Genomic DNA, 117,836 nt, shown 5'->3' on the forward strand with positions numbered 1-117,836 from the left:
GAATTATTTTTTTTTCATCAACTCTCTTATTTGGAACTGACTCATGCATTTATAATTTGGTGTTATCCCAAACAGCACAGATTTGATATGTATTTTCTACTGGTCACAAAAGTCCAAAAACTTTCAAAGTTGATTTTCCAGCTGTATTAAATCACAGTGTTATCTAAAATGCAAAATTATAAAGGCAAAATAAAACCTATTTGACAGTATTTTGTGAAGAAGTGTTGTGATAACTTCTCCCTGGTAATTTCAGTGAAAATAGTGTATTTCTTAGGGAGAGTGTCCTTTGACATAAACAGATTTTTTTCAACAGTTCTGTTCTCAAGCCAGAAAAAAAAAAAAAAAAAGTTAAAGACCTTTCAATGGAACAGCTTTTTTTTGCCAGGGACTCCTCTATGTCAATCATTTTCTTTTACATAATTTAGGTAATGACTGCAAGAAAACCTTGCTCCATCTTAGGTTACCCTTTTTCATACTTACACACATTTCATTAGAAAGCATCAGCTCTGCTACAAAACAATACAGAGAATACCACCACAGCCAGGATCAGGATCCCAGCCTTCCATTGCCTTTTTCCTAAAGAGATGTGATTAGTTTCATGTGGCTGCACAGAAGGCACAAGGTCAAGGTTTTGCAGAAAATTAGTCTGTTTTTCTAGAAATGGGAAGTGAAAAAGAAAAGGAGGTGTCAAAATATCACCATCTACACAAATATCACTAAAAAGAAGCTACGGACTGCTCCTGGACCCCAAGGCTGGAGACAACAGCTGGCCCAAAATTACACTGCTTAGAGCTCATCCCTCTAAAGCAGGTTTGTCCTGGAGCAAACCAGGGAGTGAGCTAACAGTTAAGTACCGTGAAAGATCAGAACGGTAGTGGGTCAACTCTCTCCCTGGACCACTTTTTAGAAGCATAGATGTAACTGGTGAGAATATGTTATCTCTTTTTGTTCAGAGAAGACATTTGTGAAAGATTTTCTCCGATTTTTGCAGGGAAAGGCTCCAGTCATGCCTTTTGCACTGTCTCACTGACATGTGCAAGATCTAGAAGATTTCAGAACCAGAATCAGAAGGTGACACCATCATGAATAAAACATACTCATACTAAGGGTATGCGGGGATCTCTTTTTGCTGAGGACTAAATGCTGAACATGAACTAGTTGCTGTGTTAAATATGTGATTTCTTTCCAGGAAGTCACTCTATATCTTTGGCTTAACCAACTGTGTGTAGCAGCTAAACATTCCCTGTTTGAACACCCTTGGAATTCAGCTGAGTTCTTACAGTCTGGTTTAGATCCCCCTGCACAAATAGCACAAGGACAATGGAGCTGCTCCCTGTTAAATATTCAGGTAGAGTGACTGACGCTGTGTTTCTCACTAGTCCAGCCTGTGAAGAGGAACACACAGGCTGTTAGTTCAAATTTTCTTTCATTAAATTTTTCTTTCACAAATAATTATTACTGTTGCTCAGTAGCAACAAGACAGCTACAGCCTTTTTTTCTAGACAGGTAGCCCTTATGTAGAATCACCCCAGGGAAGGTCTGTGCTCTTTCTTCCTTATATACAGTAAGTAAATGAAAGCATAGATCGGATAAATTACATCTTCAACTGAGTGAGCATACACAAAAATGAGGTAATAAGTGATTCATATAAGTATACAAATATAAATACTATATGCGTTATAAGATGCATAACTCTGAAGGTGTACACAGCATCAATATAAGTATACAGTATTACTCTCTCACCCCTCTGCCTATGCTCAGAACCACAACAGAAATGTCAATGCCAATTACTGCAATTAATGTCAAAGTTAATTCCATGACTACGTGGATTATTGAATGCTTACAGATGCTTTTTTACTCCCTATGAAATAACAGTCCCAAGCTTTGTGGATTTTTAAAAAAATTAATTACCTGTAATGACTGCCCAATGTACCTGGCATGGCAGCACAATCCCTTTTTGTACTGTAGAGCTACACAAAAAATGACCCTATGCAACACAGGTGTGGGAACAAGAAGTCAGCAACATTTGTGAATAGAGTACAGATAGCTTAAACAACTTTGGCTTGCTGCCCTCTCAGCCAGGACAGCCAATTCTTTAGTGCTCTGCATAAGTTTATGAGGAATGATTTAGCTTAAGGGATGACTTATGATTTGCCTGTAATGTTGCTCTAGGGCAACTTAAAGCCATCAAGCTCCTTTCTAGGTTAATATAACTGCAAGGCAAGGGCAGCTAGGCTTCAGCTATCCATGCGTGTTCCAACATTATTTGTGAGGGACAATTTTGCAAGTCAGATATGACAACAGCAAGGGCTTAGGTGGAATGCAGATTACTCTTCTGGAGCCTGCCAGAATTAATGGGAGGAGGATGCGATGCATATTCTTGTTTTGTTCAGTTTCATTATTGAATACAATGGAAGGCTCTTGTATCCTTGTTATTGTCTTCCTCTGTAGATTCCAGTAGGAGATCAATGACTAAGATTTGCCCCCTGCTGTTATTTCTTTGTATCTCAGTTCTTTAGAATGTTCTTTTCTTTCCTCACTTTCTTTAATTTGGTCTGATTTTCTCTCCAGAGGGATATTAATTTAATAAAATTCTAGCCTACCTTTTGACTTTGGAGACCTTCTCCTCCACCAACCTTATCCGTCCATAGCTTTCAAAATACACATATAATAACCTGGCATCTTTAGCTTGCAAGGATATTCCCAGAAACAAGAGGACCTTACGCTAAGCAAATTTAGCTAATGATCCTTCTCTAAAGCATTAATTCTTTCAAAAAAATTCTTCAAATTCCTGTACAAGCCCTACAAAGAAAATAAGCCTGAGAAAGTGCAAACCAAACATCAGGTGCAATACCTGAAACTTTTCTTCAGATTGTGTATTTAATCTAGTTATGGCTACGGACCTCCTCTTGAATCCCTCAAGTATTTAAACATTTTGCTGCTTTTTGAAGCACTGGTAGTTTAGCAGAAATACTGCATGCCCTGTGCTCACTGTTATTTCTGACTTTTCAAAGTCATACCAGTTTTCTGATAATGCCATAGCCACTTCAGGAATCTAGATAAGCTGCATGGTAACACATAGCTGATAGTGAGGATCACAGCTTAGCAAGGCACTGGAGTGTTTAAGTACAGAGGAAAGGCCACAAGCACATGTTTACAATCAAGCTGGTACTGCTGGATTACAGTTTGATAACAGAGCTGAGTCAGGAAAACATTTCAAGTGTAGAGTGCATAGGATAACAAGAGTATCTATGATCACTTGCAAATAAAACAAAAATCATTAGAAGTATTAACAATTAGCAGAGCGAACTCCAAGCCCTCCAAGCCAGTGCTGACATTGGCGAAGTCATTTGACTTCAGTGACTAAGTATTGTGAAACACAACCTTAAAGTTAGCATCTCTATAGCACCTGCAATTTGAGATTTTCAGAATGTTTTACAAACACGATTCGTCTACATTTCACAATGAATCTGCCCCAAGGGTTTCTCTAAGTTTAATTTCTCTGATTTTATTAACAGAGAAACTGAGTGGTTAGATAACTAGCTCAAAGTACTTACACAGAAGTGTTCCTGAAGACTATGATTACCACTACTTAAAGGCTAGAATTCTGTCCACTTCTGTGAAGGATAGCTTTCAAGTGAATGAGTGCAGCAGCTCAACTGGTACTACAAGAGCTGAAGAGCTGGTATGTTGAAATTTCAAACACTTGGAAAACTTTCTATTTCCCTGAAGAAAGCTTAAAAGTAAAATAAATTTAAATGATTAAACAATGTGAGGATATGTATCCTGTTTATTTACTTCTACAGTAGGAATGCAAGTTGGAGAGAGATCTAGGTAGAAATTCTTACTATGAGGTAAATGAACAGAAATAGAGAAGCTTTAAGAATAATGCTTTATTCCTATATTAACAAAATCCCGTTTGGTTTTGAGAAAAAAGTCACACCACTTCCTTATGATGTATGTGTTACAATCATGGTGTGAAACCAGCCATTCCACTGAATGTATTCAAGTTTTGGACATTTCATTAAATGACTGATAACACGGAAATTGTGTTACAGTACACATTAAATATCTCTCTCAGGCATTTTATGTAAGATGAGGCTGGTGTTCCTGCTGGTCCTGGTATGAACCTTGGCTCTACGGGCATCCTGTTGCAAGAAGGGTGGACAGAGAAATTCTTTGCAGGACTTTGACTGACATAATAATTTCACTCGAGACCCCACAATTTCTATCTGATCAGATGTGGGTAGAGACAAGCACCTAGACTCCCATTATCAGATTATGATGGATAGTATCATATTAAAGCTAGCAGTATGTGAGCTCTGCTCCTGTTCCGGAAGACTGATCAGTGAAGTGTCTGACATCCGTTCACTCTCCGCAAAGTCTTCCCAAAGGACAGTGGTAAGGTGAGATTAAAATGAGAGTCCCTAGCTTTTGGAGAGCACTTAGCCATTTTTGTTGTTGTTGTTGTTGTTGTTCATGATGCAGCTTTTCTGGCATTTTTTTCTCTAGTAAAGTAAGTAGGGAAAATCCAGATATTGCTGGCAGATCCCTCTAACAGTCATCTTTCAAGACAAGGCTTCCTTGAGGATCCCTTTCAAGTTCCAAATGTTGTACCTGAGCCAGGCAGTTCATTGGTTTGGGCAGCCAGAGATAGGGCATCACTGCAGGCCCTGGATGTTAGAATAGCACTGTCCTTTGGTCACTCAACAGAAATCCAGTTGAGAATCTTTATGGCTCTTTGTGTCCATGATGATACTAATCTCTATATTCAGACTCTCAAACTGGATGATAGACTCACTTGCTATGAAAACACTAAGCTGGATCAATAACCAGCAATCATGGCACACTGCAGAAGAGGTGAGGATACTTCTGTGGCCTCCTTGTAGCTCACAGCCATGTACAAGTGTAGCAGAGACACTTAAACTTTTAGTTCACTTTACCCAGTCATGCACCATTTCAGACCCATATCAATATGACTTAATATTTGATAGAAAGCTCTCACAACTGCCTTTCACTAAAGACTCTGATATGTACTCCTCCTCTCTAGATGGATTAAAAAGGGAGTGCTGTACCTATAGCATGAATGAATCATCAATGCTCCCTCAAGAAAGAAATAAAAGGTTACCTACTGATAACTAGAGTACTTCAAGGCGCATTGTCCATATACACATTTATTACTCATTCTCCACCATCTGTCTCTGATCAGATTTCTGCAGGTGAATGGAAACCACAGTGTGTGAAATAGATTGGATGAAGGGTGGTGTATGCCCCTTTGAGTGGAACATAAAGGGAGGTGGGCCCAAAAGTTACTGAAGTGAAAAAGCCTCAGTGCTAAAGTCTTTATGGCATATGTGTCCTTACAGTATAGAAGTATATAGGAAATATATAAATATATGCACAGTTGAAATATAAACCACAAAGAACACTAGCTGTTGATAAGTAACTTCCTTTTCTATGATGTGACACATATTACTGTATGGCTTAAAAATAAACATAAATCTTTTTAGATCAGTGACTAGGTATTTTGCATGCTGCTTATTTCTTCCACTGCCAGTTTTTACACCAAAATCTCTTTGGAGAAGGGACAGCCGTGACCTACAAAGCGTCAGCACCAAGCACAGTGACTCTGCAGACAATCTGGCCCCCCTGCTCTGCTGTAGCATTTGTTTAGCATTTCTATCAACCTTTTCTTTTAGTTAGTGTTAAAAACACAAAAGGAACTGTGAACTCAGTCTCAAGAAGTGAAAACAGGCTACACAAACCGGATGATTCTGAATTAATCTTGCAACAAGCTGCTGACAGCTCTCTGCTCAGCTCTGCTAAGTAACAGGGGTGGGGAAAATTACACTGGTGGGTGAGGTGAAAAGGAATGGGGAAACAAGCCAAGGAAGGAGCCTCTCCTTCATTGTACAATCCTGAGTGCACACCTCACTTTGCAGTGTTAATAGCAAGGTGAATACTGCCTTCTAACCTCCCCTTATCCTGTTAGTGACTCAAACAGCATGTGGAAAAAAAAAAAAAAAAAGGGGGGGGGGGAAAGATTTATATACAAGTGTAAAATAAATGTACACACCCAGGGTATTTAAAGAAATACAGTAATAAAAATACTCTTGAAGTACATTTCTTTACAGGTTTCTTAGTTAACTGCAGGATTTGTTGGCTAACTGAAAGTATTTTTATAAATCTGACTCCGGTTTTTATTATAGAGGCTGTCCAAATAAGCAACACTACCTGAAAGTTAATGTCAAGTCTATAAAATTAACCTACAAATGTCAGAACCTGCATTCATTTAAGGAAAAAAAAAAAATAGTAGGTGCCAGTTCTGATCTTATCACTGCAGATTTGTGTTTGTTTTTTCTTCAGTATATTCTTTTCTCCTTGTTCCTGGAGCTGAGACGTGTAAGTGCCTCATGGCATAGCTTGATGGCAGGATTGTTGAGGGCTTTTCCGATCATCCATTACTATGGTGGCATGTTGTGGCTGACTGCACTTTGCTGTCAAAATGTACATATGAGGAAGGAAGGAGAGGACCAGGACTACACTACCTAAGAGGACGTTTGGGAAGAAACCAGGGCTCAATCACAGTCCAACTCCTCCAAGCACAAGAGGGTAGATCTCAACTATGGACAAAACATGCCCCACTGGCATGTTCAGATGATGTGTATTCTATAGAAAGTGGGAGACAGCAAGACAAAGTCATTCTCTATCTCTTCCCTCCAAGTGTTAGCAGAGACCAGTCACCAGGCTAAAAGGTACCACAGCACGGTACTAGGACAGAACCCTGATCTATGCCCAAGTGCCCTAGTCACATTATAAGCACTTTGTTTTGTACTCTGACATGCAGACACTTAAAGGCATTCTTTCCATCTCCAAAATGCTCCTCTGTAAAACCCCTTCTCCTCATTGCTGTATATGCAGAGCGGGAAGTTATGGTTTGGGTCACTCACAGCTGGTTGCAGGGGACAGGTAATCAGATCAGTTCCCAGGACTAGCAGATCTCTTGGTAAGCAGGACAAAACAATCTCTAGGCTTAAGTAAGCAGCACAGCAAGCCTCCACAAGGTCAGGCTGGCAAAGAGGCTTAGTGTACCAAGCATTTAGGAATGAGGTCTGCAATTCTCTGGAACAGAAGTCTGCATGATAGACATATTGTGGTTTGGGCTGACATACACACAGACTTCAGCACTTGCCTCAGAAGTCTCAGACCTGAATAGTCACCTCTCTTACTGAGTAGAAACCTCAATGGAATCAGTGAAGGAGTCACAATTGCACTGGCGTATGCTGTGGGTTTGAGCACACCTTTGCTGAATGCTCATCCCAGGTCCAGCTTCAGTGTCCTGGACTAGCTTCATCAACATTTTATTCCCCTTCCCTCCTGCATCACCAGTCTTTTAGATGTGGGCTCTTAGGGAGAGGAGTTACCTGATACTCTGCCTACACTATGCCTCTACCTTCCATAATATAATACTCCTTTAGGCCTAATGGATTGCAGTGTGCTTAGCTCATCCAATTAATTATATAAAGAGGGTAGGTGAAGGAAGAGTTTGGGTAGTCCCAGATAAGCAGTTTTGAACTGCCAAGACTTAAAAACACAAACGTGAAGCTCCTCTTCAAAAAACATCAAGGAAGAGGATCCAGAGAACTTCAGGCTGTTCAGCTGCATTTCAGTTTCTGGGAAGTTCATGCAGCAAATTAGCCTGGAAATCTTTTATTTCAGACATATAAGGGAAAATAAAGTGATTGGGAACAGCCAGCATGGAATTACTGATCACAGCCTGATTGCCTTCTACAATTAAATGTCTGGCTCTGTGGATGGGGACAAAAGAACAAATGTCATTAACCTGGGCCTCATCAAGGCTTTTGACAATTTCTCCCACAGCATCCTTGTATCCAGCCTGGGTATGTATGGACTAGATGAAGTCGAGACAAGTGACTCCTCTAATTGGAAGTTGTGATGCCACAGTCGGAGTCTTGTGTTCAGTTTTGGAACTCCCAAATACAAAAGGGATATTGTAAGACTGAAGCAAGTCCATCAAAGGGCTACCAAGACAGTTAAAAAGACTGGGTACATGACATTTTGGGGCTTGAGAGTGTCCCTGGTCAGTAGGCACAAAAAACGTCTTCTCAACAGTCTGCCAGTAAGTTAGTTCTGAGTATAATACATTCACACACTGTTCCAGGGTGTTTTCCCCACAGCTCTGTAGTCAGTGGATTGGTTTGCATGCTTCAGACAGGGAAAGGGAGATAGAAAGTGTGTCATACTGTGATGCTGGAAGATACTGGGCTAGTCTGTGCTTTGTTCTTACACTGGCAAATGATGTCATCCCAAGGTGTCCCTTTTTTCACTGAGAGATGTACCTGAATAGCCTACAGTGCAAGTGTGGTTAGATGAACATGAAGGTGCCTTAAGCTGGAAAAGCTTCTGCCCTTTCCCATACTGCTCACTAATTCTAGTTTGAGTGCATCCTGGACAAGGAACTTCTGCTTTCACTACTCCAATGCAAAGAAAGATGACGATACTACTATATAGAAGAAGGTAATATTTGTATTTAGGGAAGCCTTGGTGAGTGTCTTCACTAGGACCATCAAAAGTTCCAGGAAAAGGGTGATTGCTATTCAGAAACAACTATGTGGCCTCTACTGTTTCCCAGACAACATTAATCTCCAACTAGACATGTTTTCGTGAGATCCACTACCCCTTTCTTCCTCCCTGTTCCCCCATGTTTGCCCATGACTGACATCAGAGTGGAAGTCATGCTTACTCACACAAAGAGCCTATGAGATGTCAACAGTACAAAGATTAGGTATGACCCAGCAAAAAAAAAAATTGTCTATTTTTCTGGATCAGTCAGTGCATGCATGAATCAAACTTTTAAATATGTACACATATTTCTTTTTAATTGTTCAGAAACTGGCTATTTGATTTGGTGTGTTGAAACAGATAGCTTAATCCACACTGGCACTGCTCAGTCCATGCTGATTTGTGTTCCTGTTTACATATAAATTTATTCTTTACAGGACAACTAACAGTCTGTTATCTATAGACAGGCTCCTGGTTTTGCTTGTTTCCTGCATAATAGCACTGGGAAGCAGCACCTTATGAAACCCTATTTGACTCATGCCACTTGAAATTAATGATTATTGATATTGCTGCCAATCCAGAAATAGAGGGGGACCTGGAGGGGAGGGGCAGTTAGAGGTTCATTTTCTGATTGGAAAAGCATGTGTTCTTTCTTGGGCTGGTCTTCTCTCTGCTAAGTTATTAATCCAAAGACATCTATCATAAGATCCCAGCAAGGACCCACTCTTAGGCCATGCAGCCTGAGATTTGACTCATTTTGGTTGGCTCCCCATACTGCCTTGAAATTCCAAAGCTTTTCCCCCTTGCTCCAAGTAGAACTTTCACTTTTCCAAGTGTCTCTCTGTGCATAAGAGAAGAAAATCATGGAGAGTTTGGCTGAGATTTGCCACCATGGATGGGTTCATTTGGCTGGTGTAGTTAATTTATTTGCTACATTCCAGCCTCGCCAGAAGCTCAGTATTATAGTTCTTCAAAGTATTTTCAGCCAAACTATTGTTGGCTGAAGGGGGAGAGTAGTTGGTCCACCCCAAGAAAAAGGGGGGAAGAGGGAGAAGGGGAGAGCTTTGAAATCAGGAATGAAAAAGCAGTTTTGAGTAGTGATGCAATCACATCGCAAGGTACCTCAAAAAGGTAGAATTATAAATGCATTCCAGTTTTAGTTAAGAAAGTTCCTGCTCACATTCTAGTTGGTCTAAACTGGAAAAAACGAACAGGTGTAGGACAGAATTAACAACACACCTAATCTTTATGTTGGCTCATTCATACCTCCCCTTGGCTTGTTCTCCTAACCTGGGGAAATTCCCTGTAACAATGTAAGTAGACAGTTAACAGCTTTGCCAGATGGTTATCAATGGAGAAATGTAACTATAAAATGAGTCATTGCATCATCTCTAAAGCTTCAAAATTTGAGCCTCCACTTCTACCACAATCATACTGTGTGCTACATAAGACTGCCTTTCCTCTTTGATTTCAACCCATCTGACCATAGATATTCAAATTGTGCCGCTGGCTGCAGTAAGGGAAAAGCTAGTTGAGTGACTTAAAGCTACAGGGTCTGTATTATGGAAGCTATTTCCATTTGAAGAAACATAGAAATAACTCACTATCCAGTTCTGCAAGCAAGTGATATGGCCTTTGATCTGTATTGCATAGAATGTGTCATTTGCCACAGGACAAAAGAAGAGAAAGCCACAGTATGCATTGTGTATTCATCAGGTGAAAGTACACAGCAAGCAGCAACAAAATCCAAGCAACTAAATTGTAGTATCTGTTGCTATTTTAAAGGGAGAGGTTGAGAAAGGTATGGAGGAATGAATGAGAAAATTCTTTCCTGAAGCACAGTCTTAAGTAGAGGTTGTTACAGATCAGGTAGCTAGGGAAAAAAGCTCTTTACAAGTTTTGGGTGACCTCTGCATCACACTTGGTTTATCAATAATGAGTTTCTTGTGTGTGGCTCTGCAAGTCTCTCTGACAGCTGAAACTACACATTGAGAATTTACATATATCTGTGGTACAAGAAAATATGACATATATTATGTAGTAATAAATACACCCTGCCAAGACATGCCAAGTCATTAAGCTTTAAAATCTGCCAACACTAAGTAGTTTGTATTAGAAATATTAAACATGTTCACAACAGAAAAAACTATTTTTTGTTTACCTGTAAGTAATGTGGCAACCTGTGGTATTCTTAGCATCCATACCTAGCACCTACTCAGCAATACAGGCATATGTATGTAGGGGCTGAGAACTTCCTGGGATCTAAGTAAATGTAAAGCTTGTGAAAACACTCTTTCCCTATCAGCAATTACCAAGTGAGCTTTAGAGGCAATTTGCACTGGTTTTGACAGTATTCTTCCCTGTCTTTTAGGATTAATTAGCAAACATTTCATTAAAAGTGGGTCCTATTTTTCCAGTCTATACAAAGACAGAGCAGATAGTCCCTTTCTAATGAGTATACATGCATCTAGCAGACAGATCTTTTAGCAGGTGTGCTGCTTCTTCACAAGTACAAGCATTCTTCCATATTCAGCCTTGGTGATTGTTAAGTGAAATGTAAAAAAGTGACTCTGTTAGAAATGGGAAGATCAGCTTCTCTGACAAAGGTCTGCTTTGCTTAGTATTAAGTCTTACAATAGCTATATTAGTTCATTTATCTACCATCCTTATCCTATATCCAGGAAATAAAATTAAAACACGCATTGATTGATGTGTTTGGGGCATGTTTTCAAACTACTTTGAATAATTACTTACAGGTCTTCTTCTGCTTAGCAGATAAACAGGAATAACATGCCAAATCGCTAGACAGTTCTCACTACAAAATGAGATACTGTATTTCATTCTGTAGTGAGAATGAAACAGTATTTTCATTTCAGATACCAAACAGCTTCCACCTTCTACTGGGAAGGAAAATCCATTAGTGCAAAACCAGATGGCAAGGAAGCAATTTGACAATTGAACAAGCCCTAAAGCTCATTTCTCATGTTTAATTCTTGCCCTACTGTGTAACACTGTGAAGTGAGTTGCATTCTTTTCTTTTCCAGATTTCATAATTACAAAACTGGGGGAGACAGCTATACTGCACATGCTCAGGTAAGCTAGCAATGAGTTTTACATGAAGAAAATGCTCCGGACTGAACCCCAAGGCCACCAATAGCTGTCAGTGCTCAGGACAGGGCTGGAAGGCAGGTGGAGGCTGAGGAGAGAGGAGGGCAGCTGTGCCACCACAGGGGTTGGCTTCGGGGTGGGCAACAGGTTGGGGTGAGGCCACAGGCAGGGACAGCAGCCTGGTGTGAATTGTCTGCCAGCGCCAGGGGCCCCTGTCTTCCTCCGGACACAGCGGCGAGGGGGAGCAGCTGCTTGGCAGGCCCGGCCAGGGTGCAGCCCACGTCAGGCAAGCTCTGGCAGCCGGTCTCCTCGTCCTTCTGCTGCGTGCCCAGGGATTGGCACCAAACCACTCAGCTTGTCTGGCAAGGCACTGCTCTGTAAAACAAACAGAGGTTTTCTCCCTCTGTTTTCAGAGCAAGTTGTTGTATCAGCTGCCAGACTCCCGGTCTACGCCTGTTCAAATCCCTCTGTGTATCTTATGTTCAAATCAGGTGCGTACAACTGTACAGCTGCGAGGAGCTGCTTCTTGCAACTGTGAAATCGCCTCCTAGAAAAGCAGAGGCCAAAGACACCACCATGTGTCCCCGGGAGAGAGCACAGAGAAAGGGGAAACTGGTGAGAAAGATTAACTCACCCAGTTGTGCTGAGTATATTAGTCAAGGCTGTGTTTGCAGGAAAATGCAGTGAAACTTTCCATGAGATTTTACTTAGATATATTATTAATGTAAGGTTGGTTTTCAAGGGCACAATGAAGCACTTCTTAACTGCAGCAGCTGTAATTGTAGATTTTGTGGGTAACTACATACATGCAAGTAACTAAAACTGTGTCACTAAATGTGCAGAGCTTGGCTAAGCGATTGTCAGAAGTAGGTTAGCAGGGTCCACCTCCCTCCCTGAAGAAGCTCTAAAAGGAAAGGCAGTTCTGTTTATGATAAAAGATATCATAAAGTTTCCCATCTTTATGAAGACTGGGGAAGAAAATAACATCCTAAGAAGTGTGCTTAGAGATACATTTTATTCAGCTAACAGTCAATAGTATGTGTTCCTTAATGGAAATATAAGCCACACAACCACAGAAAGAATTTAAGGCCTTGTTTCATCCTTTATCAGATCTCCTGCTTCATCCATCATCTGCTAAATGCAATAGAAACTCTACTAAGAAGCTGACATGCAAACTCATCTCAAATATCAGAAACTCACACAAAGAGAAGCTGTATTTTTACCCAGCATCTCACTTTCAAAAAGCCCAAGCACCACCTCATTAAGTTCAACTGAATTTCTTATTCATAATTTAAAATTTCATTTGCCCTTGTAAAATAATTGAGCAGATGCCTACATAGGTCTGAATGAAGGCTTCTGTGAGGCAATGTATGTCACATTTTGCTCTCAGTGACAACTGGCTGAGGCAGTCACAACCGTTGAATGAATATGAATGGCACTTGTGTTTTGCTGGGGAATTCAAACCAGTAAAAGCAAAGATACACTATACCAAGACATGATACAAGTATTGGTTGCTCATATCAATGGGAAGATGCTACCATTTGTGGTTGTAACATAGAGAGGCAGTCAATCAATAGCATAGGCCATCTCAGGTGTTGCTTTCTCTGATGTGTATGGCTTTACTCCATGAAAGTACCAATATCAGTTTAAGGAACAAATTTTGTAGAAAGTGTTAGAAATAGCAAAACTGAAAGTTACTAAACATATATATTCCCAGGGAGGCCATAAAACCTTCAGTGGTCTGTATTAGGGAGTACCAGAAGAGGGATAGTATGTTATCTTCATTAGTACTGCCTCATAAGAGAAGTCCAGGATATAGGACATCCAGGATATAGGACAAAGACCTCAGCCTGGGCATCCTGGCATACTGACTTTGGCTCTCACAGAAGTCAGGAGAGAGTTAGATGTCATTTCAAAAGAGACACTAAGCTTTACAAGGTGGTTCTTCTCATACATCCTTAAGTCAACAAAGGTCTCTTCCTCCTGTTTAAGATGTCACAGCTGTAGACAAACAAGTGAAAAGGGGAAGAAGATGTAGCCAAATAAATGCTGAGAAACTCAGGAAATTGTCAGCAGTATCTAGTATCTCTCAAGAATAAGTCAGCTGATTTTTAAATGGACTGAAAAATGTAGCTTCAAACAACTTGTCGGCTGAAAATCTTCCTGGGACGTAAAGAAAACACATCCAGAATCCAATGGCATCTCATTCAACTCTTACTTCTGACTTATGCCTTGCTGACATAGACAAAAGCTGTGGCATTTGGTTTGGTCCTGTGTTCGGCAAAAGCTGTTCTGTAAAAATTAAAGTTGGATTCAGTAAACATCCCATTCTAAATTCCAGTTCAGCCATATTTTCACAATCTTTGCTGAGTAACTCAGTGGACAATGTTACGTTCTCACTGAGCAGGTATGATACAGTACACAATTAAATATGCTAGACTAAGCTTAAGAAAGCTATTCATATATAACACTCAGTAATTAGTCTCTCAAGGTTGGCACTAGAACAAACACAAGACCCTTCTATCTCCTTGTACTAGTAATAGCCATATTTGTTCAAAAAATTGATGTGAAGCATTTCCTTCATCCTTTCAAATTGCTAGATGCCAAAGACATCTAATAAATGGGAGCATTGTTTGTGGCCGGCATTTCATATCAAAGCTCTAGGCAGTACAAGAGGCAAAGCCAGACATTTCCTGAGTGTATTTGAAGATTTTAAGTATTACTGAACACAAGCCATTAAGAGCCCACACTGTCAACAGTGTTATTAGCTGCCAGCACATTCCCAAGGATATAGTGATATTTTTTGCTGGAAAGATTTTAGCTAAATGAAAATTCTAACCAAATGTCTCCATCAGAAAGACAGTCTCTTCTTGGAATTCAGTCACCTTCACAATCCTGCAGTGAGCAGGGTTTCCTGGTACTTTGGGATGGATTTGCATCAGCCTGTTGAGAACACTGCTACCTAGTAACCCACTGCACCATGCCTGATCCACTTCCAAATACCAGTGAAAGTAGCTCCATAATGCCACCATACCTGGAGTTCCCCAACACTCCTCAATGCTTATATCAAGCTTTCCCATTTTTCCCTTGGATTTTTCCAAAGCCTCCATCCAGGTGAGGAAAGAGTAAAATGTCCCATGTAACAAGGTGCCAAATATTCACTGCACCATCAATAAGCTAACTGGGGCATAATTTCTCTTCTCATTGTCCTTAGGTTCTGCTCTGCTCTGCATGACAACCCTGCTACAGAGTTATCTGTAGCAAGAGTAGATACAAAACAGTCAAAGAAAAGCAACTGTCAAGAGATTGTATTCTTTATGGAATTAAACAGAAAGACCATGGAAGAGAAATGTCACTTCTTTTTTTGAAATTGAATACTTCCATATTAAAGCAGGAAAAGGAGAAAATCACTATTTAAATAAAGGTTTATTACTTCATCTGTTCCTACAATTTTCCAGAAGTTATCAAGTATTTTTATACGTGAGAGACTTGCATAGGAGAAAACACTTATACTAATACTTTCTCTGAAAGTACATGGAGAGAAACAGGGAGAAAAGTGGGATCAAATCAAGTGCTCTGCACTGTATAATTGCAGCATTCCTAAACATGCTGAATTTTGTCTAACACATACCCAAACACACATAAAGGTGGGTTGATAAAACTACTGTATTTCTTTCATTCCTTACAGTTCTTATTTCAACAAATCCAGTTTCTAGGCAGCAACATGCTTTTACCCTAACCATCTCAAGACTTTTATACCCTTCATTATCAGTAGGGCTGAGCAACAGCTGATTTAAAGAGAATAGTGTGAGTGGACATTTCAGGATCCATTACAAGAACCACACCAATGATTTATTACTAATACTTCCATACAGCATTTGAACTTCATGGTTTTGGTCCTTTACTGTTATTTTCCTTGCCATCTCCAAATGTTCTGGCTTTTTCTCCGTTCTTTTATACTTGTGTTATGATCGGTTCTAGTGTACAAATCTTTGTGTCTGTGTAAAGTCTCTGAAACTCTTTTATCTGTGGATTCCAGAGGAAAAATCTCTGTTTTGGGAAAGAAGAGCAGGAGAAGCAAAGACCGCTTTCAAGGAAATTGCTGAATGTGGAAAGGTGCTGCATTGACAAGTGTCCTGTTACCCCCTGGCAGACTGTCACATCCACACTATGTACCCAAGAGTGTCTTTAGCACAGAGTTGTAGCTGTTCACATAGCCAAAAGGAGGTGAGTTGAAGAAACAGACAGAGATTCCCTGAAAACTCTACACTGAAGTACTGTCAGCCATGGGCCTGCTAGGATCAGGAGATAGCAAGGAGATAAATCTGAAAATAAAATAAAAAAAAAAAAATGTAGTGGTCTTGAAGGAAGATAGTACCCTTACAGAGAGGATACTACTCAGTTGTAGGTTTGCCACAAGCTCTGCAGGACAGACCACCAGGCAGAGTCGATGTTACAGAGAAATCAAAGAAGCCATTAGGCGGCTCTGTGCTCTAGGTTTTCTACCAGATTGTAACCAACATCATGTTTTTAGATCAATCGCAGTTAGACATTTTCAGCTCTTTTAACTTGTTTCCTTCCTCAGCCTACAAGAAAACTTTCCAAAAAGGAATTAAAAAGCCAGCTCCTTTATATTTTAAAGGACGAGGAAATTTTCCATTTACCTCAGCTTTTCCCCAACCCTGCTGGGACCAGAATTTGGCAACATTATAACATGAGAGAAAGGAATAACGATGAGTGTTTCTCATCAGGTGTCAGCAGTGTTGTGTTCTCAGTGAACAATAGGGACATTAGGCACGCATACCACTTGTCTAAAGTGCTTCTTGGAAACAATGTAAGAGGTCAAAACTAAATCTTCATTTCTACATATTTTTCATCCATTGTCTCAAATAATTATCTAGAGACAGTTCCTCATTAACAGAAAAAAAAAAAAAAAAAAAAAGTGGGCAACATCAGACTGGAAAGGGGAGATGGTCAGTGCTGCTCCTCTAGAAGATTTTTCTTTGGTCACAGAACTACTTGTTCGACGAAATTGCCTGATCACTGATGTGGGGAACTGACCACAGCAGTCTAAAATGAGCCCTCCAAAGCCTTATCCAAACTTGTCTGAGCAGCAGTTGAGGTGAAATGGTAGAGACAGAGGGATCCTACTGCACCTCATACATTTCCTCCTTCACAAGAAAAAACTGTGAAATTCCTCAGAGGAATTAGGGTGTGTTCCTCTAAAAAGGTCACACAGTCAATAGCCCAACTTACATGATTCTATACCAATGCACACATCATGGGTAACAAACAGGAGGAGTTGGAAGCCACTGTGCAGCTAACAAGCTACAAGCTAATCACTGTTACTGAAATGTGGTGGAACAAACTGCATGACTGGAGCACTGCAATAGATGGCTATAAAATGTTCATAAGGGACTGGCAAGGAAGGAGGGATGAGAGGACTTACTTTTGTGTAAAAAAAATGATTGACTGCACAGAGCTGCCCTTGAAAAACAACAATGAACAGATTGAGAGTTTATGGTTAAAAATTGAGGCCAAGCCAACAGAGGAAACCTTGTGGTTGGTGTTTACTGCAGGCTGCCCAATCAAGGGGACTCTGTTGACAAAACATTCTTACTTCATACTTGCAGGCTCTGATCCTGCTGGGAGACTTCAGTCACCCTGACATCTGCTGGAAAAGCAGCACAGCAAGCTGTAAGCGATCCAGGAGACTCTTGGAGTGCACCGAGGATAATTTCTTAATCCAGGTGATAGACAGCCCAACCAGAGGAGAAGAATTACTAGACCTGTTGCTTACCAACTTGGATGAACTAAATAGAGATCATGCCCTGGTGGAATTCACAATCTTGAGGAATATGGGCCAGGTGAAGAGTAGAGCCGCAACACTGAATTTTGTGAGAGCAAACTTTCAGTTGTTTAAGGAAATAGTGGATGGGACACCCTGCACAACTCTCCTAAAGGATAAGGGAGATGAACAGAGCTGGCTGCTCTTTAAGGACCTATTGAGGTCAAGAGGTCTCAATTCTCATGTGTAAGAAATCAGGAAAGAAAGGCAGGAGACCAGCATGGCTGAGTAAGGACCTCCTGGTCAAACTAAAGTGTAAGAAGGAAATGTACAGGCAGTGGAACCAGAGACATGTATCCTGGGAAGAATATAGGGATGCTGCCCAGATGTGTAGGGATGGGATCAGGAAAACTAAGGCACAGTTGGAGCTGAATTTGGCAAGGGATGTGAAACATAATAAGGGCTTTCACAGGTACACTGGTCAGAAAAGGAAGACTAAAGAAAATGTCCACCCTGATAAATAAGACAGGAAAACTAGTGACAACTGACATGGAGAAGGTTGAGATACTCAATACAATTTTTTGCCTCAATTTTCAATAGTAATCTCTCTTCCCACATCTCTCAAGCCAATGAACTTCTACTCAGGGACTGAGGGAATGAAGTCCCTCCCATTGAAAGTGAAGATCAGGCTCCAGACCACCTGAGGAACCTGAATATACTCAGTGCATGGGACCTGACAAGATACACTCCAGAATCCTGAGAAAATTGGCTGATGTAGTTGCAAAGCCACTTTCCATATTTGAAAAGTCATGGCAGTCAAGTGAAGTCCCCAATAACTGGAGAAAGGGAAACGTCACACCCATTTTAAAAAGGGTAAAAAAGAGGACCCTGGGAAATACCGACCAGTCTGACATCTGTACCCAGAAAGATCATGGAGCAGATCCTCCTGGAAGATATATCAAAATATAGGGAGGACCACAAGATGATTAAAGACAGCCAACTTGGCTTCACCACTGAGAAATCATGTCTGACTAATCTAGTGATGTTCTACAATGGAGTGGCTGCACCAGTGAACAAGAGAAGAGCTATGGATGTCATCTCCCTGGACTTATGTAAGACCTTTGATATGGTCCCCCACAATATTTTTGCCACTATATTGGCAAGACATGGGTTTGACGGATGGACTGTTAGATGGATAAGGAATTGCTTGGATGGCCATGTCCTGTGAGTTACAGTCAATGGCTCAGTGTCTGAGTGGAAATCACTAACAAGTGGTGTCTTTCCAGGGTCCTTACTGAGACCAATACTATTTATATCTTCATCAGTGACACAGACAGTGGGATTGAGAGCACTCTCAACAAGTCTGCAGATGACAGCAAGCTGAATGGTGCAGTTGATTCACTGGAGAGAAGGGACTCCTTCTAGAGGGACCCTGACAGGCTTGAGAATTGGCCCCATGTGAACCTCATGATGTCCAAGGCCAAGTGTAAACTCCTATACCTAAGTCAGGACAATCCCCAGTATCAGTACACACTGGGGTATGAATGGATTGAGAGCAATCCTGCAGAGAAGGACTTGGGGATGCTGGTGGATGAAAAATTGGATATGAACTGGCAATGCACACTTGCAGCCTAGAAAGCCAATTGTGTCCTGGGCTTCACAAAAGGAAAGGTAGCTAGCAGGTCGAGGGAGCTGATTCCCCACCTCTACTCCACTCTCGTGAGACCCCACCCAGCGAACTGCATCCACTTCTGGGGTTCCCAGTAAAAGAAAGACATGGACCTGTTTGAGCGAGTCCAGAAGAGGGCCACAACAGTGATCGGTGGGCTGGAACACTTCTCCTGTGAAGAAAGACTGAGAGATGGGGTTGTTCAGCCTGGAGAAGAGAAGGCTGCAGGGACACCTTACTATAGCCTTTCAATATATAAAGGAGTCTCTTAAGAAAGATAGAGAGAGACTTTTTAACAGGGCCTGTAGTGACAGGACAAGGCACAGTGGTTTTAAACTGAAAGGGGGTTGATTTAGATTGATTGTAAGGAAGAAATTTTTTACAATGAGGGTGGTGAACCACTGGAACATGTTGGCCATAAAAGCTGTAGATACCTCTTCATTGGTAGTGTTTAATGTCAGGTTTGACAGGGCTTTGAGCAACCCAGCCTAGTGAAAGATGTCTCTGCCCATGGCAGGGATGTTGAACTAAATGATCTTTAAATATCTCTTCCAACACAAACCATTCTGTGATTCTATAATACCTCAACTAAACAATCTGTTCTGTGCTTCAGCATGAAAAGGAGACACAACAGGACATAGCGCTCAGAAAATAGTGACTGCTAGCCACTGAAACCTAACACAGAAAAGGTGACAAATGAAGAAAATGGGTAGCAGCTGTGCAACACTTTTGCACAGGGATGAAAAGGGAAGCATTTGGAGCCTGTCCTGGTGCTCTTCCCTGCTTTTCACACTCCAGCTCAGACAGGTCTACTAATGCCCTCAGGCTAAGCTTCACTGAGGATAAGCTCTGAATATGCTGCTTTTGGAGCAGCTGTCAGAACTGTGCAAATCAAATGCCCAGGGAGGCTGGTATGACACTAGTTTCAGATTGGATCACCACATTACTGCAATATTATTACTGGACTGGAAATGTTGAATACTCTTCTGGTTGTCTTTGCTGCAAAGCATGAAACTAAAAATATATTTGCCCTTTGTAATGTTGAAGAAAGAGACCTGAAACCAGGACACCTTAGTAAGTGTAAGTACGTAGTTGTTGTTAATTGCAGTCCATTGGTGTTTGGATAATGTCATGTATTGTGTTTTGAGTGATGTTTGAACATTATACGGATACTTGAACAGTTCTTCAGAAGATGCCACATGTACACAGTGCACAAATTAATACATGTGACTAAATCATAAAAAGAAAATATAACAGTATGAAAGTCAACAATAAGTTACAAGAGTGCTTTTATTAAGTCACCAGAACTCCACTAAACAGACTCAGATAGTCACAATAGCAGTTTCTGCTGAGCATGCAAGGTATCAAATACAAGCTCCTGTTTTGCATTTCAACCTGTAGACTAGTGCTCAGCTTTTGTAAATGGCATAGCTCCACTGAAATCAGTAGGCAAATCTCTAGTCCTGTCACTTTCGAGCAGTTCAGGATTGTAAGTACTAAAAACTAGAAAAATATTTATAGTAAAATAGCTTATCATTTCACTGTGTGCAGAAGACATCATATATTTGAGAGCAAACTGAGCAAAAGTTAGGAGACTCCTACATAAAAAGCTAATGGTTATGTTCATCAGACTCAAAGATTGCAAAGATAATTTACAGTTTTACTAATAAATTGCAGCCAAATGGATCTTTTTTTTTTATATCAGGATTTGGTAACTGATATTTCAGCAAGGAAAAGACAAGTCAAATATTTTTGCTCCTTATAGACTCACTTGAATCAAAAGTAGAACACAAATGATTATTCTGAAATTTATTGATGTATTTAAAAGGTATATATATAACCTTTAATATCAATCAGTACTACCCTTTGCAAAATGTAGAAGTCCTTTACCCAATAGTCTTATCATCTAACAGAAATTGGACTAGAGGGATAGAAAAGTAGCTTTCCAATGCTATTCTGTACCAAAAATCAGTACCTAACTGCTACGGCTACTAAAAGTATTTGTGGGTTCAAGTTAATGACCTATTTCCACTAAGAGTTATTTGTAATGGTGTCCTTCGAGCTAAAAGAGGAATTAGCTTGTCCACTGTAAATTACTGAATTACAGGTGACCCAGGCACAGCAAACTCTATCACTGTGTAGGAGGAGCTCATGCAGCAATCAGAACCAAGGGGTGGTGAGGACAAGTTACCACACGGCTGTACTCTCTGTCTTCTAACACACTGAGGTGGAGGCTTGAGGCAGCAGAGTGAAGAATAGCACTCTGGGAAAGAGTCCTACAGGGAATGCTTACTGAGTGGAAAAGAGTTTTGTTCCAGTTTATCCAGCTGAACAGATGGTTGTCGTACCCAATGAAGTACGTAAGCTAAACCTTTGCTGCTGCACTAATGGCAGCATCTTGCAACCAGGCAAAATTCAGCTCAAATTTGTAACTATTCTGTTGCAATTGGAGTGCTGTCACTTAGGTGGGCAGCATACTCTGTGGCTTGACTGCACAATCTTTGTGGTCTAATTAAACAGAATACATACATACCAATTGACTTATCTGGAATAACATGGGCTGCCAGTAAGAAAAATAGGTTAATTTTTCTTTTATTTTTTTTTTCAGAGTCTTTGTGAATTAAAGAATTTACAATCAAACCTCAAAACTCATGCTGAAGAACACTCTGAGTAGGATAAGCCCCAGATTCATGGTGCCTTTTCTTTATTTGGTGGCAAATCCAATACTTGTTCTCCAACTTTTGTATACTTAAGGCGTTGCACAATTAGGTCTTCAACATTGCTGCAGCTCAAAGTTTCAACCTCACCTTAAGTAAATAGTAAATTACAAACTGAAAATAAGATCTCCCTAAGGGTTTTCTGATTTATTTCCTAGAATATTTATAGAAACATGTAGCTTGTCAGTAGTAATATCACAAGTGATGCTAAGATGGGCACATAGCAACATGGCACAGTGGGAGAGCCAAATCTTGGAACTGGAATAGAGAATCATGAAGTCTTTATTTTTTCACTTCTACTTTATCAATGGAAAAAACTGCCAAAATTCACTTCAACCTAAAGCTGCAGTCACAAATAGTTCTTAGGACACCGAGAAAGAGCCAGATTACTAAAAAAGAAATAAACAAGAGGGGGGTTAGAAGCCTTTTATATGTGACATTAATTTCGAAGAGTCAGTGTTGCAACCAGTCATGATCACCATTGTGAAGAGTAATGAGGGCCAAATGCTGAGTGAAGACAAGCTTCAGTTGTCTGTGTGATGAGACATGATCCAACTAGAAAAAATAAAAAACAAACTAATCATGATTGAGAAAGGTAATCAACTGCCTTCCATAGAAAGTAAATACATGGGAAAGAATAGCTGAGTAGTTCCAGCATTCAAAAGGAGACATTAGCTGGGACTCCAACATGATACATAAGTGTTATGGGGCTGACAATATCCTTTATGTTACAACCTCATTGCACAACTCCAGAATTCCCATTGCTATTAAGTATTGCAATCACATTTGACCTCTCACGAGAGCAGAATGATGAATGAAGACAAGCCATTCTTCTCTCTGTGGAGAGTCTCAGAGGCTTCATATATAGGTTTCAATTTAATGGACCTAGATATGCCATTTATGCTGGATAATGGCTCCCTCGTGGGACCCGTACCACTGATGGAGCTATACAATTGCTGGAGCTGTACCAAGGAGCCCCTGGTACCTTCCCTTTGGGCTCCCAACAGGCAGCCCTGCCCAGCCTTTGGGAATCAATCACCCTCAACTACAGCAATCTCCTAGGAGATGCCCATAGATGACTACAGAGGGCAGTCTCCATAATGTAAAACTAAGAGAAATAGAGCTAATATTGACTATTCAAGACTTTACAAGCAGATAGCTAGGATAGTCTTCCCTATCTTTTCTCTGTGGCATATATTAAACATTACTGTACTTAGTGAAGCAAACTAAATTACCTGCAAATACCATCATGGTAAGTCTAGTGAATTTACTGTGGTCATGGCAGCTGCATTGTCATGTATGAGGCCTCCAACAGGAAAGAGTTACTGACTGACTCTGGTAACAAGGTCAGATAAGCCTCTTCCCAGGAACAGAATTTGATCCACAGCAAACATCCTTGAGTTGCAAAGCAATGCTAGATGTTCTTTTTCAGCAAGCCAGCTTTCTCACTTACATCTCCTACTCTTAAAGGAACAAATGTACAAATGGTGGTGAGCTGCTAGAACACACTCATTTTATAGAAAATGTGCTGAATCCTGTGCTATTCTGGAAAAGTGTAGAATTCCCAAGTTGCAAAGGCAGAACGTGTTGTTGTGGTTAACACTTCTCAGATCTGTCTTTTCAGTTTCTCTGCAGGCGCTCGTAATCACTGCTTATGCATTATCAATATTTCAAGCTCTTTATGTCTAACATCCTACCATTTTCTTAAAAAAAATCTCCTTCAAAAAAAAAATGAAACCCAAGCTTTTTCAGAAAGGGATAATTTCTGAAGCAAATTATCTTCTGAAGAGGATTTATAAAGAGAATGGTAAAGTTTCTCTCCTTTATTATACTAATCCATGATCCAAAACCAAAAGTGATGTGCTTTTTTGTGGAAATGGTTATCAAGGTTCTACTAAAGTGATGTGTCATTTACTATGACTGAGACAGAAGCCATGAAGGAAGATAAAGAAGAGAAGGCTGTCTTCCTCCTCTGTAGTCTGCAGTATTTGAAAACAAGTAAAAATGGTAAAATGCTAATCTGGAATATTTAACCATTTCAGGAAGAGATAAACAACTCAAAAAAGTAACTGATCATAGTTCAGTACTTACATCTGGTAACGTGAAAATTGCTAGTCATAGAACACTTGGTAGCTGAAGTTGTCAGACTTGATTCTGAAATTGTATCTTCCCATCTTTCGCTGGCACTGGAAAATGAGAAAGCTCACAACTCCCAGCACAAAACCAAACACAGCAAAGGCAATGAGGATGATGTATCCAACTCCCATTCCAGCCGCCTTCTCTCTCGTCAAATCAGATGCTAAAAGAAACAAGAGGTCAATGAAAAAAGCTTTGGAATTCCTAAATCTTTTCCTGGGGCAAGAAACAAGCCTTTGCCTACAAATTAGCCAACACGCACATTGAAGCACAGAGCTGTGATACGGAAGCAAATCAGCCTTTTGGGGAGGGTGATTCTCATGGAAAGGTCTGTGAGCCACAGTACAAGCATACAAGTGTAGAGTCCCTACAGACATGAGTGTGATGTGTCTTTGGAATTTGACTCTACAATTTTCTGTTAAAATAAGAATTAAATGATCAGTGCTGGTGACTTTTTGAAATGCTGCCTTACTTTCTGAATGACCCTAAAGGTGAAGCATTCTCCCATCTTAATCCTGCCCCCATTCATCTGAGATTATTAAAGCCCACTTGATTTGATTTTTCCTCATATGTAACACTTCTTTAAAAACAAAGTATTTAGGGAAGGATTCTCCATGTGTGCTGGGTCTCTAAGGTCCCATTCTAGTCAGTGGAGATCTGGCCAGGGCAGTCAGTGTAGACAGATAAGCGAGTCACACTGAAGCCGTCACTGTGGGCTCAACTCTGTAGCCTGAGCATAGGCATCAAGTGCCACCTGAGAAGCCCAAGGGTGTCTACAATGCCTGTGGCATGAGACCTGCAGGAGATCTTTTGGAATAGCATCCAGACACCAAGGGGAAGGAAAGGATAGGGCACCATTGGTCATGAGCACTAAATGTCCATGTGTGGGCAAGAGTCAAGTTCCTTGTTTCCAGCTGTCTCCCTAGGCTCCACTGACCATCAGCAGAACATGTTCACCTGGTTCCCATGTAGGCACTTCCATGTATTTATCCAAATCTGCAAACAGAATCCCCTCTTCCTTTAATATTATGCCTCTATTCATGTTTGTACATGTACTCCTGCACACTTCTGATTCAGATTCATTCTTGTAAACACTTGATGCACTTACAAAAATATGTATTTGCACACATTTTCAGGACAGCATTTATTCAGCTAAGGACTTGTGCAGCACCTGAGCTGCACAGAAGACACATAGTAATGAATACATGCCTGTAATTAGAGACAAGATGTTTGGCCAGAGAGCACTGTAGGCAGCCACAAAGGTATGCAATAGCGGTGTCCAAGCTACTTAACATCCAGGGCATCAGGCCAAAGCAGTGTTGCATCATCTATTTAGGCTTATTTTTGAATTTCAATATGAAACAAAGGAAGAAGATCCACAGTAGAAATGGCAGACTATGGCCAGATGCAACCAGAACAGACCTTCCTAAGGACAAGTATCAGTGGTCTTTGTTATAGCATGTGGCTAATCAGTATAGGCAGAGCAGTTAAAGCTTTTTTCATGTTTCACTGCAGCAGCTTACCTGACATCATAATTCATGTTGTCTCCTTCAATACAGAGATGCATATCACTGTCTAGGTCTAGCCTCACACTTAAAATGCAATGTGAGTATTCAAATTGGAAATAGGAGAAAACATCCAGTAGTGCCACTTTGGTCTAGGAATTGATGCAGTACAGCTCAAATACAGCTCCCCTCACCAGACTTCCTTTGTGTAATGGCAATTTTTCAGTATTAGAAATGTGTTGGGGTCTCTAGTGAAAATGGGAGGTCTACTTGATGTAAATGCTGTACAAAGAAAGCTGTATTAATTGCTAAGTTTCAAAAAAAGAACTAAATCAGAAATGAATACTGAAGGCCTATTCTAACAGACTAATACTTGTATATAATGGAAGGAAAGTACAACATGCTAAGACAGAGTCAGTTTCTAGGTCCAAAAGAATGTTATAATTGTCACAACAGAGAAAAAATTGCCCAGAACCTGCTAACAGTCCAGCATTAACTTATCTCCACAGTCAGAAGAGTGTTAAGTGACTGGCTTTTGCCAGCAGGAGGAAAGGGGGTGACTTCTGTCTATTCACAGTAGCCATGTGTTAAAACTCTGATATTGGTGTGTACAAATAGTCTCAATTAGAGTTCTACACTAATAAGGTATGAATGCAAATGGCTGGAGGAGGCCAAATGACTGAAATTGTTAGAGGACACAGGTGCCCTTGAAAACATCACTGGGATAAATGCAGAAGAGGCAGATGCATAAAAAATTAGACCTGGTTTGTATGCAGTGCTGGTGTTTGCTCTCTATTAACCTGTACTGTACCACTCCACCAGATTAACCAAGGTGCTGTGCATTGGATGTGCTCTGCCACTTCCCCTCGCAGTAGTAATGAAGTCAGTACCAGGGAGTCTAAGGAAACATAATACAATCTCTTATCTCCTTGATTTTGGACTTCAGAGCTCGATATAATTGCAGTCTGACAAGAGTGCAGAGTAAACACTTGAAAACCTGATTGCAATCTAAAAGATTCAAGCTGCTTTCACACTTTACAATTGTTATAACTGTTTGATTTTGTAGCTGCTCTACTCTCTACCCTGGGCAAATAACTACACAAATCATTTTAACCTCTTCCTTTCTATATTTCCTTGACAATCTGACAGTCACTTCACCAAAGAGGGCACGTGCTTTTTCACACTGCCACATGCCTTCAGTAAGAACGCCTGCTCCTCAGAAAAATATGCAGAGGCATGAAAAACTTGCATCACAGGTCTTCAGATTCATTTGCCAATGAAAAAGAATCTTGAAATGATAGTTACTCTGTGTCCCCTCCTTGTAAGCATCGATTTGTAACTCACCAGCCGATTTATACAGGGGTCCCCAGGATGTTTTGTGTGTTGCGATGGTTTCACCAGTCTTCAGGGATCGAACTGCATGGCATCTCTGCAACAATCAATTCAAAATCCAACAAGTTATATGGCTTACTAAATCAAAGTAAAAAGCCTTCTGATGAGTATGTGAAATTCCATTGCTATTCTCACTCATTGGGGGTTTTGTTTCTTAATGTTATGCTTTGTTAAGCTGAAATGAGCATCAAATGGAAGTTCAAAAGAAATGGCATTAGGGAAACATCTGTATGAAATCTGTAATTAGCAACATTGGAAAACACTGCTGTGAACAGACATTTACCACAGGCGATCTTTTTCTTTTTATAAACTTTCTGTTTGTTTTAGCGAAACCTTATGGGAGAATAAACTTCTGTTTCTATATGCCAGGGTTTTGTGTACATTTTTGTCTGGATGTTTCTACCACCCATGGTAGGCACAGCAGATACTACAACCAGCACCAGCAAAATCAGCAGCAACTTTCAGCCCCTGCCAAGCTGTGTGTCATTTTGAAGCAATGCACAACTCTTCAGTGACATGTGAACTACTAATCTGGAAACTACTAGTTTGAAAGCCCTGCCCTGTGAAATGTTGGGGATTAGCTGCTTTGTGTGAGCCGCAGTTGCAGAATACACAGCACACTAATCTTCTGCATGCTTCCTTGGTAGCACCATTCAGTTTGTTTGCTACCTTTCTGTTTTAAGTTGCAAACTAAAGGTCTCTGATGGGAACCGTAGCCTGTTGAGGTTATTCAGAAGACACTGTGGCTCTCCTGGAAATGCACATAAAACCAGAGAAAGAAAGCAGGGAAGTGCCAGAGTGTTTTACCAGCTTGTCTACATAAGAATGTCTTGCCAGTATTACCAACCTGGTTACACTGAAAAACCTCTACCATCTGCTGTCAGCAACAGTGTCTTCAGCTGTGTCAGCCCACAGAAAAATACCCGTGTAGCTACAACTTTGGCCTATCCTTGAATAGCTTTCGCAGCTAGGTGGATCCATTAGGGAATGCAGTTACATAGCTGCTCCCTGATGTCAATGATTTTTTGGTTCCACATGGCCATGTAGCAGCCACGTTCCACCAAACATCTGCCTGGTGGTGGCACATCGCTCTTCTTCCCATTCAAAGTCATGTTGCTTACTCATTTCTCACTGTATTGCTTCCCAGCCTATTTTTTTCTACTCTACACTTTAGAGCACCTTACTCTCTTCTGCCAAGAAAACAAGGAATGAAAAGACTGAGTAAGAAGAAATAACAAGATGTAAGTCTCAATTTTGCAGGCAAAGAGCTGAAGCAAATCTGCCATGAAGCAAGTCAGTATTCTTCAGAGTAGCAGACAGATCAGAGGATCAGATTCCAGACCCTGGGCACTTTTCCAGCCATTTCACATTATTTCAAATATGCTTTGTTCCTGTTCCAATTTTCCTTGATCTTTGCACCTCCGGCAGCTCCCCTTCCCTTCTTTGTAAAAGCCATTGTCATTCTGTGTAGATGTGCCTACTACTTGTCTTCTCCACATAACATTTTAGTCTCAATCTAAAATACTGAATTCGCTAACTTTTCATAGAGGGTGAATTTTGCATAGGAAAAAGAACAATATATCTCATATATATATACACGTATGAATAATATAGAATATATGAAAGAAGAGGGCCTCAGTGACTAACTAACTCTGCTGTGCCTTGTTTACTGCAGATGTCAATCATCTCAATCAAACTTCATCTTGGACTAGCAGAATTAACCCATCACAGAGCCCTGTAATTTAGATCAAAGCCAGACCTTTAGTTAACCATGTTCTTAAACTTTAATGTATACAACTAAGGCCTGCTATAGCAGCAAAGCCAGCAGCTCCTAGCAGAGCAACTGTTTGCTACCTTACAGCAGCCACATCAGCCCACACAGTCCCTGTCCTGCCCACCCCTCTTATTCCACCACTGTGTCCCTTCTCAGCTGTCCAGGGCACACAGTGAACTCAGGGATGGCACCATCTCCTCCAAAGGAGGGCATGAGCTGAGGGTTGCTGACGCACTGATTTTTAACACACAGATGCAACTATGAACACCAGAGCCATTTTTCCATTTTTCCATCTGTCAGTCACGTTTCCTGTCCCTACTTTTTTTTTTTTTTTTTTTTTTTGTCTGGAGGAAGCTTTATGCTTTGAGAAAGGAAACAAGTATCTCAGCTAGATATTTTTAAACTTTTGGGAAGAGATCATTTGCTTTATAATGGGCTTAAACTGAGTTATTTAGAGCTAGAGGAAAGTGTTAAACAATGGAGGAGCACCAAACTGCTAATGAAAACATCCTTGATAGAAAAAGAGTCAGGAAAGTTGGCAGAGGGAGAGGAGAATTCCTGTGTGTCTGCTATAAAGAAAGAAAAAAAAATCCATCAACAAAACCTATTTTTTCTTATTTCTATGATAGCAACACATTTTTAGATGAAGCAGTGTGTGGCACTTACTTAGAAGTAAAAAGAAACAAAGCAGTGCTTTGGACTGCAGACAATTAGAAACTGAAATTGTTATCAGAACATTGCTTGGTATATTGCTTTAAAAAACAATAGGGCTTTAAAAACCTGTAACAAACGCTGTTAGAGTCACAGCCCTAGAAACTTAATGCTACTGAGCTTCCTTTCCTGGCACCTAAACTCACCTGGAGAATCAATTCTCCAGGGAAAAAAAAGCAACAGAAATTCATCCCAAGTCAATTTACTCAGACTTTCCTGCTGACACTGCCAGTACGGGTGGTGGCTTTTTTGTGACATGTTTATCCAAGCTGACACGTCTCTGAGCAGCCTATCTCATTGTGATTTCTGTTCATTGCTTTCTAGCCACCCCTATGCAGAGGCAAAAGGTTCAGTTCTCAGGTTCCCCAACTTTGATTTCCTCATTTCTGAGCAAGCTCTCTGCTTTTAACTACGCGGATGGGGAACAGGAAGAAAGGCAGATACTTCCATATGGTTGTAGTTCTTCCCTACTCCTCTCTGTTCTCAGCAGAGAATGAAGGAAAACTTCAAGAGCTATTTTAAAACCTGTTTGGAAACATTATTCCTTCAATTCCATAGCAGGACTGCATATGCACCTCAGAGAAAAATAGCATATCAGAGCACAATACTTACCATCCTGCATGTGCTTCCTGGTGTCTCCATACAAATACGAATTTTGCAGTGTAAGTAAACCACAGAATTGTTGACAAAGGAAAAAATTTTCATCTTAAACTGTGCTTTGCTTGATTTCCCATTCTCTAACAGTGTGGTATAGGTATTTGGGATGGGACAGCTGAAAAAGAAGAGAAGAAACATACATAGCAGCTCAGGCTATAGAAGGCCTTTTGTGGTTATAGCACATAACTGAGGTTGTAAGGCTCCTTAAGGAAGTCATAGCCAGACTCCATGAAGCAAGTCTCCAGCAGTGATAAGGGGCTATTTGCTATTTTATTCTCACAGTAACTGAATAGAATAGACATTCAAGAAGGAAAGTTGGAAAAGAAGGGAAAGAGTTACAGAAGGAAGGATTTAAACTTGGCTTCACCAAACACAAATTAAAAGAACATCATGCTAAAAGGAATAGCTATTGTTACTGAGTGAAAGAGCTACCCTGTAATTTAAGGTGGCAGGTGCACCCAAAGAATATGACATTGGGGTGCGATTAGGGATCCAGACAGGAACAAACCTCCTCTTTTACCAGAGGCTTTAATATTGTGAGTCACAACACATAGGAATCAACTAACCTGTGTCATTGACGAGAGGCACGCAAAGCTCTTGGTAAAGCTGAACCACAGAGAAATAGATAAAACACATACTTTTCAAATGCTCTTTAACTACTGAGTGCCAAAACCACCTATTTCTTCAGGTCAAAAGTACAAATCCTTTACAAAACTATTGGAAAGACAACCAAACTCAATCAACTACCACATTACCTTTTGAAAACATTTTCTTTCATACCTATCTTTCTTGTTTGAAGAAGGTGTGACCAATCCAAATGTGTACATGAATGATGAGAAAGCACATAAAAGGCATTTAAAACACAACTCATCAATAGTCAGTGACACTGGAAGATCTAAGGTATGGTACATGCGATTTGCATGTGGCATTGCTGTACCTGTTGCTGATAAAAACAAATGAGAGGGGATCCGCTGAATTGTTAGTTGGAGTCGCCCAGCAGTCAGTGAGGACCACTTTGAGCTTGCTGTCTGCTCTCTGAATCCCCACTTCAATCAGTATGTCATCACTGGCAGAGACACTGAAATTTTTTGGTAATGGGGAGTTTCCAATAAACAACTGCATTTCTGTTCTGAAGTGTCCAGATCCATGTAAATCCTCAAAAATGGTGTAAAGTCTGAAACGTCAATTAACATCCATTAAGGTCCACAATTTGATCATGTGTTTCTATAAGTTATAAATCAGTGCCTGTTTCTCCGCCTCTTGTGCATTTAAGTAATGAAGAGTTATCTGCAGTCCAGGAGGTTAGAACACTGTTCAAGAGGAAAGGGTGAAAATGCATCAAGTTTTTACCTGGGAAGGTAGGGACCATGGAAGAGCAAGCGGGCAAATCCAAAGGATGGAATGTCTTGGTAATACAAATAGAGCAGAGAGAGATATTTGAGCAGAGCAGAAGGGGAACAAGATTATGATCTGTTTTAAAGTTCAAAATAAGGAGAGCAAAAGCTTAGTGCAGAAGAGAAGAGCCAAAAAAATTGAGACAGGACACACCCAAACAGTAAGTGAGGGACATGAGAAAACTATAGATCTCAGAGAGAAGGGGTCTGCCAAAGACTTTGTTGGGGGGATAGAAAGGAAAATACAATGTCTGGACAGGGTTAGGAAACAGAAAGTGGATTTGGTGATGATATCTTAGGCATGGGGCTAGGGAGGAGAGAAGAGGTGCACTTGTGTGAAGGGAGAACATTCACCATCAGAGCAAAGATTGTGCTGCCACCTTTACTGTGCACGTGGGCTTGATTTTCTGTGAACAGTGGATTTCATTCCATCTTACTTGAAGACAGGGCCTTCCATAAAAAAAAAAAAAAAAGTATTTGCATTACATATCTTCTTTTTTTTACCAAGTTGATCAGATAATGATTTGTGGGAGTTAAAAATTGTCACCCACGTAGCAGTCTACATGCCTACATCATTTGAAAAGATACATCATTATTATGTTCCAAAAGCAGGAAAATACTGTTATTGCTGCACGTGATTGTCCAGGAAGGCAAAGAGAAGTCAGGGATTCTGATTCCTGAGTCTGCACCAGTATCTCCCAAAGGTTTATTTTCACCTATGGTTTTGCCAGGCAATGGCCAAGCTTGTTGGCTGTTGAGTCTATTGACACGTTAGATGGAGTAGGAGAGAAGCGCATAGCAGGGATCACCTGAGCACAGGGCTTGCAGGATGGCAAACTACTTAGCATAGTAAGTACCGCCACTGGATACAGCTACAGTCCCTGGGGATTTTTCCAGTGCAGCAGCACTCAGCCACACAACAGCATGTCGAAGCAGAGAGAGTTGTTACTTACCCTTCTGCAACGTAGCCAGAGGAAGTCAAGAGATCATTTTGAAACACGCAGTGAATGGGACTGGCAACTTTTAAGTGGTGGATTACTCCCTGAGCAGAAATGTCATTCCGAAGGGTGGTTTTCACTACAGTATTAGTCATGTTCTGTAACACAGAAAGAAGAAAGCGCAACTTGTGAATATCAGTGTTTCTAGGGATATAGCAGAACTGCAGGCTTACTGGCTTCAAGAGCTTAGGTATTCTCCATTCTCCTGGCTGCAAAAATCAAACAGATTAAGCTTCTACTATCTTAGTTGGTGTACAGTGAGGCAATGAAAATTCACCAGCCTTCCTCCTCTTCCTTAGTCTGCAATGATCATTGCTCCACAAGGTAATTTCTGTACTCTGGCATGGCCTGAGCACAGCCTTTGGGTTGGGATCCAGAGGGATAGCCATCACTCTTTGTCTCCACTACTGGTAGCAATTGGAGTATTTGTCTAAATACAACTATGAGATTGCTTTTAAGAAAAGACAAGCTTCTGACAGCTGCAAAGGGAACTCAGAGAGGCATGCAAGTGTCTGTCAGTTTGGAGAGGCCCTTGACTTCTGTTGCCTGACCTCAAAGATTCCCCTTCTCTTTCTTGTTTGCCCCCCGTCACAAACAGAGAGGTAACTTTCCATCACAAGAAGGGACTTTCTTTCTCTAAATAAATTTCTTAGTCCAACATTTCAGCAACTAATAGACTGTACTCCTAGATAAGTATCTGTCACTGCCCCCCACCCCTCCCACACCCCCACCCCCCCCGCACCCTCCCAAGAAAAATAAATGCCCTTGGGCTTCTTCACATTCACTGACTCAGGGGACTTACAGTCTCAACTTCAGTGCCACAGTCGCTCCAGCCTGCCTGCAGCACCACGTGAGTGGCATTGATGACGCTCACGTTGCAGCGAGGCTCCCCGAGGTACAGGGAGGTCTCCGGGATAGACTCCTGCTGTAAAAATCCCTTCTGGATGGCAAGGACGATCTTCTCAATTTCACAAAACACTCTCACTGCATCTTTAATGGAAACCTCTTGGGCAGGTTTAACGAGGGGGGCAGGAGATGCTTGAGGGGAAACGTCGGGAGTTGACACAGGATCCATGGTGAGAGGAGGCAGCACCATACTGGAGAACGTGGTGTTCTCCAGAGCTTTGTGCTCGGTAGTAAAGAAGTCCAGTGAAACAGAGGAAGAACCATGAGTTGGAGTTTGCAAAGGTGTCACAGGTAAAACTGTGTTGTGTGCAGGCTTCTTCTTATCCATCACTGTTGCCTTCTGGCTCATAGGAAATGCTGAGGAGTGCCAAAAAAATAAGGGTACTATTGTAATTTAAAAGTTCAGATAGATTTCAAAAGGTAAAAGCAAACTCTTAGGAGGAAACTCACTGTTACTGGCAGGAAAATAGCTTCTTTTGTTTTTTTAACCTGCTCTACTTACTGCCAAAGCTGTGGCTTTTTTTAAGAAAGAGCCCAAGAGATACATAAAGTGCCTGTGAGTAATGCTGAAGTGCTTTATTTCCTGAGAGCTGCAATAATTAGTGTGCTCAAGTAAAACACATATACACAGCTTTTGGAAGATCAGTGCTTGCAAGAGATCCCCAACTGTAACTTCCTCAGCAAGTGTTCATATGTTTTTGCCTAGTACTGTAGGAGACTGAACGCTTCTGGATGTAGGGTATAAACAGGAGCATAGTTTGTTAAAAACCTGACTCCATTTGTGACCAGCTGGTACCCAAAATATATGATCCTGAGCGCTCTGGAAAACCTATATTGGGGGAAGTGCAGGACAAACCTCATGTAGCAGGCCCATATTGCACATATGTGTCCTGAGAGACATGGTGAGGAATTAAACAGATGTGTTAGTAGCAAACTTTAATGGTTTCAGGCAGAAAGAAAGCAGGGGAAAAGGGGAAGCACACATTGAGATCAATGTGTATGTCAAACAGCTGACATCCAGCACAGGCTCTGGGGCCATCCCATGGCTCTTTGCTGGTAGAAACAACCTAAGTATTCATCCAGCACTGACTTAGAGGGCACCAAGATAATAACCTCCATTTGCAGTGAAACACAAAGGATGTGTCTCATTGCATAAAAATTCTCTTAAATAATTTTAATGTGTTGTACATACAAATATCATCTATTTCCCAAGCAACACACAAAATCTCTACACACACACACATATATATATATATATATATCCTTCTGGAACTTGCCAGCTTTCAGAAATGCCCTAAATTAAAATGTTGCTGATTTGAATGTAAGAGGAAGGTAAAGAAAAGTCCAAGCTCTTTCAGAACTGGTTTTCCCAAAAGCTCATTTTCATAATGTTAAATATCTTGGTTAAACAAAACTGAGCAAAGGTTGGTATCAGTTGAAAAATACTTGTGACTTCATCCAAAGAGTAGCTTATCACTGTGGTTACAAAACCAAATATAAATTACTGAAGAAGACTGAAAGAATTTAGGATCTTAGAGACCCATCATATGTCAGCTAACAACTGATTGAAGGTGAGAGAAGCTAGATGAATTGACTCATACAAAATGTAGTTTGTAATATCAACATTTCATCCCTGCTGCCATACAAAGTTCAAACCGCGTGCCTAGTGCTTTCTGTTACCTTCCCTATTATCTCTGCTACTGCTAATGAAAATAACTAACAATCTTGACAATCCTATCTAATTTAAATAACAAATATGAGAAAACAGGTCTGTTAAAAGAACCTTACAAAGACAGCATTAAATATTAGTATAGTAAGCTCTCATGACAGAGTACTACAGTTGGAAACACTTAAAGTCCACTGCAAGGCTTTTCCCATTAGGATTCAGCTGAAAACAACAAAGCAAATTTATCCCTGGCAAAATTTCAAGACCCGTGGCAAGTGTGACCAAGATCCAGTAAAGATCAGATCACTAAGCATTCAATTAGCCATTACTTAATAAATTTTTTTTTTTTTGCCTTCACAGCTTCTTCCAGGCCTTTCTGGATCCACATCAGCAAATCCTTCATTGCAGCTGCACTGGTAAAACCCAAGTGTGTTATGGCACAATGCATCCGGGGAGCAGTCATCTTCTTCGTTTTTGCATTCATCATAATCTGTTGAGTATATTTAAGCAAAAGGCAAAAGTGGAGGATATATAAATGAAAATTTGATGGTTCTGACATGGGAGCACCGTCATACCATCATGATATCAGTGGGATTACACCTCTGAGGTGTGATACTCTACTGTACATGTCAGGCAGCTGTCGGGTTGAGAAGAGGTGGGACACTGGAAGCACTGCCTGGAGGATTAATTGCAAGGCACTGACAAAACCTTCCAGGAGATGTGCTACTAGTGATGCTCAGCAGATACTCACTGCAATGTAAGCACCCTGTTGCAGAGTTCCTATCTTCCTAAACTGATTAACAGCCCGAGGGAACACTTCTAACCCCAGAGGCTTCCTCAGCTGCATCCCCCATTTCAAGGTTGTGTGACTCATCCAGGTTGCAGTTCTTAATTTTCACCTGGCCAGAATTTTCACTTTTGTAATGAAAAATAGGCTTTACTTCCCTTTCTCCTCCCAAGGTCTAATCGTAACAGTGCAAATAAGGATGTACCATCATAGGTGGGACTCAGAAAGCAGCACTAACCACCTGCTCTATGGGGACCTGTTTCTGAAACAAACCATTTGGCTTAGAACAGGTTCAAGGAGGCAGGCACTCTGCAAAGCACTATCACAAGATATTACCTATTAACAGGCTATGTAACTTTCCTTATTCACAGCTGTAAGGGTAACAGGCAAAGAAAATGTACAGGGCAGGCCATATACATGTTTCTGAAGTCATTTTGTGCAAGATTCTAATTGACAGCTTATAACAATGTTTTTTGGACAAATGTATCATGTGAAGGGTATAGAATTTGGCACTTTTTATCAGAGATGACACATTGACTTGTAAAACTGAATTCAACAGCAGTTAGTCAGGAGAACAATGTTTCTTGTTACTGACTTCAATTACATATAAAGGAAAAGAAGTTGTACAATCAGCCATTGTGCTGGTCTTTGGTAAAGCGTGGACTTTAATCTGAACTCCTGACCCACAGGTGTGCGAGGAAAACACACACTCCCAGTGCAGAATTCACATGTTCATTTATTTGTTTCTTGAGGTTTCTACCTCATGCAAAATTATCAGTGCAAAGCAAAGGGTAACGTGTTTCAAAATTATTTTAAACAGAGCTAGTTATGTCTGTGTACAGGGACCTATTTCCACAGATAGCTTATAAAACTCTCAGCTTGTGACCACTGTTTCTAATATCTCCATATCTTCTTCTGTATAAAACTAATGCTAGCTATAGACAAAAAGACCAGTTGGTTTTGTCCTTTTGGATCGGGAGTACCTCACTTCTTATTTCATATTTTGATATTCTCTGGAAAAGCTTATTGGATGGATAAGCAGTAACAATATAAGGAGAGAGAATGGCTTTTCATCCATCTGTTTTACAGACACATTCAGCTCAAAAAATCCAGATTAATAGTAGGCTTTATTATCTTTCTAGTTCTGAAGAACTAGAACTAGAACTATTGGGATATAAGCTGCTCCTTACCGTTTATGGAGAGACTGCTCTTGTCAACTGTGAAATAGGAGCTGTGTTCAAAGGCATCGCGAAAAGTGGTGATGATGTAGTAGATAGCCACATCTTCTGCAATCAGTAAATTGAAACTTACCACTGTGCTCCCATTAGTAATACCCGTTATCAACACTTTAATCCGACCAGCATCCATCTGCTGAAGAACCTCGAGGGGCAGAGATTTATACACCTGAAATAAAAACAAACTGCATGTGGAGGTGGACAGACAGAAGCAATTACATTTAAGGTTTTGTACACTGCCCAGGAGAGAGCATTATGCATTACAACCATGCTTTGTACTCTGGAGGGAAGCAGCAGAAAACTTACCTTTTGCTTTATAACACTTCCACTCTACAGCAGCTGAAGGATATGGTATATAATTAACCATGAATATTAAACAAGCTAAGCAATTAAGATACCTCGTCTAGCACTTGGCACAGGTTCTTGCCTCTGGTAACAGCAAGGAAGGGAGGAGACTGCAGGCAAGGGAATCTCCCATGTTCTGCCTCTCAAAGTGCCTCCAGGGAGAGGAGGCAACCCAGTATGAGGAGGAGCTGCTGATGGAAGTGGAGATGCCTCCTCACACTCCACACTGCATATATGTCACAGAGGGCTCTCTCAGCTCAGGTACGGTACAGCTTAAAGCAGGCCACCCTCAAGCCTTTCTTCACAGGTGACTTCTCACCAGAGCCAAGCAAATAATGCTTCATTTTAAATGCCTGGGCCAGGGTAAAGAAAACAGGTGTTTCATTTCATCAGCACTGACATACAGTTCAACCTCCTGTCAAGCTAGTCTTCAATTCAATTTCAGAAATATTTCATTAAAGTCTTCCCTGAGGAGTATCATGTTTCTGCACATTCTGACAGTCATTGAGGCACATAGCCTTGAATCAGAGACCTCTTTGTGAGTCCAAAAGTCAAGCTAGGAAATGGCTCTGCACTGCTTTAAATAGGAACAGTCACCCTCGAAGTATTGCAGCACCAAATCACAGCTGAACTTAAGTCCATCTAGAGAAATCAAAAAAATAAACATTCATGGTCTGTATACAGTAACCTTGGCCTTCACTAGTGGCCTAAGAAAGAAAATGCCACCTTTTTCAAAGCACACTGAGCCTTAACCTTAGCCATGACAGACCCAGAAGGTGCCTCCTTTACCACACCAGAGATCAGGATGTTCAGTTTTCTGTGGGGTGGGAAAACACAGCCCTGTGTAAGACTTTGCATCAGCTGGGCTGCTCAGCTTCTCCACCATCCAGCTCAGATGGAGGCACCAATACCTCCCAGAAAAATAAACAGACTGGAGCTGCATGTTCAACCTCTTCCTTTCCCACCCTCCCAGGCTAGGTACCTCTGGAGGGCATCCACCTGTGAGAACATCTCTTTCTCCTCCCACAGGAGAGCAGTCCATGGGGTAGGGTACCTGGACAACAAAAGCCATGGGGGGGACATGCAACAGCATTTACATTTCCAGCACCATTATACTTCATCTCCAGGTCCATCACCAGCCACAGGAGGAGCAGGTACAGGTCAGATGGCATCATCTTGTGGGACCAATCCCAGACAAGACACAAGGCTAATACTAATTCAGCTTTAAAGGACGTGTTCAGAAAATATTATACACAGAAATACAGCCTATTTCTGAGAAACTTACTACAAAGAAAAGCTGGCAAACATCCACAAGTGCTCCCCTCAATCCTTTCCTTTAGGCACCCAGACAAGAGGCCCAATAAGACTGCACTGGACTCCCTGCCTACTTGCATGACCCAGGGGAAAGCAGGACACACACACACACACAGAGGTTTGCATGCCAGGTCTTGCCCCAACATCTAAACACAATGCAGGCTGAACACACACCTAAAGACCAGATGCCAAGGTAGGCTCATGTTGTATGATACCATCCATCAGTGTCCTGAGTTTTGAATTAGAACTGTATATTTTCTTCTCTCCCTTTCTCCAGGAGATTCTCACATACCCTCTGTGTTTCTTAATATCTCTCACAATGTGTCTGGGAAGTCTTTTTACATTCTTCCACGCTTACAAATAGAAAGTGCAGGAACAGAAAATGTGGGACATATAACTTTCAAATCTGCATCAGGCAGATAGTACAAGCTGTTCTGAGCTATTGATATTAAAATTGCACTTAGAAACTTCTAGCAACAGTGAAACAGGAGACTGTCCACAGTAAGAGAGCAGATCCCAGCAGCACAAGAAGGATAAATCCTATGCCATCCCTGTCAACCATCCTGAGTTTGGGATACACACAGCTTCCTTGTACATAGCACCCACTAGCTTCAATGCAAGACACAGAGAGATGGAAACCACCACAGAAACACCTCAATTTTTGTGATTTCTCAGCATACTTGATCTTTGACTTTGCCTTCGAGTGGCTGTCAGGCTCCCAGGAGATGTCAGCAGAGGAAGGCACAGAGCACCAGAGCAACTGCACCATAAGGGCCAGATGAGCAGCACTTGGCCCAGGTGAGAGCTGGCACGTCGCTGCGCTGTGCAGGAGAGTCACACCTCTTTCCCAGCACCTTGCTCTGCTTTAGGCCCTCTCTTTAGGGTACATTGCTCACTTCCTTCCCTAGCTCAAATTTCCAGAGAATTAAGGGAGCAGGTGGGGGGGGGCCTGCGTTGTGGTCACCTCCAACCCTTCTTCCTCTACATGTGATCTGCAGGAAATGTCTGGAGCAGTAGGGCTGGATTTCAGCCATGAGTTTAAGGCCGATCTTATGTCAGCGGTGTAATGCTCAGGGGTGCTGGACTCTTACAAGGGAGAGCCTAGGGAAGAGGCAAGGTAAGGGGCAGCACTGGGGGCCAACAGGAGAAACAGCCACGTTTCTCTTGCACCCACGGACAGAGCTTGTGCATTTTGTGCTGGATTCTCACAACTGATCACAGCTCCTGCACACCTATGTGCCAAGCCTGACTTACCTGACCGGTGTGTGTTATCCAGCCCTGACTTACTTGCCCACTGCATATTATCCAGCCCTGCAGACTACCCCAGATTTTGCAGGCATGCTGCAGCCTTCTCCCGAGTTGTCAGAGCTGATGCATGTTGCATGCGGTTTGGTGGCAAGGTAACATCGCACAGAACAAACCCCCTGGGCCAAGCCACCTGGAAAGGGCTTCCACGCGCCTGGAAGTCCCACACAGCAAACCTTGCAGTGTCCCATGGGGCACACAGACAGAGCTGGGAGGATGGAAAGAGATAACTTCCCTACAAAAGCCTGGGCAGACTGTAGGCTGTCCTTGTCAGCCCCAAAAGTCGCCCATTTCACCAAGCCAGGGGATTCATGGGCCTATTTTCCTCTCTCTTTCTGCTGTTTCACAAGCATGTACTGAAAAAATGGAGGTCGGCCCTAAGTTTTCATCTTTCCTAGTTTTTCTCTGAGCTTCTGGATATTAAATACACATACCTGTGACATCCTCTTAGCCCATCCCTGATTTCACCTGTATTCCCTTCTCATCTATCCTGAAGATTTTATTTTATCAGTGCTTCTTTTTACCTAAGGTTTGGGAATTTTTTTTTTTATCTTTTTGTTGTTTATTTGTTTCTTTTGCTTCTGTCCTTATTCTTTTTTTTTTCCTCACAAAGCAGGACTCAGCTTGAAAAGTGTCAAGGGACATTGACAGTATTTGTATTTAGCCACTAGGTGACACTACAAAACTCTTTAACCAGAAGGCTACATGATTTCACAACATTTACCACACCTTAGGTTATCAAAATAATGGTTGATGACGTGGGGCTAGAAAAAAAGGAACAGATATATTGAAGTTTTTAGAAAGAAATTTTCAATATATAGTACCCTTGAGTATGAAGTTCTCTTAGTATACAAATAAATTATCTTGGGATCCATCATTGTATCTACAATTTCTGTAGCACACAAAGGAAACATGAGCAATGCCAGACCAGGAGCAATCAGTATGCCAGAAGAAGAGCCACAAGTATGGGAGAGAGCTTGAGCAAAATTAACACCAGCATCGAGGGAAGGGAATGTCCCTCGCTCAGGCAAGAAAAACAGGAGGCAGATAAAGTCCAAGTTCAGGGCCAGATGAAAGCCACACTAAAACCAATTTAACAGAATGGAAGAAGCCAAAAGATTTTTTGAACAAAAGGGAAGTGGCAGACCAGGCATCCAGGCTCACACCATGGGTGGCTGCGGCATGTTTGGGGGGTTTTCTGGGACCACCCATCCATAGGTCCCAGGCAAAATGTCAGCAGCTGTTCTGGAAACTGGAAATAAGTAAATCATACATTAATTTGAACAGAACCTTGCATAAAGCCTTTTTTTTTCACTCAAAGAGGAAAAAACCCTCCTCGCTGTCTGTGCTTTGGCTGCACTTCCAGAGAGAAGTTGCTAGAGCGCACATCTGCCCCACCACCATCACCAGCAGGTTTAAGTTTGTGCCAAATTGCAGATAAACTCAAATTAACAAAAGGGGTGAAATTTCACTGGAATAGTGAAACTGTCTTATTCCTTGTATCAGCACTCATTCCACATTCAGATAGCTTTAACTGAAATCATTTTAAGTGCATTAAGCTACATCAAACAAAGACGATGTCACTTCCAAATGAGGGGTCACCTTGATAAGGCAATATCATTTATTAGTTTCACACTTTTTGTCACTCAGTTAAGTTTAAGACACCCAAATTCAAAACAATCTTTCCACTCTGGAATTTAATGCACCTCAGTGAATTCATTTTCAATTCAAACCTTTTGTTTTCCTGATTCGTTTCCTTGAGGACAAGCCCTAGCTGCCACAATATTCTTCTTGGCTGTTGCAAAAGACAAGTTGAGCAAAACCCAAGGAGACTAAAATACTCTCTCACCCTTAGCTATGTTGTTTTTCAGTTGCATTGCAAGGAGGATGGTGAAACTAACCTGGACAATGACAGTGCAAGTTGTCACATCAAGTTTTTACCTCATTCTCACCTACACATTATTTAAAGAACGGTATCTCCATTTGCTGTGCTGCCAGTTTAACCACACGGCACTTGAGTGCTGGGGTAGCTCTACACTACAGAACATTATACACATTAGGGTTTATAAATCCTCTGAATTGTAGAAGATGACTCCAAAGAGGTTTAAAAAAAATTCTCAGGTAAAGTTTATTTAACTGGAACCTGACAGTAGAACCGTTAAAAGCCCATGAAACTTTTCTCACTTACTTTAAAGGATCAATTTCTGGCCCTTATAACCTGAAAAGAAAATATGCAAGTTGTTCTGTTTTCCTAAACTTCCTTCTTTGGCATCCAGAAACAAAACTTTTGTAATAAAACACTTGCAACATATTTTGCCATATACAGTAGCTATGCAACTGTAGCTTATATACAGTGGTTCAGAAGTAGATGCCATCAGCACTAACACATCTCATCAGCTGATCCACAGAAACAGTGCGCTGGAAAATGGAGTTAGTTCCTTATAATAACAAGTGATCATCTTCTGTCTGAAACTTTGAGAACCAGGTAAAAACTGACACAAAACTTACTTTAGTTCCTTTATGCAATCATTTTAAAATTTTCCAATTATATTTGTATATGTGATTTTCCGGATTAAGAAAATATACTCATTTTAGTCCATTTTAATGCTATGCTATTCCAAAATAGCCTCAGGCAGAGAGTGATGCTGAATGAGAGTGAGGTCAATGGAGAATTGCTCCCGTTTCACTTTGCTGATCACGTCACTCTCATTTTGTGACTGTTTTTCTGATGTGACAGCTCGGGGCCAAAACAACTCTGAGAAAGCTGTGCTCTGCTAACACATCCAGAAAGGCGCAAATCGAACAACCAGTGGGAAACTTATTTGATATCCAAGAAAACATCATGCACATCTAAACAGATCACACTTTTCCTTCCTAGCAGTTGTCTCTAACCCCACGCTGGCCTGACCTCTGCCTGAACACACGCTGCTGTCAGCGCACCCGCTGCGGACAGCTGTATCTCAGTGACAGGTTGTACCTCTGTACACAGTGAGAGTTTGGGGAGGCCTCTGCAGGATTTGAAAATTCGTATGACTGTCTGCGATGGATTTATCCTCGCAGTTATCAAGGCTTGTAAAAACATAGACAGTTAAGGGGAAATAAGGAAGGCAATAAAGCAGCCCAGCATAACCTGCGGTTTCCCAAGCACAAGTGTGTCTGAGTAAACACCAGCAGGAACAAGTTTCTGATAAATTCACTGAGAAATTAGGAAAGTGATACTGTCAAAGGCAATGCTTGAGAATTATGAGAGCGTTAAAGGCACAGCTGATATCATAGTGTGCTTTGTTATCCTGCACTCTAATTAGAAGTGGGAGCAGGGGTGACTTATCAAGAAACCACTCCCTTTCCAGATAGGGGGCTTCAAAACCAGGGATGATTATAAGAAATGTCAGCCTTAAGGTACTATGACAAAGGGTAATTACAGTCATACAGTTAATTAATATACCACTGTGCAGGACAAGGACATCAGAGCACTTTGTAAATATCCATTAACTTTTCACCACACCTCTGGAGGAAATCAGTAAGCCAGCATAACTGGGTATGATAAGCAGAGGAATGGAGGCACCAGAGAATCCCCAAATCCTGATCTCACTGTAAAACACAGCTGCATGCTCATCCTGCAGTCTCAGACAGTCAGGGGATCTCAGGCCTTACAGGTGCATCAAGGGACGCACACGTGGCATACAGCCTTCATGGTTAAAAGATCATATGCAGGGTTTCATTGACACTGGTAACAGGTCACATCTGTAACCTTAGCCACTTACTTCATCAACAAAGAGCTGTGAAAAGGTTTGGTATTCCTCACTGCTTGTATTGCTAAAGCCCGGAGAGTATTTCATGTTTGTTATCCGTACTGTGCCACTAAGTTTCTGGACAGCTGTAAAGTAAGAAAAAGATAATTTAATACATGTTCCATGGATGTCAGTCCATGGACAAGTATGTGAGTCACTGTCATGCCTGGCCACATGAGGTATGCATCAACTCGTAACAGCAGAAGACCAGCCCTCTGAAATGTAGCAAAAACCCAAACAGGAGGCCTAAACAAGAGGCATCCAGCACCTTAGTCTGCCCTCTCTGACCCCCAGGTGACTCTCAAGAAGGGTACTGACCTCCTGTAGGTCTTATATCTGCTAGCTCTGTGTTGGATGCTCTGGGGCATCTGAAATGTTGCTTTGTGGCTATGTTCAGGCACCCCAATTGCTCTCCTAGACTCAGCTAGCTGTCCCAGCTCCCTCTACACTCAACAGGGCAACACTAGTCCCTCCAAAGGGCAAATCACTGCAGCACCAAGGTCCTCCCTCCAACCTCAGAGGAAGGCTAGACAGCTGCCTGAGATTAGACATCTACATTTTAGACAGCTATTGTAAGATAAGATAAACCCCAACAGGAGGCATGCTTCAACCCTGAAGTTGTAGCTGTTGAATCACATTAAGGCAGTCTCAAATGGTTTAGGTTATTTCTCGATACCACTGGTTTTGTCATTGTTACTACAAACACTGAAGGTGATCACAAGCAGGAGAGAAAGGGCTTCTCAAGACATGATTCATACCCCTAGCATCCTTCTAGTGGCTAGCCAGGCAAGCTGACTGCTGTCACCCAATACTGTGACCATGGCAGGCCAGTTGTCATCACACTGCCTTCCAGCTGCTAACGTATCATCACTCCTAGCATACCAAGATCTAATGTTTCAATGTTTTATATGAAAATAGGATAGTCTTCACCAAAGATTTCAGTAAGTTTGTCATCTGGCTAAGGATTCAGTTTAAAATAGATTCTGAATCAAGTTACTATCCTTTACTTTCTGGTGTACCAGCTTGTTTTCCTCCCTACACACATCTGTCCTGATTTCAACAGTATATAAGGCACCAGGTTTCAGCTCTGAGACTGTCAGACTCCTATACTGAGTTTTAGTCTCCCATATTACCTGCATTTTCTGAAGCAGGAAGAATTGAAAAGCAGGGCTCTGCATAAACTTAGTGGACCATGTTACATCAAAGTTTGTTCTAGTCACATTAGGGACAATAATCCCTTGAACTGGGACAGGTACTAAAGGAAAAAAAAAATAGTCATCAAGTAAAACTTCTCAGGGGAGAGGAGAAAATCATGCCTGCTTAAAGCAAGCCACCGAAGCAGGCTTCCTTTATCCAGCATATTTCTGATCTCAGAGGAACCCTCACCACCACGGGTCACATCAAAGGATTTGGGCTTGATTTTTGCTATGGCTTGACTTGTCATGTGAACAAAGGTTTTTAGGAGATAAACCACATTCAGCTTTCTGACAGTGAGAGGGGAGAATGTTCTGAACAATTTTTGATCAACAACAAAAAAAAATCCGTATTTAAAAGACATGACAGATTTTATGGAGTAGATTGAGGTTGGCCCTCCAGGTCAGAGATGTTGCCACAGGGAGGAGCTCTATAATAAATTTCCAAGCATTGAATTTCACCCTCTGAATTTCCTGTCCCAGGTTAGTGAGATACCACTATGATGGCTCTTCCTCTTGCTCCCCAGGCATAATCCCTTCACAAGCTTCTTTCCCAGCAAAAGCACTTGGCTGAATGTTTGGTTCATCAGGAAAAGGAAACAAACTTTTATAAACTGAACTTGTTTGTGTAGAATTCTTCAATTTGTTTTCCAGCTGGAAGAAAACGACCTTTGCTTTTTTGTCAGTTAAAATTAGCTATTTTTATATTTTTAAAAAAAAGAACATTTTTTTAAAAAAAAAAAAAAAAAAAGAAAAGCAACACAAGACACTACATTTTTTTTTTAACTCTTCCCTACATTGAAAAGGGGCAGGGGGTAACACAATGCAAAGCAGTAAATGCAGATTTTAAATTCAGATCAACATGTTGTTCAGTCCCAAATTATATGTTTCATCCACTCTGCCACCAAGGTCCCAAATCAGTTACTTGCCCAGCTCTGTTCCCAGGTCTCACCCATGCCAGGCAGGGTGAATGATACAACATGAAGAAGAGAGAAGACAAAAGCTGATCGGGGCATCGGCATGGCTGCCCAGAGCTTAGCAGGACTGGAGAAGTGGACACTGGCACTGGTGATCAGGACTGGTGGTACAAGAGAGGCTGGAGAAGCAGCAGAGCTGGCCTTACAAGGCTGAAAAAGAGGTTTTCCAGGGAGAAAGGAATGCGGGAGAACCAGAAGTAGGGCTGGATGAATGGTGACCCCCAGGAACAGGCAATCATGTAGGAGGGAAAGAGAATAGAGCAGAGGGAGTGTGGTATGGGATCTGAGAGATGTAGAGGGCATGAGAGGCAGAATAATGACAAGCAGAAACAAAACTGAAATAGGTATCATTTACTAACATGTTAAAAAAAAAAAAAATTTAGCAATGGGCAGAGACAGCAGCATTCCTATCCCAAACAATACCGTAATTTAAAGACCAAATCTGACTCTGACTTTGAAATATGATTCAGCTCCAATCAACAGAAAAAATCCCCCTAATTAGCAGCAATACATCTGCCCAAACCGAAACAGATTAAGCCCTCCCTGCCAGCCTAGTTACTCTCAATTACAGCTCTTGAAAAAGTGGCTCACAGGTTTCCACACAGCTCATGCCCCACAGGGGCTTTGTGGTGCTCTGTCTAGTCCATCCGACAAGGGGAACAAGAAGAAAGGTTGTTTGCCTTCCCAGGTCTCTAAGGTGACTCTCTAGGCCACTGCTGCTGCAGTACCCTGGTGCCAGAGCATGCAGGAGAAACCAAGATGTGTGGCAAAAGCACAAGCAGCATATATTTCAATGAGCCACGTCCAGTGCAATCTATGATTTTCTTCATCTGCTTTGAGATGAGGAAATGTAACATCGATAAAACAAACTGCCAAATTACCAGAAAGAGAAATTATTTTGACATGCTGGTTTAGAAAAAAGTGCCTATTCCTGCAAGAAAATACTTCTGACATAGGAAGACTGGTTTCAGACATCTCCATCCCAGACCACTGATTCCAACTGTGCCTCTTTACCGACTCTGAGTGAGGCTTTGCTTCCCATGCAAGAAGCACCACACGTGCAGACCTCCACCAAACACATACTCACCACGGACCGTGGCGGGGCCTGGCGCTGGGCTGGGAGCTGGAGAGGTGCCTGGCAAAGCTGTTGACCCCAGAGCTCCAGTGTATTTCTCAGCCCAAGAGCTGTTCTCTCTTCCCATCTCTACCTGAGCTCCAAGAGTGGCACTGAGGGTGGGAACGCCAGCATCCTCCACGGCTGGCAGAGTTGTGTTGGGGCCACCTTGCGAGCTGGCTTGAGGTAAACTGAAAGCTGTGTGACTTCTGGTGGTAGCAGAAACTGTTTGATTTGGAAACACCAGCAAAGGCAAACTGAGTTGCTCTTGCCCGGTTGTGCCCAAGGGCACATCTGTGAGAGCAGCCGCTCGCTGCGAGGCATCGGGGGAAGACTCTGCCACAGAGCTTTGCTGCGGTGGATTTACAGCCACCTGCCACTCTATGCTCATGGCTGCGACCTTGCTGGCTGTGACCTCCGTGGCCGTGGGGCTGTTGTCCCTGCCGAAGTCCGTCTGTGTTGCCAGGCCTTTTTTCCAAGGGGCTGAAGGAGCACTGGTGGGAGAATGACCATGGGACATGTGCTTGTCACCCAGGGGCAGTGCAGCAGGGAGGCGTATGGCAGTGCTCATCTCGGAGCCTACAGCAGCCACCATTTTGGTGGTGGCAGGGGAAGCCCAGCCTACAGGGCTTACTTCTTCAGGAGCAAATCCCGTGCTGTTTGTTATTTCAGGAGCCATCGTTTCAGTGAGAGGGTCCACAATCTCACCTGCAACACAGCAAACGCACATTGAAATGGGACCTCAGACTGAATGAGGAGGCACCAGGGTCTGATCTGAAAATGGGACTGAGACCACTCAGCTACACATAATAACATTACAGAAACAGGCCTTGGATATTTCATTAACACATTGTAGCATACATGATGTTTACGGCGTTGAGTCTATCTGGTTTGTGCCAACACAAAGAAGTAGATTTGATTCCTGGGTCTCCCCTTCTGGTTGGCAGGTCATGGATCATTACAGTGGGAGGAAATTAGCCACAGACATACCAAAAGAGGAAAAAGTATGCCTCATGTTGCTCAGCAGTCAGTTATTAGACTAATCAAGGAGGATCTCAGAGAGATTTAATGTGAAGATATATATGCGATTCACTTTCATGTTCAAAGACAGATCATATATTCTCCTCTAGCCAGACTGCAAACATGCATCTATATACATGCTGTGTGCTATATAAACAGTTGCAATAAAAGCTGAGGTAAAAAACCAGAACTTAGTCCAACCTTTCTTGGCAAAAGGAAACTACATGCCAGTCTTTTCCTCACCCTCACAGTTTCTTCCAGGTCGGGATGGATTAGTATCCATGGTTGTCTTGCATCTGCACATGTACGAGCCCATCAAATTGATACACTCTGCAAACACAGAGCAATCATTCTCGGCGTGAGAAGCACATTCATCCCAGTCTGTAAAACCAAAGCCAGAACAGCGGTCAGCCTCCCTTCTGGCTGCATTAAGCTAGAAATAATCATAAAGTAGTCCTTTCTTCAGTTTTTTAACTTATGAATGTGTTCTTCCTTTTTCATCATTTACCTGACAGCCAAGCTCTGAGTGATGCAGAACACTGTGTTGTTATTCTCTTACATAAAAATCAAACTTTGCCCTTGTACTCCGAAAAATATTTTCTCCAGGTAAAGACTTCTTTAATCACTTTTTTTTACAAGTAAACACTTAATTGAAGTGAAAAAAAATTGTACTCTTGTAGTATAGCTATATCAAAAGCATGCATTATACCAAGATCTGCATACCATACTTCCAGATACATCAGGTAATGAATAGATTTGTTACCACTAGGAACCAGTAGAGAGAATATTAAATAGAGAATTAATCCAAATAATATTCTGCTTCAAATAAAAGGTAAATGCAAGTAACTCCCATGAGAAGCACTCTGCAGTTCTTAACAGAGAAAGTGATCAGGGCAAAAAACCCTTTCATAAAAGATTCTTTCTCAAAGGTAGTACTGTAAAACTGTGACCCTCTTTATGGTAATCCCAGAAAAGAGATCCTGGTTCATCAGTGCATGAATACACTCTAAGGGTGTTCCTTGTATCTAATTTCAGCTTCTCTGAATCAGTTACAGATGCTTCTTTCATGGAGTTATAGACCTATTTTATTGCTGAGTCTCTTTACTCTTGAGGGTTTTAGATCTGGAGTCTTATACTACCATTCACACCCTGTTCCAGCAAACATAGAATCATAGAATCACAGAATGGTTTGGTTTGGAAGGGACCTTAAAGATGATCTAGCTCCACCCCCCCTGCTACAGGTAGGGACACCTTTCATTAGATCAGGTTGCTCAAAGCCCCGTCCAGCCTGGCCTTGAACCCTTCCAGGGAGGGGGCAGCCACAGCTTCTCTGGGCAACCTGTGCCAGTGTCTCTCTACCCTCACAGGAAAGAATTTCTTCCTTCCTTCCTTCCTTCCTTCCATCTAATCTAAATCCACCTTCTTTCACTTTAAAGCTATTACTCCTCATCCTGTCACTACGCTCCCTGATAAAAAGTCCCTCCCTGTCTTTCCTGTAGGTCCACTTTAAGTACTGGAAGGCCGCTATCAGGTCTCCCTGGAGCCTTCTTGTCCAAGGTAGTGCTCTGGACATCAATAATCTCAGTGAATCCCACATGTGCATTCCCTGGTGCATACACCTCACTGCCTCAGGGCTATAAGTGAGGAAGAGCGGAAGACTAGACTGGAAACTGTGTCTTAGGACAAATAATTCTGATCAGCAGCTAGAAAATTCTTTTGAACAATGCATTATTGTGAGTGCTTGTTCTGCAAACATGCAGAGATTAATCACTGTGATTATTTCTCCAAAACAAAGGAAAGTCCCATTCTAGAAACAGAAAGCATGGAGCAGGTGTGTACACACGCATACATGCATTCATCTTTCTGCTTGCAGACAGCCTTCCCCTGTAACTTCCTTTGAGCTAATATTTCAGTTCTTTTTCCTTTCTTCATCACTACATAATTTTTGTATCCATGACTGTTTCCATTAGACAATTTCATGTGCCTATGGCCAGCATCCACCTATTATGTTACAGACTAAGCCACTTAGAGGGAATACAGAAATATGCAGGATTGAGTAAAGCACCAGCAAAGAAAGTGCTCTCATTAATGCCTTGCTATGCTATGAAGTAATTGTGACTCTTGATGGCTTCAAAAACCAAGAGATGCTTCTGTGCTAATTGCCAAATAACTTACATTCACTGGCTTCATTGTCTCTCAGGGTTTTCTTTCTCATCACTTAGCATGGCTTTTTATGCAAATTCCTTCACCTCTGATGGCCACATTCAATCATGCATCAGGCCAAACCACTTATGTTCTCTCCTCAGTGCTCACTGGCACTAGTACATCACCCATGCACACACACACACACACACACACACACACACACACACACACTCCCCTTTTTTTCCTGTATAACCATTACATCTCAGCCAAGGTGTGCTCTGTGCTCTCTTTCTGCACTCTTGGCATCTCTCTGGCCTTTCGCGTTTGGCAACTGCCTTCCCTACACACACACCTCAACCAACAGCCCTACAACAAAAATTATATAAAAAAATACCTTTGTGTTTGCTCTGATTACCCATTATACCCATGAGAGGTACGTGCAACGGGTAAAAATCTGTGAAATTCTTTGCCTAATGATGCTGCAGATGCTACAGGTTTGCATGACTTCGTGGGGAATACACAGAGGAGAAACCCAAAGAAATCACTTTGGATTCAGGGAGTCTAAAACAGTTGGAGCTGAAAACAGTTGGTGTCTAAGAGAGATCAGTGAGAAGCATCGTCTACACTTTCTGTATTCTTACATTTCTCCAGGGATTGGCTCCTGGCTGCTACTGAGAACATGATACTGTGCGAGATGGATCTTGGTCTTGGCTCGGCACACATCCCTTTCTGTTTTTTTATCATGCCTCACACAACTGACAGACATTTTAGTGTCTCTATTCATCATGGCAGTAAACTTAATAATTTATGAGACTTAAAGAGAGATGTAATTCCCCCACTACCTTCAGTTGTGCTAACCCTTCTGACTTTTCATCCTTGCTTTTTCAAAGTTGAATTTCCTGCTCTGCCACTGTCACTAAACCTAGCACATAGCCTTTTTGTGGCCAGGCTCCACAGAGGATCCAGGTGGCATTGCTCCACTGGTACAAGAGGATCTCTGCAGGCTTGCTGTCAAAGGGCATGTCCCAGGGCTGTTGGGGGCCAGGAAGAAAACCAGCCCATTATACATGGGCTTTCCTTCACGTGCTGCAGTCCTTCGCCTTGTTTTCCACATTTGACTTCAGGAAATTCATGTCAAACAAATACTTGTTTGGGCAGAGCTAAGAAATAGACTCCTTTTCTCAACCCCTAAGGTAAGTGGAGGAGTTGGCTCTGCTCCTGACTGAGTGGTGCTACTGGAAGCCATCTGGTTTTCTGCAATTAAAGTAACAGTCGAGCGCTATTGCTTTCTTCCTCCTCACTCTTTTGTCCCAGGATCAATAACATTTGTAAAGTATTTTGGCACACATCAGCATCTTGCAATTCAGTATCTCCTACCACTGTGATATTTGTAGGCTTCAGGTGCAATCTGTCTCTTCTGTTTTTTTCCTGTGCTATTCTCCTTAACCTCCATATGCTCTACAACCCCAAAAGGAGTTTTCCCTGATCACAGAAAATAAACTTTTAAGGGCTCAGCACAGTGGGAGAGAAGAATAAGCCATTCTGTTGGCTTTAGCAACTTTCTGAACCCTGGCTGGCTCTTCCAGATGGGAAACCTGAAGCCAGAACTTAGCCCTTTGAAGATAAAAACGGTGATTACTGAAGATCAAACAAAGGCCGGGTTTAACATAGATTCCATGCATGTTTCTTTAGTCCTATTCACTGAGAGGAAATTTGGGAATTTCTATGGCTGGATTTCTATAGTGAACACTTCAGATTTCTTTTCTTAAACACTGGCCCAAATACAGCCCCACAGCCTTGAAGCACAAAACTGTCTAGAGGGCATGTGTATCTAAAGGCTACAAATATTCCAGAGTAATCCTGTCTGCAGTTCAGTGTGAGAGAGATATGGCAAACTTCCAGCTGCTCACAAAGAGGAGAAGGAGGAAAATTAATAGGGAAACCAAGGACTCCACTCCTTCTTAAACACAGTGGAGGGAAGCAGTGCCTGCAGGTACCTGGGGACAGCCAATGCTCATTCATCGGACACCTTCTGGGCTTATGGATAAAAGCCCATGGAGGAGTTTTCACATTATGGTTTTCCCTTCTACAAACCACAAACTTCGTCTTTCTATAAAGTACTGTTGGTGAAGAATGTCGGTGATACTGTGAGTGATCAAAATACAAACTCTGTTTTCTTGCTTGCAAAAAAAAAAGAATAAAAATAATAAAAATTACCTTCTACTGCAGTGTTTTGCTCATCCACCAAAAGAGCAGAGCCATTGTTCAGGTAAGAAAGCACTGGGGCAAATGTGGAAGTATCGACTGGAAACTCGGAATCCTGAACAGTGACTCTGAGCCTCACAATGATGCTTCCAGCCTGCAGGGATTCAGTCTGCACTTTCATCTTCCCAGATTGGTATAAAGCAGAAATGTTGGGTGGGAATGAATTTTCAAACTGAACAAAGGGAGAAAAGCATCAGCAATTAGGAACCCAACAAGAATAGCTCCTTTTAAAGCAGAACTATGGTGGTACCATTTTAAAGATTTATATATGCACAACATAGAAAATGTTGTAGAAAGAAAAGTTTCAGAGTGTTTCAGAAATCTTAGTTTTCAGAGATTACTGAGGCACAGAGAAGTATCAGTCTCCTTGGTGCACCTAGGTACCCTTGAAAATGGTACCCATCTAACCAGTGGTCTTACAAACCAAATTTCCTTTTGGCTCAAGGGAGCAGAATTCCTTCCTCCACTGTTTGCCTGCATCAGAGCTGAATTGGCCCTGTAAGTCTGGATGCTTCACACCCTTGATGTTAGCTCTGTATGTCACATAAATTTTTTGTCCCAAGCCTCCTATATATTCACCTCTGCACTCCTGGACACTGGAACCTGGTCATTTCCACTGTTGCTGGAGCAGACTCTGGCTCAGTATTGACTACTACCAACTAGCAGCCCCCCAGGCAGTACCGAGGCAGGGATTGAGATTTAGCATCAGAGACAAGGGCCAGCCCCAGTAGGCAATCTGAATGTGACCACTGTACTTTGGGAGACCCAACTGCACAAAGGCAGGCTGGTTTGTGCAAGTTGTTAGTGCCAGCGCATGGTTCAGTAAATGTTTCATTTACCATCATGGGCACAGCTTTAGCTCCCAGGGAGTATTTAAAACTCACCAGTCCAAGTCCAGCCTACAGCCTACTCCAATGATAAAGAAATCTCAGGATGAGAGACGAGAAAAATGGGGGTGGGTAACTTCAAAAAAATGTGTTTGAGACAGCCCAGCTTCAACACAATATCACAATTACATCATGGTTGATTACCAAACCAGTATGTAGACACATCAGTTGAACAAATGGTGTTACTCTGAACATTAAAGCTGGCATACTTCTGTCAATATTTGAGCCATGTGGGAGCTGGCAGTTTTACCTTACATCTCTAGAAGGCATCTCCTTGCTTGAGCCTTTTTTTCCTACATACACCTCAAAGCATGCCTTTGAGCACAAAATGTAGAGTCATAAATCAACACAGCTTTGTTCCCATTCAATCAGAGTTTGCTCCAAAAATTCCTACAAACAAGTTGTTTAACTGGTCTAAGCTCATATCAGGGTGGGGAGGCAAGAAAAAGAGAGCAGAGAGGGAGTGAGAGGGGGATGTTTTGGTCCCAAATACCCAAGAAGCCAGAGGGAACACAAATAGGCAATGCTCCTTCTCATTCCCAACACCATGATGCCAATTAGGTCTGCATTAGTCTCAGAGAAGATTCACTCACAAAAATCCTTCTGCACAACAAAAGTGAACAATCTGCAGCTATGGGAAATAAAACCATGTCAGGAGGTTCAACTTGCAATTTCTCATGAGCAAACGTCTCTTCCGTGCTGCCTTTGAAATTATAGCTCCATTGCTGGGTTTTTTCCTTGGATTTATATTCACATATGTTTATGAGTCACCCTTTGTTTCGGGAAAGTCTCATTTTGGATGGAGATCCCAATTCCTTTCTATGGGCCCTGTTCTCTACAGCAAAACTGTAAGAGATTGCTGCATCTGAAACATCCCCCCTGTTTGGGAAGCTGAGTTGTTAATAGACTTCATGACTCAAGTTTTGTTTGTGGCTGATTATACCTGAGTAGAGACAGTGGTTACATATCTGCATGCAGTGAATGGGGCTGGAGAAGAAAGCCTGACCCCGTCACTTTTCCTTAAAGGAGAAAGAGCTCTGAGAGCAGTCAGATATTTATTGAGAAGACAGTGCTGAAGTGAATGCCAGCAATGTCATTTCAATAATCCATTTAAAAGCCTCAACTCAAATCAGTGTGAGTTTATCGCCAAACTAAAAATCCAATGAAAAGATTCCTTGTTGCATGACTGCATATTTAATTCCTTTACCCTTCTGTAGGAGAAAATTCTCATTGGCTCCATTGCTAATAAGGCCAAGGGCTTGAGCTGTCTAGACAGTTGAATTTTGTTTTAATTATAAAGATAGGTCAAGGGAAAGTATGATGATTTTCAAGAGATATTTCAGCCAGGCATATAATCCTCTATTACATTAAATATATTATAACTTTTTTAAAAAATATATATTATCCACAGGTATTTTAGCATTACCTCTGTAAGCAACAGTCTTGAAAATTCTTCATATGCTGGGCTGCTGGCATTATGGAAATCATCAGTGAAGTTGTAGTTGAGAATCCTCATAGTAACACCAAATATCTTGGCCTCTGTAGGACACAACATTAAAACACACACTGGCAAAGCAGAAGAGGAGAGGATTCAGTCAAAACTGATGTGCGCAGACCAAAATCTCAGATGATGGAGGGAGAAGGGAGGGAGAAGAGAGGGAGAAGGTTGAGAAAGTTTGGTATTAAACCAAGAAAATAAAGCCAATATTCTGTTACAAGCTTCTTATACGTTGAGGAGATGCACTTGCATCAGATCCATAAAGATAGTTAGGTGCCTAATTACAACTGCATGAGAACTGGGTATACACATGCATCCTTGTGGACCTGACCCTATATAACTCCTGAATTTGAGTTATATCCAGGTTTGAATTGCCTGTGAGCTCATCTCTGGTCCACTAGTCACAACTATTATTTTTTTCCTGATCTTGGTAGCATGGATAGTAAATATATTCTTAAACTGAAAATAGAAACAAAAAACAGTGCATGCCACTCCTCTGTCTGGTAAGCCCTGACAGTTAATGTATGGAGCATGTGAGCCAAAACCAAGATCCAAGGAATCTATAAGCACTTTAACCTGTATAAACAATCTGAGGATGTTAGTCTTTGGACTGATCTTTGGAAAACTTTTATTTTTCTCAGGGGCTCCAACTTCATACTCTGAAGCTCATCCCCCTGTTTCCGTAACCACTAGGCCTCTTACTTTCCCTCTACAAAGGGAGTAATTTCCTTCTGACCCAAACTGGAGTCATCCCTTGTCTGATCAAAGGGAAGGCTCTTATGGGTAAACATAAACAGCAGCATTCTCACTGTGGCCAGTATTAAATAGTTCACTGCCTGCTTTTTTGAAGAAAATGGGAGACATTTATATATTTATTTCTATGATGGCTTATGAAATAATTTAAGGATAAAGGAAAAGCAAAATTATGTTTGCTCAACACAGCAGTCTCAGGGAGCTAGAGTCACTGGCTGATTGAACAAAATTATGCAGGTATTCTGCAAGCTTTCTTACACAGCCCTTGTTATTCCCTTTAATCCTGATCATTCACAGATATTCAGCAGAATCTGGCTCTACTCCGGGCACTCTTGTTATCTCAGATGAGCCCTTGACAAACCAGTTAACTGGATTTCTCACTGGCCACAGCCACTAGTCAGGAAAAATGGGGCCTGATGGGAGATGGGTAGTAGCAGAATGCAGTGCCAGGCACAAAAAAAAACCCAATCAACCAAATAACAAAGCTATCTTAGCCTGATATCTGTAATAGTCTGAGCCAGCTACAATACTGCTTTATCAACTAAGGCCAGAGCTCTGCTGCCTGAGAGTCTGTGTTGTATAAATGCTGGGATAAATGAGAGAAAAAGTGCTGAAGGAGGTGGGAAATGGAGTTCAGGAAGGACCAAATGGATCATTGTTGAACTGAAAGTGAGTGGAGAGAAAGAGGGAGAGGGAGAGAGAGAGAATGTATATATATTTTAAAGTAGCTATTTACCTGTTTTAACATTTTGACGAGAAATGATGTTTTTTCCACAGGTTTCATAGCTGATCTCTACTGAATACATCACACCTGCTTCCAGTTGAGACACATCCATTTTCATTTCCTCTGTCTTCAGGTTTTGTACAATCTCTTTACCCTTGAATACTTGGACTTGGAATGTACGGTTCAGAGTAGAAGTGACATGCCAGGACATTTCAAAACTGTTGCCGGTGACGCTGAAGATTCGGTGGTTTCTAACTGCAGAGGGATCTATTGCAGTCCCAGGAAGAGTCATCACAGAAAAAGCAACGTTTCATCTTTAAAGCACTGTGGTATTCTAAATCCATTACAGACAAGCACTTTGACAATCAATAGAGGAAGCTCCTCTTTACATTACATCAGGACAAAATCTGCCCCTCCCACACTATCAGGTCCCCTCGTCCATGAACCATCTCACTAGAGTGATTAATTGGGTGCTTACTGTTTTCACTTCCTTTTACTACACGTATTTGTGTTGAATCTCCAGTAATACTAATCATCAGCCAGCGAGCTACAGGTTCAAGCAAGGGAAATAAGTTTGGAATAGTGATCCTATGTACTCTTCATAAATCGACATCTGCTTTGCCTGTTGTCACTTTAATCATCAAAATGCACCTCTTCAGGCAAAGGCTGCCTTGATTTATGCCTGGAAAAAAACCACAGACCCCAGCTTATAGAGGCTGGGGGCAGGGCGGCGGGCAGCATTTCACCTATTTATGCCACTCTAGTCCAGTGCAATCATTGTCATGTCAATGGGAAAAGACAGGACCCTTCAGAGATGATTCCTCTCCTCGAAGGAGGAGGAGGAGGTGTCTAAATTGATGGGATGAATTGCCCTCCAGGAGAGCCTGTCTGTCTCCACTAACTAGAGAGAAAGCCCAGACTAGACACCTCTCCTGTAGACAGCTGGGGTCAGGTGAGATAAACATCATCCCCCACATAAACCTGGAGACCATGGCATGCTGCTGCCACAACTTCAATTCTTTCACGCTAATTGTTAGCCTGAGAAAAAAAAAGTTTGTTTTCTTAAATTGTTTCAATAGGACACAACTGTTTCCAGGACTCTGAGCCAGGTGGCTGCCAAACACCCCCCAAATCCATACTGCCCTTACACTAGAGGGACTTCAGTTTAATTCCTCTAGCTTCAGCTTGGACCAGAAGTTGTGAATGAAGATATAGAATATCCAGTCCGTCTCTCTGAACTAGGCAAAGAACTACTTAAAGCTATTTCCTCCCACAAGATGACAGGATGGTGTTAAAAGGATTGTGATAACTCTTGCCTGAAAGGGCTGAAGTCACCCATATAGAGACAAATCTACTGGGGCTTGTTCCCATCGTAGTCCCTCAGACAGCTATAATGAGCTATAGAGGGAGAGTATTCACAACTCCAGTGTAGGGTAGCTGTGGCCAGCCTGCCTGAGTCCTGCCCCCACCAACATCTTCATGGACTCAAAAGCAAGAAGCCTGCATCCCAGTGGCTGTGGCCAGGAGGAGCTCCTGGGGCCGGTAGCAGATCCTCCCATACCTAGTTCCAGGACAAGCCTGGGACATGCATTGAGCTGGGTCCAGGGCAAGTGGGTGGTGCTGGCCTCGGACAGCCCTCCCTGGCATGCTTCTCATGCTGTGGGATTATCCAGCACAAGCCCTGGGGTGGGACCTGCTCTTGAATGGCTCACCAGGCACAAGTGGCTCTAGAAGCCCAGTGTGGCCACCTCCGCTTCCAGAAGGCCAGATCCCCTCAGAAGCCATGGGGATAACAGCGGGGCTTCTCCGGTGGTCCTTCACAGCACCATGGCCCCTGACCCAAATGTCCCGTTGGGGAGCCTCTCTCTTTCCATTTCTGTAGGTGGAGGTTCACTCCAAAACTACTACCAGCTTTTGTGAACACCCTCCTGTAACTCAGCCAGCCCCAGGAAAAAGGGATCAGAATGGCCAGTTTAAAAGCAAGACAATATTCATTCAAATCCAAGGTTACTTACAGCACCCAGCATCTGTAGATTGATTAGTTAGGGACAAGAGACTTGAATTACTTATAGACGGAGAGCTATTGCTAGTGTTAATAGGATCTAATGCCGAACTTGGAGCAGATGCTGCCATGCCTAGGGGAAAAACAGTATTATCAAAGAGTGAAAGTATTCCTAACAAAGAAAATTCAAACTAATACCATTCATGTTTTCTGCAGCTGTAAAGCAGCAATAGAAGTAATAGAAATAGAAATTAAAATAAATATATTATCAGAAAAGCATAAAGTAACACATTATCTTAATTTTTGAGATTAAAGGATTGTAAAATTGTTTTCTAACTAAAGCATTGAATCTGCAAGCTCTTCTTTATCTCATTAACTTAAAGCCTATTAGCAGGCCCATTGATGACTGTGGGCTGTAAGTACATGCCTCTATATTTTGCTGAACTGGTACCACAAAGTATTATTTCACCCATTGCCAAACTACAGCCGCCTCCAGCAGAGGACTCGGCGATGGTGCAGCAGCTCAGCATGGGATTATACAGCCACTGAGCCCTGGGTGCTGTCACACAGTCAAAGCGAGAAGGAGATTTTGTGTACAAACAGTGTCACTAATTGTCTTTTCCCAGAAGGCTGGGGAGGTGTACTGACAATGAATCACCTGCTCTGAGAAGCAGCCGGGGTCTGAAGCTAGAGGATTTGGCAGGTGACTGAGGGCAGCTAAGGGTGAGATAGGAGAAACAGACAGGTACTGTGAAATAGATATGCTGAATTTCAATCAGAATTCACTAACAGCTGATTTGAGTGGCATCCTGTACCAACAGGAGAAGGGGCACTGTGTGCTGCAGAAATCTTTGCCTTACAGGTGACTCCTGTGATAGACCAGAGTCCTGCGGGAACATTCTCAGTATTTCCCAAGGTGAGACCTACGTTTCTTACCTCCCTTTCTTTGGCTCAGCTGGTGAGGGATGACATCTGCATGTTCATGCTGAGGGTCACAGCTGTAATAACCCTCCAGATTTACACAGGTGTTTTTCTCTGGACAAGCATTGAATTCAGCATAGGAACATTCATTGACATCTACGAAGAGGAACACACCTTGCACAGATATTGAAAGCAGCATCAAGATTGATCTGCAATGTGTGTAGACCAGGCTCTAGATATGAAAAATTCAATCTAAATCTGCAGTAACTCTGCTGAAGAAATTCTGGATGTACATTAGTGCAATAAAATCAGAATGCTGCCCTTCCCCGAAACAGTTATAACCCTATCACTTTTTACTCCAGTTCTTTGGAATAAGAGGACAGTTAGTGGCAGTTCCTGCTTACAGTTACAGGATGTCATCCAAACCTAAGAGATGTCAGCAGCAAGAAGAAGGAGATCTAGCCAGTGATTTCACTGAAAGTTGGACCGAGTTTTCAAAAGTAAACAGAGAATAAGAAGCAATGACAACAGTGCTTGTGGACGCATTTCAGGAGTGAAAATGTTCAGAGAACTACAGAGTAATAAGTAGATTAAAATAATCGAATCTTAATAACTTAAGTATTTACCTAACATTTAAAAAATAGGTAGTAATACACTATAGTAATTAATAGACTATAAATACAATTTATTTCTTGCAAGCTACTGAAAGTAACACTTATCTATAAAAACAGAGTATCTCTGCTTCCCAAGAAAACACTTTTTTTAATAGGCTGTTTAATACAACTAGTGATTGTGCTACAAATATGGGCACCTTTTCTTTTTCATCTGAAGATGGGCTATGCTATTAGGAAAAAATAAATTTAATTGAGGAATCAGGAATATTCTCCTCCAAACTATTTACTCCAAAATAATTATTACCTGCAACCCTCTCCATCCTGTAATGGAAAGGTTAGGGCCATATTTGAAAAGTTTACAAGATCCACTATGTTATTCCTGAAAGCAAATTGCTAGTTATGTGGATGAAATCACAAGTGAAGGGGGATGAAACCCCCTAAAAAAGATTCCCCCCATGACAGGATTATAATAAATAACCTTGCACTTCTGTGTTAATCACTTCGTGCACGCGCTTCACAATGGCCTTCAAGGAAGAAGAAACCTGTTCTGGCGGAGCTGGCTGGTGCAGCCCGATGAGAACCTGAGAGGCCACTGTCCCGGAATATACTGCACGGTTACTCTGGATATGGTGCACAGAGGCATTCAAGGGCTGTAATGCACCAGTAATCTGGAAAACAGGGGAACAAACACTTCAGTATCTCATTCCTTTCTCAGCACAGTTGTATGTCAATGAGGCATAACATACACAATGATTATCTTCATAATCTGAGTATAGAAAGCACTGATTCAGAAACCACAGCAAAATGGTGACACTCGGGTCTGTATTTACACAAGGTGAGTTCTTATTATCACAGTTCATAACAGAGTTACGGTATAGTAATGTCAAGCTAAGTCGGGTGTGGAGATGCACATCAGATCTCAAATGCTTAGACAGGAGGATGCAAACCAGGAAGATATGGGAAAAGTCTCTTTGGCTTGTAATGTTTACACACCAAGATCTCAATAGACAGAACATACGCTAGACTTGCTCTTACAGTTCATGTGTAATTAAGATGTCCAACACTTCTTACTTTAAGCAACTAAAGAGACTGCTGGCAAAGGGAATAGAAAGAAAAAGAAGAAATGCAATAAACTGAGGAAGAAGGCTAGGTCTAAGACCCACAGAGAGACTCCAGGACTGACCAAGTCATCACAGCTGCAAGACATGAATGAGAGAAGGGACATGGTGGTGGGCTGAGCATTGTGAGTCAGTGGAACAGACAGCGCCTGGAAGACATTCCTCTGAATGAGCAGCTTATTGCAAAGCTTTAGTTTATGTTTCTTATTTTTTGAGTGTTTGACTTTGCCATAGCTTGCTTTAGACCAAGATATAAAAGTCTTGGTAGGTCCTTGGCTTCTACTCCTTACTGCACAGCGACAGGACCAGGGTTTCCCACTTTTTTAGGATATGAGTAGGGGGAATTCAGATGGGAGGAAGAAATACACTCACGCAACATCCCCATGCTCCTGCTACCATTTCTATTCTCCTGCCTGTCAGTGCCAGTTGATGATGGGAGAAGGGTTTTCTTTGCTATTTGCCCACTCCCAGATGGAAACTGGGGAGAAGCAGAAATAAAAATGGAGGGAAATAGGGACCTGCCCTCTTAGGTACCTTTTAAAGGCCACATCTGAGCCTGGTTTTCTCCATGGCATGGGGATATGTACTAGGGAAATGCTTTGGATTTATGGCCTGGAGGGTCTTTGTCCTGATTCATCAATCCATTTCCTGAATACCACCGAGAGGACAGAGAGAGCCCCCCTGTCCAAGCATGGCCTTAGTTTGTAGCCTGGTTCTTCCTGCAAACTGTCATTTCGGGAAGCATGACTCACACCCCTGCTAGGGCTGTGTTTTTCTTGGTTTTCTCGGACTCTTCCTACCTGCCATGTTGGGAGATGGAGAGGCACACCATGCTGCTGTTGTGGGGCCGTGAACAGGTTGCTGCCATGGCCGCTGCTAATCTGTGCATGAGGCAGAGCCTCAGTCCTACAGCAAAAGCAACACCCTGCTGTTTCCCCCAGACCTGCTTCTGTGTCAAGAACGACAACAAAATGCCCTTGACCCAGACACCATCCCCTGCTGTCATCCTGGGTTTTCGCAGAGAAACCTCTGGCACCGCTGAGCCCACCTGCCCTGTAGGTCCCGCTGCCGTAGATCATGTTTGTCTCTTGAAAGGTTTAACTCAAAACTCCTTGTCAGAAAACACCATGCTTTGCAAGTCTTGAAACCTGGACTCAGTCATTTATAGACCCAAAACTGAACAGAGACAGAGTTGGAGCAAGCATCGCTTAAGCAGGGAAAAAGCCCTATGTTTCAGAATGTCTTTAAATTGCCCTTGGAAATGAACTGAAAAATTTACTGAAGAAGCTGATAAATCAGTGTCACTTGAGCTGCTCGAAGATGCAGCTGACATTCAGTAATCAGGAATAAATTAGGGCTGAAAAGCCTGATTGGCAGAACAAAGGGGAAGTGACTGGCTGGCAAGGTTATGCCCAGCACAGGGGACTGTGAAGCAAGTGGTGGTTACTGAGTAACAGAAACGTGGGCGCAACGAGCAACACACGGGAGCGTTCATGTTTGTACATACCATGGAGTGCAAAAGGCGTGAATGATTCAGGAGGAGGGAATCCACTCTGATTAATTCGTTAAAATCCATTTTCACAAGCACTGTCACGTTGTACCAGAAAGTCCTTCCTGAACCATACAAAATAAAACAGCCAAGTTGTCTGAGATGTGATGCTATAGAAAGCGACAGAGCAGCAGGAAGGTTCCGAGAAAGCAAAGCAAGCTTTAATTTGGCAAATACGGAGGGCCCACGTTACAGCCACCTGCTACGGCCCCGTTCGCTACATGCCAGAGGCAGCGGTGCCAGCGAAGTGGAAGAAGCCAAGGAAGATCCACTGGACCCACAGCACCCACGCACCCTTCAGTGCTCACGGGTGCAAGCACCGAAGCTGAATATCCTAGAATTGATTCAAAGCAGATTCCCGTATTTGTTTTACAAAGAGCTATGGGAAGAGTTTTCCTGCTCAATCCTACCCTCAGAAGGAAAAAATAAGCATATTCCTATTAGAAGCAGTCTTGAATTTATCAGTAACATACCCTCTGGCATTGGATCCACACAGCCTGCTCCTTTGGATGAGTTGCAGCATTTTTTAAGCCCTGGACATTCAGTATCAAACGTGCAAGGATAATCAGATGTTTCCATATTCTCCATTGGACAAATACCAGGTCTTGAGGCAAATACACTGGATCTATTGAGTGCTAAGTAACAAAAACATTTCTGAGAACAAAAATACAGAAAACGGTTTCCATAAAATTGTGCTATTTAATTTATAGCAAACACCTCCTCATTTTAGAAGCGTGTCTGTTCTGAGGTTTTCATGGGGAGAAAATAGCAGCCTAAAATAACATTCTTTCAAGCCTGTAAATGTTCTTAGATTTTTCTCTTGTTCATGACATTTCTGTTACAGAAATTTCGAATTGATAATTTTCCATTAATAATTATGGATGGATGGATAGATAAATTGTTAGATAATTAGTTAGTTTCTAAATGTGGAGACACTGAAGCACTGCAAAACAGAAAATGTGCCTGATGTCAGCTATGACTAATCCAAATAATATATAATGATCAAAGGAAATAGGTAGTGCCTGAGCTAGAAATCGGCAGTTTTCATTTAACCTTTTGTTGCGACAAAGTTAACCTTTAGTTATAGTAACTGAAGACGTTCCATGAGAGCAGAGGCGCGGTGCTGCCCTGGGGTGCGGGTCACACAGGAGGGCAGAACAGAGCCCGCTGCCCCCCAGCCAGCCCACCACGCCGGGAGGCGGGCAGCCCACGCCGGGCGGCCCCGCGGAGAGGGCAGCTCGGGCAGAAGGTTACCGCTTCCCGAGCTGAGGGCCGACCGTGGCCCTGGCTCAATGCCAGCACATACTCGTCTCCAGACAGAAAGAGAAACTATTTCTAAGCTCTGTGAACATTGCTTTCACCCCCACGCTCAAACATAGCTCCAAGTAACGCTCAGCTCTGGTCTTTCTAATCGACCGAAAAGATTTCTCCTTTCCATTCATTTCGTGCCTACCAGTTTTTGGTCCTACAAACTCCTAATGTGTTACTGGGCAATTAAAGTCATCCACTGGACATGCAGTCGTATTTGCATAAAAAAAATAGCCTATTAAGACCACTGGTTTTAAGACTGGTCTGTGTCTTTTTGGGGGCCCAAAGTATGCTTGTCAAGGGTCTCTGAAAGGTAGTTAAAAAACATAAGCATAGCTTAATGACGGAGGTCCATACCTCCACTGAAAAACCTGCCAAAACCCACAAACTGGAGAACAGGGAAGACACTGAGTTGAGACCTCTCAGCAGCATGCAGGTTACTTGCAGGTGTAATTTCAAACATTTGCCTGCAGAATACATGGGACAGCACTTTCCCACAGTCTTTTACAGTGTATTTGATACACTGCGTGTGTATACTTCATGTGAACACAGTCACTGAGCACATGCTTTAACAGGGCTGTGAGCATCTTTCAATTAGAGTTGGTGTTAGACTCACAAGAGCTCTGGGCAGTAAATTAGGAAACTCTACACCCATCTGGAAAAGGGTGAGAAAGAAACCCTCTGCCTGCTCCTTCTAGGAAGTCCCCCCCATCCCGCCAGCCTCTCTCACCAGGAACTTGCATAGACACAAGCACCAAGGCATTTCCCTGTGTTAGTACATCATCAGTGTTCCTTACTACTTCAACCAGGTGGACCTTAGTGAGCTTGACACAAGCATCTAAATCACTCCAGCTCTGCGATTCAGGTGCAGTTCAGCAGGTTTGAGGTTCAAAGCAGATTTTTCTCACTGGGGTCTTTTTTTGGTGTGTTTAACTGCAGTGTAAAAGATTTAATGAGTCACATGCAATCTCAGAAAACACTATTGAATCCTGGCCAAGTGCAACATTAGCCATTTATCTAAAATCAAAAGGTTATCATTTTCGGATCAGTGGAAACAGAGATGGATTCACATCACATTTCTGCCTAATTGTACCAGATGCACTTTGAAAATTTGATTTACGCTCTCCACTTCGATCACCTTGGGGACAGTCACTTACCCAGCAACACTGCCAGCACTGGGGAGCAAGCCAGCCAGCTCCTCTGTCCATTGGATAAAGTGTAGGCTTTTCTCCTCTGTTATTTGCATAAATGTGCAGAAGCAGAAATGCAGCACCCAGTGCTTAGCAACGGAAGCTCAGTTACCAGCCTGCCCGCATGAGAGCCGACGGATCTGCTGTGACCACAGGATGGGGGGATCTCCTGGGAGATAGATGCTGAGGGACACCAGTAGCTCAGCTGTAATCCCCCTTCCTCTTCCTCCTTCCACCTGGAGGGGGCCAGTGGCCAAAACCCTGCATTTGCCTCAGGTGGAGACAAATCTATGAGATTACAGAAAGAGCTCCTGGCAAAGCCTGTTACAAAGGCAGACTGGCAGTTTTCATCCTATGACCCCATTTTGGGGGTCTTCGAGCACTGCTAGACTTTACCTGCTCAGATGGATTTTTTCCATCCTGATTGCCTGTCCAGGTGTTAATTGGGACGGAGGTCAGCATTGGGAAGTGCTAGTTCAACATTTGACAAATACTTAACACCCTTCCCTATGAAAAGCCGTATCATTCACTAGATCACGTTCAGGAGCCACAGGCTGAAATTCCACAAGGATGCAGCTGTTGGACAGTGGGAGATTAAGGCCATGGAAGCACAAAACCAATCTGTGCATGCTCAGAAGAAACTTAACAAAGTTTAGCCACTTCCACCTCCAGTGGGTTCATCCCGCCGGCAGCACCGTGACGTGGCTGTGCTGTGCCCCGTCAGCGCTCGCGCCCCAGTGGAGAGCTGGGGGGGACCTGTGGTGAGCCTACAGCTCAGATGCGGCTCTGGGTATGCCTGCTCCCCCCAGGGTTCATGTGGTTGGAAAAGACACGGGGGGAGTATCTGAAGGGAGCCGATAACTTGCAAGGAAAGATCACTAAAAAGGCTGGGACTCTTTGCTGTAGGGAGGGGAAGGCTGAGGGGGGATGCAATCAAGGTTTACAAAATCCCAAAGGCAGGGGGGTAAGGTGAAAGTGGAGCTTGTGTTCACCGGAGCACACAATAATAAACTGGGTAAAAGCACACACTTCTTGACCCAAATGGGAGTGAACTTCTGCAATTTGTCATCACAGGAGAGCACAGAGGCTGGCAGCTTTGGTGGGCTTAAAAAGGGACAAGAAAATTCCCAGACAGGAGGCCCATAGGCAGACACTATGGGGAATAAGTAAGGATGTAACCTCCAACACCTGTAATCCCATTTCTATAGCTGCTGGAGACACACGAGGGACTCAAACCACAGGGCAGCCAGAGACACCTGCTTCTGGGTGAGGTCCGAAATGTCTTTTGGCACCTTCCCACCCCAGGTTGATGCTGCATTGCTGACCGCATGTCCCTGGGGACACCACTGTCCCATGGATTTCTGATGACAGCTCAAACAGGGGGGACAGCCGTGCCGCAGCTCCCCACTGCTCTGGTTAGACTCAGCTTGTGAACATCTTCACGTAGGCTCTGAAAAGTCCCAGCCCTGCTGAAGATCTGCCTGGGCACCTAAAATGAACTTTTTTTTTCTCTTTACAGTTGCTTTTCTGAAAACCTTAGGGAGTTATGCACACCAAACATACCCTGATTAAAGCGTGGACTTAACATTGCAAATCAAGTGCTCTCAAGTTAACAAACTCCAGGATTAGAGTTGTCTGGGCCTTCTTCTTTCAAGGTATTTTTGTATATGTGAGCTTAAAAACCAGCCTTCATTGCATGCTGATGCACTCTTTTACTTCCCAGCTGGGGATCAAGCAGGGTTAGATGGGAGATAAGGAAGCTTTCTGGTTTCATCTCATGCAGTAAAGTGGAAGATGGGAAGCAAACCAGGAAGGGTTTATTTATTTAACTAAGCTTCCACTTCCAGGCGGGAAGTCACCAGGAGAAGTAACTATACCATTCATGCAAGCAGCTGGAAACTACCCTGGAGAATTGGACCCTATATCTACCTTAAAAAAATCCTGCAAGATGCTGAGAAAGTTTCATACAAGAAACTCATAGCAACCTTTCAGAACCATGGGGTTTGCAGGTCTGGGAACCTGACCTGCAGACCTAGGACCTGTTTCTCAATTGAGGGACTGCTCACAGTCACCATCGAGGATTTGAGGCTCTGTGCTCCAACCACACAAGTTGTTAAACGCAGTGCTAAGCACCCTGAAAATCAAAATAAAAATAAATTTAAGAAAAAATTAAAACCACACTATAGGTGTCTGGGAGTGGGCACACAAAATGGTTTGATCTCGGTTTCTCTGCAGCTCAGTTGCCCAGATGTGAAAGACGGAGAGCCTCCCTCCCTTCCCGCAGGCTTCATGAAGATAAATTGCTGGCTGTGAATCACCCCAGGATTCACCTTAAGATGTGATAAATAATTCTGTATGCAGAGAGAGGCTCAGCAGAGCACTGTCCCACACACGGAATTTCGGGGGCCAGGGTGACATGCTGGGGAGCTCCTTAGAGGGGCTCTGTCCCCCTGAGCTCCACAGGGAAACGTGGTCCCTGGGGCAAGGCAGTGCCAGGTCAGGTAATTAAGAGTTTACTAATCTGCATGCATAGGAACAAAAAGAGGAAAGAAAGGTTATTTTATTTAATTCTACTTTTAGAATTCATTCTAGCACTTCCTAACTTTTATCTACTTAACTTTTCAATTTTTATTTTAAAAAAGTTCAAATAGTTTGTGTGTGTATGTGTGTGTGTGTGTGTGTGTATATAATATTAGCCTAATTGACTGATGGGCAGCTAGTGAGAACTTCCAAAGTAACTTGACTAATGATCTAGACATTTTTTCCCAACACCAAAGAAATAAGAAAAGCAGGGCCTGCCATATTCCAGGCAGGGGTAGATGTTTCCTTCTAGGAAGAAAAGCTGGGGAGTGGCCAGGAGCAGGTTGCTGCAAAAGGTCATGGAGACCTTTCCGCTCCTAGCAGGATGGAAAGCATGCCAGCATGAATAACATCAAGAAGAAAACAGCAGTAGTTCAACAGCATGCTGTGAAGTAATTTCAGCAGTTCCAGTTTCCATTCTCATTTATTTAAGATTGTGTCTAGACAATGCATTACTATTCACAGAATTTATGACTAATGCCCTGAAAAGCAAAGATACCTGAATAATGTAAACACAGAAATCACCTAGCAGCCATACAAATCTTTTTATGGTTTAAAATATTCCCAAATTAACTTTGACAGGAAAAAGAGCCAAGATGACCACAGTATTTCATGGACAAACCTGCCCAGCATGCCCATCAATGTGGCAAAGGCAGAGCAGAAATTCTGCAGCGAAGCTTCACAAGAGATTTACAGATTTGCTAATGTTAGGTGAAATAAGCTCATCGACAGCTCTCGAGCCTAAAATATCCATAGAGATGCTTTTAAAAGGCATAGAATTATACTGAGAAAAAATGTTTAAATTGTTACCAGGATGTCTTTTTTTTTCCACCCAAGAAGATAGTCTTGATTTTCAGAGGTTCTGAAACACCTTGAAAATCACAATCACTCACAGATTTCTTGTGCAAATAGAGACAACCATAACTAGCTAGTGACTCTTCAACATTTAGCTGACACAGTTGTTTCCTTGTACTACAGAATTAAAAAGCAATTTTCTCTGATTGCTTCTTAGTCTTGTCATTTGATACAAATGTGCACACATGTATGCACATGCATGGATATTAAAAAGAACTTACTGAAGTAACTTTTCAACAGTAATTAGATCTACTGGAGATTTTCCTCAGAGTGGAACTGATGCTTGAAAAATACAGATGATCAACAGCGGGTCCTTCACCAGTCTGACAAGACTGCCTGGACATACCATAACCTGCAGGTCAAATTTTGCCTGGCTGACACTCCACAACAGCCACAGAGCCAAACAATGGCAGGATACCATAAATTATGAATAATTATGCTTTCATTTCTCTTCTTTATCAAATCATTTTAAGAACAAGTAAAACACAACAACCACTTCTGTCTTTCCATCTTTCTCTTAAAAACATTTTCCTGCTAGTCACAATATTCTGCTAGTAACTGTTGAGAAAACATCTGGTAAAAATTGTTTGGAGGATCATTTTCCAAAGTTACGAAGCAACTTAAAAGTAGGATGAACACATTGTTCTTGACAGATCCCATGACAAGATTTATGGCTTATACCCTCTCATGTCACGTTACATGATCCGATGCAGGAGCAGGTTCGGGGACATTCCCATAGATCTGAGTCACCCAAGTCTTATGACCCAAAGCGAGGGCCAGGGCTGCAATAGAACCTTTCCTTTTCAATCTTCTCATACAGTGTTGTGACTATGTAAATTCCCAGGACCATAACTTGAAAAGGGGAAATGGAGAAAATGCAATGTCATGCTGAAAATCGGAGACAAAATTATGTCCTACAGAACTTTTCTGGATGCTGGAACAATCCAGTGTTGGCCTAGCTAATCCAAGATGCCTGTTCTTCTTAAAAGCATGTGGCTTTATCCATTAAAAAATAAAATAAAAAAAAAAAAGAAGTTTCTTTTCCCAAGGAATCCCTTCCATATATATCTCAAGTTCTGCTAAAATTGGGAATTTCTTGTTGACAACTGGTAGCCCTGATGTGGGAAAGGGAAAAAGCTTCCACCTTGAATCGAAGATGATTAAGTCTTGCTGACTAGAGTCTTGTCAAAACACAGTAGTTCAATCAGATCCACCAAAAGGTTCATCACTTTCTAGACCTCCAACATAGCCCAGCTAACCAAGGAAGTCTTGAGAAAATGGGCCCTAATGTAGTTTTGATTGGAAAGCAGTTGGTACCAACTTGCCCCAAGGCTACAGGTTGTTTTAAATTAACACTAAAATTGGGTTTGCATCCTGGTCTTGATCCACATCAAAGGAGATGTTATCCTAAATGCATTCTGAATTACTTTTGAGAAGAAAGCTCCTACTGTAAATGCAAGCACACTCAGAGCAGACACAGTACCAGGCAGGGCTACGTCAGTTATTGCACTTGGCCATGGATATTGGCCTGAACCAGGACAAATAATGAGCCCTTGTAGGGGTAGTGAGCAGGTACCTTCTTCATTCTCACCTGGAACTTTAGTGAATTTGTGACTAAGGGTGGCAAACAGCAAGAATCAGGAGCACTAGCCTTTCATGTCTACTCCTTATCATGTTAGACCAAGTTTACTGGAGATCTGTGCAGTATCCCTGATTTCAGTGAACAGGAATTTATTGCCCAGAACTGAATTAAGCCTTTACATGTCTCAGTTTAAGTGAATCTTCTTCTATCAGAAGCATTCATTTCAACTATTAATCCGACTAAAACTTACCTAAAGAGCAGTAGAGTCCAACTTGTTCATATCCTTCACAGCAATCTGTAAGAGTGATGGTTTCAGGGACTTCAACAGTACGATACTGCATTTTATAGTATGTGCGGGGACACACCATCCATGGTATCCATCCTCCACAGGAAGTGCTTTTCCCATAGGACTTTTGGTAGGCAACCATTTTAAACACATTTTTGGTCAGGCTATAGTTGCACAGGTGGTACCCTAGCAAAGACAGGCCTTTTTCTAGAGAGGAGGAAAAAAAAAAAAAAAAGAAAAAAAGGAAGAAAGAAATCAGCACTAACTTCTCACCCCAGAGGGTAAGTTCCCAGTATCTAGTTAAAATTACTGTTACGAGAAAGCAGTGACAGAACCAACACAGATGAATGATTTCCAGGAAGGTTGATGTTAGGAAGAATGTCACTTTAGAAAATGGACAGAAGAAATAATTAGTAGTGACTGCTTGTCATAGGCATCACTTCAGTCATAAAAGGATGCAGATTAGCAGAAAATTCAAGGAGCTCTCAGTGCCTTGAGGTGCAAAGCAGGAAAATGGCAACTTAACTCAAGTAAGTATAAAGGAAATTAATATACATTAATAGAAATTAACAGTTGAGCAAAATGGACACTTCCAGGGCAGAGTCATCCAAGTACTTTAGATGTCCATTCCAGGCTCATGCTGCCAATGTGTTCATCTTTCTCTGCTAACTATAAAGGGAACAAAGGGTGAGGAACTCATGAACAGATGAGTCACAGTAAGTGTCTGGAATAAGACATCCTTCAGACATCACCCTAGGCTAAAACTGGGTACTCATATATCTCTGGGAAGGACTTTCAGGTATCTGACACAAAAGGTGTTCCTGGAGCTCCCATGTTGCCTATCTGCATTTGTAGCAGACCATATTAGACCAGGACCTTTGACATCTGTAGTGGTTCATTGACTTCAGTATAAACCAAGTCAGTGGTGGAACTTAGTTTCTGGAGTTCTGAAACCAGTCATGATGACGAGCAAACTTGTTACATGCTTTACTTAAAACTGAAATACTTGAGCAGGAACAGGAAAAAACAAAACAAAACAACCAAATAACACAAAGGAACCCAAACAACAAGAGCAGCAGCAAAACTAGATGGAGTTTAAGAATTAGTGGTAAGCAACCTACAGTCATGTCACAGATATCAGGCTGTCTACTAATGAGATGTTATAGAAGCCAGAGGGGCTGAGTCACCCTGTGCCCCATTTGGGAAGCAGATGGGAGAGAATTAAAATGCCTATATCATCCTTTAGGTAAAGCAAAAGAAACCTTAATAAGGATAAATATGAATTAGCTGCAGAGATACATTTGTAGAGCAGGGACGGTCCAGAAGAAAGCGTGGGATAGATACCATAGGCCACAATACATCCCTCAGGCTGGCTCAACCACATCACACAGAAGGTCTTCCTCCAGCCATAATCCTAGACACTTCTCAAAGAAGAACAGACTGAAAGATGTCCTCTGCCTTAGTTGTTCAAAAGGCCATGAAGAAAAATGGATTTGCTCGGTGCAATTCCCGAACAGAGGCACAGATACCTCCTCGCTGACAAGGGTACTTTGGAAGAGCAGAAGGAAGGAGAGGGGGTTGGGACTGGCCACGGACCATCCCCAGAATAAATAACTCACATCTGACCAGACCCAGGGAGACCATTGGGCCCCTGTGAGTCCCAGCCCTGCTCTGCCTGACCCATCTGTGCCTTCTTCTTGCAGCAAAAGACAGAGTTTGATGCTGGGGCTTGCTACAGAGAGCACGTGTGAGAGCAAGAGGCCTCCCAGCAGGCTCCAGGGAGCTCTGTGCTGCTGCTTAGGGCGGGTCAGCAGGAAAACATTGAGAATAAGGGCATATCTGGAAATGCCACACCCCGCTTCTTCCTCCTCCCCAGCCTTAAGCAAGGAATCTCTGTGTCTGGTCCCTAAAGCTACCTCCAGAGTCTTCACATCCCTAAAAAGCATCAGGGCTGTTCTTTGTCCTTAAGAAGAGAGTGAAGGGAGATGGTCATGAGGGGCAGGAAGACACCTAGCCCATCTCAAGCTGAGGGGCTGAAAACCACACCCTGCCTGACCCAGGAGATGGCCCAAATGGCCAGGATGGAGGTTTGACCAGGACCATGAAAGCCCGTACCCAGATGTGGCACATAGGTGGCTGTGCAGGAGGGAACTGAAGGTGAAGTGGGCCAGAGAAAGTAAGGTGGCCTCCCTCCCCTGGTTAACTTCAAAGCACCCCTCTGGGAGAGGGGAAAAGAACAAATGTGGGTTCTGGAGAAGAAACCAGAGATCAAGGGCTGGTTTTTATTCAATGCATTTGATTGATTACCACTCCACATCAGGCACAAATGCCTTACAAGAAAAAGGTAGCTGTCATTGAATTTTGTAAAGCGTTCCCTTGCCACATGTTAAGAGTGCTCCAAGAATACCTACCCCAGCAAATGCTTGTAGGCATGTAGGCATGGGAAAAAAAATAAAAATAAAAAATAAAAAAATCTTGTTTCAGTTTTGTTTTTTCATTAGTTTGGGACCCCAATGGTTAAACACCCAAAGTGGAATGGAAAGAATACCTAAATCATTTTGGATCTATCCTTTATCTGGAGAAAGTACACAAATATCTGTTGGTGATCCAGGAAGGTGGGAGGAACAGGACAATTTTTTTTTCTATGAAAACAAGAAAAATAAACTATTGTATTAAGTAATCATACTGTTACAGTATAAAATTGTGTTAGAAGAGGGTAGGGCAGGTAAGGAAGAAGAGTTCAGCATGGTTCCTCGTCACTATGATCCTCCCATTTCTCTGGAGCTCACATATTAGCATGGCTAGAGCAAAGCAGGGCCTTAAAGAGAACAACCAAGTAAGGGCAGCATTGAAGATTCATGTTGTCCGTGCAGAGCTGAGGCTACAGAGGACATAACACTGGAAAGCTAAAAATTCCAGAGTCAGCTGAGCTGGCTTAGGCTCTACAGCAATGTGCAACATAAATACAGGTATGAAACTGAGAATAAAATGGTGTAGAATTAGACACAGTTTATAATTAGAAGCTACAGCTGCCAGAGAAGATATGAAATCATATTTCATACTTAAACATTGATACTAGGTATAGAATGAGGCTGCCAAAGCCAAAAGAGAAGATTTGATATATGGCTATGGTGGTACAGATACCCCCGCTGGAAGAGGTTAGACCGAAGGCAACAGGGAAAGGTGCAGCACCACCAACCTTACCATCATCCATCACTTCCATACAGTTTAAAGCAAGCTTTGACACTCACAGAGTTCAATGATTTGCTGACAGCAGTTTCCTGCTGAGCAATGTGGCTTAGATCAATTTGGGCTCTTTAGCAAATTGGCTTTCTGTTCTCATTACCCGCATCTATGGGATTATGGCACTATCAAATGGAATTAAAATGCACTGGCTGTTGTTTCCAGCAGCACAAAGCTGAAGTCAATCGCAAAGCAGGAGAAGGCAGTCACCTGACATTAGTAGGGCTGTGTTACGCCTATCATCTCTGGACTTCAGGTTTTTATCTTAGCAACCACCAGCTTTCAGCACTGTCAGGGAAAGTGTAAATTTTATTATGTTAAACAAGTGCAGAAACAATAAAAGCAAATACTTTATTAATAGAAACAAATACTGAGAGGAAAGGCTGAAAGGAAAGTCTGTGTAGGAGCAGGCTGCTTGTAACTGTCAAACCCAGATCAGAACTGAGAGTGTGATCAAAAAATCAGCAATAAAAAGTGCTTGATAGCATTTATGCCACAGATTTAGCTGAAATTCTGGAAGCTTCGCTGCTTAAGTGCCAGAAAAGACACTGTGAGCTGAGATCTGCAAAATATTTTCGCACTGGAGAACAGCAAGAGCCAAAGACAATCCCTTTTCTTGTCTTGATGTAACCTTGGAAGTAATCTGTTGGAACGGGTTCATGGAGGGCAGATTCAAACTCAGCTTTAAAAGGTGAAGGCTCCGAAACATGAAGAAAAACGGATTAAGGTCTTGATTTTTCTGGGTATTCCAAATTCTTTTTAAAGTCAACACCATTGACTTTAAGTGGCACTATAATGGGGGTTCTGTTGAACCCCAATCTGTAGAAACCTCTTTTTCAGCTGTGACTTTGACAGAATAGCAGGGAAGTCTGCAAGGCTTTAAGAAACATGGCTTGTATTTAAACTGAGACTTGCAAAACCACCTAAGTAAAAAATTGCAACAAAAAGCAGCCAAAAATCACAAATGTTTCTCATCTAAATAAATCAAGTTGGAAATCAAGAGCAAATTATGATTGAATTTAGCAGTTAGAACCTAACAACTGGGTTAGGTTTTTCCAAATTACAGCCTAGACCATAGATGAAAGTTAAACGTCTTCTACAGCTTCATTTGATTCATCTCTGGGAATTTGCCAGGTACATTACTACATGATTTCCTCCAAAAGTTTATTTTAAAGATAATTTTCATAAAAATTAGCACAGTACTGAAGACAAAGGAGAAATCCTGCTCATTTATTTCTGACACAAAGGAAATAACAAGGCTTTTGCCTGGGGATAAAGAGTTGGGGACAAAGGTTGTATTTTGGCTTGGTTAGATATCCTTTGTGTAATTATCAACAGAGAATTCTTAAATGGTCACTGAGACATTGCCAGTTCTCCAGAGAGTGGCCACCTTAGCCGGTTTATTTCAAATAAAGAGGTATCCCACATCCAAACTAAGCTGTCTCACATAACAGCCATGGTCCTCTGACCAGGTTTGCATCACTCACCTGTAATTTCATTTCCCCTTCCCTGCTGTGTGGCTGCCCAGAGGATGAGAACAGAAATAAGAGTGATCTTGGCCATTGTATCGCCGGTCCTGGATAAGCCCTTCTTATCGCTTCGTTTCCAAGGTGGTAGAGCTCAATCGTCCTTACATGTAGGCTTTTGGATTAGGGGAAAAGCTGCTCTGTTTTTTTTTTACCTTTTGCAGGTGGGTAATAATTACTGGCAACAGAAACAAAGAGGCTCCAGTGGGAATTTTGCCTGTTCTCTCTCCTTTGTGTTCTCCCTTGGGAATCTGCATCTTCTGCCTGCTCAGCCTGGCTCCCCCCACACACCTGACTTTGAAAAAAGGCATTTCAAAATTGCTGGTTTAGTCCATGTTTATCCTTCTGAGTACTTATTCCCTCTCGCACCTTGAACACCTGGAAGCTAGGAGCCAGATTTACATATCTCAAATGTCAGTTATATGTATCTTGAATTTTGTTTCTGTCCACACATCAGGTGATTCTATTTTGTAGGTCTTTAACTCTGTACCTTGAAAGCAAACTAAGAGTAAAAGCAAATGCCTATGTCAATGTGTTTTCCTGAATGTAAGCTGTTTCACTAGGTGCCCTCACTGTGCTCCTCATTTTATTGCAATCCTGGCATCACATAAACCAGAGCAATGCAAGGCTAACAAAATCCTCATTAGGCAGGGCATGAACCAGGAGATCTGAGAAACCAAAATCCCTTTCTTTTCATTGTGTAAATCATGAAGGAATGTTCCCAAGATAGATGTGCCTGCAGCTTTACAACGCAGGACAGTAACTTCAGTGCAGTATCACCTGGCTCATGCAAAGAAAAGGAGTAAACACGGTATTTTATGAGGAGCTGACACTAAAGTATGGAAAACACAGGTACAGTTCTTGGAGTTGAGGCAGTATGTTCAGACCAGCGCTTAAATATATATTACAGTACTGTAGATAATTTCATGTGGATGGAGAGCCAGATGTAAGGGAGCAGGAACCACAAACTCTCTCATTTGTGTATGCTCAGAGTATCAGTAATATCGCTTCTGTAAAACACTGTTGGGCAATCACCATGTTGGCACTCACAAGGTAGGAGAGTCAGGGCCCGGGAGAATGTGGGGGGCTAACAAGGGAGTCGCAGGATGCTTCAGATCCTCTGGGAGAGGGCAGAGACAGAGCTCTGTGTAGCATCAAGGAACTTGTGAGCTGTTCTTCTGGCCTGGAAAATAAAATCTCAATCTCATCAGGGAAAAAAAAATAAAAAAGAAAAAAGAAAAGGAAAATTAAGGCTTGCCCAGACATCAGTTGAAAAATGTTTTTGCAGAAAATGGGTAGAGGAGAGCATTTTAACCAAAACACCAGAAAACAAAATATATTTTGGTTTGGAAAAATTTCTGCTATGTCTAAGGACAATGTGTACCTTAGCACTCCTCCTGTATGTACCAGGATGCCTAGTCAGGCTGTATCCCCCCAGTGCACCATTTACATCTCCTGGCAGCACAGGGAGGCAACAGGGAAACCCTGGCTGTAGGCTGTACAGAGGATGCCATCTGACTTAAAAACTCCACTAATAAATTAAAAAAAAAAAAAAAAAAAAAAGACTTCTTGAGTCAGTGAAATTCAATTTGCAAATAGAAATCTATCTTTCTCTTCGTGATCTATATTTTTTTTTCAACAATCTAAATTTTCTGGAAGAAACGATTGAAATTTTTCAGCTAGCACTCACAAAAAAGATCTTTAGCCCTTAGAAATTACTTGGCACCTTCTGTAAGAAGTGTACATCCTGGCCAAACTCAAATATGTCATACTGGTATCTGAATTGGATTGCATCTGGGGTCTCCTACTTACAATCCTAAATTGCTGGATAAGGTTGCCATATGTCTTAAACAGCTGCTGCTTTCCAGAGTTGGCTATAAAACAAATGTCATCATCTTCACCACTGAGGACTTGTATGACTGAAGTATGATCCTCCAAATTGCAGTAAAGGACTAACATCTCTGTTCTAAAAGACTTAAGCATACATGCTCATCTTTAGGACTATTAAAAAACATGGATAATACTTTGCATATTTACAGCTCGGTCTCACAGCAGACAGCTATAGCAGGTTTATGTGCAGGGTGAGGCAACTAACTGTGGGTTGCAGCTTTATTGCAGGAGTGAATGAAAGGGCTTCTAAATACAGGATATGCAGGACCCCCTTTTCAAACAAAACTGTAAGTAAAGTCAGTGGGTGTTTAATCTAAACAAGAAATGAGTACAGAAGTCATGTGTATTCCAGGATCTAGCTTGTAATTTGCAAATTCTTTGATTCATATCTGCATTGTTTCTTCAGTTACAATCATTTCAGCACAAAGCAACTTACTTTGCAGCAATGCAGGAACTGGAAGAGACCACTCAGGCAATTAAGCATGCATCCTATGTTCTGAAAAAACATTTTCACATCTTCTAGACATATTCTTGCAGTGCTTTAACTGCAGTAAGTTTAAGATGATGCCTTGCATCCCAGGCAGTAGCATGTGCTCTTCATATTACTGCAGCTGCTGTAGTGAGTAGCACTTACTCAGCACAAGTCAATACAGTCTCCTGCAGGGAAACTAGATAGATTCATTGATCATTTTGGAAAACTGACCACCTGTACATGCATGGCTATTTACAAATAATTATATTTTTAGTAACCATTGTTTTATTTCATAGATAAATTTTTGGTCTTTTTTTCCCTTATTCCTTTCAACTAGGCGTTATCTTAGGACCCCAGTAGATAATTTGCTCACTCTTGCTTTGGTTGTGAGTAAGGTCAATGGAGAGAGGAACAGAGATGATGTTTACTGGAATAAAAGCCCTGGCTGTGTGGTGCTGGTAGTGAGCTGGACTCCACTCTGGAAGGAGCTCATCACAGTCTTCCTGGCCCAGGCATCTGAAGCTGGTAAGTTCTCCTGGCTCTCTTGTTTATATTTTCTGCAGTTACATTTGTATTCTCTGAATTGATCTACAATATGCAATTTATATAAAGAAGGGCTATGTCAATTAAATCCATGTAAAAATCCATTCATAGATAATTTTACAGGATCAAGAAGTACATTTTTGGAGATGGAATTTGCCTCTTTAAACTGTACTATCAGTAATTGGAATATTGTGGCTGACAGCAGGCTTTCTCATCATACTTTTTAGGCATTTATTTCTCTAGATGGACTCATTTTTCCTTTAATTAGTCACTTAGAAGATCCTGATCTTCTTTAGGCTAGGAGTTTGACACAGAAATGTCAGTTGCTGGAACATTTCTTTTTGCTTTGCATTATTATGTCTACGAAGTCATCACAATTTCAGATGCCCAAAATGCTCACGACATTTCAAGACAGACTGGTTTGCATGCAGGAAAGAGGAATATGCATTTGGGCTCCATGGGAATCTAGCAAAAGCCATTCTGTGCTCCAAAAGTCAGCATGCCTTCCCATAGATGTATAGGACCTAAAGCTTGGGAATCATTAAATCATTTAACCTGACCTCTCAAAATCAGCTGTCAGTAATTTTCTCCCAGATACCTCTTCCAGGCCCCCACCATTTCAATCTGATTACAGTCTGTCAGTCTGACAAAGCCCAGACTATGGTCACCACAGACTGTGGGAATGGATGGAGGTGTCACCAGTCCTGAGGATCTCACAGTGGAAATAAACTGATGCAGGTCAGGAATGCAAAAGCAAAACCATGCCGCTGGCTGCCAATGAAGGTGTCAAGAAGTTCAGATGAGACCTGATTTCCATCTGATTTTTGCCCCACACTTGCATCCCCTGGTGCCTGTGACTCCCAGTGAATTTTGTCTCACCATCAGGGCAGTCTTAAAAACTGCCCCTGCTGTGACATTTCAGATGTTTAGTAAGGGCTGAGCTCAAACCAGTCTTTCCCTTTGTGGGGCACTGCTAAGTTTTCTTTCTTCTTCTCCACTCCTGATCTTTGCAAAGCCTGCAGAAACTTAATTGCCTTTGAGCCTGCAGCTGATCTGTCAAAATTGGCTTAAATCGGTCAGCAAGGCCAAAAAGTGTTAAAAGAGAGGAACAGGCTGCCTTAACCAGAAGTAACCTTTTTGCAGCTAAAGACAAAACAAAATAAATCACTCCTGCCATCAGGATACAAATTTATTCCAGATTCTGAAAATCAATACATATAATGGACACCTTAATGTCTATTCCCTACAGAGAACTGAATTTCTCAGAAACTTTAACTATTCAGCTCCCGGTTAAAAGACTAGTCCGTGATTCCAGGGACTTGAATAACCTGCCCCTGCCATGGACCTCTGTATGGCCACAAGCAAGTCACAGAGGCCAAATTTGCCACTGCAATGAAGTACTGGGTGGGGCAGAAAGCCCAGTATTTCAGACCTCATGAAACCCACGGCTACAATACTATAAATATGCTTTTGCTTATGTTACCTGAAAAAAAAAAAGTAGAACAGAAAAGAACTGTTTTGCCAGCATATGCTACACCTATGTTAGGATGGACAACCGCTAAACCGGCATTTTTTTTAAGGGGTTTTTATCTCCCTGAGCTTCAGACACATAGCCAAAAAGTGGAATGGTAACACTTGCTTATTTCACTGATGTGTTTCAGAGAAAAATGCATTAAAGATGAAGAGACATATACAAATGAGAGCTAAAAACCATTCACTTAAAGCCCTAAGAGTTAATTAGCTCAACTGTGCAGGCGAAACAGTCCCTGACTGTATTCAGTGATTTGTTCTGTCTCACCAACAAACTGTTCCTCAGGAAAATCTTCGGGTTTTGTTTTTTCCCTGAACACGCACAAACCGTTTTAAAGTGACTCATGAGGAAAAAGTTCTTATTGGTAACAGGAGGAAAAAATATGAGTCAGGCGGAGGTCATGCTGAACCTCTGCCTGGCCTTGCTCCTCTGACTGAGTGCTGGTTGTGCAATCTCAGCACAGAGAAGCTCTTGTTTGCTCCAGCGCTTTGATGGCATGGTCCCATTCCCAGCACCGAGTTTGGTACCAGATGAGACTGTTCATCACACCTCATATGTGATTTAGCAGCACTGCAGGGAAGTAAGTCCCATCTAAGACATTTCGTACTGTGCTTCTTGTTTTTAACTCTAAACCCAGGCACTTTTGAAAGAAAGCAGTCTGGGTAGTGGGTATTGCCCTCTGCTATGAAGGCTTACTTGGAAGAAAAGTCAGATGGCCTTCTGCTCAGCATCCCCCCATGGGGTACAAGGGCCAAGTCCACCATTCAGCAAAGAGATGCAGTGCCTGGCCTGTATCAGCATTTGGTGATGGGACCAGAGTCACTGGTTTGTGCCAGTGCCGCTACCTGTAACCAATTTTTGACTGAAGGCACTTGTTGTTCCTATTGGAAGAATGATGACTTCCCATTTCTTATCCCTCCTAAACCCATCCAACATACAGTCAGGGTATGGATGGGAAGGACAGAGGACGGTGCATGCAACTGGCAATTCCCCTTGTGAATCCACCTCTTGCACACATATGCAAAACCTGCCTCTGTTAAGCAAATTTGAATCACAAAATAAACCAACCAAAATATACAGTCCACTTTTTGCTGTTAGTCAGCATAAGATTTGGCCCATACTTCCAGCTAAGAGGTACAAAGATAGACACACAGACCCAAGTACATGTTTCTGATGAGAGATTTTCCTGAATTGTTGCAGAAACTAATCTATAGTCCAAACCTCAGAAAATGTTTCACAATTTGTGTAAGATCTTTTATTGATGCGTTAGATTTAAATGCTTATAGGAAGCTTCTCATTTTGAAGGACTCAAAGGAAAATTGTTTCTGTGTGCTCCTAAACCAGCTCAGTTAAAAGCAAAGAAGCTCATGAAGGAAAAGGAGCCTTTCAAAGCAGAAACACTGGACGAAGGGAACCTACTATACAGACAAGGCAAGTGAAGGCACCCGGCTCCTGCTGTGTGAAAACTGAGTCAGGACTTCAGGAAAGGTTTGTAAAAAACCAGCACATTTTAACCTAGCTAGAAAGTACAAACACTTAAACAGATTTGTTTTGAAGAAGAATGCAGTATGCAGTTTTGGGGAGGTGTAGTGTTTCTTTTTTTCTCCCTGTTAATACCTGTAATTGTGATTAACTCAGACAAACACTGGATTACGAAGTACAAAGGAGGCAAGGAGCTTTTTAAGTGGGCAGAAAACCACCAAATGACTAAAACACCAAGTGATTAAAAACAATATGGAGTGGAAGTTTGGGGTAAAGGGAAGCTTGGGCTGCAAGAAAAAGAAGTAAAGTTTTAATCTTTCTGCCAAAATGTAATGATCAGACAAGTTATGAACTCAAATCTCTGTCTCTGAGGGAATCTGAACAAACAGAAAATGCACCGGTAGTTTCAGAGATCTTACTGTATAGTGTGAGGAAATGCTTTTCTTTTTTCTTTTTTTAAAGAGAATCTTGGCTTGCTGTCAAGTGTAACTGTTGTTTTGAAATTACTTGTTTTGAGATTGATACTAAATCATCAGTGTGATTAAAATCAAAGAATCTATGGACTTTCCACGCCCTTGCTCATAGCCTTCCCCCAAATAAAGATTACAAACTGCCTGTAAGAACCCCCCGCACCAGGTGTCTGTCAGAACCAAGCCAAGCCTCAACAAATATTCAGACTTGCCCAGAAAGCACTACAGTGCTAAACCACCCTCCAGATTACTCAGCAGGAGGCTACTAGCATCCTGCTCTGACTCTGCATTTTGACACGTATACATTCATTTCGCCCACCAAGTGACTTCTGTCATCTGAAGCATCTGTTGAGTTCAAGCTTTTGCTTAAGCAGAGGAGAGCAAAGCTCCATCTTACATAGTGTTTTCCAGCATGCTAGTGTGATTTATTCCATCAGTACCTGTGAATGAAGTAATGGAAGAGTGGAAGACTAATATTAGCCTGCAGGTCTCTCGGGGTGGGGGTGGGGGGGGGCGGGCACTTTGCAGGACTGTGCAGCCAGAGGGAAGCCCCCATCATCAGAGTGTGAGTTTTATATTGTGCTGAGGAAGAACCATGCTCCATCTCAGCAGAGTTTCTCAGCACTGATATTTCCACTTCTGATGCCAGGAAACTGCTGCTCTTTCTACACCCTCTCCTACATGCAGCCCCTGACTCAGATAGCACTGTCTGCTTCTCCAGGTACTCAGAAAAATAAAAACATTCCTACCTCCTAACAACATCAGCTGCTGACACAAACATTGGCAGTGTCTCTATGATACCATAGTGCTGAAACGGGAAGTAGAAATCTAAATGCTTGGTTTGGAATAAAGATTATATTGCGTCACTGGTTTGGTAATCCATAAAAGAAACAATCAATCACCTTCTTTGCAAACCTAATCAGGAAAAAGAAGAGATGTCTGGCAAGGAGGTTCGATGTTTGGAGCACAAAGAGACTTCATACCAGGTTGTGGCATTCTCAGGTGAAGAGAAATATGTAGTCATGCACTGTAAAACAGGAGGAAAGTAATTTTCCTGATTTTCCTCTCCTTACAATTTTCAGACCACAAAAACCCCAACTAAAATTATCTCACTCTTTTTAACTAAAAAAATAATTAAATCACATTTTGCCAGATATTGAGAGTTGATATTTAAAGCTCAAAAGGAGATGCTTTTCAAAATGTTTATTGGCTTGTGAAAACAGGGGGTTATTTACTGAATCTGTTCTGCACCCTTAATTAGCACAAATGCCAGTAGGGAAACTTCCTGCGTGCTTTCTCCCATGCTGACCTTCTGCATGAGAAAAATTCCCTAGTGAAAATATATTTTAATTCCCTCCTTGAGATCAAACATCTGGCTTTGGTTAAGGAGGCACATAACCCTGTCCTTTGTGATATTTGGATTGCAAGTGCTCTGGGGCAGGGAGTACTTTTTTTGTCATTTGCTGCTGAAAATGATAGGGCACTTCAGTTTATAGATATAATAATGATACTGCTACCCCTGAATGATGATGAGAACATGATTATGATTAACATTCATTTATCATTCAAATGCCAAGTATAAATATCAGCACACATATTCCATCACTCTTCATCTTTGCAATTAATTTCTATCATATTCTAAAAAGTACCGAATATTGTCCTACTCGGGAGACGGAGCTCATGAACTGATCTAATGTCCCAAATTGTCATGAAAAGGTGGAAGTCAAAGGTGTGTCAGTCTCCCCCAAAAGGTAGTACTGCTGATATAATTATGTGCATCAGTTACATCAGTTTAATGAGAGATAAGAGAATGTGTTTGCACTTCTTAGAAGTGGGAGGCAAATGAAATAGGATTGCATCTAGCCCATTGTCATTTGGTTCACTGCTATTTTCTTCTCAAAAGATCTGATGGGATGGATGGACCAGGGCCTACTGGCAAAGTCAGAAAAGGCTTTAGGATAGTCTACAAAACTTCCATGCCTTAGTTACAAGGGATTTAAGAAAGCAAAAGCTTAGCTAACAACAAGAGTAAACGAATGCTTTGCCTATATGCCCCTGACTCTACGCAATCACGCACCTAAGAGGGAAAACATTGAAGGGCAACATTGTTCCCTGATTGCAAAAGATCAGGTTTTGATAGACCTTGTACTTCCAGAAGCAAGAGGGACAAGAATACTTAACACAGCTTTAGGCACTGGAAAAGTTCACGTGATGAGTCCTGAGGGCTTACAAATAGCAGCAGATGGGTAGACCCTTAACCATCAGACTGAGAAAATCACCCTGGTATCAGTGCTAGAATTTTATGCTTCCTCCAGGATATGGTATGTTTCCTTACCAGCAAGGTAGAAACCTCATGCAGTGGAAGGACACAGCAAAGTATCCTCTGGGTAACAAATCTATCTTTATGATAACAAGGGTCCAGTAAGAAATCATTTATCATATGGTCCACAAGTAAAGACTTATTTCCACATCAGAAATGGCACGGCTGAGGCAGTTTTGCACTCTGAAGAGCTGCAGTGAGTAACAGAAAGCAGCCAAAACCTCAGCAAATTACCTGGAGTTTCATAAGGCACAAGGGTGATGTAGACCTGAAAAATGGGTTCTGTGTAATTCTCTGGTCCTTGAGGCAGAGAAAAGGAGGAATAGTCAGGCCATTTTTGCCTTTAAGATGCTGCTGAAACACCCTCCAAGGGAGATAGGATCAAGAGGAGGCAAAGGCAAATTCCAACTGGTATTCCCTTTCCTTCTGCTGTGCCAAGTATAAAAATGGGAGATCTAGCTTCTTCTTTTTAAAAGCAAACATATGAATTTAAGTCATGTGCCTACATTATGCAACTACCTAGTCCCTAACAAAATGAGCTGATTTTCAATCCAGACTTGTCTAAAAATAAATCTGGGAGGACCGTTTTCCCAAAAGGGTAAGGGCTATGCACATAGCTCAATCTCCGCTTATGAAAATCTTTTCTGCATTCCTACAAGCAGCACTTATGGTTATCCAAGCAGAGAGGTCCTTTTAATCTAATTTACTTTTAGGTCCTCTTCTGTCTTTCACCTTTCACATTTCTATCAGTCTGAATAATAAACGCAGAAGAATGTTTTGCTTAAGCTTTTTTCTTATCATGTCTTTGCCATTATATAAATGTATTTTTATATACATAAATGTTTATATTCATTCACAAACATATGCACGTTTGTGAATACAGACACATTCATACATATATACATGGATATACACATACGTGCAAAGATACAACCATTGCAAGAGGAATTCTATTTGATTCAATACTGTTAATATTTAAATTAAAAATGACGGAACTATGTCGTCCTGTTGAAACTTGATCTTAAAACCCTCATTTTTCAGTCATGATTATTACACTCTTTAAGCATCACAATTTTTACAGAAAGCAATCGTGACAAGGAAGGATCAGTTCTGGCAAAGGTAGATGGGACAACGGAGAAAAAAAAAGACATAGGAACAGTGGCTTGCATGAGTCTCCAGCAACTGTGTGCAATCAGTGAGGAGGTAAATGGCTCCCTGTGCAGCATTGGATGCTTGAGCTGGATGTTGTAAACACCCTCTGGAAGCTTTTATCTATGAGTTTAGTTTAAGCCTCTGTCCTTAACAAGTCTTTACATGTGCACCATAAAGGCAAGTCCCATAGCACCTTATTAACTTGTTTATTCCTTCCAGCTCTCTGTATTCAGGCATTATGCAATTAGCTGCTATGAAAACAAATGAAACATATTTTGGTTTTGCATCTTTAAGGATCATTTCAAAATCTGTTCTTTTCGAAAAGCATTTGACAGACTGACTTAGGATCAGTTTGATGTCTGAATTATTTTCCTGTACTGCAAAAAAGAGCTGCTGCTTCTTTTATGTTTGGTCATGTTTCAAACCATTGAAATGGTGCAAAAAAATCTATGACTCCAACAGTGAATTTTGGTGATTTGGACAACTTCATCACCTTTCCTATAGGAACAAAAGAATTCATTATTTTTAGGAGGTAGGTATGACAGCGTGGTTTTGACATGCCACAAAGTTCATCCTGTAGCATATTAATATTTTTTCCATTGAAAAGTCTTGCCTCTAAATTTCAGTGTTCAAGTGATTCAATTATTAGCAACTTCTGGCAAATAAAAGGCAGCACATCTCAGCCATGCTACATGACTTTTATTTGTATGGGAAAAGGAAAGAGACAGTTACCATGTAAACAAAGGAAAAACAAGAGCAAAATCTCACTCACTCAGTTGAGCTCATAACCAGCTAAACCTAATTTTGATTAGCTGTCCCATCAACAGCAGGATCCACTCTGATAGAATTTACCATAAAAGGAGATTTGGGGGTTTACTGTTATCAGAGGGATTGACCAAATGTTAAAATACCAATGGCAAGAAGAAACTCAAACTATTTGAAACTGTTGATTTTAGCATGCTTTTGTTTTCTAAATGTGTAATAGGTCCACCGGGGCTGTCATCAGAATGGCTCTGCATGATTTATTTCACGACCTTCTTCATGGATTCAGTTCATAGAAGCCTATTTCCAGTGTTAATGTATTCCCCAAAAAATGCGGATTGAAGGAACACACTGGGTGTATCTCAGGTCATAGGAAAAACTTAACCCAGCCTAAGAAACCATTAAGGTTTTTGTCCTTCTCTTATTAGTACATTCCATGAAAACAAAGACATTCAATTTGTCCTTTTTATTGTTGGGGGCTGAATTCAGTCACAAAAGTATCCCAGTCCTACAAGTGATGGTAAATACTGTTGTTCAGGAGGGTATGCAGCAGCTTACTTGCCTGAAGCATGCTATGAAATTAGGGTCTTGACATTCTTCTGTCAAGCATAGGACATCACAAGTCTATGAGTTTCCCCTTAAAACAATCATGCATACTCACTGGGTAATAAAATGTCATCCGGAGATACATTAGAAAAATTCTTAGTCCTCCTTGAAGAAAAGGGAAAAGATTTTTTCATGCCACATGAAGACAGGATTATTTTAAAAGAGTGCTTAAAAATAAAGTAAAATTTAAATTATGGTGTAATAAGCTATTTAGAGTAAGTTCAAGCTGATTCCCACTGAAAATAAGTGGGATGAATTTGAGAAAACACAAGGGTGTCTTTCAGTAAATATTTATGGAAATACAGAGAGAGGAACAGAAACTTGGTCATAAATTTGCCAAGATCAATAGAAGGTGTCATTAACGTTTGCTCTCTCTGTATGAGCCATGAGTTCTTCCTCTTGGGGGAATCACAGTGGAAAATTGTAAACAAATTTTTCTGCACAGCATTATAAAATAAATTCCCATATCTGTATTCAGTGCCGGAGGTATTGCCAGGCAACAGGAAATTATTGCTATATCTTGAGAAAATGCCCTGAATTTATTATTTTTAGGTCATCTGTTGGTGACACAATGCAAAATTTCGCCTAGGTTTTACTCCAATGAACCTATACTTGAAGCTAAACAGGTGTCCAGAAATTTCAGCACCTTAAAAAAACACAGATGAATCTATTTAGTTTGCTAAAATCTGTAACTATTGAGTGACAACAATCAGTACGTGTCTTAGAAGGAGTTAAGAGTCTGGCTATGCCCACTCAACATCACCCTTCAGGCTGTCCCTTCAGAGCTTCAAGAAGCCCTGTGAGGGCCAGCTCCCTGCAGAAGCTTTCCCGGGGCTCTGGACACATCGCCACACCTGCAGGAACACACCGGGCACCGGCACAACCTCCAGACACCAACCTTGTCTCAATGACAGGGAAGCCACCATAACGCTCAACGTTTCTCCAGTGGTTAATAATCATCACTGTTAAAATAACCCTGACTTTTTATTCTTTCTTGAAGTTACAGCTTCCAGTCCTGGAAACTCATTAGTTTTTCTGCTATAACACCAATTAACTTTTTTGTTTAAAACATTTTCAGAGGAAATGCTCATCACTTTCCTATTTTTTATTTTTTTATAATAGGCAAGATGATTTGAAAAGTTCAAGCCTTTCAAGCAAGCAGGAAAGGTAAAGCTCTACCAGAAGCTATGAATTCAGTGCAGGGTTAATGAAGGGCTTTGTGGACTATTTACATGCAGAGGTGTATTACATGATTGTAATAGTTTGCTTTAACTTCAGAATTTTAAAATCCCAAAGAGTTCTGTGTAAGTAGTAAGTGACAAATGACTTCATTTTCAAATGCTTCCTTTAAAATGTAAATGCATACATCATCTTTGAACACAAATCTATTAACAATTTGGCATCATAGAGGGTATTTTTAAATATTAAACACTTTGACATTCACCATTCTCAGTGGTATTTTATTTTCTTCACCACTGGCTAAAAACATGTTTCCAGCCAGATTTTTCAGTTTAGGTGGCAAGCAGTAATCTGTTAAACTGTGGTTAATTACAACACTTGCAACTGCCTCTCCATACCCACCAGCTGCACCCAGTTGACCCATGGAGATGCAAGCAGGTTGAGCCCAGTTTTTAATCACTGAACACAGAAGCAATTCCTGTCCTCGTGCTGGTTCATGCTCAGGTGGAGGGCTTTTTCTTGGTGGCTGAAGGCACACCTTTTTTGGAAAAGGTCAGAGCAGCAAGAAAAGCAACCATGCCACCTTCTGTGCACTGGCACCTGCTGCTGAAAAATGAGCAGCAGTAACTGCTGACATGGTATTTGAAATACTCAGCAAACATGCTGGTCCAGGACATCCCTTGACATCCTTTGCCTGCAAGGGTTTTTGTAGATACCTGGCTGTAACTTAAAACAAAAAAAAGTCACGAGGACTTTTCTCTGAGCTTACTCATGGCTAAAGATTTTAGCAGCAAGTGAGTGAAACCCTCCAGCTCACTCCTTGAAAAGCTGTAGTGCTGTAAAGAAAAGAAGAAAGAAATCACCTGGGACTGAGGAAGGTGAGGAGGGGAAATCAGGGAAAGCAGAGAAGAGAGGGGAGAGAGGAAGGAAGGAGGGAGAGAGGGAAAGAAGGAAGGAAGGAAGGAAGACAAATCTGTATGTTGTTAGAAATAGCATTTGTCAATTCCATATAGACAGTAATAACTCCAAAAGACCCAATTAAGGCAATGGAAATGCAGAAGCAGTAATGCAGAGATGAATCATCTGACCTAAAATAGAGGGAATGATGAAACATATAAGGGAAGAAAGTGTGTCATTTTAGCTTTAACAACAAAATAATTCCAGATATAATATTTCAAAAATGTTTGGCCAACAGAAGCCACAAGACAGTTTTGGTTACTACAGCTTTATCCAGGTACAGTGGAGAATTTATCTATTACAAGCTATAGTTTAAAATGGACAGGTCTGCCCTCCTGCAGGTCTTGTAAACAAAAGCTAGGCAACACCCAAACTACCACACATGCCAGGCAGTCTCTAAGAGTGACACCACCAATTAAGGATACAAAATAAACTAAAAGATATATTTATCAGCTTTTAAAAATAGGATGACAAATATGTCATGAATTACAGAATCCCCTCACTTTCTCTCTTCCAAGTCGGTATTGTACTAATAAATAAAACGAGACCGCAAACTAGCTCTCATCGCGATGTAGGTCTGCAGCAGTTGTGAAGCAATGGAGAAAAAGTTTCCAGTGCAGAGAGTCTGCACATATTCTCAGAACTTTTACAGCCTTAATTTATATGAAAAAATGTCCAGCTGAAAGGGGGTGGGGGAGAAATCATATCCAGGCAGCTGAGCAGCTTGCCTGAGAGAAGAGGACAGAATTTCTGTTCCATATCACACGTTTCTGCAGACTCCTGGGAACAAATACGCCCCTTCAGTAACTCCAGAGTCCACTGACAAGACTGCAAGGGTCAGATTCCTAAACCACTGATGTCAGGATTTAAGACTAGCACTAAATCACTCAAACCTACCCTCTCCTCTAGCCTGGAGAATGCTAATCTCTCCTGTGAGCATGTCAGGTGCCAGCAGTGATTCCCCCGTATGCCATCCTGATAGCATGGCACCCATCTGTCTTTTCCCACTTTGACTACTTCCATTGTCCACATACAAAGGGAAATTTGTATGTTCACAAAGTTGTCTCCAACAGGGAACTTCCCTTTTGTATTTAAGGACAACTTTAATTCTATTTTGTGCTACTTTGGAAATAGGAGAAGACCTTAAGAGGAGAAAGAACAGCCCCGTACACTGAAACACAATAGCTAGGTCCTTCTACACCACTCTGAGATTATCAGTATTTTCTGTGTTTTAATTAGCCATATGGTAAGTGCCATCATCTTTTAACCCAGCATCAAAATATAACTGCAAAACCTTAAAGCAATTTCCACCTAAGGGCCAACGCTAGCATAAGATTTCTCTAGTCCTGAGCCATCAGATACCATAGCTAGTGAAATTTCTTGTATGTGCAGTATAGACAATAATGCTTCAGCCATACAAACATCACAAAGTACAAAAATAAAAAAACAGTTTAAAGCCAGATTCCTCTGCCTACCTTTATCCTTTTTGCAATGATTCTGTTTAGTTTCATCATTTGTGCAGAAAACCATCAGATACTCAGTATCTCGTGTCAACATGTCACATGGAGTATAATGCTGAGGCTTCACTACAGTCTGCCCCAAAGTCTACATTAATTGCAAGGTGGAAGTCCACAGCTGCAGCAAAATTGCTGCTTAGACACGGTGCACTGACACACATGCAGTCCATGTGCATTTGCACCACCATGCAACCCCATCTCAGACTGAAGAACCGAGGCACACTGCGTGAGGTTCTCCTTTCTATCATCTCCATCTCACTGACCCCGGCTCTTTCCACCAATGATGCCAAGGGAGGATTCTTGGTGAGAGACCTGCTGCTCAGGTAGCTGCGCAGGGACCTCCGTTAGGCCTTCAAACTCTAAAACTCTGGGTAGTTTGGCCATTAAAAACCTTTCTTCTTAAAGTACTGGGTTGGGTTTTTTCCCCATGAAGTCCCATGACAACACCAAGGGAGATGGTATAAGAAGTCATCATACTATGAAGAGCCTGGCAACCAAAGCAATGCAGCTCACATGTCTAATTCTACCATCTGACTTGTTTTCAACCAAAAACTTATCCTGTGGTTCTCCGATAAGTATTCTAGTTGTACGGGTCATGTGCCATCTAGAGCTATGATCTCTGCCAATATAACAAAGAGAACAACATTGGAGAGAGTAATGTTTGCATATTTAAGGAAGCGGAAGCCAACTGTAAAACAGCATGGCCAAAATTTGCCTCTTCACATTCGGCTGCACCTCTGTGATAGCGTATTTAAGAAGGGACATGGTGAGGAGGAGTTGAACTTTGAGGAGGAGTTGCGGCAGCTGCGTGAACACCAAGGTCAGTGGAGGAACGGAGGAAGAAAGGAGGGGGGAGGTGTGCCGGAGCAGAGACCCCCCTGTATCCTGTGGTGACGGCAGGGCGGCCCCCCCTGCCACCCATGGAGATCTACGGTGGAGCAGACACTGATTTATGGCCTGTGTTTCACCTGGATGACCAAGGTATCTGTGCCCTAAGAAGGCCGGAGCCTTGTGGGAAAAGGTAGCCCCACTGCTGGGAGGATTGCAGCATGCGGGGGTGTCCCACGCCGGAGCAGCTCCGGAAGGGCTGCAGCCATGGGAGGGACTCCAGTTGGAGAAAGTTGGTGTCCCACACCAGAGCAGTGTAAGGAAATGCTGCGGCCCGTGGGAGGGACTCACGTCAGAGAAAGTTTGTGGAGGACTGTCTCCTGTGAGAGGGGGACCACGGTGGAGCAGGGGGAGAAGTTCCAGAAGCTCCCCCCACTGAAGATGGAAGAAGCAGCAACACTGACTGCACCCCCCATTCCCTGCCCCTGAGCTGCTGGGGGGAGGAGGTAGAGATAGCGAGAGCAGAGCTGAGCCCGGGAAGAAGGGAGGGGTGGGGGGAAGGTGTTCTCAAGATGTGGCAGTGCTTCTCACTGTCCTACTCTGGCAAGTGTTGTTGGTAGTGTCTGTAATAAATGTATGTTCTTTTTTTCTTCCCCTAATGGGTCTGCCTTTTGCCCGTGACCATAATGGGTTATTTGCCCCTCCCGGTCCTATCCCGAATCCCTAGCTGGCTCATTTGTCCCTTCTCATCACTGGAGGAGAAGGGAGGAGCGAGCGGCTGCGTGGTGTTGGGCTGCCAAACAGGCTCAAACCACGACAAACATTTACTAAATAAATCCCCATTCCATTTTGGGTCTGAACTCATCATGCAAAGAATGTAATTTGACAGTATAGAATTGACAGTAATAAATTCAGTCAGTAGCGTGAACATAAAGACATCAATAATTCGGTATCTCGGTTATTTTTGCTATGCCACTTGAACTTTCTACTCAGTAATGAATAAATCATTATGGAGATGACATCAGTAAGACTGCACAGGCCATAGAAATGCAAAAGTAGACCCACACTTGTTACAGGGCGGTATTTCTGTATTCACAGCCTGAAAGCAAGTTTCAGTTCCTCATCTCAAACCATGGGCATGTCTTTACAGTGGACAGAAAGGCACAAGAATAAGCTTAAAGTTGTTATAAATTGCAACCTCTCCTTGAAGTACACATTTTTGTAGTCTTAGAACCAGCATGTTAACATCATATGTAAAATGACTTAGTGACACAACAGCACCCTCAGGTATAGTACATGCACAAACCAAAAAATACAATCTAGAAATAACATTTTGGGCACTGTTGGATGAAACAAAGAAACTTAGACACAATTTTTCAGCAAGCCAATAGGTTTACTTCCTAACGTTTTTATTTTTCACATGATGAGAACTTACAACAAATCACGTCTAACATTCTGATACAATCTTCTGAAAAGAAAAATAATCTGCTCAACATACACCACATTTTCCCAGCATCTTAGCAATGCACAAACACAAATGCACTTGCTGCCACTCTGAAAATTGCTGTTCTTCTCTGTGTAATCTCTAACCCTGGAAGATTGTTGTTTGAGGCCAAACTGTCTGACTGATACTAAGGAACTAAAGCATCGAGACGACTTTTAAAATATACCACAGCACTAATAGCTCTCTGTTGCTCTCTCTGATTCACTTATATAAACCTTCTAGAGAAATGAGGCTGCAGTCACAGTGCTTTGTGCCAAGAAACTTGATCCCTAAAGCCACATTTACAGGAAAACAGGACGATAATCATAATTATTGTACTAATGCAAAATTTCACACTGTCATTTCATTTATTCTTCTGAAAATAAACTTTGCTAAACAGGAACAACAGCATGAGCCTTATTTTTTTTTTTATAACAAGCACAAGACAGTTCGTTTTTCTTTGCTCTTCCTTCGTTGGAGTTAGCATATGGACAGTATTACAGAATAGGCTTACCGAATCATCCATCTTTCCATTTGCTTTTTCCCAAATTCCTTTACACACAGTTTGTCTAAAATAAAGAGCCAGGATGATGTACACAGTTGTAACGAGGAAATCAAAGCCACTTTTTAAAATTGTCTTACACACTTCCACTGTAATCAGAATACTCAGGATTTTATTTTTAGAAGACTCAGACACCAAACTCCAGCTGAAGTTAATCAGAGCTGTGAAAACTGATAACATGAAATTGCACCCTATCTGCTGCACTGTGACAGACTTTGTATTTCAGTTGCTCCTGCAGCATTCCATCAACGTGTTTTTTAAAGCACCCATAAATGGCTTACTAGTTGCCAGTGAAGACACTTTATTCTTTTAAATAATAATCATAGTGCCATGACTGTCTGCCCACTTAGAGAGTACACACCTCAATACCTGTAGCGTAGTTTTCTCTGAATCATTGTCCGACCTGTGGAACTATCACCTTTTAAGTAGGTATGTATTTACTACTACTTAGCAGTTCTTAGGGGTAATATTACTATCCAGCTTGTTGTTGTCCAGCGGCATTTATATGAAACTGTCCAATCTGTTAGGCATGTGGATTCTGAGTGGAAAATATTAACTAGATTAACTATCTATTTGCAGAAGAATGACGGTGACAGTTAAAAAACATCTCCAGACTTGGCACTCAGAAACTGTAATAGCAGGAACGAAGATAGTTTTACATTATACTAGATTATAGTTATTTTCCTGGTAAGAAATTTAAATCTTCAGTCTTGTCTGTCTACCTTGCTCCATACCAGTTACGGATAAACACCGTGATTTTTGTAATATTCTCACTGTGCCTCTTACTGCTTGGTTGTCTCCCTGATTACTGGTAAGCATCCATACTTTTGTGACAAGGTAAGTGGCAGGTTTAAACTAGATAAAGTATGATTTCTTCTTACCTCGTAGCATTCGTTATGGGCTGTTTCATATGAACATATTAGAAAAAAAATAAAAATCCACGCACCCTTTTCCATGCACAGCTGTCATCAGTGAGAAACTGGTAGAAAATTCTGTGTCTGTATTTTGGCAAGTCACTAAGTTACCTGTGTTTTGGCAGAGTACTTGGAATCGACAAAGCTAGACCTCTAGTGTTTCCAGAAACATTTGCTGCGTTCAACAGCGGCTGAAAGGAACCGGTTCATTCAAGTGTTTCCTGCGATCACAAGTAGCACTGCTTCACTTCTCAGAAGCTCTGGGATAGAAGCTGGTATCTGAAGGAACAGGGTAACAGCCGTAGTATGTCCTGCAGCATCAGCATTTGCTCCACTGATAAGATTTTCAGGGCCAACTGAGAGAGGATGCAGTTTCTTAGATTAATTATCTCCCTCTGCAATATGTCCTTGGCAATAGTGATTCCAGAGCTTTTGGTGGGAAACAAGCAAGACGTAATGCCCTCAGGTATTACGTTTCTGTTGTTGCAGCAACTACAGGAGAAACTTAGTTTGAAAAGCCACGCTGCCTCAGGGGAGGAGATGCAGCAGCAGCAGATACTCCTAAAGCTATCGAAGTGCAGAATGGACCTCTATACAGACACAGGACTCAAAGAAAATTTACCAAGATGAAAAAATTTAGCATCTGTACCTAGTCAAGGTTCCCCCACTGAAATGAAGCAAAATTAGACTGCATGACGTTCCTCCTTGAGATGCATTCTTCTTTCTTTAATCTCTTTTCTTCCCCAAAACCAAGCTTTTCTCTGCAAAACTCTCAGCTGCTAATAAAGGAATCCCTAAGGGTATCTGAGATAGAACTTCTAAGGCCCTCTAAAAGAAAATAATCTGATGTCACTAGTTTAAAATTAATGACATAAGGTCCAAACCTTCAGTGAAAAATTTGTAGGGTTCTATACATAAAAAAAGGCTGAAAAAGGCAGGCTAGCTCCAGGATATTATTTATTCCAAATATTTTTATACTGAAAATGAAACAAATGTTAGCATTAAAAAAGCTAAACTATGCACAGTACACAGCTTGGCCCTATAGTGTAATACCTGCATCACAAAAAATAGTAAATTCTCATACTTCAACATACAACCAATGCAAGTGTTTTGGTTTTTACATGTAAATTTTTTCACAAAGTCCATGTACAATCATTCATATTTTTAAAATAGTTTGCTTTACATTCTACGTTTTGCAGGGGTTCATTTTTTCACAAAATTCCAGTGATTAAGCTTGTTGGCAAGTATGATCAAAAGTTAATTTGAGCAGCTATTGGATACTTTGAATGGAAAATAAACTATATACTCAACAAACATGCATCTGGTAATAACAGCTGCAACCACACACACGGAGATGAAACATATATCAAACTAAATGCACCATCAAAGCACTTAGAACTATAAATGTTTGAAAAAAATGTTCATAAGCAAGCTGTTCTTGAAGAATGAGAAAATATTCAAATAATTGTGAATGGTGTATTTGACAAAATTAACCTTATAGACAACTTATGCCCCAAATAATTCTACAGCATGAATTCCTTGCCTAGATTTCATTAGAATCAAGAAAAATCTGATTTACAGGGAATTAAGGCATCCATACAACTTTGATAACATCAAGTCCATCAGACTCAATCATGAAATACAGTCAGTTTGAGTTTTATGTCCCTTCAAACCACAAAATCTTTGAGAATTACATTCAAAATTTTCTCAAATCATCTGCTTAAAGTGAGAAGTACAGAGAGTAATTGCTGTCTGGTGCCAATACAAACCACTACATGGGCTCTATTCTAATGGCTGCACTTTCACTAGGGAAACTGAGAAATTAAAAATACCGTTAATAAATACCTGCACAGTAAAACATACTTATACCCATGTATGTGTACACCCTAAACAACACAACCTTTACACCAGCGTAATTACAGCACAGAGGCTCTCCATTTGTAACGCAGGCCCTTCTGGAGAACTATGGATGAGAAAATAATTATACAAGACCACTTTGTTTCTGCTTGGCTGGGAAATAACTGAGCACATATGAAAAAAGTTAGCAGAACCTTGCTAGATTTATGAGCTCAGGTTAGTTTCACAAATGCTTTACTGGCAGCACAGCCAGTGTCACTGCATAAACTGGTTTACGCAAACAGATCCAACCGCTTTCCTCCCTGTTTGTTCCCACTACCACGGGAGGCCCTACTGGGTCACAGCAGTTATTCCCATCCCCGTGCAACCAACCAGACTGAGGAACCATTCCAGATGCTTGCTTGATTTTCCTGCCGGCACATCACACAGCCACACTGATGTCAGCGCAGACGCAGCAGCAGCACAAGTCCATGAATGAAAAAACCCCACTCCTTTTACAGGCAGCTTAGCAAGTTTGCAAAACCACCAAAAGAGCCAGCCATGACAAAAAATTACATTGGGAAAGGGGGATCTGAAGCCAGGGAGGTACATCACTGTTTTTCTTACATGGGGTTTAGCCCTTTTGCCAAGAATTTGTTGCAAATAGGTTTAAACACAACACTAAACACATTACAGATTCTAGTAGCTGCTTTAGAGTATTTGTGACTTAGGTGGAATACCTAAAAGCACACTGTTTGAAAACATGTATGTGGATTAGATATTAATCTCTCGAATTCAAGCCGTCCTTAATGAAAAGATAATGGGCCAGATTAGCTTTCAACAAAACCAAGAGAAATCTTGTAATTTTTATTTCTATCTTAATACTTGTATTTTGACACGTAAAGTCCTGTTCAGGTATTTAATTCAAACTGGGTAATTTCAACAAGAAGCAAGACTAAAGCAATGGTAACATCCCTTATTTCTCAAATCCCGTCAAGATGAGCGAGTACAGCGGTTACAAAGGGTTCAAGCCAAAATCCACCAGGTCCCGGGCACGTGCCTCCCTGCCAATACCGGGGAAGAGTGGGCAAGCTTGCGAGGGCGCCACGTGCGTGCCACCAGAAATTGAGCTTCTGCACAAACCACGCCGGCCCTTCCCCCCCTACATTTCAGAAAAACGGATTAAAGTATTTTAAAAACAAACAAACAAACAAACGAAAAACAACACACAAAACACAGCCAGACAGACTACTACATCAGGTGAACGGCAAATTAACGCTGCCCGCAGAGGTCTCCCCTCACAGAGCCCCCGCCGGCAGCCCGCGGGGCTGCGGGTTACCACAGCGGCACCCTACCAAATCCTACTGCCACCGGCCCCTGTCCCCTGGTGACACCGGCCCCCCACCACGGTGGGCGTGGGCGGCGGGGGGACGACACGACACGGACCTGCCCCTGCGTGTGTCCCCCGCCCCGCTCCGTGTGCCGGTCCGCGCCCCGCCCCGCGGCTGCCTCAGTTTCCCTCCCGCGCGCGCCAAGCCATTAGCGGGCCAGAGCCGGGGGGAGGGGGGGTAGGGGGCGGCAGCCGGGGCCGTGCCGGGGGGCTCCAGCGTTTAGGCGCCTTCTCCGCCACGCGGCGCCGGGCGCGCGCCCTCGCGAGGTTCCCCCGCCCGCCGCGCTACCTGTGGGGGAGGGGCTGCGGGTGGGGGATCCCCCCGTAACCGTCTCCAACCGCCACCCTCCCTGCCGCGCCAGCGCCTCGCCCCCCGCTCCCCCGCCGGCCAATCGGAGCGCTGCGCACGTGACGAGCGTTCCCTTCGATGACCTCATCCCTGGTGTGGGATGACGTCAAATTCAAGATGGATGGAATCACGGCGGTGGCAGCAGCGCGCGCGGGCGAACCGTGAAAGGAGGCGCCGAGGGGGGCAGCAGGGGGGGGCGCGGCTGGCGGCGGAGAGGGTGAGTAACGGCCGCGTCTCGCGCCCGTTTCGGGGGTTGCCCGCGCCGTATGGGTCTCCCCGTGTACAAAGGCGTCTTTTCCTGACGTAACTCTGAGGTGGTTTTTTTTTTCCCCCACCGAGCGGGGTTGCGGTCCCCGAGCAGCGCAGTGCGCCTGCGCCGGTTACGAAACTCGTTTCCCTCTCCTCCGCGCATGCTCTCTTCGCCGGGAGGAAACGGCTGGTGCCCGCTGAGCCGGCACACGCCCGCCACATCGCCCTGCCGGGCTGCCGTTCTGCGCATGCTCCGCACCCGCACGCCGTGCCGGCTCTGCCCTCCTCCTCCCCCACACCCCGGGGCCGGAATCCCGCCGAACCGCGCCTGCGCGGCGGCCGGAGATGGGAGGCGGGGGGGGGGGGGGGGGCGGTGCCCATCTTCGCTCTCCCTCACGGCGCATGCGGCGGCAGGAGGGGAAGGGGGGGGGTGTGAAGGAGCCCTTGGGGTCGGGTGGGGTTGGCGGGAAGGGGCGCGCGGCTGGTCGCGTGCACGTGTGTCGCCGTCGTCGTCGTCCCCCGCCATTACCTGCGCTGAGGGCAGCGCCGCCTCCGGGGGCGGTTACCCTGCCCCGCCCCCGCCCCGCCCCTCCGCAACGGCCGCGGGAGGGACCGGCGCTTCCCCCCGCCGGCTGCGGGAGCCGCGGCTCACGGCTCTACCGCGGGCAGACCCTGGCTCTGATCTGAGGTGTAAAACATGACAGAGGATCCGGGAGGGCTGTGCCTCCCCCGGTGTGCCTTGAAGGGAGAGCCGCGCTAGCCTGCAAATTTCAGGGCGGAAAGCAACCCAGCAAGGTTCCTGCGGCGTATAAGTACATGCAGGTATTAAAACAAAGTGTATTCGCTAGTCCAAGCGCTCTTTGGCTGCATTATTCATGAGTCGGAAAAAGTACATCTCCTAGTCTAGTGGAAAAATTCGCTGTGCCGTGCGCCAGCATGTGCTGTGCGCTTGCTGAAAGCTGTGGAAGGTATTTTACCCAATCACAGCTGTCGGAGAGAATTCTACTTTTAATGCCCCTTAAAGTCCAAACTGTCAGTGTATGGCCAGATAGGATGCCGCTCGTGAAGTATTGAACAGAAGGAAAACTTAATCTAAATGAGTTATTATGAGACAGGAAATACTGTGGAATTTCATTGTGTACTGAGTAAGCTCTTCTTAATAATTAAATGGCACTTCTTTTAAAAGCTATTCAGGTTTTTTTGTTGTTGGACTCACAGTAGAAGTAAGAGGTAGGTAGGCTATAGGTGTGACATTGTGATGAATTACATAATCACACAACTTTTTGTGAATACAGTGAAAGTCTTACAGTTAAGTCGTAGTTAATATTTTTATCCTTAAGTGTTAATATGAGAATAGATTTTTTTTTTAAAATGTATTTTTGTACAACAAGGTGTTTGATATTAAATCAGGAGTAGTAACTATGTATTACAGGTAAATCCAGTACTGTTTTATGTTTGTATTGCCTAAACACTGCCAGGGTTCTGCTCAGACTTTGTTCAAACTGACAAGCTAACTGCTTTGACTAAAATTTTCCACCAAGGTTATTCTGATGTTCTTGAGGAGAAGTTTTGAGCAAACTTTAGCAACTGTTTTTATAAACCTTGTTTGCAAAAAAAAAAAAAAAAAAAAAAAAAAAAAAGTGGCCATCTCTTGGGTGGAAAGGGATCTGACATCCCTTTGTCTCAGATTTTATTATCCACATGCTCTACCGCTGTAATCTCATGCAAACATTTGGTTTCCTCTACCTGTAGAAAACCCACCTGACCTGGCTGGGTTGTAAACATTTAAAGACCTGTCATTTGCACGTTCTCATCAGGGACTCACAGGGAAATGTCACAAACTACAACGTCTGGAGTTTTCAGCTGCAGTGATGTGTGCCAGACCAGGATTTATCAGGGGTTTCTCCAGCTGTGAGCTCCCTTGAGCCTGCTGGAGCCAAGATATCCCCTGGGGATCGGAGCTGAGGGTGAGTGAAGATGTCTCTTGCTCTCAGTGGTTCTTGTCCCTCCGCTAATTTCAACATTGCCCTGTGATCCTAAACAAGATTAAAGCCATAACGAGTTGTGTGCCTTTTCTAAGGCTTAAGGAAACTTATCCTTTAGTACGTATTAGCACTCTTATTTAACATAAAAAGGGGCAATAGCTTCTAAGAAGTTCCAGAAATTCTCTTTGCATGGAACATTTAATGGTACATAAGTATGATAAATGTGAAGATTTGTGCTTCCTTTTCCTACTGTGTAGGTTCCAAGTGGCAGGGTGATACTCTGTCAGCTGACTCAAATTCAACACGCTTCTTAGGCTGAGAACCCTACAGATCACTAGAAGCTTGGTATTGCTAAGAGACTGGGTTTTGTGAGCTCGTGTTTTGTGTGTGTGTGTGTGATGCTAGAGAATACTGATACACAGAGAACTAAATAGCTGGTGCTCTGATTGTCTTTGTAGTAATGGCTAGCTATGCCTTCCTTAAAATTAGAGGCATACCAATGTTTGGGTTTAAAAACACAATTTTACAGAAAGCTGTGAGCTTTCATGCTGTATTGAAGTTGTTTCTTTTTGAACTTTGGTAGCTGTGAAGCAGTTACTATAAAAAACATTGAGTTATTTCCCGTTATAGTTTTCAAGGTTTTGAAAGTTATTTTATCTGCAAAATAGTGATAACTACAGTCTATAAACAAGTGTAGATTTACAGGGTAGAGGAAGGAGGAGCTGGGGAGAGGAAGTTGGGCTGTAACCACCATATGGTTTGTACTGCACTGGGAGGTACTATGCTGTGAGTCACACACATTACAGTTGCAGCTATTTCCAGCTCTCATTAAAAGAAATTCTCAACTTTTGAGCAAGTGAGCTGTTTCATAATGAACGCTGCTACATTTAATGATCTGAGATCCTTGGAAGGGAAGGGAAAAAAAAAAAAATCTTTAGAGGCAGCAAAATCTATTATTGCAAGTAGAAAGACTGCAGTACTCCGTGCTTTAAAACAGATATTCTGTGCAGAGGGAATTGCTTTCCCCAAATATTTGTGGTGTAGATTTAATATTAGTCTATGTACTGTAATATTTTTTCCAATGTTTTCCTTAATGATAATATTTAAGACAGCAGTTCTCTTATATTTTCTTTCATTCAGCAGTGAGAAAGAAAAATCTGTTGTCTTTGCTTATTGGCTACTTTATGTATTATGTTGTTCTGGAATAGTTCAGGCATATTATATGAACAAGGAAAGAAAGTGTTGAGCAACTCTTCTACCTTCCTAAACTCATTCTACCTCCACCACCATCAGTTCAGCAGTCTTACAGCCCGTCAAAAATAAGAAAGTTTTAAAATCACCTAGTCCTGATTGTTGAGGGGGTTTTGTTTTCCCTCTGAGATTTAGTGAAATTCCACACTTTTGTTGTGCAAAATCTTTCCATACAATCTGTGATGAAAAGGCATGAGAAATTCTTTGGCTAAACAATTTCAAAAAAATATTGTGACACTTGTCTCTTCATAGTAATTCATATCCAGTTAAATTGCATTCTTCAGGAAAGGAAGAAATATTTTTCCCTTTTTTGTCTTGGAGCATTAATCTCTTTATCCATGGTTTATCCTGCATCAGCATTTAACATTGTGAGTAATCTTCAGGTTGCAATTCATTCTCAGTAATCCCTTTGGTCAGTTATGGTTAGCGCTGGGACAGTTCTTACACAGGGGACAGTGAGTGTCCCAGTCACCCCCTCACCCCCCATCCCTGTGACTCACTGCTTTCCCTCCAGCTCTGCGTGGCTCATGCATAGGCCAGCATCATCCCGATACCACCGTACACTGGATAAACTGGAACTAGACTTGTACGAGTAGTCCTGGTAGAGTGGGTGCTCACCCCCTAAAAACCATTAGAGCTACTTTGGGGTGAACTATTTTGCATTCTGGCCTGAATGCGTTTGTGAGTATCTTTGGAGAATTTTTCAAAAATCATGTACTTGGTACAGTAAATATGCCTCACAAAAATGCTTTTAAAGTAAATTAAGAAACGTGAAAGGAAAAGCAGCAGAATTACAGTGATTTCTAGTTACAGTTTGCCACAGCTTAATCGACCTGTCACAATCAAAAGGAATTAGTTTATTTTGTGCCAGGACTTAACTCTGAGTACAGTTCTTCAGCTGTTGAGGTCAATGGCCAAATTACCTGGAAGTTCAGTAAGAATAGGACCAACTCCTTACTCATAAATACTTTTGAGGAATAGAGAAAAAATACATACTGTTCTTGTTCATGGAGGAGGATTTTTTACTTTTTTTTTTTTTAAGATGTGAGATGTTACCTACTTCCAAATGCACGTGGGCTTTGAGTAAGCTGAAAATCTTCCACATGCTATTCATGACCTTGTAAATCGCTTACGTAAAACTCATGTAAAATTGCTGTTGTCTTTCCCCTTTTACAGTATCCTGTATCGTCTTCCCAGTATCTTGCCCATAATTAATGATGGCTGAATGGATATGATGGCTGAATGGAGTTTTCTTTGGATCCCTTCAGTGGGTTGAAGATACCTGCGTTCTTCGAGTCATAAGTCTCTCATTTGGCAATTTTTTAGGCTCAGTTTTTATATTAGTTCTGCATGTTTCAGATTAAGTGCATGACTCTTTCTCCCATCCCTTGTTTTCTTATAGAAACCTTAGTGTAAGCACAATTCTGTTTTTAGAGAAGTACCTTATATGGGTATAACTGGCTTGTCTTTGCATCTAAAATATACTATGCCTGTAAAAAAACATTTTTATGTTAGTAGAAATATGCCCACAATTAGGTTGGTCATTTCCACTATACCAGCAAAATTAAAGCAATATGTAGACAAGATTTTGTTGTGAATTGGGCCAGTTAAACAAAGAAAGAGTGTCTTGTACAGTAAAGCAGATGACTGACTATTACTCAATTTGGTAAGTATAGCTCAGCGTTACCAATAAAATAATAAAGTCAACCTATAGAAAGAGTACAAGTGTACACATTTGGTGTGTGTCTCCCCTTCTTCAAATTCTGGATTTTCTGCATCTCTTATCTAAAAAATCATATTAACTATTTCTGGGAATGAGATTTTTATAGGTGTTTAAATTGTATGGCCATCAAGCCTCTCGGTCTTGTCCCATCAGAGTGTTTAATGACAACATTACAAAACTCAGGAGAATGAAAACTGAAGAACTCCTTAGGCAAAGGTATTTTTAAACCTTTTTTTCTCTTTATTTTAAAGCAATTTGGGTGATCAGTTACACACCCTTCAGCTGAGATTGAGGCCAGTTCAAATATTTTATCAAACTGTTTGATGTGTTTTGATCTTCAAGAACTCTTTGAAGAAGAATCAGAAAATCTCACGTCCAGCACACATTCCTGCCCTCTCCCTTACATCCAGTAGTTGTGCAATCCCGTGGACAGCAAGCTAGTCCTTCATTAGTAGGGGAGGAGACATGGACTGCTCCTTGCTAGTTAGACTGGACTGAGAGTAAGCTGAAATTGAACCCTTAGCTGCTGCTTGTTTGTAAACAAGAATGAGAAGGACAAGTGGAGCTTTGTGGTGTTACCCTGACATTTGTAGTTTGCTGCAAGCCGGGAGAAACTATTTTGAATGTCAATTGGCAAAACCTGGGTATGAGTTGAATGTGAAAAGTAGCCTCTAATTTCTAAGAGAATTTCTAGTCTGTATCAGGATAACTACTAATTATTTGTCTCTAGTGGAGGGGGAAACAGAGAGACCACACAATATTATAGAATTTATTCTGTTCCTCTCCCTAAATTTCTGCTTCTGTGTGTGTGGAGGATAAATAATTGGAAATTAATACATCAATTTCACACATTAGTAAATATATTATTTATCTGATTTTATGCTTGTCTTCATACCACTGAGTCTCTCCTTGCTGCTGACCTATTGGAAATGAAAAACATTTGTCTTCATGGAGGAAGTTCACAGTATTGTCTGTAGTGGAAACCAGCAGTAGCAGTTGAAATCACATTTCGTTAAATCTGGGAAGACAGAATCCCCAAACTTGTAGCAAGGGATTACTCAAACATTTAGTTAGAAAAAATTATAGAAGTACATACAGTCTTGCTCTGCAGGTTTGGAGCTTTTACGTAATAGCTTTTGTGGGTGGGTGGGTGTAAATATATATGGACTGTAGGAGTGTATCTACATTGCAAAGGCTATTGATGGGAGAAGAGACATTTGATAAACTATTGGCAAACTCAAATAATAAAATCCAGCATAGGATCCTTGAGTTTAAGCAGTGTAGATTTCTTTTGCATCTGGACTTTTGATGAGTAATGGGACTTTTTTCCCCCGCTTTGTGTCTGAAACAGCACATGAATTATCAGAGCCATCAAATCCTCTGCAGAGCACTCACAACTGAGTGCAGCATTCCTGCATTTACCTGGGGGTACCCCAGGAAGTCACTTGTATTTCTTGGCTGAGTTTTATAATCTGTGTTTCTTTGCTGTTTTTTTTGTTTGTTTGGTTTGATTTTTTTTGTTTGTTTGGTTGGTTTTTTTAGTGGATTTGTCCCCACCACACTTCTTATGTATGTTTTCCATGCTGAAACCCTTGTTCAGTCTCCCTTGTTGCCCATCTCCTCTGTGTGTGTTTCTTCCAACTTCCTTGTGTCTCTGCTTCTAACCGCAGTTTCTCACAGCCCTGGCACCTCCTTGCTGCAACGTTGCATCTCATTAAGTTTTTCAGAACATCGACTTTCCCACTGCCACCCCCAACATGCTATTAGCATAGCTCTAGCTGACAACTGTGTCCCTATAATGGAAGTCAACATCTTAATTTTAGTTACTTGTGTGTTTGCAAGTGTAAGCTGCTATGATTAAATTGTTCACACAAATATCTGCTTCATTCTGTTTGTAAAGCTTCAGCACTGGTGACTTGGTTGTTTCTGAAGGTGAAGTTTCAGATGGGCAAAGCTGATTGAACAACTTGCTGACGCAGAATGGGCAGTTTCATGGTGTCTCTTGCTGCAACTCTGATGCTCACCTGACCTCTCAGTGAGCTGATTAAGCTCCTAACCTGTAAAATATCAAATAGATATAAGCAGGATTGATTGTGTTTTTTGCTTGTTTGTGATCTGCTTAATTTGAGGGAGCTGAATCAACTTACTGGGAGGTCAAATGAGCAGAAGAGCTGAAGCAAGGAAGAGAAGGGTACCACAAGGCTGGGAGGAGGAGATGTGAGAGTAAGGGACAGAGGAAAGGAAGGGGAACTATCACTTCTAAGGCAGGTGGCTGTTGAAGATCAATAAACTGCAAGGCCAAAGATTAAGCTTTTTCACCCTTTCCTTGTGAAGAGCTTTCCTGAGTAGAGATTTCCTTTTTGCAGCAAGTAATCTTGAAATTATAGAGGTGTCTTTTTCTATCCTTGTTCAAAAAATAAAATAAATCTTGTACCCAATATGGTACATAGCTTTCTGAAATTTAGATTGCTGAGATCAATAGAGGGCTGCTGAAGATTGACGCTAAAATATCTTTGTGGCCTCCTGGAGGAAGTCTGCAGGTGTTCCTGCTGCACTTGACCTTCCTGGGTCTGGAGGCTTGCTGTCACCATTCCTCCTGAGGACCAGCAGCTGCTACAGCATGTGGCACCTGAACACAGACAACGGGAGATTTTCTGATATGCTCCTACTGTTTTCTTGATGTCACTTGAACATCATGGAAGAAAAGAGGAAAGAGCTTTGTTTCCAATCAGTAGTGAAGATGGCTGGAAAAAAATGGTTGGAGAGAATAGAAGCAGATTATCTGGAGGAAAGAATTTGGGTAGTTAATGGCAAAATAATCTTCAGCTGAGGAAGTACAAGTCCTCCAACACCTGGAATCAAATCTAGCATTACAAAAGACTGCCATAGTTCTGTTATCTACACAGTAGCTGGGCATGCCTTTTGTGTCAGGGCGCAGTCAGCCGGGCATTGGCTTTGGTGACAACCTGTCGTATGGAGTTCCTGTCTTCCTGTGGCTGCTCTGCTGCCACAGTTTGCTGCCTCTTCAGTTATGCCAATGCAATTGCTCTTGAAATTATGGTTTAGTATAAAAATTGACCAGCATTTGAAAATAATTGATATTTGGTTTTTATTTATTGTCTGATCTGCTGTGTAATACAGGCCTGCAAATATTTGTACTGGCACAGCTGAAGGAGGAGCAAACTGCAGTGTGCAGGTAAGATGAGCAAAAGAGAACAGGAATGCCTTGGATCAACTTTGTTACTGAAAAGTGTCCATGTAGTGAAATTTTAATACATTATACATTTACTCTGGTAATATTTGGGAGGTTTTCACATCTAGGTATTACAGGCTTTCAGATATCTAGGTAAAGGTCTTTAAATGGTTCTGCAAACCAATTCTGGCTTTGTTTCTTAATGTATCATAGCTTGTTCTATTTCTGACTGTTGTGTTTAAAGGCTATTAAGCTGAAAATCAAGCACTTGAATTAAGAAATATCAGGATTAAAGCTGCCTTTGCAGGATTAATTAGGTCCCTTGCCATTTGTGTATGTTGCAGCCTTGGTTACTGTTAAAGTGATAGGAGTTACATTGCACCAAAGAGCTCTGCCTCCTTCACTGCATAGAGGAGACTGTGCTCTGAAAATGAAAGGGAGGACTGTAATGGGATGCTTATCTCTGTCTTGTTTAATGTAATAAATTGAATATGTTCTAGAAATAAAAAAGAAGAATGTGGAAAGAAAGTGACTGCTGGATTTTGCTTCAGACATGTAGATTTTACATCTATCTCTACCAATAGCATTACAGCCTGACGATGGACAAAGGAACACATAGTAATTACATTGTCTTTATTCTGCAAGCGTCTTACACAGAACACAAGGCCTGGGTAAAGCAGATTAAAATGAAAGATTTGAAAATATTTCAAAACATTTGACTAGTATACTCTTTTCCCACTGTGTCCTTCAAGTATGGGTTATGCAGCAACTTCTATTGGGTGTTTCTACAATACTGTTTTAGTTCAAGTCTCCTTCATAAGCACTCTGATCTGTTACCTCCATATACCATGCTGCAACTTGCATCCCAGATTAATCACTTGAGTTTGCAAACTCAGTTTCTTTCAGATAAAGCTAAAGGAAAAGATGTGTTCCTGGAACACTTGTTCTAATAATACTCCAAGTGTTTATGAGTGCTCAGACCACAAGACTGGATTAGGGCCAGTCAGACTCCACCACTTTAAATTGCAGTGGCACCCACAAAGGAGACAGGTAGCGTGCACTTCCCCCCAGACAGCATGCTAAAGCAAAACAGAATGCAAACCATAACAGATTGATTTCTCAAATTCATAGTAGCTTGGTTGCTCTGCTCTTTTTAGATGGAATTGTGTGGGGATTATACATTATAACTATCTGAGGTGAATGAAGGATAAATTAGTGTTTATGAAACAACACTGCAAGACACTGAAACACTCAATAAAGACAGATATGGTGAGGAAGCAGAATTCTGCTTTTGCTATTGCCATGACACTAGTAACTTATTTGGTAGTTTCAGGTGTAGAAGTAGTAGCTCAGTCCTATAATATGATCAATGCCTTGAGACACTCTATGCAGCACCCTTTTAAGTCATTTCTCAATAATACCAATTTAGACTTTGATCACTTATTTATATCCATTAGTTGTAAGATTTACCACCCTCATTTATTAATCATGAGGTTATGGCTTCTGAATATTGTTTTTTTATTTTTATAAACTTTTCAGTTTTGCTTGTAGGCTGATGAATAGTGAAACCTTTTCACTGTAGTAACATACATCATGCATAAATTTAACCCAGCTGAATCCAGGACAATTTATGAGTTAATTTTCACAAGAAGCTGCGAGGGGGCACAGACAGGATAGATGACCCAAACTAGCCAAGGGGATATTCGATACCATATAATGTCATGCTCAGTGTATAACTGGGGGAGCTGGCTGGGGCAGGTGGAGGGATCACGGCTCAGAAACTGCCTGAGCATTAGGTTCTGGGTGGTGAGCAAAGCATCACTCGCTTTGTATATTCTTTTATTATTATTATTATTATTTCTTCTCTCCTTGTGTTGCCCTATTAAACTGTCCTTATCTCAGCCCGTGAGTTTTCACCTTTTTCTTCCGATTCTCCTCTCCATCCCACTGGAGGGGGAGGAGTGAGTGAGCAGCCACATGGTGCTTAGTTGCTGGCTGGGCCTAAACCACAGCATAAACTAAAGAGCATTTTCTCATATCAGGTGTAAAAAGAAGAGAATTGCTTTTAACAGACACATCATTGACTTGTTTTACTACCACCATGGAGGAGGGTAGTGTAAAATTACAGGTTAACTTGAACAGAATTGTAAGAGTGTCCATGAAAAAAAAAGAAAATTGGATATTGCTGATTTCTCTGTGTGAGCGCATGTGCAGAGATATATAAATTTAAATTTATGCCACAGAAATTCTTTATTTAAACTAACTTAAAACCCGATTCTTTTCTTTTGTTACGATCTAATCTGGAGCAGTCTACTGAGTTATTGAGACATCCTGCAGTACGGAGTGGGCTGTGTTTTAAGCATAAGGAACACAGAGATTTCTGCACTGCAGTTTAATTTGTGTTTATTGTACTCTTGGATACATCCAAGGGTAACTTTCTTAGGTATATGGGTTGTGGGCATAAAGTGCTCTTATGCTAATGAATAAAATGGAGACTTCAGTTTTCTGGTTGCTTTTAAGCTAGAACAAAGCAATGCAGGGATACTTCAGTTATAACTGTGACAATTCCAAGAAACCAGATCCTGTCAGTGCAGTTATAAGTGACACATATTTGATAGCTAGAAGTATATATTAACAACACTTATTAAGCATAAACAAACATGATGAATTAATCTAGATTACAGACAACAATCCTGCTTCCTTCTCCCTTTCCAGTATTAATGCCCTTTCTGTCATCCTATTAAAAATGACGACAAAACCCCGTTAATTTGTTTAGTCAGCAGGAGACTGTCAGGGTTGCTTAGCCTCTGACAGGTGTCTTGGCATAACCAAGCTTTAGATATCTTATTCAAGAGTTTATCGATGCAGTTGTCAAGATAGATCTTCATAAAGCTAAAGCTGAGAAAAAGATGATCAAGAGTGAAATGACAGAACTGTTCTTTCCTATGGACAGGGGTATTGCAGGAAAAGAATACAGCCCTTGCAGCACAGCCACACCCCCCTTAGGTATAGTATTGGTGTAAGATCAGCGATTAACAGTGTATTTGAAAGGAGGCACGAGTTGGCTCTTCTAGTGTTGTGTACCTGTTTGAGTTAACAATGTTGTGATAATTGCTATACCTTTCATCCAAACAATCTGTTTTCTTCAGCACTGTGGATGGCGGTTTAGTCAGTTTATGAAGTACAGAGGGATAGGTGTGTTTACTTTATCTCTAACAACAGTTCACATAAGGCAACCTGCAACTTCTTTTTGTTGTTCTTTTTCAGAAACATCAGAATCATGGAGGGGCTCTTGCATTACATAAATCCAGCACATGCCATTTCACTTCTAAGCGCACTGAATGAGGAGCGTCTAAAGGGGCAGCTGTGTGATGTTGTTCTTATAGTAGGAGATCAGAAATTTCGAGCTCATAAAAATGTTCTGGCTGCCAGCAGTGAATACTTCCAGACTCTGTTCACGAATAAGGAGAATGAGTCTCAGTCAGTGTTTCAACTCGACTTTTGTGAGCCAGATGCTTTTGATAATGTGTTAAACTACATTTATTCTTCATCCTTGTTCATTGAGAAAGGCAGTCTTGCAGCTGTGCAAGAACTGGGCTACAGTCTTGGAATATCCTTTCTTACAAACATTGTTTCTAAGAGTCCTCAAGCTCCTTTTCCAACTTGCCCTATTAAGAAAATACTGTATCAAGATGAAGATGAAAGTAGTTCTCAGAAGAGAAGTGTCATTGTCTGTCAGAACAGAATTGAAGCACAAGCAAAAAGTATAAATCAAACACAACATGATTTAAGCCATACTTCTAAACCTTCACCCTCTGTTGCTGTCAAAACTAGTAGTAGACCACAAGTAACAAAACCAACTGAAACCCTTCACAACTTATCACTGACTGAAAGGAGATGGCTGAAAGAAAGCCCTGTGAGCTATACTAAGGTTCATGAAACATCTGGAACTGTGGAGGATCAGAGCAGAGGTGGTTTAGTGAAAAGGAACGCAGTACTGCCGCAAATGCCTTTAGCAGAGAAAGAAATTGCAAGCGATGAACCAGGAAGCAGTGGTCAGCTTTTAAGAGGAAAGGCTGCAGAGATGTCATTAAAAAGACCCCGTCCACCAGTCTTGTCTCTGCGTGGCACATCAGAATCTACATTTTTGTTGCGAGAGACGGGAAAAGGAAATGGTCAAGGTGAAGACAGGAACCTGCTATACTACTCAAAGTTAGGGCTAGTCATCCCATCTAGTGGATCTGGTCCAGAAAACCAAAGTATTGACAGAAGTGGGCCACTTGTAAAAAGTCTCCTTCGAAGGTCACTGTCCATGGACAGCCAGGTTCCTATTTACTCCCCTTCTGTTGATCTAAAACCTTCACAGGTATCATCATCCTCTTCACCAGGAACTAATGATTCCCAGAAGACATTTAATGTTGTATCTCAAAAGTCATCCTTGAAAGAATCATCAGACAAGTTAGTCTTAGATGAAAAAACACAGGTAATACACCCACATCGCCTTAGGTCTTTCAGTGCCTCTCAGTCAACTGATAGGGAGGTTGCTTCCCCTCTCACAGAGGTGCGAATAAAAACTGAACCTAGCAGTCCACTTTCAGATCCTGCTGAAATAATAAGAGTTACGGTGGGTGATGCTTCAGCATCGACAAATAAAGACTTTCCTGTTAAAACTGAGGATGATCATAAGGAACCAAGTAGACTTCCAGCAAAAAGGAGTTTTCAAGCTGATAGAAGCCTACCATTTAAGAAGCTGAAGGCAGATGAACAGGGTTCTCCTGCGTCAGAAGATAACTTTGAGGAAGGGTCAAGCCCTGCGCACCTTGATGCTGATTTTCCTGACTCTGATGTCAGTAAAGATGAGTACAGTGAGATGGAAGAAGCAAGACCAAATAAAAAATTTAAATGCAAGCACTGCCTTAAAATTTTCAGATCAACAGCAGGTCTTCATCGTCATGTTAACATGTATCATAATCCAGAGAAGCCCTATGCTTGCGACATATGCCACAAGAGATTTCACACAAATTTCAAAGTATGGACACATTGCCAGACACAACATGGAATTGTGAAGAATCCCTCACCAGCTTCCAGTTCGCATGCTGTTTTGGATGAAAAATTCCAAAGAAAACTGATTGATATAGTGAGGGAGAGAGAAATTAAAAAAGCTCTAATTGTTAAGCTAAGGCGTGGCAAGCAAGGTTTCCAGGGACAGTCGGCTTCACAAGCACAAGTCATCAAGAGGAATTTAAGATCGAGAACCAAAGGGGCCTATATTTGTACCTACTGTGGGAAAACTTATCGTTTCCTCTCACAATTTAAACAGCACATAAAAATGCACCCAGGGGAAAAAACAGTTGGAGGAAATAAGGCTCCTAAACAGAAGGATCATATTCATATTGAAAGTCCAGTAGAAAACAAGGAGGTTTATCAATGTCGTCTCTGCAATGCTAAGCTCTCTTCACTTATTGAACAGGGAAATCATGAGCGTCTCTGTAGAAATGCTACTGTCTGTCCTTACTGCAGCCTTAGATTTTCTTCTCCAGAGCTGACGCATGAGCATGAAAGCAAGTGTGAATACAAGAAGCTTACTTGTCTTGAGTGTATGCGTAGCTTTAAATCATCCTTTAGTATTTGGCGTCATCAAGTTGAAGTTCACAATCAAAACACAATGGCTCCATCGGAGAACTTTTCTTTACCTATCCTGGATCACAATGGAGAAATAACTAATTCGTCAAGATTGCCTACTCAGTCAGAATCCAATAAAATGAACAATTTTGTTGCTGCAAAGGAAGATGTAGTCAGTGATTCATCAGAACAAATAAATTTTGATTCTGAAGATTCCTCATGCCTACCTGAAGACTTAAGTGTTTCCAAGCAGTTTAAAATTCAGATCAAAGAAGAGCCTGCAGATGATATGGAGGATGAGGTCACCGAAACAAGTAGAGAACCTAAGGAAGTAGTCTCCAACAAAGATGCTGGTTTGTGGCCCTGTGAAAAGTGTGGGAAGATTTTCACTGTACGCAAGCAGCTAGAGCGTCACCAAGAGCTCTTATGCTCTGTGAAGCCATTTATTTGTCATGTGTGTAACAAGGCCTTCCGAACCAATTTCCGGCTGTGGAGTCACTTCCAGTCTCATATGTCACAGACTGCAGAGGAGTCGGCAAATAAGGAGCCTGAGATATGTCCACCAGCTAATTCCCCATCACCACCACCCTTACCTCCACCCCCACCCCTCCCCAAAATCCAGCCTTTGGAGCCTGATAGTCCAACAGGCTTGTCTGAAAGCTCCACTACTACTGAAAAATTATTTGTACCACAGGAGTCAGATACACTCTTCTATCATGCTCCACCACTCTCAGCAATCACATTCAAAAGACAATACATGTGTAAACTCTGTCATAGGACTTTCAAGACAGCGTTTAGTCTTTGGAGCCATGAACAGACACACAATTAGCTTTAACAGATACCTTAAAAAGCTGGTTCAGTGGAGGCTGTGTTCAGGATCTCAGATGTATGCCATGTAAAATAGAAATCTAAGAGGATCTAAACGACAACAAAAAATTTGGAATTTGTGATGCTGCTGGGATTTGAAGATTAAGGTAAACTAACTTGGCTAGTAGGTAGAAAGCAGAGTAATTTAAAATACTGTGGTCTGGGATCTAATAGTAACAGAATTTTTATTTCATTTACACTGAAATACGATCACATCTGGATTGTATGCATGGATCTTCATCCTGTGATGTTGGCGTGTGTGTGTGTATTATATATAAAGTTATATATTAAATGAAAGAGCAACAACAATTTGGATTCGAACTGTGAGTTTATAGTAGTGAAATACTGTAACCAACTTCATTAATTTTTTTTAAAAAGAAACCAACACACAAGCTCCATATAAGTAATTTTGCCATGCACCTGCAGTTAGGAGGAAGTGGATGGAGTGTCTTGCTGTATTGACTTAGGTCTTAGAAACCTCTAGCAATAACAAATAAACCTCAAGTTTGAGTAATCCTGATGTTACTGGATACAAATGTTTGATATTTTAAGGGAACATAGAATTGTTTTGTTGTTATATGGAACTTGTGCAAATTAAAACAGAATCTAAAATCAGCAATATTATTACTAAGATTTTATATAAAAAGTAGCAGCAAGCCTGCTTTCAGCCATTTAATTATAAGTTTCTAGGGAAAATTGGGGGAGGGGGTACTTTGCTTTATATAATGTCCCAAAGACTAATTTACTATAGATACTTCAGTAGCTAAAGTCATTGTATTAACCGCCATCATAATGCAAACGGTACTGTTTATAATATGAACTAAAATTGAATGGATGTCAGACAAGTTTCATAGTTTTGTTTCCACTGTTTGTACAACTGTTTGTAATTCTAACTACAAAGGAATGTATAACTATTAAATCAAAAAAAGAGAGGTCATTAAGGGACAGAAGATGAGTTGTGTTCCTACACACAGTAATAAGCTTGGCCATGAGTACAAAGATATGTTTTAACAAAAACTAAAATTGTAAATATTTATATAGACACCTGTATAAATGAAGAAGTATGTATTTGAAATTTGTATTAAGCATACATATCCAGCTCAAAGCAGAGGAAAAACCATCACACTACAATCACTGCATTTTATGAATACAACGCATAGAATATTTCTTTCTGCCGCTTTCTATCATATGTGATAATGTGTTGCAATTTTCTAATTTGTTGAAAATCGTGGTAATAATGGGCTGCAGATACTCTGTGTGGTTCCATTATTTTACCTCAAATCACAACTGGAGCATTTAGTGTAAGTAGGATCATAGATATTTACCAGGAGCTGTAGTAAGGGTCCAAAATTACTCTGTAAGTAAAAGAAATACTTACCAGAAGTAGGTGGTAAACTAACAGTGAAAAATTCTTCTGCTAGAATTTAAACTTAATAGAGTGGTGATGGACTAAAGTGAATGTAAATGATGCAGACAGTATTTATGATCCTGAACAACTTTACTCTGTGCGGGTTGGGAGAGGGGAATTGCATTCCAGTCTATATAGCCAGAGCCCAGTCTGTGTTCACTGAAAGCAACAGGAGTTTTGTCACCAGTTTCAGGGGGAGCAGGGGCAAAGCTTTAATTCTGTATGTCACCATGATTTTTTTTCAGCATCCTAAACTCAAGAATTGCAAGCTGACACCAAGATTTAGCAAAATTAAGCACAAGTGTAGCTCCTGAGAATCTGAGGACAGGCATCCTTAGTTAGGCACATGCAGGAGTAGGTTTTCTCAGTGAAAGCCCAAGCGTGCCACCATTTTTTATCAACAGATTCATTTTTTCTTTATTATTATTATTTTACCTGTAAGTTAGGTTTAAAAGAATTGGCTCAGGATGGACCCCTGATTTTTTTTTCAGCTACCAAAAAAATTGCAATGTTAGTTTCAAGCCTCTTCTGCTTCATTTTTCATTAAAATCTAAAACTGTTACTAAACACTTCCAATAGTAACGTGTTGTTCTTTTTTGTCCTCTTTCAGGAAAATTGTAGCTGAATATGATTATGCTAATTTATTAGAATATCAGTTAAACTCTTTCAGTGACATTGCAATTAAAACAAGGTACTAGTTTAATAGTGACATTTCTAGTTGTTGACTTTTTTATTCTACCTAATACGACTAAATTTCTTTCTTATGAGAAACAATTTAAAAATAAAATGATTATTGCACTTACCCTGGTTTAACAAATCAGAAGAACATAAAGCTTCACTAAATATCCTTTAAATGTATGTAAGAAATCTGTGCATGTAAAATATGAACATGTTTTTGTAAAACAGTTCCTAAATTTTCACCAATGATTCTTCTACGCAACAGTCTGAAAGTTTGTATGTAGCCTTTTAAAAATCAGTGTGCTTTCTAAAGGACGATGGCAACTAGTTCAGCTATGTCATAGTCATCTAACTTCCAACTGGGATTCTGCGATGTGATATGAAGATAAATTCCACAAACATGAAATCAAAAACTTGTGCAACATTTTTGAATAAACCTTCACCTTTTTCCTACTATACTATGTATTATAAAAAATCTATAAAATATTTTTGGTCTAAATAGCCTCCTCCTACGTTTTTCTTTAGTTTTTTGTTTTGGTTTGGTTTGGTTTTTTAAGTTTTGTTTTTGAGTGTGTTCTGTGGCTTTTTAAAATTCTGTTCCTGTTGTTTAGTAAAGGAATTCAGGATCTCTGAAGTTTGAATATGAGATGTTTATATAGCAGTTCTGGTTTTCTATTCGCTTTTATACAGTATCTTAAAAAGCCCTTGATAGAAGTGTTTATTTTGGAGGATACGGAATAAATATGCTTCCACTTATATAACTTTAATATATGTTTTAAAAGTTAAATTATGGAAAAAATGTTAGTTGCTTGTTTATAAATAAAGGTCTTTTGAAGAGTGTCTAGTTTGGCCACAGCCAAAATAAAAGACAAATTTATTGATACGAAAGCCTGTCTTCATCATATTTTGCTTAATTTTGTAGCTGTGTACTGAAGTGACACAAAGTTAGAGGTCTTGTTAAATATAAAAAGTGTTTTGCTTTTTTTTCTTAAAATTTGTGACAGGAATGTGCAGATGTTTTAATATATAGATTAGAATCTTCAATTCTTTCTTTTTTTGCTATTTTTATAATCTGCCAGATAAATCTCAGAGAACTATCCTGCTTCAGTGGAAGTACAGTGGAAACTTCTACTGCATTTAAGAGGAGCAGGGTTGAGCCATGAAATGTATTTTGTTTTGGGACTTTTTTTCCTTTCAGGCACTGTTTTGGCAAAGCATCTAAGCCTATGGATAAGTTCCATTACGATCAGTCTTAATTTTAAAACATGTGCTTAAGTTCTTTGCTAAATTGGGACCATGACCAACCTTGAAAGTCAGCAATGGCAGAAAAATACATACAGATCATTTTTTTTTAAGTCCTAGAACCAAAAGATAAAATATATTTTCCTCTATGTAAAAACTGCATATACAGCTGGGGTACAGTTCTGCGGTTTTACAAGAACAAAGGACATGAACCAGTAATAATATTGTCTTTGCTTTTTTTTTTTGGTAAGGGTGAGTGAAACACCCTGTGACAGTTAATTGAGCAGATAACCTGCTGAAGAAGCAGTGGGTGACACTAGAGTTTGTATTGCGTATTTCAGAATGGAGATGTAGCCTTATCCATGAGCCAAAACACAGCTATAAAAGACTTGTTCCTGCATTTCCTATTTAAGCAGGCCTTCTAGGGACATCCAGTAGATATTTTTGTCTGATGTTGTTTGTTTGTTTTCCCCCAAGTAGGACATGCGGGTTTGGTCTGAAGCTACATGTACTCTGTTTTTGTTCCAAGCTTCCAGTGATAAAACTAGAAGTTCCTCACATGGGATAAGGACAGACTATGCCTAACTTCTTGGCACTAACAGTGAGGGTGCAAATATCTGGCATGAGCCTGTAATCTGGCATGTGCCTATACTGTTTAATAAAGTTGTTTACATTTTCCTACCAGAAGATTTAGATAAAAATGAAAGCAAGCTTAGGGTTTGTTTTTGTTTTGGGTTTGGTTGTTTTTTTTTTTTTTTGTTTTTTTTTTTTTTAATGTTGCTGTTAATGAATCAGTGTTAAAATCTTTTTTGTTGTTGTTGTTGAACACAGCCTGATAGTATTTCTTAATGTCATTGATTCCTGTTTATTTAAAATGACTTGTGAAAAACTGTACTATAACTGTTGTATATAAAGGGACACTATCAAGAGAAAGGTTGTATACAGTAAATATACTTATCTGTATTGAGAATACTTGATATTAATAAAATCAAAGCATTTAAAAACATGAATTGAGTCATAACACTTGAGCTGCTTGGGCGTGAACCTGCCTATTAAGGACATCCTGAATTGTTGCAAGGATGTCTGAAAAATGTATCTGAATTCTGTGGGTTGAGCTTATTTTTCTTGTTGCTTTTTCTCTCACTATTCCAGAATAAAGGACTCAATCCATCTTTCCTTTTCAGGTTTCTCAGCGATACACATTACCTTTTAAAGACATAAGCTTCCCCACTACTGCAGCAGCATCTTTAATTAAAATATGTACATAAAACCAGAACAAACTGTCTTTTGCAATGTAACATGTAAAATACATATGAAGTAAGTATTTTAAGGCTTATTCTTGACAGTGTCCCTTTTTAAAAAGCAGGAAAATGGGATCACTTTAGTGCTTGGGTACAGGGGAATAGTTCCTACAGTTTCTAGAAACTGGAATTATTCGGTATATTTGCTATGGAATTTTCCAACTAGTTACACAAAATCACTTGTCATTTTAAAGGATTATAGAGGCAAGACAAAAGAAGCTGGTTTTATAATCCTGTATAACTTATAGTCATTCTATATCAGTTCAATACATGAGGATGGGTTTCTACTTTTTTTAGGACTGAAACTTAATAGCTTAGGCTAACTTTTTCTTTAATGTAATGTAAATCCATTGCTGCTTTGTACAACTTTTTCTACTGTGTGTTTTCTTTACTTAGATCTTGACTAAGAAATCTTGGCGTCTAATAAACTTACACTTTGTTTCTTTTGAATTACTGTGTCTTATACTGGAATCTCTTGGCAAAGCGTGATGTTATTGTACATACCATTGTGTCTGTGGGGTGGGAGTTTTGTTTATAAAAGAGCATCTTCTGATCTATTTGTTGGATGTAAATGGTAGTTTTTACATTACTAAAATAATGGATTTTTGTTTTAGTAAGTGCCCCACTGAACCTTTTACTGGAAAATACAAGAAAGCCAACTGATGTAGACGATCTCTTAAAAACTTGAGCACAGCTCAAATTCTGCTTCCTATGCAATCAGCGATTAAAGTGGGACTTTGTGGAAGCAAGGTTACATCAACTGAGTATCTCTTTCATCTAAAACCAGATTGAACCAGATGTTTGAAAATACATGGTCAGGAATGTTGATGGTAGTTTGCAGTGCTCTCATCAAAAGCAGTTTTGCTGCTTGCATTTCCCTCTTCAAAAATACCTGCGTGGGAATGGAGTATATAAACTCCCATGATGCAGAAAATTATCTGTA

General features: G+C 41.5%; 2 protein-coding genes and 1 long non-coding RNA gene across 6 annotated transcripts; 1 reads left to right on the forward strand and 2 right to left on the reverse strand.

The window, feature by feature from the left end:
• Positions 1-20,463: 20,463 nt before the first annotated feature.
• Positions 20,464-75,168, reverse strand: UMODL1 (uromodulin like 1). Its single transcript, XM_042788273.1, has 22 exons — positions 75,093-75,168; positions 70,327-70,569; positions 63,035-63,196; positions 62,520-62,626; positions 60,373-60,562; positions 59,296-59,436; positions 58,373-58,492; positions 56,370-56,624; positions 54,809-54,921; positions 52,448-52,667; positions 48,329-48,466; positions 47,039-47,773; positions 43,755-43,867; positions 36,982-37,195; positions 35,357-35,494; positions 33,235-33,695; positions 32,388-32,530; positions 30,978-31,214; positions 29,996-30,155; positions 26,851-26,935; positions 23,957-24,164; positions 20,464-22,420 (listed from the first exon to the last, which is right to left on the reverse strand). The coding sequence occupies exons 1-21, from the start codon at positions 75,166-75,168 to the stop codon at positions 23,977-23,979; spliced, it is 4,239 nt and encodes a 1,412-aa protein (XP_042644207.1). The 3' UTR covers positions 20,464-22,420; positions 23,957-23,976.
• A 17,044-nt stretch (positions 75,169-92,212) lies between these two features.
• On the reverse strand, positions 92,213-97,397 carry LOC122152939. Its single transcript, XR_006164930.1, has 2 exons — positions 97,315-97,397; positions 92,213-96,797 (listed from the first exon to the last, which is right to left on the reverse strand). It is a non-coding gene; the product is annotated as an uncharacterized LOC122152939 (long non-coding RNA).
• A 111-nt stretch (positions 97,398-97,508) lies between these two features.
• Positions 97,509-117,343, forward strand: ZBTB21 (zinc finger and BTB domain containing 21). Of its 4 annotated transcripts, none has more exons than XM_042788592.1 (2): positions 97,509-97,591; positions 109,043-117,343. In XM_042788592.1, the coding sequence occupies exon 2, from the start codon at positions 109,056-109,058 to the stop codon at positions 112,224-112,226; it is 3,171 nt and encodes a 1,056-aa protein (XP_042644526.1). In that variant the 5' UTR covers positions 97,509-97,591; positions 109,043-109,055; the 3' UTR covers positions 112,227-117,343. The 4 variants fall into 4 exon arrangements, 3 of the variants coding, with proteins under 3 accessions (XP_042644526.1, XP_032867241.1, XP_032867242.1); XR_004409766.2 differs by lacking the exons at positions 97,509-97,591; positions 109,043-117,343 and adding exons at positions 98,300-98,445; positions 99,441-99,654; XM_033011350.2 differs by lacking the exon at positions 97,509-97,591 and adding an exon at positions 98,300-98,445.
• The last annotated feature ends 493 nt before the right edge of the window (positions 117,344-117,836 follow it).

The sequence above is a fragment of the Tyto alba genome, unplaced genomic scaffold (assembly GCF_018691265.1).
Source record: "Tyto alba isolate M040663 unplaced genomic scaffold, T.alba_DEE_v4.0 Super-Scaffold_14, whole genome shotgun sequence".
Taxonomy (NCBI): domain Eukaryota; kingdom Metazoa; phylum Chordata; class Aves; order Strigiformes; family Tytonidae; genus Tyto; species Tyto alba.

Coding starts and splice junctions, on each gene's coding strand:
- UMODL1 (XM_042788273.1), bottom strand. CDS start 75,168: ATGGCCAAGATCACTCTTATTTCTGTTCTCATCCTCTGGGCAGCCACA. Junction 70,570..75,092: donor AAGGGGAAATGAAATTACAG/GTGAGTGATGCA, acceptor CCTCCTCTCTAG/AAAAAGGCCTGTCTTTGCTA. Junction 37,196..43,754: donor CACAGCTCTTTGTTGATGAA/GTAAGTGGCTAA, acceptor TTTTTATTTCAG/GTGTATAAATCTCTGCCCCT.
- ZBTB21 (XM_042788592.1), top strand. CDS start 109,056: ATGGAGGGGCTCTTGCATTACATAAATCCAGCACATGCCATTTCACTT.